This window comes from Dendrobates tinctorius, unplaced genomic scaffold, assembly GCF_039654945.1.
Source record: "Dendrobates tinctorius isolate UK_male_01 unplaced genomic scaffold, ASM3965494v1 ptg000228l, whole genome shotgun sequence".
Lineage (NCBI taxonomy): Eukaryota > Metazoa > Chordata > Amphibia > Anura > Dendrobatidae > Dendrobates > Dendrobates tinctorius.
This window is the reverse complement of record NW_027361895.1, coordinates 1,269,884-1,400,896: the sequence shown is the minus strand read 5'-3', so window position 1 is coordinate 1,400,896 and position 131,013 is coordinate 1,269,884. Positions and strand designations below refer to the sequence as shown.

General features: G+C 45.4%; 1 protein-coding gene across 1 annotated transcript; it reads right to left on the bottom strand.

Annotated features, from left to right (window-relative positions):
- Positions 1 to 36,663: 36,663 nt before the first annotated feature.
- On the bottom strand, positions 36,664 to 94,773 carry LOC141059513 (hepatic lectin-like). The gene is made up of 7 exons (XM_073555681.1): positions 94,744 to 94,773; positions 84,646 to 84,753; positions 83,602 to 83,664; positions 82,985 to 83,032; positions 70,319 to 70,464; positions 54,856 to 54,968; positions 36,664 to 36,964 (listed from the first exon to the last, which is right to left on the bottom strand). Exons 1-7 carry the CDS (start codon positions 94,763 to 94,765, stop codon positions 36,832 to 36,834), a joined length of 633 nt encoding a protein of 210 aa, XP_073411782.1. The 5' UTR covers positions 94,766 to 94,773; the 3' UTR covers positions 36,664 to 36,831.
- Positions 94,774 to 131,013: the final 36,240 nt, after the last annotated feature.

The window sequence follows — 131,013 nt, the reverse complement described above, 5'->3', positions numbered from 1 at the left end:
GCGTCGCCTCTGTGGGGGGATAGGCAGACTGTGGGTTCAGCACAGGTGCCCAGTATAACGGCGGTTGTGGGGAGGGATTTGGGTCCGGCTCCGGGAAGGGTTAACCCCATCGGTACAGTGTGGATCATTATGGGTGGCAGGCACAGCTCGTCTTCCTCTGGATCAGCAGAGGAGCAGAGCACTGAGCAGCCCATTGGGTCCAGGGCGGGGGAGCAGACTCAGGCCATTGCATCACAGGCACATGTTGCAGGGGCCGTTCAGCCATCCTCACCCTCTGCAGAGTTGGTCACACCAAGTACTATGGTGCTTGCTTCTGCCCCATACGTATAGGGGGATTTTGTCCAGAGCCCGGCTCCGGTTACTGCCATAGATGTTGGTAGCAGGGAAGCTTCCATGTCTGCTGCTGTAGATGATTACCACACGAGGGGGAGGTGGGCCAGGTATAGACACCAGAGATCCTCCTCCTCTTCTTCCTATTCTTCATCCCCGCAGTCACATCATCACGGGCACCACGCATTGCAGCGGCGGCATAAGAGATCTAGGCACTCGGCCACAGAGCTTCCTCTCGTGGTCATCACCGTCCCCGGTCCTCTAGACATGGCTCTCCATCTTCGGTGTCAGAGGTGTCCAGCGCATCTGTGAGTCCCGAGCATGCCCATGGTCCTCCACCCGAATGTCGAGAGTCGAGGACTCGATCAAGGACTTCCAGCCTGGTTGCGCTGAGCGCACCTCCCGAGGCTACAAGTCACCGCATCAACATACAGGCGGGTTATCTGGGAGCCGGAGTTCCTCCACCTCTGGGAGTCCCTCCTCCAGCGGTGAATCCAGGTGAGTGTTCCCTGTCGGGTTCTCTAAACGTGGATAGCGCAGCTATGATATCTGTGTTGAGAGCGTTGATGGGGCAATTGCCCCCCACAGCTGGTATGGTAAAGGAGGGTAATAAGGATGATTATCGGGGGTGTACAAGGATACCATGTTTTGTGTGGTCAGTGCGCTAGGGTCGCACATAGATGAAGATACTAAAAAGAAGATTTGGAACAATGATTACATAGATATTTGGTCGTTGATTTCGGTGCATCAGCACACCGTGGACAAGGAAAGGAGGCCTGTTGAGAGGTTTTCGGAGAAAGTGCGCCAGAAGGTGGCAAAAACTATGAATAATTGGTTGCAAGCTTTTGCTGCACTGGGTTGCATTATGGGGCAGAAGCACCCGGGCCGCTGCTCCGAGTTGTTCATCTACCAGGATATGATTTACAACTCATACAAGGCTCATGGGGGTCAGCGTGGTGGAGGTATGATGAGGAATTCAGGAGGCGGTTAGCTCTCCTCCCGGAAATTGGTTGTGGGGTAAAGGCGACCGAGGTTTGGTTGCACCTTATGTTGACACAAAAGCAATACCCCTTTCCATCAGCGGCTGCTGGACAAGGCTCAACAGGTTCCAGTTCAGTGGTCGTGCGGAGACCCCGTACCTGTTGGATGTTCAATGAGGGACACTGTCGGTTTTACGGCCTCTGCAAATTCAGGCATGAGTGTTCGGCATGTGGAGGCTCCCACCCGGTGTCTAGGTGTTCCCGCCCCGTGGGAAAGCTGCCAGCCAAGCAGCAGCAAACTGAGAGGAAGGACACCGGTGAACGTGGTCGCGATGGGACCGTGGTTAGACCGGTATCCTAACAAGGAGGCAGCAGGTCAGCTGCGTTTTGGGTTTTCAGAAGGTTTTTTCATCCCGTTTAAATTGCATAGGTCCCCTGGATTTTCGTCAAATTTGAAATCTGCTCGTGAACATGCGGATGTTCTTCTGGCAAAAGTACAGAAGGAGGTAGCACTTGGTATGATGGCCGGTCCATTTTTATTCCCGCCTTTTCAGGATTTCAGAGTATCACCTATGGGAGTTGTTCCGAAGAAAGACCCGGGTTCCTTTCGCTTGATTCACCATTTATCGCACCCAAAAGGGTTTTCGGTGAATGATGGTATTTCGCCCGATGATGCGTCAGTATCTTACACATCTTTCGACAGGGCTGTGGCTTTGATCAGGAGCGCGGGGGAAGGGGCCTGGTTAGAGAAGTCTGATATTGATTCGGCTTTTCATTTGCTGCCGGTGCATCCGAATTGTTTTCATTTGTTGGGTTGTCAGGTAGACCGGGAGTTTTATTTTGACATGTGTCTCCCCATGGGATGTTCCATTTCTTGCTATTATTTTGAACTTTTTAGTTCCTTTTTGGAGTGGGTGGTGAGATGGGAAGTGGGAAGCAGGTTCGTCACTCACTACCTGAATGATTTCCTTTGTGTTGGCCCAAATAACTCAGATGTATGTACCAGGTTGCTTTCAACGTTCACATCAGTTGCGCAAAAATTTGGTGTGCCTTTGTCACCAGAGAAGACCATTGGTCCGGTTCAAACTTTGTCGTTTCTAGGCATCGAAATTGATACTGTAGCAATGGTGTATCGCTTACCTGGCTAAAAGATTCAAAAATTGGTCTCGTTGATTGAGGGTTTCATGTCAGTTCGGAAGGTTACCCTTTTGCAGATGCAATCATTGTCTGGTTTGTTGGTCTTTGCGAATAGAGTCATGCCGGTAGGTAGGGTGTTCTCATGACGGCTGTCGTTGGCTACGAAAGGCGCGTCCAGCCCACACCACAGGGTGCGGATCACAATGGCCATGAAGGCGGATTTGGAGGTGTGGCTTTCGTTTTTGCAAACATTTAACGGTCACACTTGCTTTATGCTGCCGTGCCGGACGGCACAGGACTTGAATTTGTTTTCGGTAGGGGATGGAGCTGTGGGTTTCGTGATGGGCTTTGGGAATCGACGGTGGCGGGAGAATTGGCCGGAGTTTTGGTTTAAATCGGGTTGGGGTCATAACAGGACCTTATGCAAGATTTTTCCGATTGTCATCTCGATTGAGTTATGGGGTGATTTGCTGCGCAATCAGAAAATTCATTTGCAGACTGTTAATCAGGGTGTGTCTCGCTGTGTCAATCACATGTCGTCCAGGTCTCTGCTGGTGTTGGGCCTTCTGCGTAGACTGGCTTTGCTATGTTTGAAGTTCAACATTTGGCTTCGGGCTGAACTTGTACAAGACCCTGTTAGTTTGGCGTCTAATTTTTCTGATTTGCAGGCTTCCACAGATCCTTGTCCCAATGCCCTTCCGGAGGTTTTCAGCTGCCCGCCGCTTTTGTGGGATGTGGTCGGCAGCAGTTGATGTCTCTTGTCCGTTCCTCTGTGTCCCAGTCGATGTGGCAAGCATATGGTAAGGCATGGACGGAATGGTGCCAGTTGGCGGGTCACAGACCGGTTCAGGTGTGCGAGAATTCGAGATTGCAAGTTACGATTGAGTACTTATGTCAGCAGAATAGTAAGGGTTTATCGGGTACATCAGCACAGCAGCGCTTGTCAGGTGTTGCTTTTCATTTTCAGTTAATAGGATGGACTGATGTCACAAAATTTTTTATTGTTAGGCAGGCTATGAAGGGTTGGAGGAGGGTCCAGCCCAGTGATGAGTGTCGGCGTCCGGTGTCACTAGCTCTCCTTAGTCGACTCATAGCTATTGCAGATACGGTGTGCAGTTCCACGTTTGAAGCAGCTCTTGTGTCCGCTGCTTTTGGGTTAGCTTTTTTGGGGCTCTAAGGGTTGGTGAATTGGTTCCGCGCTCAAATCTCGGTTTGGGGTGTGGTTTGCTGTTTGAGGACGTGGTTTTTCGAAGGGGTCGGTGGGTGTGAGCGTACATAAATCGAAGACTGATCCTTTGGGTCGGGGTTCCTGGGTTTTTCTGCATGCTTCCAAATCCTCGATGTGTCCAGTCGCTTTGCTTACGGCGTATGCGGCTATTAGAAGAGGGGGTACTTTTTTCTTCACGCATGCAGATGCTTTACCTTTAACCAGGTATCAATTTCAGGCTGTGTTTAATAAATGTTTGATGGGGGTAGGAGTTCCAGCCGGTGATTATGGCACTCCTTCATTCCGCATTGGGGCCGCTACGGCGGCGGCTAGGGAGGGTCTTCCTGATGCTGAAGTTCAGAGGATAGGGAGGTGGAGATCAGTGTGTTTTGCTCACTACATTTGTCCAGATTTGTTATATTAATGATTTATTTTCCCACAGATGCCGTTAGACCGACTGTCTGGTTGCTTGGACATTCTTACATTTTTTGGGCTGCATAACAGGCCGAGTGTCGCCCAGGTGGAAGGCACCTTGGATTTCGTGACGTGGCTTTCCTGTGGAGAGGCATTAGGGGCTTGCAATTCCTGCAAGTTTTACCAGAGGTTGTATCGATTGCAAGAGGAGCCCGGGGGGCCGATAATTTTGGTCTTACACGTGGGGAGAAACGATCTGTGCTCGCACAAGGTGGCGGAGCTTTTAACTATGATGCGGGCTGATATGGAACGCTTTCATAGCTTTTTTTCGGAATTGGTGCTAGGTTGGTCTGAGATTGTCCCGAGGGCGGTGTGGCAAGGGGCTAGAGATGGAATGGCCGTCGAACGCACAAGGAGGTCGATTAATGCCCGTATCTCTAAGTTTGTGTGCGAGAGGTTTGGTGTGGTCATTTGAGACAGACAACTGGAGGGGGATAATAGTGCTCTTCTATGGCCTGACGGTGTGCATTTAAATGATATCGGGCTTGATATCTTCTTATCCGGTCTACAGGATGGTGTAGAGCAAGCTTTGCTATTGATGGGTAGGTGTTGTGAGTTCATTTTCCCCTTCATTACTGAGGCCCGAGGAACTCCCTCTTCTGGTAAAGAAAGGTAGTGAGCCTGATTATCAAACACCTGAGGCTGATGATGATGACTGGCTGAGTGGAGTTACTGACTGGATATAAGGCTGCCGACGCCCTTCTGCCCTGCGGGTGATTTCTCTGTGGGATCCTTGGAGACTAGTCTGAATTCCTGCTCCTCTAAAGCTAAGTTTGCTGCCCGGCCTTTTGCATTGGTGCTTTGACTTTGTTTTGCTTTGTTTTTCTGGATTTCTGCCATTCCCTGCTGGGGTGTGCTGAATTCCTTTAGCTCTGTCTTCTGAAAATACCTGAGTGCTGATTTAGTTTTTGAAGCCTAGCTGCTTCAGGGCCTTTTTCATATCAGCTTGTTGGCTTATGTCTTTGATAGGGTTTTGGCAGATTGCAGACAGCAGCCTTCCTGTCCTTTCCTATCTAGCTAGTTTTGGGCCCCGTCTTTGCTCAGTCTATCTTTCTGTCTGTGTTAGTGTTTTCATCTTGCTTCACCGTCATTATATGTTGGGGGCTGCCTATTGCTTTGGGGTCTGCTCTGGGGCAGTTTAGATTTCCCCTTTCTTGCTTTAGGCCTATTTAATTCTCCGGCTGTGATCGAGGGGTCTAGGGCATCGTAGGAACCCCCCACGGCTACTGCTAGTTGTGTTGATAGGTTCAGGGGTCTGCAATCTGATAGTTGCCAACTTCTCTGGTTTTCTGGACTTAGCTTGTATTTCTGCTTTTGCCTCCTACAGTGACTCATTCATAACAGAATCACCCGCCATACCGCAGATCCTAGGGTACTCAATAGCAGGAAAGAATTGTAAAAAAAAAAAAAAGTGTGTATATTTTTTCCTCTATATCTCTGAGGCCATAGGGGGAATTTTTTTTTTTCTCTCAATGGAGATAAAGCAATTGTCTGATCGTGTGGAGCAGCTCGCTGCGGAAGTGCGGGGAATTTCCGCCTACCTTGGTCATTCACATGCTGCTGAACCAAAGATTCCTACACCTGATGTATTTTTTGGGGATCGGTCTAAATTTTTGAATTTCAAAAATAATTGTTAATTATTTCTTGCCTTGAAGCCTAACTCGTCAGGGAGCTGAAGTGTGAGGAATTTCCGCCTATCTGGCTCATTCACACGCTGCTGAACCAAAAATCCCCACTCCTGATGTGTTTTTTGGGGATCGGTCTAAATTTTTGAATTTTAGGAATAATTGTAAATTATTTCTTGCCTTGAAGCCTAACTCATCGGGGAACTCTGCGCAGCAGGTTAAAATTGTCATCTCTTTGCTGCGTGGCGATCCCCAGGATTGGGCGTTTTCTTTGAAACCAGATGATCCTATTCTGACTAATGTGAATGCATTTTTTCAGGCCTTGGGGTTGTTGTATGACGAACCTAATGCCATTGATCAGGCTGAAAAGACCCTGCTGGCATTGAACCAGGGTCGTGATTCTGCAGAATTGTACTGTCAAAAATTCCGAAAGTGGGCAGTGCTTACTACCTGGAATGATAATGCCTTGGCTGCTCTCTTTCGGAAGGGGTTGTCAGAAGCCGTAAAAGATACTATGGTGGGATTTCCTGTTCCCTCTGGTCTTGACGATTCTATGTCATTAGCCATTCAGGTTGATTGGCGTTTGCGCGAACGCAAAGCTGCACGAGAGGTGTTGCCACCTGTTGAACAAATGTCTGAACCTATGCAATGTGATAGAGTTTTTTCCAGAGAGCAGCATCAGGAGTTCAGAAGGCGTAATAAGTTGTGTTTTTTCTGTGGAGATGCCTCGCATATTATTTCTGTCTGTCCTAAACGAGAGAAATGCTTTGCACACACGTTTTCTGTTGGGGGTGTTCAACCTAAGTTTCTTCTGGCTATTACTCTGATCTGCTCCCTGTCCACATTTTCCGCCAAGGCTTTTGTGGATTCGGGAGCAGCTCTAAACCTAATGGACTTGGATTTTGCTAAACGTTGTGGATTTCCGATGACACCTCTGCAGACGCCTATCCCTTTGAGGGGGATTGATGCTACTCCTTTGGCTAAAAATAAACCTCAGTTTTGGACCCAGGTGGTGATGCGGGTCCCCCAGACCATCAAGAAAATTGCAGATTTTTGGTGTTGCATAATCTGCATGATACTATTGTTCTGGGGTTTCACTGGTTACAAATTCATAATCCAGTTTTGGATTGGAAATCTGTGTCTGTGGTGAGTTGGGGTTGTCGGTGTGCCTTTAGTGAGGCTCCGGTGTTTTCCACCTCTCCTCAGTCGCATGATGTTCCTGATTATTTGGCGGACTTTTATGATGTATTTAGTGAGAATGAGTCTGCGTCTCTGCCTCCTCATAGGAGTTATGACTGTGCAATTGAACTGAGCCCGGGGTGTAAATTTCCCAAGGGTCGGCTCTTCAATTTATCTGTACCCGAGCACGAGGCTATGCGATCCTATATTAAGGAGGCGTTGGAGAAGGGTCATATTAGACCATCCTCGTCACCCTTAGGTGCCGGGTTTTTTTTTGTAGCCAAAAAGGATGGATCATTAAGACCTTGTATTGATTATCATGCCCTCAACAAAGTTACTGTTAAATATCAGTATCCGTTACCCCTGATTTCTGATCTATTCTCCAGAGTTAAAGGTGCTTGCTGGTTTACCAAGCTTGACCTCAGGGGGGCGTATAATCTTATTCGCATTAAGCATGGGGATGAATGGAAGACGGCGTTTAATACACCGGAGGGACATTTTGAGTACCTGGTGATGCCTTTTGGGCTCACTAATGCCCCTTCTGTCTTCCAGTGCTTCATGAACGATATTTTCCGAGATTTTGTCGATAAATTTTTGATTATCTATCTGGATGATATTTTGATCTTCTCCAAGGATTGGGATTCTCATATGGAACATATTCGGACTGTGTTCCGGATCTTGAGGGAGAATTCCCTGTATGTCAAAGGATCTAAATGCCTTTTTGGAGTACAGAGTATTTCTTTTTTGGGATTTATTTTGTCCCCGTCAACTATTGAAATGGACCCGGCCAAGGTACAGGCCATTTACGATTGGGTTCAGCCCACTTCTTTGAAGGCCCTCCAGAAATTTTTGGGTTTCGCTAATTTTTATCGGAAATTTATAGCAAAATTTTCTAGTATTGCCAAGCCATTGACTGATTTGACTAAGAAGGGTGCTGATGTGTTAAATTGGTCTCCGGAGGCGGTTTCTTCCTTTCAGGAGCTGAAGCGAAGATTCACCTCCGCCCCGGTTTTGCGGCAACCTGATGTCTCACTTCCATTCCAGGTAGAGGTGGATACTTCTGAGATTGGTGCAGGAGCTGTTTTGTCCCAAAAGGATCCTGTAACATCTAAAATGAATCCCTGTGCTTTCTTTTCCCGAAAGTTCTCTCCATCTGAACGTAACAATGATGTGGGGAATAGGGAACTGTTGGCCATGAAATGGGCATTTGAGGAGTGGAGACATTGGTTGGAGGGAACTAAGCATCAAGTCGTGGTCCTCACTGACCACAAGAATTTGATTTACCTAGAGTCGGCTAAGCGCTTGAACCCTAGACAGGCTAGGTGGGCCTTGTTTTTTACACGTTTTGATTTTGTGGTTTCTTTTCTTCCTGGAACGAAGAATGTCAAGGCAGACGCCCTCTCTAGGAGCTTCTTTGCTGATTCTCCTGTGGTGACCAAGCCTGCTACCATCTTAGGCGAAGGGGTACTTCTTTCTGCCATCTCGCCCGATTTGAGACGTGCTCTGGTAGAGTTCCAGGAGGACAAACCTGAGCGTTGTCCCAGTGGAAAGTTGTATGTTCCTGACCAGTGGAAGAAGAGAGTGATGTCTGAAGTTCATTGCTCTGCTTTGGCTGGTCAGCCAGGTATTTTTGGTACTAGAGATCTGGTGAGTCGGTTTTTTTGGTGGCCCTCCTTGTCTCGTGATGTCAGGAATTTTGTGCAGTCCTGTGGGACGTGCTCCCGGTCTAAATCGTGTTCTCGCTCTAGTGGGTTGTTGATGCCTTTGCCTGTCCCCAAGAGGCCATGGACCCATATTTCAATGGATTTCATCTCTGATATGCCTGTCTCTCAAAGGATGACTGTTATTTGGGTGATTTGTGATAGGTTCTCTAAGATGGTTCATCTTGTACCACTCCCTAAGTTGCCGTCTTCCTCTGAGTTGGTGCCCCTGTTTTTACAACAGGTGGTTCGTTTGCACGGGATTCCTGAGAACATTGTATCTGACAGAGGAGTCCAGTTTGTGTCTAGATTTTGGAGAACTTTCTGTTCCAGGCTGGGAATTCAGTTGTCCTTCTCCTCTGCTTTTCACCCTCAGACCAATTGTCAGACAGAGAGAACAAACCAGACCTTGGAGTCATATTTGAGATGTTTTATTTCTGCTGATCAGGATGATTGGGTTTCATTTTTGCCCTTGGCAGAATTTGCTTTAAATAATAGAGCTAGTTCTGCCACTTTGATGTCACCTTTTTTTGTAACTTTGGGTTTCATCCTCGATTTTCTTCAGGACAGGTGGAGCCCTCTGCCTGCCCAGGTGTTGACACTGTGGTGGAGAGAATGCACCAGATCTGGGACCAAGTGGTGGATAAGTTATCTCTCTCCCAGGAAAAAGCCCAGCGGTTTTCCAACAGACATAGGACCATTGGTCCCCAGTTTAAGGTTGGTGATATGGTGTGGTTATCATCAAAAAATATTGCTATGAAGGTGGCTTCTCCTAAGTTTAAGCCTAGATTTATTGGACCTTACAAGATTGTGGAGATTATTAATCCGGTCTCTTTTCGTTTGGCTCTTCCTGTCACATTTAAAATCCATAATGTGTTCCATAAATCTTTATTGAAGAGGTTTGTTGAACCTGTTGTTCCGGGGGTGGCACCTCCAGACCCTGTATTGGTTGAAGGTAACATGGAATATGAGGTAGAGAAAGTACTGGATTCCTGTCTGGCTAGACGGAGACTCCAGTATTTGGTTAAGTGGAAGGGTTATGGTCAGGAGGATAATTCCTGGGTCTCTGCCTCTGATATTCATGCCAAAAGATTGGTGCGTGCCTTTCATCGGGCTCACCCTGATTGCCCTGGTGGCGTAGTTGAGGGTTCGGTGACCCCTCCTCAAGGGGGAGGTACTGTTGTGAGTTCATTTTCCCCTTCATTACTGAGGCCCGAGGAACTCCCTCTTCTGGTAAAGAAAGGTAGTGAGCCTGATTATCAAACACCTGAGGCTGATGATGATGACTGGCTGAGTGGAGTTACTGACTGGATATAAGGCTGCCGACGCCTTTCTGCCCTGCGGGTGATTTCTCTGTGGGATCCTTGGAGACCAGTCTGAATTTCTGCTCCTCTAAAGCTAAGTTTGGTGCTCGGCCTTTTGCATTGGTGCTTTGACTTTGTTTTGCTTTGTTTTTCTGGATTCCTGCCATTCCCTGCTGTGGTGTGCTGAATTCCTTTAGCTCTGTCTTCTGAAAATACCTGAGTGCTGATTTAGTTTTTGAAGCCTAGCTGCTTCAGGGCCTTTTTCATATCAGCTTGTTGGCTTATGTCTTTGATAGGGTTTTGGCAGATTGCAGACAGCAGCCTTCCTGTCCTTTCCTATCTAGGTATTTTTGGGCCCCGTCTTTGCTCAGTCTATCTTTCTGTCTGTGTTAGTGTTTTCATCTTGCTTCACCGTCATTATATATTGGGGGCTGCCTATTGCTTTGGGGTCTGCTCTGGGGCAGTTTAGATTTCCCCTTTCTTGCTTTAGGCCTATTTAATTCTCCGGCTGTGATCGAGGGGCCTAGGGCATCGTAGGAACCCCCCACGGCTACTGCTAGTTGTGTTGATAGGTTCAGGGGTCTGCAATCTGATAGTTGCCAACTTCTCTGGTTTTCTGGACTTAGCTTGTATTTCTGCTTTTGCCTCCTACGGTGACTCATTCATAACAGGTAGGGGTCAGAGTCCTGTTTGAAAACAGGATCCTCTGTGGCGGTGAAAGAAGGAATGGCACAAAGTTACGGCTTGCTGGCTGACTTGCCTGCAAATACGGAGCAGGGCATATGGCGGCGAGCGCGTTTTAAGAAAAGTTAAGTGCCTCTAAAATGGTTGTTTAAGAAAGCATTCAATAAAGCTGTGACCGACCTTTACCCATCATTTTGGTTTCTGAATCCGATTTGTTATGGTTAGGTGGGGCAGAGGAAATGCACCATGGGGGTTTTTAACCCTGGGTCACCACAGTCTGGTGGGCACTGTACTGAGTAAGGAGAGTGCCACTGACTGTGGTGCCTTTCCTCCCCTCCCATTCCCCTTATGGGTTATGGAGTTTGCCCACCCATGTCTTGGTGGGGCGGGGATTTGAAATTATGGGGCCAATGGGATCAGGAAGGGGTTAGCACAGCCCCTTCCTGTAGGTATAAATCATCAGTTCTGAGGCCGCCCTCCCTCTTTCCTCCGGATATCGTAATCCTGGAAGTGCTTGCCCCACCCTCCCTTTTGTTATGCATGTCTATTAATGTTTATTATGTTCTGTTTATTGTAGTTTTCAAGTCACAGCGGTGAAAGAAGGAATGGCACAAAGTTACGGCTTGCTGGCCGACTTGCCTGCGAATATGGAGCAGGGTATTTGGCGGCGAGCGCGTTTTAAGAAAAGTTAAGTACCTCTAAAATGGTTGTTTAAGAAAGCATTCAATAAAGCTGTGACCGACCTTCACCCATCATTTTGGTTTCTGAGTCTGATTTGTTATGGTTAGGTGGGGCAGAGGAAATGCGCCGTGGGGGGTTTTAACCCTGGGTCACCACAGTCTTGGCATTAGTTGAGGTCTGCAAACACTGAATTTTTTTTGTTATTTTCACCATTTCTCATTTTCTGAAAATAAATACAAAATTTAGTGCTTGAAAATTCGGCGACATGTTGTCAGTAGTTTATAGAATATAAGAGCAATTTACATTTTACTCAAAAATATACCTATAAAGAGAAAAATCAGACAAACTGAAAATTTTGCAGTGATCTCTTAATTTTTGCCAGAGCTGTATATGTGCAGCATGAAGTATGTATAATGTGCAGTATGTGTGTATGTATAGCATGGAATGTGTGTAACATACATTGTGCCTGTAGCATGGAGTTTGTATAACATGTAGTGTCTATGTGTGTGTGTGTTACATGAAGTGTGTGCAAAGTGCATGATGTGAATATAGCATGGAGAGTGAGTAGCATGCATTATGTGTATGTGTAGCATGGAATGTGTGTAACGTGCAGTGTGTGTAGCATGGAGTGTGTTTAACATGCATTGTGTCTGTGTGTATAGCATGCTCGATGTGAATTTTGCATGGAGTGTGTGTAACATGCATTATGTGTAACATGGAGTGTGTAACGTGCAGTATGTGTGTGCAGCATGGAGTGTGTGTAACATGCATTGTGTCTGTGTAGTAGCATGGAGTGTGTGTAACGGTAATGTAGCATGGAATGTGTGTAACATGCATTGTGTGTGTAGCATGGAGTATGTGTAGAATTGAGTGTGTATAACATGCATAGTATATGAGTATGTGTGTAGCATGAAGTGTGTATAACGTGCAGTGTGTGTGTAATATAAATTTTGTGTGTAGAATAGTGATGAGTGAGCACTAAAATCCTCGGGTGCTTAGTATTCAAATCAAGCAGGTCTAGTGTAACTAGTATAATGCAAATCAATGGGAAATTCAAGCATTTTTCCTGAAGACCCTTGGGGTTTGGGGGGGACATGAAAATCAATGAAATGGATGGAAACAACGCTCAAATGGAATGGGGCATGGGGAAGAAGCCAAGACGAAGGAGCAGCGCTCAAACTCACAAAGCCTATGCAGACAATGCAAGAAATGCCAAAAATTTGAAGGAATAAGGACTCTGACACACCATGTATTAAAGGGAATCTGTCACCCTTTTTTCGAATATGAGCTGCCGGCACTGCTATCAGGGGCTTATCTACAGCATTCTGTAATGCTGTAGATAAGCCCCCGATGTACCCTGAAAGATAAGAATCCTGCTCATGTAGGTATTATTCACATGATCAGGTTTAAATACATTAGATAGGACTGCTCCGAGAAGGGTATACCGTGACGTGGTGGAGTGGCTTTGTATACATTTTTTTGCAAAAAAAGTATAAACTAAATACCCTGTTATTGTTATCACCTTTTACTGGCACTTGCTACTTACTGTTACAATTTTTTTGCAACAGAGTATTCATGCACGTTTGTCATACCGTGTGTTTTTTCTGTGTCTCAGTCTTTGGGTGGTGTGAACATTGTCTTACTGACCTGGTCATTTTTGTGCATGTCCCATGTGTTTTTGATTTATTGATTTCTTGCTCATGCAAGCTTTGGGAGATTCCCGCCTCTCTCTTGTGGGACATGCACATAAAGAGCCATTTTGCCCAGCGTGCCCATACCGGGCAACACCTTTCTGAATCCTGCTCATGTAGGTATTATTCACATGATCAGGTTTAAATACATTAGATAGGACTGCTCCGAGAAGGGTATACCGTGACGTGGTGGAGTGGCTTCGTATACATTTTTTGCAAAAAACGTATCAACTAAATACCCTGTTTTTGTTATCATCTTTTACTGGCACTTGCTGCTTACTGTTACATATATTTTTTAACAGAGTATTCATGCACGTTTGTCCTACCGTGTGTTTTTACTGTGTCGAAACCCCCGATATACCCTGAAAGATAAGAAAAAAGAGTTTAAAGAGATTATACTCACCCAGGGGCATTCTGGTTCCAGTTCAGGTCCGGAGGGAGTCGCGGCAGGTCCGGCACCTCTCATCTTGCAGCAATGACGTCCTCTTTATTCCTGCCCGTAGCAGCTCTGGCGGAGGCGCACTGCTCTGCCCTGTTGAGGGCAGAGCAGAATACTGCAGTGCGCAGGTGCCAGACCTCTCCTGGCGCCTGCACACTGCAGGACTCTGCTCTGCCCTCAACAGGGCAGAACAGTGCACCTGCGCAGGAGCCACAACAGAAAGGAAAGAAGAGGACGGCATTGTATGTAGATGGGAGGTGCTGGACCGGACGGCGACACCCAGAATGCTGCAGATAAGCCCCTGATGGTGGTGCCAGCAGCTCATATTCGAAAAAAGGGGTGACAGATTCCCTTTAAACATAAAGGAGGGCTTCATACACATTCTGTTACAATTGTTAGGTAGTGGGACCCTTATACTCATATAGCCTATGCACTAAGTGCAAAGCTGCCAAAAATTAGGAGGGACTGCAATACACACTGGAAGACACTTAGAGGAGGGTCTCAGAAAACATTTTTTTCCATTTTTAAGGAGTGGGACACAAAGACTGGAAAAGACTATGCACTAAGTGAAAGGGCTGAAAAACATTTACATGTGGGGAGCAAACATGTGTATATATATATACAGTGGGGAAAAAAAGTATTTAGTCAGTCAGCAATAGTGCAAGTTCCACCACTTAAAAAGATGAGAGGCGTCTGTAATTTACATCATAGGTAGACCTCAACTATGGGAGACAAACTGAGAAAAAAAATCCAGAAAATCACATTGTCTGTTTTTTTTTTATTTTATTTGCATATTATGGTGGAAAATAAGTATTTGGTCAGAAACAAAATTTCATCTCAATACTTTGTGATATATCCTTTGTTGGCAATGACAGAGGTCAAACGTTTTCTGTAAGTCTTCACAAGGTTGCCACACACTGTTGTTGGTATGTTGGCCCATTCCTCCATGCAGATCTCCTCTAGAGCAGTGATGTTTTTGGCTTTTTGCTTGGCAACACGGACTTTCAACTCCCTCCAAAGGTTTTCTATAGGGTTGAGATCTGGAGACTGGCTAGGCCACTCCAGGACCTTGAAATGCTTCTTACGAAGCCACTCCTTCGTTGCCCTGGCGGTGTGCTTTGGATCATTGTCATGTTGAAAGACCCAGCCACGTTTCATCTTCAATGCCCTTGCTGATGGAAGGAGGTTTGCACTCAAAATCTCACGATACATGGCCCCATTCATTCTTTCATGTACCCGGATCAGTCGTCCTGGCCCCTTTGCAGAGAAACAGCCCCAAAGCATGATGTTTCCACCACCATGCTTTACAGTAGGTATGGTGTTTGATGGATGCAACTCAGTATTCTTTTTCCTCCAAACACGACAAGTTGTGTTTCTACCAAACAGTTCCAGTTTGGTTTCATCAGACCATAGGACATTCTCCCAAAACTCCTCTGGATCATCCAAATGCTCTCTAGCAAACTTCAGACGGGCCCGGACATGTACAGACTTAAGCAGTGGGACACGTCTGGCACTGCAGTATCTGAGTCCATGGTGGCGTAGTGTGTTACTTATGGTAGGCCTTGTTACATTGGTCCCAGCTCTTCACTAGGTCCCCCCGCGTGGTTCTGGGATTTTTGCTCACCGTTCTTGTGATCATTCTGACCCCACGGGGTGGGATTTTGCGTGGAGCACCAGATCGAGGGAGATTATCAGTGGTCTTGTATGTCTTCCATTTTCTAATTATTGCTCCCACAGTTGATTTCTTCACTCCAAGCTGGTTGGCTATTGCAGATTCAGTCTTCCCAGCCTGGTGCAGGGCTACAATTTTGTTTCTGGTGTCCTTTGACAGCTCTTTGGTCTTCACCATAGTGGAGTTTGGAGTCAGACTGTTTGAGGGTGTGCACAGGTGTCTTTTTATACTGATAACAAGTTTAAACAGGTGCCATTACTACAGGTAATGAGTGGAGGAAAGAGGAGACTCTTAAAGAAGAAGTTACAGGTCTGTGCGAGCCAGAAATCTTGATTGCTTGTTTCTGACCAAATACTTATTTTCCACCATAATATGCAAATACAATGAAAAAAAAACAGACAATGTGATTTTCTGGATTTTTTTTTCTCAGTTTGTCTCCCATAGTTGAGGTCTACCTATGATGTAAATTACAGACGCCTCTCATCTTTTTAAGTGGTGGAACTTGCACTATTGCTGACTGACTAAATACTTTTTTTCCCCACTGTATATATATATATATATATATATATGGGTCGCCCTCACACCCAGCGCAGCGGGGTACCTGGTACCGGGCCGGTGTCAGGGGGGGAATGTGTCACAGCAGCAGTGGCCCTGCCCGTGGCCCTGGGCGCCCAATGTCAATGGCGGTGATGTTAATAGTGTAATAGCTTATTTAAACTTGTGGTGTTTGGCAAGTAAGATGTTGAGCCAACGCTGCATGCAGATCCACTGGGAATGATGGTGTGGTGCAGCAAAGATGGTGTAGCTCCCCACAGGTGGAGCTGTAGTCCCAGGGCAGTGTGGGTGCAATGGATGAGGAGAGGCGCAGAATGGTATAGATGCTGGTACCCAGATGTAGCGGTGCTGAAGGTGTTAGCGGCGAATGAATGGAGGACACCAGGGCATGCAGTTTCAAAGCTTTACTCACAGTTCGTGGTACCCACTGGTGCCTGCCTCCGTGCCGTGTCCTCCGGGGTAGAGACTCAATCAACCTCCCGGGCAAGTCAGGGTTCTCCTCTCCAACACTCTATTGCGCCTTTAGTGTGAAGAGCTCCAGTACCGTGGTTACTCTGAAGTTCCTCCTGTTAGATGTTCCTAACAACTCTACTTGTATGACAGACAGCTGTAGCCTCTATCGGGGACTCCCTTCTCAGAAGTCCTGGCTCTCTATCCAGTTGCTGTTGTGTCCCAAGTCTTTGATGGGAGTAGTGCATTTACAGCCAACTACTCCACCGGTGTCTGCTGCAGAACCATAAGTGTCCATACAACCTCGGGGACCGGGCCCCAGCCTTGCGCTGAGAACCTATAGGCAGGGTTCCTCTTCCAACCCACAACTCCTCTCTGTTCTCCTACTCCGTTCCACGCTGATCTATCTCTCTCTTATGGAAGCTTAGGTTGCAGGTCTACGTCTTTCTCCTTCTCTTTTCTTTCCCGTGCCAGCTGGCTCAGATCACTGAGGCAGCTGCAGCACTCTTTCTAAACTGAACTCAAACTGAACTCAAAACTAACTTCAGAACTGAACTCCTCTTTCTCTGGGACTCACCCCCGACTGGCCTCTAATTCTAAACTTTCCCTCTCTTTTATACTAACTCCACCCACCTCCCAGCACATCTCGTGTTACGAAGCAGGGTTCCACAAAGGGTGTTCTGCTACCCCCAGCCTGAAGCTGCTAGGTAGACCTACTGAGCTATCCTGTGTGTGGGATGCAGATGTTGGAGTGTGGAAAGGAGTTCCCAACTTACCACTACACTACACTACACCTTAGGAGAAGGTGCAGTACCTCTGTCAGGGGCGCCACATACCCCCCGTTAAACACAGCACGTCCGCAGGCTGTAAGATAGCAAACCAGACAGCAAAGAAACATACAAAAATTTTATAAGGCATAACAAACTTCTTATACTAATCTTCCTAGTATAGGAGGTACTCATCTTGAACGTTACAAACAATTCTATCTTAAATCCTATCTAATATTTTTAATTCTAAGTGCAATTCTCAATTCAAAGTGCTATTCTCTGTAATACATTTTCTCTCATTTTTCCTTCTCTAGTACACATTTATTTCTCCACTTTCACTGTCTCTTCTAGATGCAAGACGCTGATCGCAAGTACCTGGTCCGTCACCTGTCGACTTTCAATTCTTTATTCACATTACTCATCTCTAGATCAGACATTCCTATTTATTCTATAAAAGCCATTTCGCAGTTACTAATACTCATAAAACACATTATCAAATACTTCACAGTAAAACAATCAACAGCTAGGTGCTGGACACCGCTCCCAGCCGGGATCTCTTGCAGTGTCCTTTGAGGTAGACATCATCTTCGAAAAGTGTCCATGCAAAAACATTATCTTCGCAAAGTGTCTTTTTATGTAAAACCAAGAAAGGTCACCTAAAGAGGTGCAAACTATTTACAATAAAAGTTTTGAATCATACAGCGTTCATGATCTCCTCAGTTGCAAATATAGAAATGCTACCAATCAAAAACAGGTCATCAAAGTGCTACCGGAAAAACATGATAGCAAAACAAGGCACAACTGGTGCAAACAAACCCTCCTGGGTAACGAGATTTGAAAAGTATTTCTTAATTGTTGTCCCCTCCTGGGGTTCTGGAAGATTCAAAGTAGTTGTTGGCAATTCTTAAGTACTACTCTTCCCACGGTGTCAAGCCAGGGATCTTTGGTTTGGGCTGCCGAACTGGAGGTGATGCAAGAGCAGCCTGGTTCTTGGAAGCAGGTACCTGAGCAGTCTGAGTGGCAACGGTGGGTGGAGGGATGCAACAGGTCTCTTTGGCTTGTACCTTTCAATAAACTCCTCCGGAATACGGCGGATATTCAGGGCGTACCACCCCCGGAGTCCCTCATGCTGGGTGAAGGTCACATACTCCCTAGGCTGCAGGTCTCTATCAGGATGCCCCCTCCTCAGATGGGGCTCCACTTCCCACCAGTTAAAGAACAGGTCGCTGATTCTTTTGGGGTCCGCAATAAATCCGAACCCCTTCTCTCAGTTTACATTCAGCACCTGCCCCCATCCAGCTGCATCCCGGGGACCATGATGCCCAGCCCGGGCCCTCTCCTTCTGGGCCAGATCTGGGCCCAGCACAGCCTTCTTTCTCTGCTCTCTCCCGGTATTCCGCTGCCAGCTGTCAAATGGTGTCCCGACATCCTGCCCAACTCTCTTCTTCCCGCTCTTCCCGGGACCTGCTCTCACCCACGGCAGTAGCATCCCAGTCCCAGACCAGATCCAGGACAACCTGGCCAGCTGCTGAAACTGCGGTACACCCCAGGGCCTTCCCAGGTGGAGGAACATCCGTCATACCTGGGGCCTCCTGGCGGTGTGGCCTCTGCTCCGTTGCAGGTGGTGATGGAGCGGATGGTGGCTCCGGATCCACAGGGGTCTCTGCAGGGACCTGCGCAGCTGCATCAGGTCCAGGCGGGAGCTCCGCTTCCACTCCCGGGTCCTCCGGTAACTGCTTCGGGCAGGCGGCACCTAGCCATACAGTCAGGGTATAAGTATAGATCAGCGCTGCCCGGGGACAGTCTGGTGTGGTAGCGGCAGGTACCAATGGAGAGGGTACCGCTGGTGTAGGCCCCGCCGGGGCACGCTGCCATCTCAGCTTCTCTAAGGCATCCTTCCTAAGCTGCAGAGTGGCTGTCAATTCAGCTATTTCAGCTTCTAGTTGCTGGCGGTTCATTCCAGAGTTCAGGTTGGAGCCGTCAGCCATGGCACCAGGGAGATCCATTTCCCCGCGCTCTGCAGGCCTCCTTCCCTCACTTTCCAAAATGGCGTTCTGGCGTTCTTCTTCCTGCCTCAGCCCCTTTCCCACCACTGGCTTCTTCTGCCCCTCCTTCTGGGGGCGGCGCCTTCTTCCAGTGCCTCCATACCAAGCCAGTATATGAACCCCTCAGGGGGTGGGCCATGTCACTGTCACACAGTAATTCAGGCAGGGAAGGCCCAATACTCTTCGTGGTCTTTTCCTAGGACATCCCATCTCTTCACGCCCTTCTTCTTCGTGCCAGCGGCCATTTCTAATGTCCATTTTACAGTCTATTAAATTTGGTCTTCTGCACATTTTCAAGAGCACAAAGTCTCACAAATTGCAGGCGCACAGAACCCGATGGCATCGGGTCTCGTCATCCTGTTCGTAACGCCAAAATTGGGTTGCCCTCACACCCAGGGCAGCGGGGTACCCGGTACCGGGCCGGTGTCAGGGGGGGAATGTGTCACAGCAGCAGTGGCCCGGCCCGTGGCCCTGGGCGCCCAATATCAATGGCGGTGATGTTAATAGTGTAATAGTTTATTTAGATAGTTTGTGATGCCACCTGTGGTGTTTGGCAAGTAAGATGTTGAGCCAACGCTGCATGCAGATCCACTGAGACTGATGGTGTGGTGCAGCAAAGATGGTGTAGCTCCCCACAGGTGGAGCTGTAGTCCCAGGGCAGTGTGGGTGCAATGGATGAGGAGAGGCGCAGAATGGTATAGATGCTGGTACCCAGATGTAGTGGTGCTGAAGATGTTAGCGGCGAATGAATGGAGGACACCAGGGCTTGCAGTTTCAAAGCTTTACTCACAGTTCATGGTACCCACTGGTGTCTACCTCTGTGCCGTGTCCTCCGGGGTAGAGACTCAATCAACCTCCCGGGCAAGTCAGGGTTCTCCTCTCCAACACTCCGCCAACATGTACCTTTCTTGAACGACTCCTCTATTGCCCCTTTAGTGTGAAGAGCTCCAGTACCGTGGTTACTCTGAAGTTCCTCCTGGTAGATGTTCCTTACAACTCTACTTGTATGACAGACAGCTGTAGCCTCTATCGGGGACTCCCTTCTCAGAAGTCCTGGCTCTCTATCCATTTGCTGTTGTGTCCCAAGTCTTTGATGGGAGTAGTGCATTTACAGCCAACTACTCCACCGGTGTCTGCTGCAGAACCATAAGTGTCCATATAACCTCGGGGAGCGGGCCCCGGCCTTGCGCTGAGAACCTATAGGCAGGGGTCCTCTTCCAACCCACAGCTCCTCTCTGTTCTCCTACTCCTTCGTTCCACGCTGTTCCTTCTCTCTCTTATGGAAGCTTAGGTTGCAGGTCTACGTCTTTCTCCTCTTGTCTTTCCCGTGCCAGCTGGCTCAGATCACTGAGGCAGCTGCAACACTCTTTCTAAACTGAACTCAAACTGAACTCAAAACTAACTTCAGAGCTGAACTCCTCTTTCTCTGGGACTCACCCCAGACTGACCTCCAATTCTAAACTTTCCCTCTTTTTTATACTAATTTAACCCACCTCCCAGCACATCTCGTGTTGCGAAGCAGGGTTCCATGAAGGGTGCTCTGCTACCCCCAGCCTGAGGCTGCTAGGTGGACCTACTGAACTATCCTGTGTGTGGGATGCAGATGATGGAGTGCGGAAAGGAGTTCCCAACTTACCTAGGCGGTGGGGCACTACACCTTAGGAGAAGGTGCAGTACCTCTGTGGCGACTGTGCCTCAGGGGCACCACATATATATATACAGTATATATATATAAAAGAATTGGAAAGGTAGGCCTCATACACATCTTGCAAAAATTTTGAAGAAGGGCGTCATACACTATTAGGGTTGGCAGAACGCACCAAATACGAAATAATAATAATAAGGTGCTTTCGCAACTCGGGGTCCACCGTGCAGTGATGGAAAGACTGCAGCTAGCACAATGGTGGAGCATAGCTGCAAGCAAGCACCGTAATCTCACCGAGTTAAACATCCCTCGGTGTGAACAGAATGCTAAGTACCTGACTCTTTTACTCTGTAAGGAGATAGACTGGACCATGGGTACCTGCATGCGAGGTCCAGAATTGAAAGGGCTCCATCCTCTGTTCCCGGGGGAAGCCTGAGAGGGGCGGAGCTTCCCCTGAAGCCTGTGGGAAGCCCTGGGGAGACAGAGATTGATGCTGACAGGAGGGGGCAGAGAGAGCCAGAAAAGGGCACGCAGCAGAGGGATAAAAGGAAAAAGCGTGCGAAGGACTACAGTCTGGTGCCGGTGGGGAACAGAGCAGAGAGCAGCGCGCAGAGCGGTGAGCAGCGTGCTCTTCAGCCCCCACCTGAGAGGACTGACTTGGCGATGGGCTGCATGGAAGGAGCCACCATTGTCTGCAGAGCAGAGTTGTGTCAGCAGAGAGAGTCGTCCAGAACAGAGCCGCGCCAGCAGAGCAGAGCTGTGCCAGCAGAGAGAGCCGTTTCAGCAGAGAGAGCCGTGTCAGCAGAGCAGAGCCATACCAGCAGTGAGAGCCGTATGGAGCAGAGCTGGGTGTCACAGCAGACCAAGAGAGGAGTGCTCCGGCAGGGAGTACAAGCGCCAGGCAGACCAGCATAGCCCGTCGCCAACAGTGGTGACCAGGGAGAGCGGGACGTGCGGGGTGTGTCCAGTGACAGCCAGAGAGTACCAGGTGCCATACACGACCTGACCTGAGTACCGTACACGTGCTGCCTAAGATAAACCACATAGTACTGACACTCGCACCCTGACATGGACACAGAATAGTTGTCCTGACCTTTGTGACTTCACTACATCAGTTAAGACAGTTAAGGAGACAGGTTGGGCTTGTACTGGTCTGTGACCCGTGCCTTTAATAGCCACAGCAGTATATGGACAAGGAGCAGTGGAACATACCGGAGACCGACTACTGTTACCAGGAGACAGGGTATTGTCATTTACCTGACCCCACTAGAGAGGACACCACGCCAGCCGTTGTGGCATAATTGAGTTCACAGCAGGAGCTGCAGTTTAAGGACTGCCTTACATCTATGGTAACGAACTGCTGTCATCTGAACAGTTGTTATATCCTTTGCCTTTACTTTACTTTACCGTTTGTCTCCCCTGACTAACACTTTATCTTCTGACTGTTTAACTATTTACCTCCCTGCTTTGAGTATTCCCCTGTAAATAAACCTGTTAACCCTTGCTCTGCCTGCGTCCCGTCACTATATCCCACGTTCCTGTTTGTTACCTTTACATTTTGGTGTAGTCGACAGGATGCAGTCTAGGGGCACAAAGGTGTCAGACCAAGCAGTTGGGGGTGCTCCAAGGGCCAGTATACCGCTGGGAACAATTTTGAGTAATCTCCCCAAGTTTACAGGGAGAAACATTCTATTATGGAGGTGGACTGAGCGGGTCAGGGGAATGATGAGGATGTATCCCATGGCTCCGGCGTTAGCGTCGGAAGTTACCCTGATGGCTCTAGACAGAGAGGCCAGGGATTCCATTATGATGATACTACTTTCCCAGGATTGAGACACCTTTGACAAAGTACGGAACATATTGGAAGAGATGAAGCAGCTGGGTGAAGCCTAGAGTGTGGCTGAAAAGCAATGGGAAGTGACGCCCACAGGACCCAGCGAGGATGACGAAGGGTCCAGTCTACATGATCTTAATTCATCCGATCTCAGTCCTGACGGGAGTGCACCTGTCAAAGAGAGGGGGTGCTTTGAAGAAGAATTGCCTGTACTTAGTCCACAGACTGAGGAGTCCAAGCAAGAAGTCTCTAAGGTTTCCGAAGAAGACAAGGAAAAGGATGAACCATCTGCTGGTAGCAAAGCTAGGAAAAAAGAAGAAGAAAGGTGTGAAAGTGATTAATGTTGCAGAGAAATTGGATGAGACAGAAGATGTGAGAAAAGTGAGTAGAGTCTCTACCACTTCACTCTAAAGTTGGAGTGACCTCTACAAGACTTACTGAGAGAAGATGGAGCCAGAAAGGCAGGAGGAGTTGCAAAAATTGTGGGCAGCTATAGGCCCTCAGGTGAGCATCCTGGAGTATGATGAATCCTCGCCCATGGAAGGGTGAGATAAAAGAGAGGGAGAGTGTAAGGAGATAGACTGGACCGTGGGTACCTGCATGCTGGATCCGGAACTGAAAGGGCTGCATCCTCTGTTCTCGGGGGGAAGCTTGAGAGGGGCGGACCTTCCCTTGAAGCCAGGGGGAAGCCCTAGGGAGACGGAGCTTCCTGCTGACTAGAGGGGGTGGGGAGAGCCAGAAAAGGGCGCACAGCAGCATGGGGATAACAGGAAACAGCATGCGAAGGACTGCAGTCTGGCGCCCGTGGAGAACAGCGCAGAGAGCAGCGTGCAGAGCGGTGAGCAGCATGCTCTTCATCTCCCACCTGAGAGTACTGACTTGGCGACGGGCTGTAAGGAAGGAGCCCCCTTTGTCTGCAGAGCAGAGTTTTGTCAGCAGAGAGAGTCATCCAGTACAGAGGCGTACCAGCAGAGCAGAGCTGTGCCAGCAGAGTGAGCCATGTCAGCAAAGCAGAGCTGTGCCAGCAGTGAGAGCCATATGGAGCAGAGTCGTTCAGAGCCGTGCACCCAGAGCGGAGCCGAGTCGGGTGTTGCAGCATACCAAGAGAGGAGTGCTTTGGCCCGGGAGTACCAGCGTCAGGCAGACCAGCATCGCCCGTCACCAACAGCGGGGACCAGGGGGAGCAGGACATGCGGGGTGTGTACAGTGGCAGCCAGAGAGTAGCAAGTGCAGTACATGACCTGACCGTGAGTACCGCACACACGCTGCCTAAGAGAGACCACATAGAACTGACACTCGCACCCTGACGTGGACACAGAATAGTTGTCCTGATCTTTGTGACCTCACTACATCAGTTAAGACAGTTAAGGAGCCATGTTGGGCTCGGGATTTGGATGCTTCGCCCCCAGCAGTTCTCCCCCAGGTGCATTTCGTCCCTGCACATTTCATCCCCAGCATTTGGCCCCCAGGATGTTTCGCCCCAGCACATTTCACCCCCACACATATCCCCCCCAGCAGTTCTGCCCCCGGATGTTTCGCCCCCAGCAGTTCGGCCCCGGATGTTTCCCCCCAGCAGTTCGCCACCATCAGTTCGCCCCCAGATGTTTCACCCCAGCAATTCACCCCCAGATGTTTAGCCCCCAGCAGTTCGCCCCCAGATGTTTTGCCCCAGGCAGTTCACCCCCAGCAGTTCGCCCCCGGATGTTTCACCCCCAGTAGTTCGCCCCCGGCAGTTCACCCCCAGCAGTTCGCCCCGGATGTTTCACCCCCAGCAGTTTACCCCTGGATGTTTCGCCCCCGGATGTTTAGCCCCCAGCAGTTCGCCCCTGGATGTTTCGCCCCCGGATGTTTCACCTACAGCATTTTGTTCCTGGATATGTCGCCAATCTGATGTTTTGCCCCTAGCATTTTGACCCCAGATGTTTCACCCTCTACATGGGATCAACATGCAGGGAACAAAACATCTAGGGCTGAACATACCTGGGGGTAAAATATACAGGGCCCTAATTGCTGGGGATTCCTGTGGCTGCCTTTTCAGCAGCTCACCCAATGTCTCTTCTGACTGGCCTTAAAGGAGTATTATCACCCTAGAACACAAAAGAACTGACATACTTACCTGTCACAGCTGCAGCTCCTTGGGTCCCGGAGTGCAGCCTAACGGTTCCCCGTGACGTCTTTTCCTGCTTCCGGCTGTCTTTTCATCTTGCCTGGATCACTGATCCATGAAGCATGAAGAATGCCGTGGCAGTGAGGCCAATTGTCTCCTGGCCACTCACTGACATGACGTCACTCCTGCCCCATTCATCAGTCAATTCAGGGGGCATGATGCCTCTCCTGTCACCAAGACACTGCTGCGCATGCGCAGTGCTGCGATGAGATCAGGAGAAGAGGACGCTGGGAAGAAGGAGAGGACTTGTGGTGGCCTCCTGATCCAGCATGGAGATCGACAGCCCACACAGCCAGGAGATCAGGCAAAGATGAGCAGAAGACCTCTAGGTAAGTACCAGGAGGGTAAGATCTGTAGCATGCTTATCGCAATATGATTGCTGAAAGCATGCTGCCTTATTTTGCTGTTTGGCATGAGAATACCCCTTTAATGCTGGCTATGTATGGAAGCAGGGGGACTGTTGACTGACAACAGGGTTAATCCCACCAACCATCTCTGCAGAACTGAGATATTTGCTTTGCTGAATTAAAGTGGTGGTTAACCAGCTTCTACAGAACCTCTTTATCAGGTCTTCAGAAGGGGGGTTTTGGGATTAGCCCTCACTGAACACTCTGCCAGTACACCAAAGAATGGAGCAGCAGATAAAAGTGGTATTCTCACTTCAGGATCCCTTTTTCTATTGATGCCCATTCCTCAGACTGGGCCAAGAATAGGGTCCAGTTGTATTCTGCATTGAACCAGTTGTTTGTCAGCAGCTTTCAGCACCAACGACAAGGAAAAGTGACTGGAAGCTGCAGCCATAGCTCTCCATGATTTCAGTGAGATCCAGGGAAGATGTGACAGCACCTGGTAAAGAGCTGATTCACCGTGACATGCCTTATACAGGGGCATGCACTGCTCTGTGTGAAGAAATGCATGTTCTGAACTGGACTTGGTTGTGTGCATCCGGTCTTTCAGTAACAAATGGCCCTTTGGGGACACCCCTGCTCTAACACAAGTGACCATCATTTTACTGTCATGTATTAGTGGTGTTAGACTTAATGGTTTCTTTTTGTCATCCACTACATATCATACTGTATCTAGTGATGAGCAAATCCAATCTGGAAAGTACAGGTGCCGTATCGAACATTGCCTGCTCGAGTTCAACCACACCGACCCCAAGCAGGCAATGTTTGGAGTTTGCTCATCAGAAAATAAAAATGACTTCTCTCCCCTTTGCTGAGGTCCCGACCTGTGTGGAGAGTCTTCTTGACCAAGGGAATCCCTAGCTAGGAATCCTGAAAGGGATTCCCTCGGGTACGATAACATATTCACACAATGTGGAAGTGCATGGAAGAGGACTGAAGACGACCCTCCGCGTCTGCCGGTACCTCAGCAAAGGGGTAAGTAGCAATATATATATATTTTCTTTTTACTATCTGGTCAATGATGAGGATGTGGTGGAGAGATCCTCCACTCCTCTGAGTCTCCATACCCATCGAGTTCAATGGAGATGATAGTTTGGGGGTGCTGAACCCAAACCCGGATTTTCTTGTGTGTTTGGAACGTAACTGCCCGAACTGAACTTTGGCAGGTTCACATCTCACTAATCATATTTTGGGTCTAAGATGTATAAATGTGATCAAGTTAGGGTTTTTTTTTAATTCCAAAACTTTTAGTTTTCTAGATAAGTAACTACAAACAGATAGAAAAATATTAACAATTGGTCAAACCAACCAATCTTGCAGAACAATATATTTAAAGCGTAACTCTAAAAAAAATGTTATAGTACCTGTGGCACTGATCTTTTCTAATGGAGACCCCCTTCTAGCAGCTTTAGTTTTCTTTTAAATATAATTTTTTTCTAAATTTTATTTAGTTTTGTGTGAAAAGTCCCATCCAAATTACAGCAGCAGGCTCTATGTGCTGCAGGATTTCAGTGGTTACTAAGGAAGTCGAGCCCAATTGGTAGCAGAAATCGTGGACAGATTCAGGCTTCCTGTGTTACATTCAGGGCTGCTCATTCACAGCCCTCTTGAAAGTTCCCCTTCCCCGTCCCCTCATGTGCTTCATCCTGGACAAAAGGAGGGCTTCCCCCCTGTGTAAAGCCAGTAAAGGATTGAGCACATGGGGGTTTGGGGAGCTTTGCAGGGGGCTGTGAACCAGCAGCCCTGTATACATCATAGGGGGCACGTTGATGCCTCTTTCAGACTTGCTTGTTTTCCTGGCGATTACCGCAGCAGTTTAAAACCATGGCGGCAATCGCCAGGAATATTGAACATGTTTTAAAATGGAAAACCACGTGGCTTTCTGCTGCACAGTTTTCACGCGATTTGAGCCCATTAACTTGCATTGTACAAATCGAGTGCTATCTAGTGGTTTTGCCGGCGATTACTGCCGCAGTTTTAAACTGCTGCAATAATGGCCATCAAAACCGCTAGTCTGAAAGAGGCCTGACAGTTGCACTTCCCATGTAGCCACACCCCCTAGAGTCCATCCACATGTTCTGCTACTAAGGCGAAACGACCTCCTTAGTAGCCAGTTAGCCACTGAAATCCTGCATCACATGGAGCCTGTTGCTGGAACTTGGATGGGACTTTTCACACAGAAGTGAAGTTGCTGGAAGGAGGTCTCCATTGGAAAAGAAGATCAGTGCCACAGGTACTAAAACATAGCAAAACTTGTGTTTTTTGTTTAGAGTTACGCTTTAAGGCCGGTTTCACATTTGCGCTTAGGGCAGCAGCGTCGGCCTGCGCACGGCCGCTAAGCCCCGCCCCCTGCCGCGCCTCCTCCGGGAGCTCCGCCTCTGGGCGCATGACGCTGCATGTGTCATGCGCCCCCTATCTTTATCACTGAGGATGCAGTCCATGCGCAGTATGCGTTTAGCGGCGCCTGCGTCCTTTTGACGGTGCGCTGACCAGCGCCAAGTGCAACCTGTTGCAATTTGGTTGCGCTCAGCGCACCGTCAAAAGGATGCAGGCGCCGCCAAACGCATACTGCACACGGCCTGCATCCTCAGTGATAAAGATAGGGGACGCATGACTCATGCAGTGTCATGTGCCCAGAGGTGGAGCTACCGGAGGAGGCGTGACAGGGGCGGGGCTTAGCGGCTGCCATGCACAGCCCGACGCTGTGGCCGTAAATGCTAATGTGAAACTAGCCTTACTGTGTAAATTAAAACGGTTAAACAAGAAACATAAAGGGTAATGAGAGAGAAGGGTTAGAGAAAAAGAGGAGAGAAAAGAAAAATTGCAGGTGCTAATGTTTGAATTATTTTACAGCTAAATATGTGACCATCAACTAAAATTCAAAGCTGTAGGCGATGCCTCTCAGATAATCTATTAAGCTTTTATTGTTGAAATCCTGCACAATACGTTTAACCTTTACTGAAATTGCAGCGTATTTTTTGTTTCTTGCAGTGGTGGGATTTCCTGCTATTATCTGAATAATTCTTAAACTGTCGAGTTCTTGCTGATGTTTCAGACAGTTAATGAACCGGTATATATTTGGGTAAAGAGTACCACATGTTTCTTGAAAACTACGCTGCCATCCTTCAACATCATTATTTGTTCGCTGTTGATCATTTAATGTTCGTTCATACATATTCCAAAGTTGAACTGGAAACAAAGGTGCCTGACGTCCTCTTGGAATTGTAGTACGTGTGCCTACTGGGGGTGGTCCCTATTGGCTGCGGAACAGACGGGAGACAGATGCAGAAATCCTTTCAATCAGGTCCAAACTTTATTGGGTGTCCTCTTGACATCCACAGCAGACACAACAGCTTCTGCTCCCTGGTCAGGGTACCTGTCACCTTCCTTCTGCTTCCATTCGGCGGAGACCCCTAGGTTCCCTCACTGTGGCTGCCGTTAAGCCCATGGCCACAGTGCTTCCCCCGACTGAGTCTGCCTGCTGTAACACTTACTCTTCAGTGTCCAACCGTCCTTTTCCCCAGACCTCCGTTAATCACTGCGGTCCTGTCCTGCAGCTGTCCTCTCAGGGCCACCCCCCTCTCTGAGTAACCATCTCTTTCTCTTCTGTCTTTCCTGAGCTTCTCCTTCCTCCATCCTCTCCTGAGCTCTTCCTTCTTCTTTCTTCCTTCTGGGTGTCTATCCTGCCCCTGGGCCTCTCCTCCTTATATTTCCTCCTCTCCTCCTTATATTTCCTCTTTCTGGAAATCCCCTTCCCAGACCCGTAACTCCGCCCACCATGACTATGCAGTTTCCCTAGCTTAAGGCTTGCTGTTGAGTCCTTTTCTCACTACTTTATGTCCTCATCTTGTGGTCAAAACCAGGTACTACACCATCTTCCACTAATTCTAGCTGTTGTCCCACACATATACATACAAGTCAGAATAAAGCATTGTATACATCATCTCTTTTACATTTCCATCTTTATCAGACAGGTCCATAGGTCAGTCCACCCCCTACAGAGTCATTCTACCAATATAGGTATCTTCTAAATAGTTGGCAATCGGTATGGCTTCTTGTGGCAAGTCAGGATTTTCCACTAATGCTTCAAATAAAGGCACAACATTCTGTGTTGGTAGAAAGGCAAGGGCAGGTATCATGCATCCAACTAGCAAATTCATGGTCACCTTGATATTGCACCTTGAGTACTTCATTTTGTACTTTACGCCACACCGACTGTGATAGGTGGAAGAAGCAACCATTTTCTCGAGGTTGGGGAATTCACTCTCAAATGCCTAGACTACAGCTAGTTCAAAATCCAACATCAGGTTGTGTGGCTGCAGTCCAGGTTGCATGTTCTTCAGCTCTTGTAGCAATCTCTGGTATGTTGAATGGCTCTTGTCTGTCAGCAAGGCATACACTACAGGAACAACAAGGCCGCTGTGGACTACATGGATTGTGTAAAGTTGCTTGAACAGGGATGTTGTAGTGGAAAACATGCCATCAGCAAACCACTCTTTACTTTGGCCCAGTAGATGGAGATTGTCTCTTGTTCCAAATATCAAGATACGGCTGTTAGGCGTCGGGTTTCTCCCTCTGCACAGGAGGAATCCCGAGCCTTGCCTTCTGTGATCTTCCATTCAGTCCTGGCCACAGAGGAGCCTGCTCAGCAAAGACATCATTCCCAGCACCTTGCTCAAGCTAGTGCTGTCAGGTTGGTTGCTGCTGCCATCCCTGGTTCAGCTATAGCAGCCTGCACTAGCCAGTGGCGAGCAGCTCCTGTGACTTTTTTGCTCCACTGAGCATGTCCGTGGCTCAACCTCCCATTGGAGTTCAGGGGTCACATGCTCAGGTCCCGTGCCGGTTCCGATTGGACCACGGGGAAGGTCCTGGAAGGTCGCCACTATAAAAGACTCACATGGCCGCTCGGCCATGCACTATTATAGACTCATATTGCCAGTGGAATGTGTGATGATGGATGCATGTATCTTGTGAATGAATCCTTATGACTCCCTCCCTTTGGTTGTGCTTGTTATAGGGTTTAGAGATAGAGTCAGCGCAAACAGGTGGCTATGCTCTCGCCACCGTGCTCCGAAGAGTCAGCACACATTAGCGTCCGGTAGTGTCGTCCTATACGTGACACTACCGTACTGCGCCAAGTCATAGTACCCGCCAGTGCAGCGCCGCGCGCAAGTTGTGCGCTGGTTAGCCCAACCCTGGCTGCTTAGTGGTGCATGCCAGAGTGGCGCCTTGCACACCCGGAAGTGTGTCCTGCATGTGAAGACTTCCGGGGCATAGACCGAGCTGGAAAATACCGATGCATGCGCAGTAGCGATTATATGCTTCGCCCACAGTTGGGCAAAGCATACTGTGCAGGCGCCAGAGGCTTTACAATGCGCAAGTGCGGAAACCAATGTTATTTGTGATATTCACAGCTGAAGATTACGTGCAGCAAGCCGAGGAGTGGGGGAGAAGGCAACTAAGCCACGCCCAACGGACTGGACCGTGGCGTTTTGCATGCATCCCCAGCAAGATAAAAAAGGTTTTTATGCCTCAAAGGCACGGGGTTGGGGGAATCAAAAGCCCTAATAGAATCCCTATGGGACGCACAATTGGGTGATATCTTTATAATACTGTCATATGTTAAAGTTTGGGCACCCCTATTAATGTTAACCTTTTTTCTTTATAACAATTTTGGTTTTTGCAACAGCTATTTCAGTTTCATATATCTAATAACTGATAGACTCAGTTATATTTATGGATTCAAATGAGGTTTATTGTACTAACAGAAAATGTGCAATCTGCATTTAAACAAAATTTGACCGGTGCAAAAGTATGGGCACCCTTATCATTTTCTTGATTTGAACACTCCTAACTACTTTTTACTGACTTCCTGAAGCACTAAATTGGTTTTGTAACCTCATTGAGCTTTGAACTTCATAGCCATGTGTATCAAATCAGGAGAAAAGGTATTTAAGGTGGCCACTTGCAAGTAGTTCTCCTATTTGATTCTCCTATGAAGAGTGGCACCATGGGCTCCTCAAAACAACTCTCAAATGATCTGAAAGCAAAGATTATTCAACGTAGCTTTTCAGGGGAAGGATACAAAAAGTTGTCTCAGAGATTTAACCTGTCAGTTTCCACTGTGAGGAACATAGTAAGGAAATGGAAGAGCACAGGTACAGTTCTTGTTAAGCCCAGAAGTGGCAGGCCAAGAAAAATATCAGAAAGGCAGGGAAGAAGAATGGTGAGAACAGTCAAGGACAATCCACAGACCACCTCCAAAGACCTGCAGCATCATCTTGCTGCAGATGGTTTCACTGTGCATCGGTCAACAATACAGCGCACTTTGCACAAGGAGAAGCTGTATGGGAGAGTGATGCGAAAGAAGCCGTTTCTGCAAGCACGCCACAAACAGAGTCGCCTGAGGTATGCAAAAGCACATTTGGACAAGCCAGTTACATTTTGGAAGAAGGTCCTGTGGACTGATGAAACAAAGATTGAGTTGTTTGGTCATACAAAAAGGCGTTATGCATGGAGGCTAAAAAACACAGCATTCCAAGAAAAACACTTGCTACCCACAGTAAAATTTGGTGGAGGTTCCATCATGCTTTGCGGCTGTGTGGCCAATGCCGGCAGCGGGAATCTTGTTAAAGTTGAGGGTCGCATGGATTCAACTCTGTATCAGCAGATTCTTGACAATAAAGCGCAAGAATCAGTGACGACGTTGAAGTTACGCAGGGGATGGATATTTCAGGAAGACAATGATCCAAAACACCGCTCCAAATCTACTCAGGCATTCATGCAGAGGAACAATTCCAATGTTCTGGAATGGCCATCCCAGTCCCCAGACCTGAATATCATTGAACATCTGTGGGATGATTTGAAGCGGGCTGTCCATGCTCGGCGACTATCAAACTTAACTGAACTGGAATTGTTTTATAAACAGGAATGGTCACAAATACCTTCATCCAGGATCCAGGAACTCACTAATAGCTACAGGAAGCGACTAGAGGCTGTTATTTTTGCAAAAGGAGGATCTACAAAATATTAATGTCACTTTTATGTTGAGGTGCCCATACTTTTGCACCGGTCAAATTTTGTTTAAATGCAGATTGCACATTTTCTGTTAGTACAATAAACCTCATTTGAGTCCAGAAATATAACTGAGTCCATCAGTTATTAGATATAAGAAACTGAAATAGCTGTTGCAAAAACCAAAATTTGTGCAATGTATGTAACTGGGGGCGAACTGCTGGGGGCAAACTGCTGGGGGCAAAACTTCCTATAACCATTGGGCTCATACCGGTCTGTGGCCCGTGCCTTTAATAGCTACAGTAGTATATGGACAAGGGGCAGTGGAAGATACCAGAGACTGACCACTGTTACCAGAAGATGGGGTATTGTCATCTACCTGAGCCCTCTAGAGAGGACGCCGCGCCAGCCGTTGTGGCGCAATTGAGTTCACAGCAGGAGCTGCAGTTTAAGGACTGCCTTACATCTATGCTAACAAGCTGCCATCATCTGAACCGTTGTTATATCCTTTGCCTTTAATTTACATTTTGTCTTCCCTGACTAACCCTTTATCTCCCAACTGTGTAACTATTTGCCTCCCTGCGTGGAGTATTCCCCTATAAATAAACCTGTTAACCCTTGCTCTGCCTGCATCCCGTCACTACATCCCGCATTCTTGCTTGTTACCTTTAATACTCCCCAGAGCAGCATACAAGTTAAGCCGTGTTAGACGACACAGGAGCATAGTAGAAATGACACTAGTTGGGGTCCCTACAACTTAACCCCCCCAAGGAAGACAAAGCTGGTGGTTGACCCTGCTCTGACACATGGCGTGCTTTAGCACACATGCCTGAGGAAGCCCAGTGCAGATGCTAAGTTCAAGTGGGAGTTCCCACCCTACACTGCCTGTCTAGACACACACTCGCAGTGCTATTAGCGGCACACGTGCACACAGGGTGGTAAGGTAGCCACCAACGCACCAAACACACAAGATGCTAGTGCACAGGTGTGCGCCATTGAGAGCCTTTTATACCTCTAGCTCAATTCCAGACAGACAGGACCTTGCCTGTGGACCAATCTGTAGCTGCCACCTCACCAGAGCAGCTGACATCCGAGCACCAAAGAGAAGGCGCACATCATGGACATGCTCAGTAGGGTGAAATCTGGACTTAGGTGCTGCACATGTATACCAGTAGTCACCAAAGGCTTAGCTGGAGAGCCTGCAGAAACTACACATGGAGCGTGGGCTTGGCCAAGGCACTGGGTCTGGAGTCTGTGCCAAGCAGTCATCCCAGTGGCTGAGCCTGAATGTGAGACTGCTGGACCAGACAAGGCTTGGGATCTATCCTGTGCAGTAGAAGAATCCTGGCGCCTAACATACACACCATGGAAAAATTAAGAGCTGTAGTCACATGATGACCCTCTACAAATATTGAATGATGACCCTATAAAGATTTTGTGTGAGGACTACCTGATGACCCTGTAAAGATTTTGAGTGAGGGTCACCGGATGACACTAAATTTAAATTGGCTTTATGTTCCACTGCTGTCATCCGATAGGGGTTGAGAAGCATGGGTCAATCCAGGCCTTGTTCATTTTGATAAGATTCAGCCTGTCAACATTTTCTGATGACAGGTGGACATGCACCTACTAGTTATTATGCCCCCAGCGACACTAAATACTCGCTCTGACCAAAAGCTAGCCACCAGGTTACAGCCATTATCAAACACGACCATGCCTGGTTGTAGGTTCAGCAGTGAAAATCACATATCTCTGGTCTGTTATAATTCAACAACTCTACGGCAGTGCGCTGTTTGTCACCTAAAGAAATTAGTTGCAGTACAGCCTGTTGCCGCGTCACCGAGGCAGTGCTTTAATGCTCCCAGCTTGTGACTGATATGGATGACGTTGTCTGAGATGACAATTCAGGGATGGAGGTTGAGGAGGAAGAAGGGCTGTAGGAATTGAGGCAGAAGGTGGGGGAAATCTTGATGGAACTAGGGCCCACAATCCTTGGATGTTGGTAGCAAGTGTGCCATGGCCCTGTCTGTGCAAAAAACTAAACCAAAACCCAAAAATTGAGCCACAGCATATGTTGATATAAGTGTAATGCAAAGGTACGCATTCACACTGCGGACATTTAAAGGGAATCTGTCACCCCTTTTTTGAGATATCACATAATGATATCATTCAATTGTGTGTCACATAAGGATTCTCTTAGTACTTTTGCTTCCCCCTGACCCCGCACCTTTCATGCATAAATACCTTTTTATATCGGTTCAGATGTATGTAAACTGCCGCAGTCCGGTCCGATGGGCGTGGCTTATTCAACTGCTCCCCCTCCCTGTCTTGCTCTACACAAGAAATGCGTAGAGCAAGACAGGGAGGGGGGGAGCAGTTGAATAAGCCCCGCCCAGCGGATCGGACAGCGGCAGTTTACATACATCTGAACCGATATAAAAAAGGTATTTATGCATGAAAGGTGCGGGGTCAGGGGGAAGCAAAAGTACTAAGAGAATCCTTATGTGACACATACACTCACTGGCCACTTTATTAGGTACACCATGCTAGTAAGGGGTTGGACCCCCTTTTGCCTTCAGAACTGCCTCAATTCTTCGTGGCAGAGATTCAACAAGGTGCTGGAAGCATTCCTCAGAGATTTTGGACCATATTGACATGATGGCATCACACAGTTGGCGCAGATTTGTCGGCTGCACATCCCTGATGCGAATCTCCCGTTCCACCACATCCCAAAGATGCTCTATTGGATTGAGATCTGGTGACTGAGGAGGCCATTTGAGTACAGTGAACTCATTGTCATGTTCAAGAAACCAATCTGAGATGATTCGAGCTTTATGACATGGCGCATTATCCTGCTGAAAGTAGCCATCAGATGTTGGGTACATTGTGGTCATAAAGGGATGGACATGGTCAGCAACAATACTCAGGTAGGCTGTGGCGTTGCAACGATGCTCAATTGGTACCAAGGGGCCCAAAGAGTGCCCAGAAAAAATTCCCCACACCATGACACCACCACCACCAGCCTGAACCGTTGATACAAGGCAGGATGGATCCATGCTTTCATGTTGTTTACGCCAAATTCTGACCCTACCATCCGAATGTCGCAGCAGAAATCGAGACTCATCAGACCAGGCAACGTTTTTCCAATCTTGTACTGTCCAATTTCGATGAGCTTGTGCAAATTGTAGCCTCAGTTTCCTGTTCTTAGCTGAGAGGAGTGGTACCCAGTGTGGTCTTCTGCTGCTGTAGCCCATCTGCCTCAAAGTTCGACGCACTGTGCGTTCAGAGATGCTCTTCTGCCTACCTTGGTTGTAACGGGTGGCAATTTGAGTCACTGTTGCCTTTCTATCAGCTCGAACCAGTCTGCCCATTCTCCTCTGACCTCTGGCATCAACAAGGCATTTCCGGCCACAGAACTGCCGCTCACTGGATTTTTTTTCTTTTTCGGACCATTCTCTGTAAACCCTAGAGATGGTTGTGCGTGAAAATCCCAGTAGATCAGCAGTTTCTGAAATACTCAGACCAGCCCTTCTGGCACCAACAATCATGCCACGTTCAAAGGCACTCAAATCACCTTTCTTCCCCATACTGATGCTCGGTTTGAACTGCAGGAGATTGTCTTGACCATGTCTACATGCCTAAATGCACTGAGTTGCCGCCATGTGATTGGCTGATTAGAAATTAAGTCTTAACACACAGTTGGACAGGTGTACCTAATAAAGTGGCCAGTGAGTGTATTTGAATATCATTATATAATATCTCAAAAAAGGGGTGACAGATTCCCTTTAACCAACAGACCCTAAGATATCAACAAAATGAACAAATACCCTGTAGTAGGTAAATAAAGAGCAATGGTACATGTATATAATATTGGATATTTAGTTCACACTGTTTTGATCAGAAAAGTGTTTTTATCTTAGGTTCTGTTTGTTAAATGGCCACAGTGTGAATGCATTGCACACCTATGCATTGCACTTATACCAACATGTGCCTTGACTCAATTTTCTGGTTTTAGTTTACAAAAATGTCAAGGTAGATTCAAAGCATGTTCAGGTGTTGTAAGAAATATCAACACTTCTGTATTGTCTAATCTCTGGCATCTTTACTACTCCTATATGTGAAGTGCATTGAGAACGCAGAACATCGGGCATGAGTCAAATCCATTTACTGTCATCGGTGGTGGCCATGCCCGGTGCCTGGCACACTGATGCAGTGGTGGGCACATGGCTGTGGATGTGCAGAGTGATGCCGGTGTTACTGTTCCCTCATGGCTGGATGATCCATCTATAAGTGCGAGTCCCAGCAGTCAAACCCCACTGATCGATAGATATTTGGCATTTTGTTTCACTGGTCAGCAATAAGTCATTGTTCTCCAGAAATGTCCTCACTAGTTTGTCAATCCACCATCGTCGTGAGACAAGGGCATACATGTGTGTAGTCCTCTATACATTATTAGGGGTTGTCATTGCTACTTTTATTTACGGATAGTAGTCCTCTCTTCTTTGCGTGACCCTTAAACAGCATCACCGGTTATACTTAGATGCCTAGTTTACCCTTGGCCACTAGGGATCTTTATACAGTACATAATTCTTGTCTATAATTAAATCTTATATGAAGATGGACACTCTGGATTAGCTGCGAATATACCGAAGTTATGTAAAGTCAATAAAAAGCAAGGTTTTTGGGTTTTTTTAATGCACAAAACACAGCTGCTCTGTTATCAGTTTTCCTGAACATTGAGTCGTATCGATCCTACAGTAGTTACTTAATGATATTATCATATAACTTCTAGGTTTTAATGAGTGGAGCTGTTTATAATGACTGTCCATGAATACAATGAAAGGTTACGCTTTCTTCTCGCAGATGGAAAATGGAGTGCTATCGTGGCAGTCCCTGTCATTCCATAGCGCGTCCGTCCGAACTTGAGCACAATCTTCCTCACCTCCATAACTATTGGGCTCATTGAGCTCCCAGTTCCTGCAACAGGGAGTAAATAATACGAGACAATGACATAGGAGAAGTTAGTCTTAGTGCAGACTGCATCCAAGCCCTACCTTTGTCAGATTCCCCTGAAGATGCTTTAGTCATGTCTATAGGACTCTATTTGCCTAATGTTGGCCCAAAGAGTGTGGTTTTCCTTTGGCCTTAGTTGAGCTGGCATACACTTGTATATATTTATTTAATATGAATAAGAAGGTGCAAAACAACCCATCAGCATAATCAATGTTGAGAGACAGACTGCAAGTGGCAGTCTACCTTAACAACTCACGCCAACTCCAAACAGATGAGAAATCAGGAGAACAAGGAGTCCACAGTGATAAAAAAAATCATAAATTTTATAATCCCGCTCAATAAGTGCAAAGGAATTTACATATCAGTAAATCCATTTCATATAAAGGAATTTCCATATCAAAAAAATCCATATCATATAAAGTGTCACCTATCAGTAATGAAGCCCTTACTTATACCCTTAATAAAGTGCATAAATGTGCAAACAAATGCAATTAACGCTTGAGAGGAAAAAGGCTTACCGATCAATGAGAAATTAAGAGGGGGAGTCCCACGCCAGATGTCACACAAGCAGCCTTCTCCTTATGGTCGGGACGTCTCTGGAAGCATGTGTTACTTATGTTATATTATATATGCTTTTTTAGCTTGTATTGTTCTTTAATAAAATTTATAATTATTTTTTATCACTGTGGACTCCTTGTTCTCCTGATTTCTCATGAATAAAAAGGTGGTAGTGAATTGTGTAGGTGCTATATGGCGCTTACATATTTACTTCCCAAGGTCCACAAAGATCCAGTGGAACCCCCGGGACGTCCTATTGTCTCTGGCATTGGAGGGCTGTGCGACCCAATTTGTAAATTCATAGAATATTATCTACATCCAATAGTGGAGACCCTGGCCTCCTTTGTCAGAGACACCAGGGACGTCCTGAGGAAGACTGATGGCTTGATTTTGGAGCTGGACGTGTTCCTTGTCACGGCCGATGTAGAATCTCCGTACTGTACACTAGCATCAATCATAGGGATGGCTTAGAGGCGGTACGGTTCTTTTTGGACATGGGTGACCTTGACCTGTCTTTGCTTTCCCTGATCATGGAGCTGCTGGAATTCATTCTGAGACATTTTTTTACTTTTATGGACAAATTTTATTTACAGAAACGAGGCACGGTGATGGGCGCGGCATGTGCACCATCGTACGCCAACCTCTTCCTCGGCTTTTCGGAGAGGGGGTTGTTCGGGGATGGCGCATGTGCCACCTCCCATGCGCTGTGCTGGTATAGGCATATCAATGACATTTTGATGATTTGGCAGGGTCCCGAGCCTGCTCTTCATGGGTTCATCAGTGCACTCAATCAGAATGAGCATAATATTAAACTCACTTATAAGACTTCTATTGAGAATATTGATTTTCTTGATACAAAAATCTCAGTTTCTGGGGACAGCACTGTATTTACTGATGTTTTCTGGAAGGAGACATCGGTGAATGCATTGCTGCATGCCTCGTCCGCACATACACCTTCTACCATATGGGCCATTCCAACTGGCCAGTTTCTGAGAGTGAAACGTGCTGTGAATTCCCTGGCTCAGACTTCTGAGCCGAAGCTCCCCCTGCTCCCTCCGTTGGTTACTGGAGGTAGTGGAGCTGGACAGATTGACAGAGGTCTGCCATCTGGTGATGATGACGACGATTGGAGATCTGGGGATAGTGATTGGAGTATTTAAGACTGCTGACTTCCTGCAGTCCCTGCTGGTGATTGCTTTCCTGTTCATTCAGAGGTCTGATGTCTCCTGCCCTGATCCTGCATTTGTTCAGCTAAGTGGTTCATTTTCTAATCCTTGCATCTGATCTGGTTTTGTCTCTCTCTGCTTGATGTGCGGGTTCAGCTTGCTCCTCTGGGGGCTGTGCTGGACCACCGCCCATATGTTACAGCCTGAGTTAGTTTGTTTGGTCCCCTGTTATACTGGTCTCTTTTGCTTTGCTGCCAGTTCATACCTAAGTGCTGATATAGTGGGGGCGAAGTCGTGTGACTTCAGTGTTTTTTTGTACATCAGACGTGTTGAATTTTTCAGGGTTTTTGCATGATTGCAGACAGTGTCTTTCCTTTCCTATCCTGTCTAGTTAGTCTGGGCCCCATCGTTTGCTCAGTCTATTTTTCTGCCTGCATTTGTGTTTCATCTTGTCTCACCGACAATATATGTTTGAGGGCTATCTATTCCTTTTGGGGACTGCTCCAGGGCAGTTTGGATTTTGCCTTTCTTGCTTTAAGCTTTGCTGGCTCTACGGCTGTGCCGAGGCATCTCGGGCATCGTGGGTACGCTCCACAGCTGTTGCTAGTTGTGTGGATAGGATCAGGGGTCTGCAAGCCGTTTAGTTGCCAACCTCTCTGGTTTTCTGGTGGCTTAGCCTGTTCCTGCTATCCTCCTCGGTGATCCATTCATAACAGAAACGTATTTGCTCTACTGATGGAGTATCTGAGGAGCAGGCCCAGGACCTTTCCCGGCGATTCCACGATCGGGGATACAGCAGGAGACTGGTCCAGGGAGGTTATCTATAGGCCAAGAAGATGCCACGTAATCAACTATTGGGTGTCTCACAAAAATCAATGGGGAAAGATCAACCTATTAGATTCATATTCACTTATAATAACCAGTGGTTACAGATAAGATACATTTTGGCCAAACATTGGCCTGTTTGAGATCAGACCCCACATTGAGGAACATCTTACCTGACCATCCTCTTCTTATGACCAGGAGATCTCAGAATTTGAGGGATCTCTTGGTTAAGAGCCACTATGTGGCCAGCCCTCAGGATCATTTTGGAGCTGGTGTGCAGATATGGGGCTGTTACCCATGCGGTTCATGTATGGCCTGTAGGAATATCAGTCGAACCTCATCTTTTACCACAGTTGGGGGAGGTGGGAGCCATCGGATTACCAGCTACATATCATGTAGCACTTTCTACAGTTAGGCCCATATATGTTTGGACAGAGACAACATTTTTCTAATTTTGGTTCTAGACATTACCACAATGAATTTTAAACAAAACAATTCAGATGCAGTTGAAGTTCAGACTTTCAGCTTTCATTTGAGGGTATCCACATTAAAATTGGATGAAGGGTTTAGGTGTTTCAGCTCCTTAACATGTACCACCCTGTTTTTAAAGGGACCAAAAGTAATTGGACAATTGACTCCAAGGCTATTTCATGGATAGGTGTGGGCAATCCCTTTGTTATGTCATTCTCAATTAAGCAGATAAAAGGCCTGGAGTTGATTTGAGGTGTGGTGCTTGCATTTGGAAGGTTTTGCTGTGAAGGAAACATGCAGTCAACGGAGCTCTCCATGCAGGTGAAACAAGCATCCTTAAGCTGCAAAAACAGAAAAAAAACCCATCCAAGAAATTGCTTCAACATTAGGAGTGGCAAAATCTACAGTTTGGGACATCCTGAGAAAGAAAGAAAGCACTGGTGAACTCATCATTGCAAAAAGACCTGGGCGCCCACGGAAGACAACAGTGGTGGATGATCGCAGAATAATCTCCATGGTAAACCCCTTCACAACAGCCAACCAAGTGACCAACACGCTCCAGGAGGTAGGCGTATCAATATCCAAATCTACCATAAAGAGAAGACTGCATGAAAGTAAATACAGAGGGTTCACTGCACGGTGCAAGCCACTCATAAGCATCAAGAATCAAAAGGCTAGACTGGACTTTGCTAAAAAACATCTAAAAAAGCCAGCACAGTTCTGGAAGAACATTCTTTGGACAGATGAAACCAAGATCAACCTCTACCAGAATAATGGAAAGAGAAAAGTATGGCAAAGGCGTGGTACAGCTCATGATCCAAAGCACACCACATCATCTGTAAAACACGGCGGAGGCAGTGTGATGGCTTGGGCATGCATGGCTGCCAGTGGCACTGGGTCACTAGTGTTTATTGATGATGTGACACAGGACAGAAGCAGCCGAATGAATTCTGAGGTCTTCAGAGCCATACTGTGTGCTCAGATCCAGCCAAATGCAGCCAAACTGATTGGTCGTCGTTTCATGCTACAGATGGACAATGACCCAAAACATAAAGCCAAAGCAACCCAGGAGTTTATTAAAGCAAAGAAGTGGAATATTCATGAATGGACAAGTCAGTCACCTGATCTCAACCCAATTGAGCATGCATTTAACCCCTTAATGTCCAACGACGGACACAGTCCGTCATCAGACATTTCCCCTGCTTTGATGAGGGCTCCGGCGCTGAGCCCGCATCAAAGCCGGGACATGTCAGCTGTTATGAACAGCTGACATGTGCCCGCAATAGGCGCGAGCGGAATCGCCGTCCGCCCGCGCCTATTAACTAGTTAAATGCCGCTGTCAAAGCTGACAGCGTGCATTTAAATAGCATTTCCGGCCGCCGGGCCGGAAATGACGTCACCGCCGACCCCCGTCACGTGATCGGGGGTCGGCGTCATGTTGCCTGGACAACCAGAGGTCTCTATGAGACCTCTATGGTTATTCCAGGCATATGGCTTTCAGCGCCACCCGGTGGTCGGCGCTGAAAGCACAGCAGTAAATCTGCCACATATGGGCGATCTGCTCATCGCCCATATGTAGCAGAGCCGATCAGGTTGCGCAAGCTTCTAGCCTCCTATGGAGGCTATTGAAGCATGCCAAAAGTAAAAAAAAATGTTTAAAAATTAAAAAAACCTAAAAGTTCAAATCACCCCCCTTTCGCCCCAATCAAAATAAAACAGTAAAAAAAAAATCCCACATACACATATTAGGTATTGCCACGTTCAGAATCGCCCAATCTATCAATAAAAAAAAAGCATTAACCCGATCGCTAAACGGCGTAGCGAGAAAAAAATTAAAAACGCCAGAATTACGTTTTTTTGGTCACCAAGACATTGCATTAAAATGCAATAACAGGCGATCAAAAGAACGTATCTGCACAAAAGTGGTATCATTAACCCCTTACCTACAATTGACGTAATATTCCGTCCATGTGACCATGGACCTAATTACCATGGACGGAATATTACGTCATCGCGATCAGCGGCGCCCACGTGGTGAGCGCCGCTGATCGCGGCCGAGTGTCAGCTAATTATCATAGCTGACACCCGGCACAATGTGTCTGGGGCGGTCACGGACTGCCCCCGACACGTTAACCCCTTGCACACCGCGATCAAACACGATCGCGGTGTACCGGGGGTTAAAGGGAAGCATCGGCAGGGAAGTGGCTCCCTCCGTGCTTCCCTGAGCCCCCCACGGCAGCGCAATGTGCAGCGCTGCTGCGGGGGGCTCTTTCCCTACAGGCCCCCGGATCCAAGATGGCGACGGGGGCCTGCAGGGAGCTGACTTCCTCACTGCCTGCAAAGCGCAGGCATGAGGAAGTCTGCAGCAGTGCCTGTGACAGATCGCTGATCTGTCACAGTGATCTGTGATGTGACAGATCAGCGATCTGTCACAGGACAGTGATGTCCCACCTGGGACAAGGTAATAAAGTAAAAAAAAAAAAAAAAAAAAGTGTTAAAAATAATTAAAAAAAATCGCTAAATAAATTAGTAAAAAAAAAAAAAAATATTCCCCAATAAATCCATTTTTTCAAAATAAAAAAAAACAAAAACAATAAAAGTACACATATTTGGTATCGCCGCGTCCGTAATGACCTGCCCTATAAAACTGTCCCATTAGTTAACCCCTTTAGCGAACCCCTTGAAAAATAAAAATAAAAAACGAAGCAAAAAATAATGATTTATTATCATATCACCGAACAAAAAGTGCCAAAACGCGCGATCAAAAAGACACATATAAATATGCATGGTACTGCTGAAAACGTCATCTTGTCCTGCAAAAAACGAGCCACCACACAGCATCATCCGCAAAAAAATATAAAAGTTATAGCTCGCAGAATAAAGCGATACAAAAATAATTATTTTTTATATAAAATTGTTTTCATTGCAAAAAACCGACAAAACATAAAAAAAGACCTAAATGAGGTATCGCTGTAACCGTACTGACCCGAAGAATAAAAACGCGTTATCAATTTTACCGCACGCGGAACGGTGTAAACGCACCCCCCAAAAGAAATTCATGAAACGCTGGTTTTTGTTCATTCTGCGTCCCAAAAATCGGAATAAAAAGCGATCAAAAAATGTCACGTGCCCGAAAATGGTACCAATAAAAACGTCAACTCATCCCGCAAAAAATAAGACCTCACATGACTCGGTGGGTCAAAATACGGAAAAATTATAGCTCACAATATGTGGTGATGCAAAAACTATTTTTACAATAAAAAGCGTCTTTTAGCGTGCGACAGCCGCCAAACATAAAAACCGCCATAAATCATAAATCAAACCCCCCGTTATCACCCCCTTAGTTAGGGAAAAATAATAAAACTAAAAGAAAATGTATTTATTTCCATTTTCCCGCTAGGGTTAGGGTTAGGCTAGGGTTAGGGCTAGGGTTAGGGTTAGGGCTCGGGTTAGGGCTAGGGTTAGGGCTAGGGTTAGGGCTAGGGTTAGGGCTAGGGCTAGGGTTAGGGCTAGGGCTCAGATTAGGGTTAGGGGTGTGTTGAGGTTAGGGTTGGAGTTATAATTGGGGGTTTCCACTGTTTGGGCACATCAGGTGCTCTCCAAAGGCAACATGGCGTCTGATCTCAATTCCAGCCAATTCTGCGTTGAAAAAGTCAAATGGTGCTCCTTCCCTTCCAAGCTCTGCCATGTGCCCAAACAGTGTTTTACCCCCACATGTAGGGTATCAGCCTACTCAGGACAAATTACAAAACAACTTTTGGGGTCCAATTTCTCCTGTTACCCTTAGGAAAATAAAAAATTGGGGGCAAAAATATAATTTTGCGGAAAAAAATGTTTTTTTTATTTTCACGCCCAGGCGTTATAAACTTCTGTGAAGCACTTGGGGGTTCAAAGTGCTCTCCACACATCTAGATAAGCTCCGTGGGGGGTCTAGTTTCCAAAATGGGGTCACTTGTGGGGAGTTTCAATAGTTTAGGTACATCAGGGGCTCTCCAAACGCACATGACACCCGCATACCAATCCATCAAAGTCTGCATTCCAAAACGTCACTACTTCCCTTCCGAGCCCCGACGTGTGCACATACAGTAGTTTTCTCCCACATATGAGGTATCAGCGTACTCAGGACCAATTGGACAACAACTTTTGGGGTCCAATTTCTCCTGTTACCCTTGGGAAAATAAAAAAAATGGGGACTAAAAGATGATGTTTGTTGAAAAAATACGATATTTTTATTTTCACGCCCGGTCGTTATAAACTTCTGTGAAGCACTGGGGGGTTCAAAGTGCTCACCACACATCTAGATAAGTTCATTAGGGGGTCTAGTTTCCGAAATGGGGTCACTTGTGGGGGGTTTCCACTGTTTAGGTACATCAGGGGCTCTCCAAACGCAACATGACACCCGCAGACCATTCCATCAAAGTCTGCATTCCAAAACGTCACTACTTCCCTTCCGAGCCCCGACGTGTGCCCATACAGTAGTTTTCTCCCACATATGAGGTATCAGCGTACTCAGGACAAATTGGACAATAACTTTTGGGTCCAATTTCTCCTGTTACCCTTGGGAAAATAAAAAAATGGGGACTAAAAGTTCATGTTTGTGGAAAAAATACGATTTTTTTTATTTTCACGCCCGGACGTTATAAACTTCAGTGAAGCACTGGGGGGTTCAAAGTGCTCACCACACATCTAGATAAGTTCCTTGGGGGGTCTAGTTTCCAAAATGGTGTCATTTGTGGGGGGTTTCTACTGTTTTGGTACATCAGGGGCTTTCCTAACGCGACATGGTGTCCGATCTCAATTCCAGCCAAAAACGTCAAATGGCGCTGCTTCCCTTCCGAGCTCTGCCATACGCCCAAATAGTGGTTTACACCCACATGTGGGGTATCAGCGTACTCAGGATAAATTGCACAATATCTTTTAGGGTCCTGTTACTTTTGGAAAAATAAGAATTGAGGGTGAAAAGATCATTTTTGTGGAAAAAATATGATTTTTTAATTGTACTGCTGTACGTTATAAACTTCTGTGAAGCCCTTGGGGGTTCAAAGTTCTCACCACACATCTAGATAAGTTCCTTGGGGGGTCTAGATTCCAAAATGGTGTCATTTGTGGGGGGTTTCCACTGTTTTGGTACATCAGGGGTTTTCCAATCGCGACATGGTGTCCGATCTCAATTCTAGCCAAAAACGTCAAATGGCGCTGCTTCCCTTCCGAGCTCTGCTATGCGCCCAAATAGTCATTTACACCCACATATGGGGTATCAGCGTACTCAGGACAAATTGCACAATAACTTTTAGGGTCCTGTTACCCTTGGAAAAATAAAAATTGGGGGTGAAAAGATCATTTTTGTGGAAAAAATATGATTTTTTAATTGTACCGCTGTACGTTATAACCTTCTGTGAAGCCCTTGTGGGTTCAAAGTTCTCACCACATATCTAGATAAGTTCCTTGGGGGGTCTAGTTTCCAAAATGGGGTCACTTGGGGGGGTTTCCACTGTTTAGGTACATATGGGGCTCGCCAAACGTGACATGGCGTCCGATCTGAATTCCAGCCAATTTTGCATTGAAAAAGTCAAACGGCGCTCCTTCCATTCTGAGCTCTGCCATGTGCCGAAACAGTGGTTCCCCCCCACATATCAGGTATCAGCGTACTCAGGACAAATTGCACAATAACTTTTGCAGTCCAATTTCTCCTGTTACCCTTGGTAAAATAAAGAAAATTGAACCTGAAGTATTTTTTTTGTGAAAAAAGTTAAATGTTCATTTTTTTAATATTCAAAAAATTCCTGTGACGCACCTAAAGGGTTAATAAACTTCTTGAATGTGGTTTTTAAGCACCTTAAGGGGTGCAGTTTTTAGAATGGTGTCACTTTTGGGTATTTTCTATCATATAGACCCCTCAAAGTGGCTTCAAATGTGAAGTGGTCCCTAAAAATAAAATCATAGAATCATAGAATCATAGAATCGTAGAGTTGGAAGGGACCTCCTGGGCCATCTGGTCCAACCCCCTGCTCAAAGCAGGATTCGCTAAATCATCCCAGTCAGATGTCTGTCCAGCCTCTGTTTGAAGACTTCCATTGAAGGAGAACTCACCACTTCTCGTGGCAGCCTGTTCCACTCATTGATCACTCTAACTGTCAAAAAGTTTTTTCTAATATCTAATCTGTGTCTCTTCCCATTCAGTTTCATCCCATTGCTTCTAGTCTTTCCTTGTGCAAATGAGAATAAAGTTGATCCTTCTACAATGTGACAGCCCTTTAGATATTTGTAGACAGCTATTAAGTCTCCTCTCAGTCTTCTCTTTTGCAAACTAAACATTCCCAAATCCTGCAACCTTTCCTCATAAGACAGGGTTTGCAGACCGGTCACCATTCTGGTCGCTCTTTTCTGAACTTGCTCCAGTTTGTTGATGTCTTTTTTAAAATGTGGTGCCCAAAACTGGACACAATATTCCAGATGAGGTCTGACCAAAGAGGAGTAGAGGGAAATAATGACTTCACGTGATCTAGACTGTATGCTTCTGTTAATACATCCTAGAATTGCATTTGCCTTTTTTGCTGCTGCATCACACTGTTGACTCATATTCAGTCTGTGATCTATTAGTATACCCAAGTCTTTTTCACATGTGCTGTCACTTAGCCCTATTCCTCCCATTCTATATATGCTTTTTTCATTTTTATTGCCCAGATGTAGTACTTTGCATTTCTCCCTGTTAAAAACCATTCTGTTAGTTGCTGCCCACTTCTCCAGTTTATTTAAATCTTTTTGAATCCTCTCTCTCTCTTCTCTAGTATTAGCTATCCCTCCTAGCTTTGTGTCATCAGCAAATTTAATCAGTTTACCCTCAATTCCTTCATCTAAATCGTTGATAAAGATGTTGAACAATACAGGGCCCAGGACAGAGCCCTGTGGTACCCCACTTGAGACATTCTTCCAACTGGATGTGCAGCCATTTACGACCACTCTTTGGGTCCGATCACTAAGCCAGTTATGAATCCACCTAACAGTTGCCTTGTCCATTCCATACTTAGTCATTTTTTCAATAAGGATTGTATGAGAGACTTTGTCAAATGCTTTGCTGAAGTCAAGATATACTATATCTACAGCATTTCCTTGATCCACCCAATCAGTGATACTGTCATAGAAGGAAATTAAGTTAGTCTGACATGACTTATTAGTTAGAAACCCATGCTGACTCTGTTTAATCACTTCATTCTTATCCAGGTATTGACATACATGTTGTTTAATAATTTGTTCAAAGATCTTTCCTGGTATAGAAGTCAGACTCACCGGCCTATAGTTGCCTGGGTCCACCTTCTTCCCCTTTTTGAAGATAGGAACAACATTTGCTCTTCTCCAGTCTTCTGGCACTTCTCCTGTTCTCCAAGAATTTTCAAAGATTATGGAGAGGGGTTCAAAAATTTCTTCTGCTATCTCCTTCAGTACTCTGGGGTGTAATTCATCTGGACCTGGAGACTTGAATTCATTTAGGTTAGCTAAGTGTTTCCTCACTATCTTTCTGTTTATAGATATCCTGGATTCTTCTATTCCCTTAATAGGACAGTGAATAACAGTTGATGTTGCATTTCCTTTCTGAGAGAAAACAGATGCAAAATAGGAATTTAAAAGTTCAGCCTTCTCAACATCCTGTCTTACCATTTCATCATTTTCATCCTGTAAAAATCCTATAGCATCTTTGACTTTTCTTTTACTTTTGACATATCCCCAAAATCCTTTATTATTGCTTTTGACATCTCTTGCGAGCCTCAGTTCATTTTCAGCTTTAGCTAATCTGATTTGTGCCCTGCAGGTTCTGCAGACAGCATTATATTCTTCTTTAGATATGCCTCCCTCTTTCCATTTTATAAACATTTTTTTCTTCCTTTTTAGCATGTGCTTAAGTTCTGTGTTCATCCATCCTGGTTTCCTTAAATGCTTCCTATTCTTCCCTCTTTTCGGAATTGTTAACAACTGTGCTTTGAGAATTTCATTTTTCAAGATTTCCCATCCTTCCTGGACATTTTTGTCTTTAAGGATATCCAGCCATTGGATCCCTCCAATTCTCTTTCTGAATCCCTTAAAATCTGCCTTTCTGAAATCTAACCTTGACGTCTGAGTCTTCACAGGTCTTCCACCTCTAGTAATCCAAAATTCTAAAATAGCATGGTCACTACCTCCTAGGGTCCCAGCCACTTTTACCTCCTCAACCATTTCCTCCCTGTTTATAAGGATTAGATCCAAGGTAGCAGTTCCCCTTGTTTTCTCCCTTACCTTTTGGAAGATAAAGTTGTCAGCAAGAGAGGATAAGAATTTCCTTGACCTGTTAGTTTTGCCTGAGAGAGATTCCCAACAAATGTCTGGATAGTTGAAATCTCCCATGACAACTATGTCATATTTTTTGGAGAACTTGGCCATCTGATGCATAAAGAGTTCATCTATATATTCGGCTTGCACAGGCGGCCTGTAGTAAATGCCTACAATGGTGTCCTTTCCATTGTTCTGTCCTTGTATTCTTACCCAAACAGTTTCCACAGAACTCCCAGTCTCTGAAGCTTCAATCTCTGTGCAGATATACGCGTTTCGAACATACAATGCGACACCCCCTCCTCGTTTATCAAGTCTGTTTCTTGCAAATAAGTTGTATCCTTCTAGTCTTGTATTCCAATCATGTGTATTGTCCCACCAAGTTTCAGTGATTCCAATTACATCATATTTCTGTTCCTGTGTTAGTAGTTCCAATTCTCCTTGTTTGTTGCCCATGCTTTGTGCATTAGTATAGAAACATTTTAGTTTGTGATTGGTTTCTCTTTCTCCAATATTTTTATTAATTAGATTCTTTCGTCTTTGTTCTTCCTTTCCACTTCTAATAGCAAAGTTCTCAATACCATTTGTCAGGTGTATGGCTTTTTCTGGTCTTTTGCTTCCCTTCCCATGTTGTTCTAGTTTAAAGCTCTCCTTACAAGTGTAGCAAGGCGACTTCCAAATACATGCTTTCCAGTCTTCGTAAGGTGCACCCCATCTCTAGCAAGTAGTCCATCGTATGAGTAGTTCACTCCGTGATCCAGAAATCCAAATCGTTGCTGACGGCACCATCGACGTAGCCAGTTGTTCACCTGCAGAATCTTATTCCACCTCCTTGTTCCATGGCCATCCACTGGGAGGATGGAAGAGAAGACCACCTGCGCTCCCAGTTCTTTCACTTTCTTGCCTAAGTCTTCAAAGTCTCTGCAGATGATTTCCAGGTCGTTTCTTGCGGTGTCATTTGTCCCCACATGTAGTAGCAGGAATGGGTAGTCATCTGTAGGTCTGAAGAGTCCTGATATCCTGTCAGACACATCTTTAATTTTTGCACCTGGAAGACAGCACATTTCTCTTGTAGTTATATCCGGTCTGCAGATAGCGGCCTCTGTTCCTCTCAGCAGGGAATCCCCCATGACCACCACTCTCCGTTTCTTCTTCACAACATTTTTCTTTCTCCATCCAGGAGGACTCTGAGGGCGTACAAGGTTGCTGTTTGTTGGCAAAGTCTTATCCTGATGTATTTCTTCATCGTTTTCCTGCGTGAGAGCCTGGTACTGGTTTCTGAGCAGTATGGGTGCTGACTGCCTCCTGATCCTCCTGCTTCTCTGGGTCACATGTCTCCATTCCTCTGTTTCTTCAGGTGCACTTCGAATTTCTTCTCTTTCTGTAACATGAAGAGATAATTCTGCTCTGTCCAAGAACTCTTCACCTTCCTTAATGATCTTCAACGTAGCTAACCTCTCTTCGAGATTTTGCAACTTTTCCTCCAACAGGGACACAAGCTTGCATTTGTGGCATGTGAAGTTTGGCTTTTCCACTGGTAAATCTGTGAACATGTAGCAAGAAATGCAGCTCACCAAATGGCTCCTGGCCTCTTCCATCTTGAGATTTCTTAAAAAACGATGAAAGATGAGTCAAATATCGGCGCGCGGTTTTTCCGATTTCCTCTTTTCAGCTGCAACCGCCAAAACCCAGTGATCGTTGAGCTCGCGGAGACTCTTCACTTATCCCAGAAGGCACTGGGAATATGCAAATGATCTCCTCAAGACTCTTCCCCTGGTTTTCCGATTTCCTCTTTTCAGCTACAACCGCCAAAACCCAGTGATCGTTGAGCTCGCGGAGACTCTTCACTTATCCCAGAAGGCACTGGGAATATGCAAATGATCTCCTCAAGACTCTTCCCCTGGTTTTCCGATTTCCTCGGAAATGGTGTTGCAAAAATGAGAAATCACTGGTCAATTTTTAACCCTTATAACTTCCTAACAAAAAAAAATTTTGGTTCCAAAATTGTGCTGATGTAAAGTAAACATGTGGGAAATGTTATGTATTAAATTTTTTGTGTGCCGTATGGCTGTGATTTAAGGGCATAAAAATTCAAAGTTGGAAAATTGCAAAATTTTCAAAATTTTCGCCAAATTTCCATTTTTTTCACAAATAAACGCAAGTTATTTGAATGCAATTTTACCACTAACATGAAGTACAATATGTCACGAGAAAACAATGTCAGAATCACCGGGATCCATGAAAGCGTTCCAGAGTTATGACCTCATAAAGGTACAGTGGTCAGAATTGTAAAAATTGTCCCGGTAGTTAACGTGCAAACCACCCTTGGTAGTGAAGGGGTTAAAAACGTCAGTCCGGCACGGAAAAAATAAGCCCTCACCCGACCCCAGATCATGAAGAATGGAGACGCTACGGGTCTCGGAAAATTGCGCAAATTTTTTTTTTTTTTTTTTAAGCAAACTTTGGAATTTTTTTTCACCACTTAGACAAAAGAGGACATAGACATGTTTGGTGTCTATGAACTCATAATGACCTGGAGAATCATAATGGCAGGTGAGATTTAGCATCTAGTGAACCTAACAAAAAAGCCAAGCAAAAAACAAGTGTGGGATTGCACTTTTTTTGCAATTTCACCGCACTTGGAATTTTTTTCCCATTTTCGAGTACACGATATGGTAAAACCAATTATGTCATTTAAAAGTACAACTCGTCCCGCAAAAAATAAGCCCTCACATGGCCATATAAATGGAAAAATAAAAAAGTTATGGCTCTGGAAAGAAGGGGAGGGATAAATGAAAATGCAAAACCAAAAATACCCCTGGTCATTAAGGGGTTAACTTGTTAAAGACTAAACTTCAGACAGAAAGGCCCACAAACAAACAGCAACTGAAAACCACCGCAGTGAAGGCCTGGCAGAGCATCAAAAAGGAGGAAACACAGCGTCTGGTGATGTCCATGAGTTCAAGACTTCAGGCAGTCATTGCCAACAAAGGGTTTTCAACCAAGTGCTAGAAATGAACATTTTATTTACAATTATTTAATCTGTCCAATTACTTTTGGTCCCTTTAAAAGCAGGGTGGCACATGTTAAGGAGCTGAAACTGCTAAACCCTTCATCCAATTTAAATGTGAATACCCTCAAATGAAAGCTGAAAGTCTGAACTTCAACTGCATCTGAATTGTTTTGTTTAAAATTCATTGTGGTAATGTCTGGAACCAAAATTAGAAAAATGTTGTCTCTGTCCAAATATATATGGACCTAACTGTATGTGGTATATTTGGCAACCTGCCCCTGTGGCCTTAGTTACGTAGGTCCGACATCACGAGAATTCCGGATTCATGTCTGAGAGGATATTCGTGATGTCAAGGCGGCCGGGGAGGTTTTGGACACTACCACTCTCAAGACAATCCCCCAGCATTTCAAGTTGCGTCACAAATGTAATATAGCAGGTCTTAGGTTTATAGGGATCAATTGTGTATGCGGTGGTGTCAGGGGTCGTGATCTTAAATGCCCTCTGGCACAGCTGGAGTGCCGCAGGATCCTCGCTCTTGATACCATGGCGCTCAATGGATTAAATGAGAAGTTATCTTTTGCTTGTTTTCTATAATTGGCCCATTATTATCTCATTCCATTGGGTTATGAGAGATACTGTATATGTACCTTTCCTTAGTATCTATCCTCTGTTTTGTGGGTTTTTATGGTGTGCTGCTTTTTAATATGTTCTTTTTAATTTTATCACAGTAATTACTGATTGTTCTTGATGAATTGTTGCTGATTCTGCTGGCTCAGGAGTGGGATTCTCTGTGGTGAATATTCTCTATCAAATATGGACATTAAATTACGAAATGGGAAGAAATTACTGGATTCGAAGAATTGAGAGCTGTCTGCATTAATGATTACTATTTGCTATTATTGCTGTTATTCAACAATCAATATGTGCCGTTGATGCTTAATTTTGTAAGCTCCTTAACTTCACGCACACTATATGTGTTTTCCCTCTTCTTCAATTCCCTCTTCCCTGCCGTGTTCCTTTTTCCCTCTTTTTTACTTGTTTTCCACGTGTCTGTGTGTCCTTTATTACAATATCTTCCCCTTATTGCCTTTCTTTTATCTATGATTACATTCCCGGGTACATATGAGGTTAATAGTTGCCTTTAAGGAAGCATAGGCTCGAGAGTTCTCTCTGCCCATACTTTTGCCCTTATCTTACATGGCTGCCTTGGGGGTGCGCATGCGCTGGCGGTCTTTGCAGCTCACGCCGCTAAAGGCTTCCTGAAAATGGTGCTGCGGGTCACTGACGTCACATGAAATTTTTCCTTGACCCGCACCATCATTGAAAGGCTGAAAGTGATGCGGATCCTGCTCAGTACCCACCCGTGCATGCGCCGCTACCGCGGCTAATCTCACACACCTGAGCACTGCATTATTTAACTTCTGATAGGCATGCCTGTCCATACCGGCCCTTGAAGAAGCCTGACAGCGAAACGTGCATCAGGGCATGCTCCTGGCATTGCACACTCACATATATGGGTAAGCACTAATGGCACTTTCATTCTGCACTCTTCCTGGCACTTTGTGCTGGAGCGATTAACCACTAGGTGTATTTAATTATCCAGCTCCTAGCTTTCACTTTTGCTTGTTCCAGCTTTTGTGGGGGTCACTCCGCTGCACACTCTAACAGTTATCTGCCCATTTGCAATTTGATATGGTGATTTCACCACTACTAGGTACTCTTTGATGGTGGCAGTTATTTGACTGTTGGAGTGGGTAGTATGAGTGATGGCTTCCCCACAATTCATCTACTTAGAGTATTATCTCATTTTTCAGGACTGCATTTTAGGATTAGAATACTCAATATGTGTCTTACTTAAATGTGCACCAGGTGTTTTTTTGCATCCCCTATACACACTCATTTGTGATTACTGTTGTTTGTCTCTTGTTTTTAAATATAATTTTCAATAAACTGATATCTTTTGCATTTATGGTGCAGGTACTTCTTTCTTTGGGCTGAACTTTTGTATTGGTTTGAATATGTAGGGAGTAGCCCTTTCCTTGTTGGAATGTGTTGACTAATCTCACCCATTGTGTCGGCTTAATCAAAAAGGAAACAGTCATAGCCTTAAGGCCTCATTACATTTAGCGATGCACCAGAGATCCTGACCATGATATGACGCGGTCAGGATCGCTGGTGCATCGCTAAATGGTCACTAGTGAGCTTCCACACAGGCAGATCTCACTAGCGATGCAGCAGCGGTTGGCGGTCGATACTTACCTGTCACATGCAGCAGTGATGACTTCTTCTGCCCGCGTCCATGGAGTCGCTCGTCGGCGCCAGCAGGAAGCCAGCGATGAGAAATGGACCTGGCCGATCTCGCGCGATCAGTGATATCCAGTGGGGAGCTGGGTCGGGGGTTAGTGTCACATGTAGCGAGATCGCTACCGATATTGCTGTTGCGTGACAAAATCGGTGAAGCTTTAGCGACATCACTAATGATCTCGCTATATGTGAAGGGGGCTTTATGTTTGGAGTTTTTTCTTCTGCTGCAATCATTCTTCTTGTTAGTGGAGTTTACAGAGATTAACTCCCCATGTATCACTTATCCATATACTGTATCCATTGATAATCTGTCAGGACTTGAACCCAGCAGTCCTTGTGCACCATGCGGTAGCTCTTCCCTCTGAGCTATTCAGCTTGCTAAACCAGACAATAGTACCTGTATTGATCCTGATTGTCTTCACCCTGAGTTCCTGATTGGCTCAACCCTGTGATCTCCTGATTGAACACACTATTTAAAGGGAATCTGTCACCCCATTTTAGCCCTATAAGCTGCAGCCACTGCCATCAGGGGCTTATCTACAACATTCTGTAATGCTGTAGATAAGCCCCCCGATGAAACCTGAAAGATAATAAAAACATGTTAGATTATACTCACCGGGGGGCGGGGGCGGTGGGTGTTGCGGTCCGGTCTGGCGCCTCCCATCTTCGTACGATGATGTCCTCCTCCTTGATTCTCCCTTGGCTCTTGCGCAGGCGTACTTTATCTTCCCTGTTGAGGGCAGAGTAAAGTACTGCAGTGCGCAGGTGCCGGGAAAGGTCAGAGAGGTCCGAACGCCATGGTGAGCATAATCTAACTCTTTTTTCTTATCTTTCAGGTTTCATTGGGGGCTTATCTACAGCATTACAGAATGCTGTAGATAAGCCCCTGATGACTGTGGCCGCAGCTTATAGGCCAAAAATGGGGTGACAGATTCCCTTTAAACATAGTACTGCACTTCCTTCTGTGTGAGATTATTGAGCTCCCAGCCTTTAGTATAGCTTATTTCCACCTGCTCCTTATCCTCAAGATTCTACTGTTGCTCCATGTACCAAACTCTGGCTGTTTCCTGACTACGACACTTGCTTATCCTCCCAACTACACTGCTGCTCCATGTACCGACCTCTGGCTATTCCCTGACGATGCTACCTGCTGGTGCTGCCCCTACTATTCCAACTCAGGTCAGTCCATAACATAATTTGTGGAATACAAAGCTTACTTGTACGATGATTTGTAGTCCGTTCCATCAACCCATATCCAGTTTCCTTCCGCCTCAGTGTCAGTTAGACCAATCCAAAAAGTCATGTCCCTTGTATTTTCACTGATAAATTTCTGTGGTGACAGGAGAGGAAAAAAAAAAATTACCTTTGCTGATAGACTTCCTAGGAGAGACTGAGTTTATTAATAGACCAAAAACAGTTTAGTAAAATCGTTATGGATAATATAGAAAGTTCAGGGATGGTAGAAAGGTCATCATGTAACATGCAAATCTTAGATCCAGCAGTTTTTACATGCTGGTCTTACATTGGATAATGTATTTGTGGTTCCTTTCGTTAGTCTTCCTTCGATTTGTTATGTTATCAGACAAATCTCTATACCATGCTGTGCTTAATGGTTATAAGTAAGAATAATAACACTGCTATTCAGTGGCCCTAAATAACACTGATATAAAGAATTCTAAATGACAGTGCTATCCACTGCTACCACCACTAAAAATAACCAAATACACCAGCATTCCACCAAAACATGCTCAAATATTATGATATGCATCAACGCAACTGTTTGAAGAAACTGCGCCACATAATAAAGATGTAAATGGATCTTTATAATTTAATTGGGTTTTATTATAGTACTGCTTGAGAAAGGAATCACCCAGAAGGAAAAAGGACAGGTCTAACCATCAGATATCCTCCCATATTATTGCCCTATTTAAAATGTCTACTAATCCATCGATAAACAAAATGTGTGTGTGACCAGTGACCTTCTGACAGCAAAACGTAACGGTGACCACTCTCTGCTCATTCTTCTTGACCTATCTGCAGCTTTTGACACTGTTGACCACCATCTCCTACTCTCTAGGCTCCAGTCACTAGGCATTAAGGACATTGCTCTCTCCTGGTTCTCTTCCTATCTCTCTGACCGCTCCTTCAGTGTTTTATTCTCTGGCTCCACGTCATCTCTTCCTCTCGCTGTCGGGGTACCTCAGGGCTCAGTCCTTGGCCCCCCTTCTTTTCTCTCTCTACACGGCCCCAATTGGACAGACCATCAGCAAATTTGGCTTTCAGTACCATCTCTATGCTGATGACACACAACTATACAGTATATGTCTTCCCCTGACCTTACTCCCGCTGTACTACAGAATGCCAGTGACTGTCTGTCCGCAGTCTCCAACATAATGTCCACTCTCTATCTGAAACTCAACCTCTCCAAAACTGAACTTCTTCTGCTCCCACCGTCTACTAACCTCCCTACATCTGACATTTCCCTCTCCGTGGGTGGTACCACAATAACACCCCGGCAGCAGGCGCGCTGTCTGGGTGTTATGTTTGACACCAATCTCTCCTTCACATCCCATATACAATTGGGACGCCCTCACACCCAGGGCTGTGGGGTACTCGGTACCGGGCCCGGTGGATCTCAATGGGAGTTGTCACGGTAGCTGTGACCCGGCCCGTGGCCCTGGGCACAATTGTAAATGTTCAGTGTCAATGAATAAGTCGTGACGCCACCTGTGGTGTTCGGCAATGTAGATGTTAGGCCGACGCTGCAGACAGATCCTCTGGGACAGATGGTGTTATGCAGCAGTGATGGTATAGCCCTCCACAGGCAGGGCTGTTGTAGATATGGTGACACACACTTAGGTGGTGTAGTGTCAGGCGCAGGGGATGTAGCAGTGCCGGGCAGGTTGATGCGGGAATAAGTGGAGGACACCAGGGCATGTAGTTCCAAAGCTTTACTCACAATCTGTTGTACAAACAGGTGCCTGCTTCTGTGCTGTGTCCTCCGGGTCTGGGACTCAGTCAACCCCCAAGCTAGATGGAATACTCCTTTCCAACATTCCGCCAACTTGTGCCTTTCTGAACGTCTCCTCTTATAGCGCCTTTAGATGAAGTACTCCTATTCCTTAGTTACACTGGAGTTCCTCTTGTCTGGTGTTCCTATGAACTCTACTTGTACGGCAGACAGCTGTAGCCTGCTTCGGGGACTCTTTGCTACTAAGTCCCGGCTCACTATCCAGTTGCTGTTGTGCCCCCAAGTCTTGTGTGGGAATATAGTGGTCACTACTTCTATTCCTCCAATGTCTGCTGCAGGACCATTAGTATCCGTACAACCTCGTGACCGGGCCCCAGCCTTGCGCTTAGAACTTCTAGGAAGGGCTCTCTTCTCACCCACGTCCACTGTTCTCTTTTTCTCCTCACGTTCCGTACTAATCCTTTCGTTCTATGAAGAGTCAAGCTTTCAGTCTATGTTGCTCTCTCTCTCCTTCCCGTGCCAGCAGACCCAGATCACTGGTATCTGCTGCAGCACTTCCATCCATCTATCCCTCTCTCTAGGGATCTTCTTCTCTCCAACTCTCTAACCAACTACTGACTAACTTAAACTCTTCCCGCTCCTTGAAATGTAATCTAACTCCACCCATCTCCCAGCATGTTTCATGTTCCAAGCAGGGAGCCACCAATGGGTGCTTTGCTATACTCCAAGCAGGGAGCCGCCGATGGTGCTTTGCTACACTACTTTGTGGTGTGGGGGTGCAGGTGTTGGAGTGTGGTCAGCAGTCTCCACCTTACCAGGATGGTGGGACACCACACCTCAGGAGGAGGTGCAGTACCTCTGTGGCGACTGAGCCTCAGGGGCGCCACACAATCTCTTGCCCGCTCTTGCTGCTTACACCTAAAGAACATCTCTAGAATCCGGCCTTTTCTCACCATGGAAACAACAAAAACCCTTACTGTAGCACTGATCCACTCCCGCCTGGATTACTGCAACGCTCTATTAATTGGCCTCCCTGTCACTCGACTATCCCCTCTCCAGTCCATACTTAATGCAGCAGCCAGGGTCATCTATCTGACTAATCGGTACTCAGACGTGTCCGCTCTTTGCCAGTCCTTACATTGGCTGTCCATTCATTATAGGATCCAATTCAAAGTACTTGTTCTCACCCACAAAGCTCTCCACAGTGAAGCACCCCCCTACATCTCCTCCCTCATTTCTGTCTATCGGCCTAACCGACCGCTGCGTTCTGCAAATGACTTTCGACTAACCTCTACAATAATCCGTACCTCCCACTCCCGACTCCAAGACTCCTCCCGTGCTGCTCCTATCCTCTGGAATGCTCTACCCCAAGAAATTAGGACTATCCACAATTTGCATAGTTTTAGGTGCTCCCTCAAAACACATTTGTTCAGAGTGGCCTATCACGTTCACTAATCAAAGTCATTCTATGTGTAAGTGTGAGTGTGTAGCCCATTCACTATCTCCAGCCATCCCTCAGTCCCTCAAGATGGCCGGACCATCATTGTAAATACACAATTGTAAATACACACCTGTACTCAGTATCTCCCTCACCTCATTGTAGATTGTAAGCTCTCACGAGCAGGGGCGGCTTACTTCGTCTTATTTTGCTTTAATTATTGTATTGTTAACGTTGTTACTTATGACTAGAGTTGAGCGATACCGTCCGATACTTCAAAGTATCGTATCGGATGGTATCGGCCGATCTTTAAAAAAAGTATCGGTATCGCCGATTCCGATACCGGAAGTCCCATTCAAGTCTATGGGACTTCCGGTATCGGAATAAGAAAAACCCTTTCCTGCCCTTGTACAGCCTCTCTGGGGTCTGTACGGGCCTTTCGGGGGGCTGTGCCGGCCTGCCAGGGGGTCTGTGCAGGCTCCGGTGGTCTGTGCCGGCCTGCCGGTGGTCTGTGCAGGCTCCGGGGGGCTGTGCCGGCCTGCCGGGGGGCTGTGCAGGCCTGCCGGGGGGCTGTGCCGGCCTGCCGGGGGGCTGTGCAGGCTCCGGGGGGCTGTGCCGGCCTGCCGGGGGGCTGTGCCGGCCTGCCGGTGGTCTGTGCAGGCTCCGGGGGTCTGTGCAGGCATCGTCCGATGGGACTACAAGTCCCATCGGGCGATGCCTGCTACCATGACAGTGATTGACACATTAGCCAATGATGGGACAGTAGTAGTCCCATCATCCGGCTAATGTGTTAAATGTTAAAAAAAAAAAAAAAAAAAAAAAAAAAAATACTACATACATACTACATGCTACATACATACTACATATATACTACATACATACTACATACATACTACATATATACTACATGCATGCTACATACTACATGCTACATACATACTACATATATACTACATTCATACTACATACTACATATATACTACATACATACTACATACATACTACATGCATACTACATGCATACTACATATATACTACATACATACTACATATATACTACATACATACTACATACATGCTACATACATACTGCATGCTACATACATACTACATACATACTACATGCATGCTACATACATACTACATGCATGCTACATACATACTACATGCATGCTACATACATACCACATACATACTACATGCTACATACATACTACATATATACTACATACATACTACATACATGCTACATACATACTGCATGCTACATACATACTACATACATACTACATGCATGCTACATACATACTACATATATACTACATACATACCACATACATACTACATGCTACATACATACCACATATATACTACATACATACAATACATTCATACAATACATACATAGACATACAGTACATATAACATAGAGTAACATACTTACCAATACTTGTCACATTGTTCCCCGAAGCCATTGTCTATTCCGGGATAAATATTAACATAACAAACCACAAAAATACTCACCCACGATCCGAAGCAGTCCACGAGTGTGTCCCACGACGATCTTGGGTAGAGAACTGCAGCATCAGATGATGCTGCCGTTCTCTACGGGCTGCAGGAATCCAATGACGGAAGGTAGGTATCCTTCCGCACTGTATTCCTCCGCCACTTAAAAAAAAAAAGTCCCTAGTCTCACTTTATGCCATTGCTGTGTGGGAAATTCCCACACAGCAATGGCATAAAGTGAGACTAGGGACTTTTTTTTTTTAAGTGGCGGAGGAATACAGTGCGGAAGGATACCTACCTTCCGTCATTGGATTCCTGCAGCCCGTAGAGAACGGCAGCATCATCTGATGCTGCAGTTCTCTACCCAAGATCGTCGTGGGACACACTCGTGGACTGCTTCGGATCGTGGGTGAGTATTTTTGTGGTTTGTTATGTTAATATTTATCCCGGAATAGACAATGGCTTCGGGGAACAATGTGACAAGTATTGGTAAGTATGTTACTCTATGTTATATGTACTGTATGTCTATGTATGTATTGTATGAATGTATTGTATGTATGTAGTATATATGTGGTATGTATGTAGCATGTAGTATGTATGTGGTATGTATGTAGTATGTATGTAGTATATATGTAGTATGTATGTAGCATGCATGTAGTATGTATGTAGTATGTATGTAGCATGCAGTATGTATGTAGCATGTATGTAGTATGTATGTAGTATATATGTAGTATGTATGTAGCATGTAGTATGTATGTGGTATGTATGTAGCATGCATGTAGTATGTATGTAGCATGCATGTAGTATGTATGTAGTATGTATGTAGTATGTATGTAGCATGCAGTATGTATGTAGCATGTATGTAGTATGTATGTAGTATATATGTAGTATGTATGTAGCATGTAGTATGTATGTAGCATGCATGTAGTATGTATGTAGTATATATGTAGTATGTATGTAGCATGTAGTATGTATGTAGCATGCATGTAGTATGTATGTAGTATTTTTTTTTTTTTTTTTTTTTTAACATTTAACACATTAGCCGGATGATGGGACTACTACTGTCCCATCATTGGCTAATGTGTCAATCACTGTCATGGTAGCAGGCATCGCCCGATGGGACTTGTAGTCCCATCGGACGATGCTTGCACAGACCCCCGGACATCAGCACAGCCCCCCGGCAGGCCGGCACAGCCCCCCGGCAGGCCGGTACAGACCCCCACAGGGTGCACAGACCACCGGCAGGCCGGCACAGCCCCCCGGCAGTCCGGTACAGACCCCGGGCAGTCCACACAGCCCCCCGGCAGGCCGGCACAGCCCCCCGGCAGGCCGGCAGAGACCCCCGGAAGGCCCGAAATGACGGCGCATCATGATGCGCCCACACCGCGCATCATGATGACGTCAGGCCGTCAATCAACTGAACTTCCGATTCCGATGCCGAATTCCGATATTGAAAAAATATCGGAAGTCGGTATCGGAATTCCGATACAGCAAGTATCGGCCGATACCCGATACTTGCGGTATCGGAATGCTCAACACTACTTATGACTTGTGTTTTGAAACTGTTAAACTGTAAAGCGCTGCGGAATATGTTGGCGCTATATAAATAAAGATTATTATTATTGTTTGATCCCATCTTTTATTTGGAAATTACAATAATTGTTTCAGAAGCTCATGGCCCAGTTTAAAAGAGTTTATACAGAAAATAATGAAATTGTATGGGGCTTTCTATATTTATTATGCTTTGCTCATTTAGCGCCATCATATTCTGCAGCACTTTACAGACATAATTAGGCTGGTTTCACATTAGCTTTTTTTTGCGCAGCGCATTGTGCGCGTCCATGCACATGTGTCATGGTCTTGCGTTTGCACGTGTTCGTATGCATTTTCGTGCCAATTCCTTTTTTTTTTCGTCGTGTACGTCTAGGCGCGCAAGACGCAACCTGTAGCATTTTTTAGTCTGCCGAAAGGCGTCAAAAAATGCATGCACACGCTTGCGCACAGAATGCAACAAAATAACGCATTACAGTCTATGGGAACGCAGGCGTGTGCATGGACATGCGATTGTCTGCGTTTTCGGGCACATGCGTTTTTGGTGTAAATATGTGTAGACACTGGTTTTAACCCTTAGAGAACGAATGCGCATAAAAAACTCAAACGCATGATGCGTTTGTATTGCGCACAAAAACGCTAATGTGAAATTAACCTTATCGCTGTCCCTAATGGTCTCACACGCTATATTCTCTTTCAATCTTTGGAGTATGGAAGGAAACAGGAGAAAACCCATGCAAACACAGAGAGAGCATAGAAACTCTTGCAGATGTTGTCATTGGTGGGATTTAAACCCAGGACCCCCACGCTATAAAGCAACCATGCTAACCACTCAGCCAACGTGCTGTCCAAAGGTGATGGCAGTAGTGCACTCTGAAATGGAAATGTTTAGTAGACGGTGAAAACACAAGATGCTCAGGTTTATTAAGATTCAGCCAGAGAAAGGACATGATGTGATGGAGGACAATATGCTTACTTTTCGCATGGTGGGCATAGCCACATGCGGAAAGTAAGCAGAACAATGCATTCCTATGTGTGTGGATTTTCCCGTTATTTTGCACAAAGAATGAACATGCTGCATATTTTTCCGCGATGCAACTCCACCGTGGAAAAATCCGCAGCATAAGCACAGCATGTGCGGAATGCCATAGGAATGCATGGGATGCTTTTTTTGCGTTTTCACAGCAAAATCACGCGCTTAAAATTGCTGGAAAGCGCAAAAAAAGCTACATGTGAACACAGCCTAAGTGATTTTACTAGGGGATAACAAAAGGATTAAGAAAGGGTTGTCTGAGTAGTGGATAACTCCTTTAAAAGAAATATATAGTAATATATAATTTATTGTGAAAATTCTAGAAAAAGCTACTGACCAAAAAAGCAGAAATCACCACAATACTATAAATTTTATTAGGTACACATGAACAACACCATATAAAAACATTTAAAAGTCATACAAAATGACAAATGCAAAAGCACACAGGGGGCTCCTAATAGAGCCAACAAGACACACCCCTTGAGAGCAGAATAAGTGGCTTCACAAATCAAAAATGGAACATTTAAATAATAAACAATAGAATATATCTACACAATCAAATGAGACACTAATGAAAATGAATATGTCAAATAGCTATTAGTAGTTTATATAGCAAAAAACCCCATCTGGGACATATAATACGTTGTCAATTGCCCATAGAGTAAACGGGCCACATTGATCCAAATAGGAAACATACATGTTGGAATTCAAGAGCATTCAAAAAGTAGAAATTGTAAAGCACATTTAAATGAATACATTCGAATGCCCATAGACATCACCAGAGGGTTAATTGAAGTGCTCACAGTGTAAAAGGCAATTGTCAGCGATGCCCATGCAAATGATGCGACCGCTTGCCATCATAAGATAAAGCCACATAAAAGATCCAAGAAGACAATGCAAAGGGTACTGCAGACAGGCTAAGAAATATATGAATTAAATAGAAGCCATGCTAAAAGAAACCTAAAGAGAGGTTAAATAATCTTGAAAGAGTTACAGAGGCTGAATCCTGCCCGCACTGTCCTAGTAAAGTCCGCTTACCTGGGGCTATTTAATTCATATAATCTCCTGGCTGCTTCGGGGGGCCGCGGCGGTGACGTTCACGCCGCGTGGCCTGCCTCTCCTCCCATTCCGCTGTCGTCCGCCGTCAGAGTAGCGGCCTGTTGGGTGGCAGGGCCGGTGACATCATCCCCCAGCGGCACGGGGCATCGGATCTTGCAGGGGGTCACTGCTGCGTAGGCCCCACAGCTGCGCCCAATTTAAACCATTGAATCGTGACTTCCAGCGCTGCTGGCAGGGTGTTAGCGGCCTACAACACTGCGGGCCAGGCGCCGGCTGCACCCATTGGCTGAGTCAGGAGGACAGTTTCAGGCTCCCAGGCATCGTGGTGGGCCATCGACGCCCAATTACTGCAGGATGGGACACCGGCAGGAGCCTTCGGCGGGGTGAGCCAGGCGGCATCATTGTCCGGGGTCCCGCATTCCGGATCCTCTCAGGGGCTCAGGCCTCTCACCCCGGTCCTCCCTGTGGGGAGCTTTGGGGGTCAGCAACGCGCCAGGGAGGCCGTCGTCGGCAGGCGGGAAGTCCACGATGCATCCGGGGATCCAGGCTTTCCGGCTGGAGGGCACACAGCCCCCTCGCAACCTGGTGAGTATGCTTCCGTGTCCACTGTTTGTCACCCACTTTTGTCTTCATCACTCATAGAAGGGGGGCCCTTGGTGGAATCTGGTGGTGTTGGGGGTGGGTCGGAGTTGAGTGGTCTAGCTACGGCTGGGGTGTGAGTGATATGCATACGGATGTGTGTAGTTTGCTGTCATGCTTGGAGCGGGGTTTGTTGTGCCGTCGCCGGTAGCAGCTTGGGTCAGGTCACAGGCCGGGGGGTCATCTGGTCAGATCGGTCTAGAGCCAGGTGCCCGCTCCGGTGATCCAGTGTTGGTGTCGGTGCAAACTGAAAAGGAAAAGGAGTGTCGTGTGCATTTGGATGACCGGGCGCATGGTGAGGTGTATGTATGCTTCGAAGGCTCGTTGGGGGCTCATTTAAAAAAAGAGGTGAAAGAGCGTATTTGGAAGGATGAGTATGTTCAAATATTTTCTTTGCTGCCTCTTGAGAAATTTAACCTAGATAAGAGCAAGAAAGAGGATAGCAAGAAGGAGGAGGAGGAAAAGCACAGGTGGCGTCGGATTCCTCAGACATTTGTGAACTGGCAACAAGCTTTTGCCATTTTGGCAAGCGTTATTGGTGAAAAAGCCCCTGACAATTGCTCCGCGCTTTTTTGTTACCTAGATACCATAGGGGAGGCTTACAGAGTGTATGGGGGTCAGGCGTGGTTGAGGTATGACGAGCAATTCCGGCAGCGGAAGGCCGTGCGTCCGGCTATTCGCTGGGACCAAAAAGATATTGGATTGTGGATGCGGGTGATAGCCCAAAGCAAGTTTGGGAGCTCCTTTCATGGGGGGGCTGGAAGCACCAGCCAGAGTAGCGGCAACTCCAGCGCCACAGGTGGAGGAGGCCAAGGGCAGACAGGAACGCACAAGGTGGGGGTGTGCTGGCAGTTTAATGATGGCCAGTGTAAGTTTGGGATGAATTGTAAATTCAAACACCTCTGCTCCAATTGTAATGGCGCCTCACATGGAGCCTCAAAGTGTTTCAAGAAAGGGAAGCTCAAAACCGTGGGCGGAAATTTGCAAGGGGGAGACTCCAGTGAATCTGGAAAGTATGGTTCCCTATCTAAATAGGTACCCGGATAGGGATAAAGCAGAGTTGCTGTACACAGGTTTTAAGGATGGTTTTCATATTCCTGGTCCCCGTTCGATATTCCGCTAGTTCTCAAGAATTTGTGCTCAGCTTTGGAGCATGCCGCGGTTGTTTCCAAAAAACTTAAAAAAGAAGTTTCGTTGGGCCGCATGGCGGGCCCTTTTGTTTCCCCTCCTTTTCCAGACTTGGTGGTTTCCCCTTTGGGAGTCGTTCCAAAGAAGGAGCCGAATAAGTTTCGGCTTATTCAGCACTTATCCCACCCATGAGGGAGGTCGGTTAATGATGGTATTGATCCGGAGATCTGTTCTGTGGTATACTCTTCGTTTGACGAGGCAGCTTGGTGGCTGCGAAAATGTGGTCGTGGTGCCCTTATGGCAAAAACTGACGTTGAATCCGTTTTTCGGCTGTTACCGCTTCACCCTGATAGTGTGAAACTGCTAGGCTGTTTTTGGGACGGCATGTTTTTTGTGGACAGGTGTTTATCTATGGGATGTTCCTTGTCCTGTGTGTATTTTGAGGCCTTCAGTTCATTTCTCGAGTGGGTTGTGTGCGACGTTTCCGGTTTTGACTCAGTTATTCACTACTTGGATGACTTTTTGTGTGTCGGTCCGGCGGATTCATCGCATTGTTCCAGCATTTTGAGGGCCATCGAGTGGGTGGCCGATCGTTTTGGTGTCCCTTTAGCGTCCGGGAAAACGGAGGGCCTTGCATGTGTTTGCGTTTTTTGGGGATCGTCATCGATACAGTGGAGTGGGAGTTCAGGTTGCCTGAGGACAAACTAGTGGATTTGCGGACTGAAGTGGTCCAAGCGCGCCGTTTGAGGAAAATATCATTGCGGGATCTTCAGTCGCTGTTGGGGAAGCTTAACTTTGCTTGTCGTGTTATGCCAATGGGGCGAGTTTTTTCACGTAGGCTGGCTAGCGCTACTGCGGGGATTCGGACCCCCAATCATTTTGTTAGGTTGTCGGCGGAGCTCAAGGCAAATTTGGCGGTTTGGGAGTCCTTTTTGGAGGAGTACAGCGGTTGCTCTTTGGTAATGGCTGAGGTGATAAGTAACGATGCACTAGAGTTGTTTACGAATGTGACTGGCGGGATCAGTTTTGGTGCCTATTTCAGAGGGCAATGGTGCTCGGCTCAATGGCCTGATGCATGGATTTCGGCTGGTCTGGTGCGCAACATCATGTTGTTGGAGATTTTTCTGATTCTAGTGGCTGTGCATTTGTGGGGGCGGGATTTCAGGAACCGGCGAGTGCGTTTCAATTGCGACAACATGGGCGTCGTGAGCGCGATTAATGGCCTTACCGCATCGTCCCCTCCGGTTGTTCGAGTTTTACAACAATTGGTGCTATTATGTTTGTCTTTAAATGCCCATGTGACTGCAACGCACGTTCCTGGTGTCAAGAACGAGATTGCTGATTCTCTCTCGTTCGCAGTGGGATCGTTTTCGTTCATTGGCTCCAGAAGCAGAGATCGAGGGTTTAGTCTGTCCGGACGAGCTGTGGAAGGTGGCTTACTGGCCGCAGAGTCGCTGATTGAATCTTCTTTGGCCCCAAAAACATGGGAGGCTTACCGGGCAGCGTGGCGGATGTGGGAGGAGGTCCTTACGGCCGGCCAAGCCAGTGGGTCTGGGCTGTATCAGGAGAAAATGTTGTTGTCCTGGTTGGGGCGAGGTGCTACTGAGGGTTGGTCTGTGCAAAAGTTATGCGCTTATTAGCCGATTCGTCTTTTGGTTTTCCTTTGTGCGGGAGCAGGGATTTGACGAACACATTTTTGGTCAAACAGGCGGCAAAGGGTTTCCGCCATTTCAGAGGAGGGGGTGATTTAAGACGGCCAGTATCTTTCAATCTATTAGAGCAATTAGGACGTATTCTGGAGTCGGTTTGTTCATCGCGCTATGAGATTTTGTTGTTTCGCCTGTCTTTCTCATTTGCATTTTTTGGGGCCTTGCGGGTGGGGGAGCTTGTTTCTCCTAATAAAGAGTCGATAGGTGGCCTACTGGCCAAGGATGTTGTATTGACCTCTCGGAGTGTTGAATTCTGGCTGCGACGGTACAAGCCGGACCAGTCCGGGACAGGCCGCCAAGTGGTGCTAGGTGGCATGCCTGGTTCCTCGATGTGCCCCGTTCATTGTTTTTGGAGTTTTTGGGAACTTTGTCCCAGCTTGAGCGGTTCCTTGTTGTGCCACGTCAATGGGGGCAGTTTGTCTCGGTACCAGTTTGGCGCGGTTTTTAAAAAAATCCATTCTGTGTTTGGGGCTAGACGATTCCTGCTTTGCCTCTCATTCATTTAGGATAGGAGCGGCGACCGATGCGGCAGCGGGTGGTCTGGGTCCCTCTTCAATACAGCGCAATGGTAGGTGGAAGTCCAATCGATACCGCAGTTATATTCGGCCTTAGGTTCAGAAAGGGGGTATGGTTTGATTTGACCATGGGATGAGTAGGAGTCAGTGTGGGTTGCTGTTACATTTATGCTGCAAGTATATTTCGATGCTAGCATTGCATTTTTGTTTCAGGTGCTGAGCCGCTGCTGGTCTGGATTTTTGGTCACTCCTTCGTTTATTGGGGAGCGTTGCGAGCCAATGTCAAGAACGTAGGCAGTCAGCTGGGGATTCCCAGGACTGTGGCAGTGGTGCGGTGGCTCGGTTTCAGGGGCCTGGTGTGGCGAAGGGTGTTGTTGGAGATACACGAATGCGCCCCTTTGGACCGTGCACCAGATATTCTCGTTATTCATGCTGGGGGCAATGATCTGGCGGTTCGGCCTTTTCGGGAATTGGTTAAGGATATTAATCAGGATTGTCTGAGGTTGTGGTTGCTATACCGGGGGGTCACTATCGTGTGGTCTGAGATTGTTCCTCGCAGGCGATGGCGGTCTATGAGATCCTTGGCAAAGGTCAATAGGACCAGGATAAAAGTCAACAGTGCGGTGTCTTCTGTTATTGTTAGGAACGGGGGAGTTGCTGTGCGGCATTTTGACTTGGAAAAGGGCAAGGGTTATTTTTGGTTGGCGGACGGTATCCATTTAAATGCAGTTGGTTCTGATATTTGGGCCCTCACCCTTCAGGATGGCATAGAGAGGGCCATAGCATGGCGGTTCGGGGGGGTCTCGGGTCATTGAGGTGTTTAAGGCCCCTTCGTTGTGGCGGTTTTGGAGGAGGGGGGAGTCCTTGATGTCGGTGGAAATTGGTTTTGGAGACTCGGTGTGTAGGGTCTCTTCCGTTAAAACGTATGTTGGTGGTGATCTGGTGAAAGGTGGATGGGGAGTTTTCCGTCAGAAGTGGGCGGATCTCCAAGTAGTTCGTGGACAATATTTCTCGGTGTGCTGGTGCTCCTGAGCCTGTGGGGTAACGGCTGGAAGCAAATTGATGGGGCTTGTTCACAGCATTTTGGGCTACTTCACCAAGATCTTGTGGCTTCAAGGACTCCTCCTTCAGTGTTCAAGTCATTGTACTTATGTTATTTATAATACAGTGTTTATTGTTGCTTGTTGGTTTAATAAAAGGCTGCTGTTGCCATAAAATTCCAAAGATAAAATACTCGTGTCTGTGTTTTAGTTAGCGCTGGTATGGGGGTTTTTTATTGTCACGCGGGGGTAAGAAGGGGAGATTTCAAGATGCTTGGTCTCCCCTGAGGTAAACTACTTGACAATACCAACGTCAAGCTTTTTGGTACTTATGAGCCTTTTAACATGACAAAAGGTCTATTTAGACTTGCTGAATGGCTGAGGTTGTTCGCCTATACAGGAACAAAATGATCACAGAGAAAATTGCTTTGTCCCCATGTAGCATCATGTTCTCAGCAGCATATCCCCTCAGTGATGATCTATTGATAAAAATGATTTTTTCAGAAGGAACCTGAAGACCTACTTCTTCCGACAAGCCTACAACCTGCAGTACCCCTTGTTCCACTATACCACTTCATGACCAGCTCTACCCTCTCCTACTTTATCCCTTGTAGACTGTGAACCCTGGCGGGCAGGGTTCTCTCTTCTCTTGTACCAGTTGGTGACTTGTATTGTTCATGATTATTATACTTGTTTATTATTATGTATACCCTTCCTCATATGTAAAGTGCCATGGAATAAATGGTGCTATAACAATAAATAATTTTTAAGTCTATGTAAATGATTTAATCACTTGCTGATCCAAACACGCCAGCTCATGTACACCGGTCAATACATGTTAAGAGTTTGGTGTTTATTGGCTTGTCTAAAAGGACCTTTAGTACTTTAAATGAAACCAGAGTCTCTACAAGAAGACATCCTTATGCAAAGAGTTGTTTGAGGGATCTAGCTCTTTTGCTGGTCTTCACAAGGTTTAAGGCTGCTTTCACATTGGCGTTTCATGCAGCAGCGTCGGCCTGCGCATGGCTGCCGCTAAGCCCCACCCCCTGCTGCGCCTCCTCCTGTAGCTCCGCCTATGGGCGCATGACGCTGCATGCGACCTGCGTCCCCTATCTTTAGCATTGGGGATGCAGGCCGTGTGCAGATATGCGTTTGCCGGCGCATGCGCCCTTTTGACGGTGTGCCGACCTTCGCCAAACACACCGTGTTTACATTTTAATGTGCTCGGCGCACCGTCAAAAGGGCGCATGCGCAGGTAAACGCATATCTGCGCACGGCCTGCATCCACAATGCTAAAGATAGGGGACACAGGTCGCATGCAACGTCATGCGCCCATAGGCGGAGCAACCGGAGGAGGCGCAGCAGGGGGTGGGGCTTAGCGGCGGCCGTGCGCAGGCTGACGCTGCTGCATGAAATGCCAATATGAAAGCAGCCTAACATTGCCAATTAGCCCTAAGGACAACAGAATGAGGCAGAGAGTAGGAGAGGGTGGTCTACAATATCACTGCAGACAAACCTAAAAGACTTAGTACAAAAAAGATGCTGTTAGATTGAGCGGTAATGGGATCATTTTGCTTCTGTAGAGAGTGTTAAGCAGATTTTAAGCGTTCAATATGTGGGATAGCAGAAACATAGATGATTGGGTGATAGTGGAAAAGTGTTAAATCACCCATACACATTAGACAATATCTAAAGGATCAGCCAACAATCCAATGTGGATAGAGTCACCGAACTACTTGTTGGGAGTGCCGATTGCTTTGTTCTCCAGAAGATGTCTTGCAGTTCTTCATAGAGAACACAAGAGCGCCAGGCATTGATAGCTGCACATGTGTAAGCAAGATGGGGATAGATGGTGGAAAAATGTAGACAACTGGATGTAACTTTCAGCTGCACTTCAGAAACTGCTGGTACTGAGGCACATTCTGATGTCCTCACCTTGGCCACCAGCTGAGCTTGATCGACCTTTGTTCCTGTTCGCAATAATGTAATGACTGGCAGTAATGGAATAACAGAAATGCCCAATCTATGGCACATGTGATCATGCTTTTATAACTAAAGTACTGTTAATCAGATACATATGCAGCATTTCACCTGCTCATTTTCGTTGTTGATCACAGCTAAGTCAGCGCGCATGAGTACGCACATGGATCGGGCTCCGAACCAGTTAGATTGGATGTATGAAAATAAGTAGCATTTGCTGTCAAACAGATCCCAACCAGCATCACAGGTGTTGTTCTCTAAAATAAATTAAGAAAATTTGTTATTGCAAGGGATTGCACAGGATTAGTTTTCCATTCAAAAACAGTTCCACATCTATTAATGGTTTGTGTCGGAACTTACAGCTCAACTGAACTCAAGTGAACAGGGCTGAGCTGCAAACACCAGACACTATAACTGTCCACATTTAAGACAACTTGGCACCATTCCAATATTTTTGGTATTAGATAAGTCATAAAAAACAAGATATATAATTTTTATGCCTTTATAAATTGATGGCTTATCTTTAGGATAGACCATTGATATTAGATTGATGTTGGTCCCACTTTCAGCACCTCTAGCCATCAATTTGGAGGGACCATGATGATGCAGCAAGTGGTGCGACCTTGAATGGAGGGAATGCCAAAAGTCAGTTCCCCAGTGATCTAATTTTGATGGGCTATTTTGAGGATGGTTTTACAATTTTCTACTGCTTCCACCGCCTTATATCTATTTAAATGAACATCCTTACAACCAATTTATATCTTTATACTAGCTGAAGAGCCCAGCGTTGCCTGGGCATAGTAACCAACTGTGGTTAGTTATAAAAAATTATAATGATTATATTGCACATAAAAACATTTCACATCATATATTCAACACTACAGATTTGCAACACAAATTAACTAAACGATTACCCAAGTATTGATAGTATTTTATTTTCAACTCATTCAAGAACCTTTTGATAAACAACATTTTTGGTTTTTCCTTTCGGTGCAAAAATGAACAGATTTTTGACAGTTCCAACTCTTGAACAGACCACGTAAAGTTGACCATGAGAAAACAATGGAGATTGCAAATCAATCCCTACTACTTTCAAGAACTGTCCCTGAGCATTGTTAATGGACATTGCAACTAGCAGTTGAGCTGGAAACTGGAGGCGTTTTAAAATAAAAAAACAAATCAGATAGAATGAGTGGAATTCTTGGAATGAAAATGTCCTCTCCTTTGGCACATCCTGTTTCTGAGCTGTGTATGTAACCCTATCCTGTGTGATAATGTCTGCTGAGCTGTGTACCCAGTCCTCTCCTGTGTGATACTTTCTGCTGAGCTGTGTATCTAATCCTATCGTGTGTTACTGACTGCTCAGCCATGTATCTAATCCTATCCTGTGTGATACCGTCTGCTGAGCCATGTATCTAACACTATCCTGTGTGTTACTGACTGCTGAGCCATGTGTCTAATCCTATCCTGTTACTGCCTGCTGAACCGTGTATCTAATCCTATCCAGTGTGATACTGTCTGCTGACATGGGTGTCTAATCCTATCCTGTGTGATACTGGGCTCCCCCTGCAGTCTGTGTCAGAGGGTGGTCTGTGTTGGCACGGTAATAAATTGTGTCATTTCCAGCTTTACAGAAGGACGATAACACCATAGAAATGATAAGAATAATAGGCAAAATTATTTGGTGAATTGGAATGCGCAAGGTTAAAATTTCGCCTCACAACATAGCCTATGACGTTCTCGGGGTCCAGACATGTGAATGTGCAAAATTTTGTGGCTGTAGCTGCAACGGTGCAGATGCCAATCCCAAACATACACACATACAAACACACACACACATTGAGCTTTACATATTAGATCTCCCCAATAATGAGACAGATGTTTGAAAAATAGCTTTATAAAGGACCTGCACTGCATACAAATCTGTGCCAAGTGGTCCTGTGGGTGTCTTTAGACCATGTTGAGACCACCTTTCTCCCTGCATTCACTGGCACTGTGTCTAGATCGAATAGAAATGTCACCTACATCATTCAGAAGTAAAGGAACGGCCATTGTGAGTGTTGTTACCAAGTGAGGCCCATAGGACAAGTTGGCACAGATGTGAATGCAGAGCGTGATGTTTATAAAACTATTTTTCAAGGTTTGTGTCACGCTGGGTGAGGGAGGAGCAAGGCGCGCATCACATCAACAGGGAGAGGGAGGGGAAGCCCAGACTCTAGGAAAGGAGGGAGTGGAGACCCCCTAGGCATATCTAAAAACACCCTGTCTTCCCTAAACATCCCTAAATAGGTTCCACAACTATCGCTGAGCAGGAACCTAATTTCTGCCTGACCCTAGCTTCAATACAAAAAACTTGTCCCTACCTCCTGAGAACCTGATCAGGAGGGAAATTTTGGGTTCAAGCTGGACCAGCCTACCCGCAAAGTCCTCTACACTAGGAGTTTGCAGCCACTGTCATTTCTCTTGAACCTCATATCAAAGGTCAGTCACTTCCATTGACAACCTCTGCAGCTGCTCTGCCAGCACAGAAACGTGATCCATGAACCCAGAAACAGAAGAAAAAAACACCGAAAAATAACAAGTGTCAGTTTGTTTGTTCTATTCTTTTTTAAAAGTATACAGCTGATGTTATGTCACTCTGGGTGAGGTTGCAGCAAGGTGTACAACAACACAACATTGGGGAAAGGGAGGGGAAGCCCAAACACTAGAAAAGGGGGAAGTGGAGACATATAGGCAGATCTAACAACACCCTGTCTGCCCTAAATGTCCCTAAATAGGTTCCGCAAGTACTATCGCTGAGCAGGAACCTAATCCCTGCCTAACCCTAGTGATAGACCCTGGATAGGGAGGGGATAGGGTGGGCACTAGTCAGCCCCCACTACAACCAAAGACAGAGAGGGTGGACAAACAAGGGGATACACTTAGCTTGAGAAGACCACTGAGATATCACACCAGCAAACCTCCAAGAGTATTCCAAGAAGACACTAGCTGACTGCTAGTACTTCCAACCAGACAGGGAAATTGAGCTAACACCAGCACCATGATGAAAATACGGAAGATATTTATTTAACTTTCAGCAAGAGTGTGTTACTTAGATACAAAAGGTGGAGGTAACTGTTGGGTCCTAGAGGGAGAAGGATATCTCTCCATAACAGAGGTGCAAAAATCAAGAAGGTGCTGTAGAGCTAATTGTAATGACCTTCTACAACCGGATTCAGGATGACTAGGGATGAGCGAGTAGTGAAATACTCGGACTCGCTGTACTCGTTACGAGTAGCTCCTAATGGGTCGCCCTCCCAGGGCTGTGGGGTACTTGGTACCGGGCCGGTGTCAGGGGAATGTGTCACAGCAGTGGTGACCCGGTCCGTGGCCCTGGGCGCCCAAGTAATGGGGGAATGTAGTTAATGGAATGGAATAGTTTGTGACGCCACCTGTGGTGCTCGGCAAGGGAGGTGTTAAGACGACGCTGCATGCAGATCCGCTGGGACTGATGGTAGGGTGCAGCAAGAGTGTAAAAGCTCCCCACAGGTGAAGCTATAGTCCCAGGGCAGTGTAGAGGTGGATGGCATGGTGATGTAGCAGTGCCGTAAGGGTAGGAAGCAGACAAGACACAGCGGGGTGCAATTTCTGTACCTTTACTTGATAACTGCAGTCCAGGGTCCTGATTACAGATGGTAATGGAGCAGGCTAGCCTGGAAGCAACTCAGGGATTCTCTCTCAGCAGACGGACTGTGCAGTCTCCTTTCCTAGCGCTTATTTGAATGAAGTACTCCAAGTACAGAGTTACACTGAAGTTCCTCCTGTCAGATGTTCCCAAGAACCTTACTTGCACGGCAGACAGCCGTAGCCTCTCTCGGGGACTCCTCTCTCTTGAGTCCTGGCTCTCTATCCAAGCTGCTATTGTGCCTCAAGTCTTAGAAGGGAGTAGGGCATTTACAGCCTCCTACTCCTCTGGTATCTGTTGTAGGACCGTTAGTATCCATACAACCGTGGAGACCAGGCTCCAGTTCATGCGCTCACTGTGAGGGAGCTCTCCTTTCCCAGCTCAACCTCCAGCTTCTCTCTCCACGTCTGCACACTTCACCCTCCACAGACTAACTGACTACTCCTTCCTCTTGGCCCTCAGAGAGCACTCCTCCCCTTAATCCCGGTTCAGAGTTCCCCTGCTGGCCTGGAGTGGAACTGTGTTGCATGTATGGATTGACTGCGAGAGAGACCCATCATTGCCTCCAAGCCTGGCATTACCCTCCCCTGGAGGAAGGCAAAGACACTGTGGTGACCATACTCCTGGGGGTGCCACATTCCCCCCTAGTGCAAGTCAGCACTCCTGGGCTGAACAAAAACATGAACATATAAACAGTTAGACAATAACAATTGTACAAGAATTAAAAATGAAAAATGTACAAAAACCAAGTGCTTCAAAAATGGTCCTATGACGATAAGTCCAGCATCAATGTCCATGGTCCATTCGTGGGCAAATGGTTAAATATTTACAAAGAACGTTTTTGACCACACACAAGTCCTGTGGTTCAGTGTCCATAAAGCAAATTCCAAAGGAATCTCTTACAGGTTACCTGTAGGCACAAAACTTGAAAAACAGTTACATATTTACAGGTACAGGTGAACATTACTTTAACTTATTTATATGTGATATCTCAGGGGTGGTATACCTTGTGTAGCGCAGGTAGACCTGCGTAAAATTGGTGTAGTGGGTAATGTACTGGATACACTACTGGGGGTTCTATGTAACACAGGGATACTAGACTGACTGTGAACTCTTAGACTCACCAGTGGCACAACAGGTTCACCACTGGCAGGGCGAGGGTTCTCTGGCTCCACTGCTGGTGTGGCATCTGCTACCCGATTTTCCAGATTCTCTTGAGTCACATCTTCCTGTGCTACCAATTGGGGAAACAGCAACACTGGCACCACTATAGCATCGTTCACCTTAGTCCAATTCGCAGGGAATTCTCCAAGCACTGTGCTGACCTTCTCTTCTTCCACTATGGGTTGGATGTTATCTGGTTCTTCTTTCCTTTCTTTTAACTGGTCAGGGCATAACTTCAAATGATCTCTCGATACCGCTGCTAAGGTCTCTCCTCCATCTTTACTAACAAGGCATACCTTAGTATTATCAAAATTTGAGGGCAGAATGGTATAAGGTTCAGCTTCCCACCGATCATCCAATTTGTGCAATCTTCTCTTTCTTTTCAAGACTTGCTCTCCCGGTGACAAAGGTATGGCAGTTGCATTTTGATTCTAATGCTTCTCCTGCTTTTGTCTTGCCTGAGCCAGACTCCTTTCCACGCATTCTTGAACTCTCCAGTACTGTTGCTGCCTCTCCGTGTCCCAATCAGCATCTGGTGACGCTACTTCTGGTGTCAGGACTCCCATGTCTAAGCTGATAGGCAGCTTACCAGGTCTGACTCTCATTAAATAGGCTGGGGTACAGTTGGTGGAGTTCACTGGGATATGGTTGTAGAGGTCCACCAGATCGGGCAACTTCTCTGGCCACAGATTCCTCTCCTCCAAGGGCAATGTCTTCAGGAGATCCATCACTACCTGGTTCATCTTCTCGCACATGCCATTGGTCTGTGGGTGATACGGCGTTGTCCGGATCTTCTTACAACCATACAGGTTACAGAATTCTTGGAACACTTCTGCCTCGAAAGCTGGACCTTAATCTGTAAGCACTTTCTCTGGGTACCCATGTGGTCTACAGAAGTGCTGCTGGAATGCTCTGGCTGCTGTCCTGGCAGTTTGATCTTTGACAGGCACAACTACCAGGAATCTTGAGTTGTGGTCCACAATGGTAAGAGCATAGATGTAGCCTGACCAGCTTGGAACCAGCTTCACATGGTCCAGGGCTACCAACTCAAGGGGCTGTTTGGTGATGATTGGCTGTAGAGGAGCTCTCTGGCTGTCCCGATCCTTTCTGTGCAGGTTACATTGTCCACACTCCCGGCACCACCTCTCAATGGCTTTCCTCATACCAGCCCAGTAGAACCTCTCTCGGAGAAATACTTCCAACTTCTTCCATCCGAAGTGCCCAGCTCCATTGTGGTATGCTTCCAGGACCATTGATGCCTCTCTCTTTGGAACTATCACCTGCCAAACCAGCTCATGAGTGTGGGCATTGATACTCCTCCGACACAGCTTCCCTTCATAAATGAACAGCCGGCCTCTCTCCTTCCACAATTGCTGAGTTTCTTCAGGAGCATCCGACTCTGGACGTGAGTCAGCTCATGTCAGCAGCTCCTTCACCACGAGGACTGCAGGCTCAGTATCTTGCGTTTCTGCCCAATCATGATGGGCCAATGGGTTCAGGGTGACCTCCTTCAAGCCAGACCGTCTGTTTCTCACTCCTTGAGCACGCTGGGCCGCAAGTGGCTGGTGGAAGGGAGGTAGCTCTATCTCTTCAAGAGCCTCAGGGTCTTCTCCTGCATCTGGTAGGTTAGGCATTCTGGACAGCGCATCAGCATTGGCATTCTTGTGCCCTGCCCGGTACTTGATGGTAAACTCATAGTTCGATAGCCGAGCCATCCATCGCTGTTTCAGTGCACCTAGTTTTGCAGTGTTCAAATGCATCAACAGGTTGTTGTCCGTGAAGATAGTGAACTTGGCAGAGGCTAGGTAATATTTGAACCTTTCAGTGACAGCCCAGACTATGGCAAGGAACTCCAGCTTCAAAGAACTGTAATTATCAGGGTTCCTTTCAGTGGGGCGCAGCTTCCTGCTGGCATAGGAGATCACTCTTTCTTTCCCATTCTGTACCTGCGACAGTACTGCTCCTAGTCCCACATTGCTGGCATCTGTGTGCAGCACAAAGGGTTTGTCATAATCTGGGTAGGCCAGAACTTCGTCTCCTGTGAGAGCCATCTTCAATCTGGTGAAGGACTTTTCCAACTCTTCAGTCCATTCAAAGGTGGAATTTTTCAGTTTGGTCTTCTTGGACTGCCCCACCAGGAGATTTACATAGGGGTGGCTATTTCAGTAAAGCCCTTGATGAAACTTCGGTAGTAGCCTACCAATCCAAGGAATTGGCTTAATTCATGAAGGTTGCTGGGCTTTGGCCTGTCCCGGATGACTGTGACCTTATCAGGATCTGGTGCCACACCTTCTGCACTGACCACATGACTGAGGTACTGCACCTTGGGCTTCAGGAGGTGGCACTTGGAGGGTTTCACCTTCAGGCCAAAATTGGACAAAGCTTCAAACACTTCAGCCAGGTGCTCTAAATAATCTTCATAGGTTTTGGAGAAAACAATGACATCATCCAGGTACAACAGGACCGTCTCAAAGTTCATGGGTCCCAGACAGCACTCCAACAGCCGTTGAAATGTTCCTGGAGCAGTGCAGAGCCCAAATGGCATATAATTGAACTCACAGAGACCCATTGGAGTGATAAATGCTGTTTTCTCCTTGTCTGCCTCTGCCACGGGAACCTGCCAATACCCACTAGTGAGATCTAAGGTGAAAAAGTAATTAGCGGTTTTAAGTGCAGCCAATCATTCCTCAATTCTAAGTAATGGGTAGGCGTCTTTATGTGTAATGCTGTTAATTTTCCTGTAATCAACACACATTCTCACGGTACCATCCTTTTTCTTTACAAACACTATTGGAGCTGCCCAGGGGCTACAACTGTCTCTGATGACCCCTGCCCCCTTCATCTCCCTCAACATACTTTTAGCACACTGGTATTGTGTTGGGGGTATAGGTCTGTACCTCTCCTTTATGGGTGGATGGTCTCCCGTGGGGATATGATGTTGAACCCCTTTTGCCTCCCCAAAATCTAGTGGGTGTTTGCTGAATACCCGCTCATACTCTTGTGTCACTCTGTAAACCCCATTTTTCTGGTATGAAGGTGTAGAGTCAGTTCCCACCTGCAGTTGCTGACACCACTCCTCTGACTGCTTCACAGAGCCATTGTCCTCCACCTGATCGGATGAGACCAAAGGTTCTGCTGCCTGCAAAGAGTTGTTATTAACGGTGAGTAGCTTAGCAACTGTGGCGTACCGAGGTATTGTGGCTTCCTCTTCCCCACAATTCAAAAGACGTACAGGTACTCTCCCTTTTCGTACATCAACCACCCCTCTGGCTGTCAGGACAGTGGGCCTGCTCTCGGCGTATACTGGTTCTACCAACACCTGATAATCTCTCCCTCTAAGACCTATAGCTGCCCGACACCACACCAACATTTCACATCTGGGGGGTATTGTAATGGGAAAAGCATCACTCACGCCAATCTCTCCGCCAGAGAGTTCTACCTGTTGCCTTTGCATCAGGGCTCGGATCTCCTTCTGCAGGACTCGTTGTTCTCCGGAACCAGCAGTCTCAGCCACCTGTTGCAACAAGACAATAACCTCGGACAGACAGTTTTCAATTACATTTGTACCAAGAGTCATCATGGGATTACATTCACGTCGATCAATATCAACAACTATTAGACCTTGAGACTTTAGCTCTACCCGCCCCACTTTAACAGTAATTTCTTTACATCCTATCTGCGGTAAAGAATGAGCATTACTAGCAACTACTGTCAGTTCATCAGTGGGGCCACGGGTAAGTTCTGAATCAGCCCAATACCTCTTGTACAGAATGTACGGCATAGTGGTCACCTGGGAGCCAGTGTCCAGCAAAGCGTTCATGGGGATGCCGTCAATCACCACAGGAAGGATTGGTCTCCCTCCCACATACTTGGCTCTCCAGTTCCTTGGGCCTGGGGATCCTATTCCTGGGGGTTGGCCCTCTGCCCCAGGGGTTGCTCGTTTAAAGGACAATGTCTTGCAAGATGACCGGCCTTGTAGCAGCGACGACATATGGGACGTCCGTCCTGGTCACAGCGATCGTTGTTCTTCCCTCAAAGTGGCAGGGCTCTCCTCCTCCAGAGCCACGGGACATCCTCTGGACTGGAAGCAAGCTGGATCTTTTCCTTGGAGGACACCTGCAGGGACTGCACCGTCTTGGTAAGTGCAGCCATCCCCTTGGTCAACTCCTGGACCTGAAGACGCAGCTCCTCAGTTGAATCTTTATCCAGAGTCTGTGCATCAGCATCCACAGGGATGGAAGGGAAAGATGTTGCTTCCTAGTGGTAGGTGATCGCTGGGCACCTAGGGGGCGCTGGACGGCTGTCAGTAGATTCCTGCAGTACCCGAATAGCCTTGTCCTTAAAATCAGCAAAGTCCAGATCAGGGTTTTGCAGGGTTATAATACGCAACTGTCCTCTGTGGGTACTGGATAGGAGTCCTTCAATGAACTGCTCCTTTAACAGTTTATCTTCCTCCTTTACACTGTCAGGATCAACTTGATTAACTGCTCACAGCGCCTCCTGCAGGTTGAGAGCATAATCCCTGATACTGTCCTGCGCCTTCTGTTTACAGCCAAAGAACCTCATCTTGATTTCAGCTGCAGTGCGGGTGTCAAACGTGCTCCTCAGCTTGGCCAGGATCTTTGCAACAGTCTCTTTATCAGTGTCCTGCCAGGCTTTCACCTCTCTCTGTGCTGCACCCGTTAGCTGTCCAATCAGGATATTCACTTTCTGGCTTTCAGACAGAGGGTATACTTTAAACAAACTGCACAGTCTCTCTTTAAATTTACTCAGGGTATGTGACTCACCCGAGTACTGCGGTAGCCAGGCCGCTCCCGGTATGTAGGGCATAGACAGCGGCATTATGGAGACCGCTGCGGTGGGCGCTCCTCCTGGCGGTGCTGCGGGGTTGACAACGGCGCCTGCCGCTGCATCGCCGTTTGGCGCGGACATCCTCTTCCCCCCCTAGTTAACGTTAGCCAGGGCCGGGGGTTTATGTGAGCTCACAGACAGCCGCTTCACAGGCCCGGCGCTCCGGGCTGTAGGTCTCAGCTCCTCCTTCTCTCATGCGCTGTCCCCTCTTCCCGCACGGCACTTCGCTTCTTCCTGCTCTGCGGCAGGCTCTGCCCACGAAGGCCTGCCTCTTTCTTCCCGCGCACGCCAAGCAGCGCAGTAATGGTGGCTATTGGCGCCAATTATGCACACAGTCTTTTTGCACAAACACAGTCTATGGCACACAGGACCCAGGGGGTACCGGGCTCTGTATTCCTGTTCGTGATGCCAAGTTGGGTCGCCCTCCCAGGGCTGTGGGGTACTCGGTACCGGGCCGGTGTCAAGGGAATATGTCACAGCAGCGGTGACCCGGTCCGTAGCCCTGAGTGCCCAAGTAATGGGGGAATGTAGTTAATGGAATGGAATAGTTTGTGACACCACCTGTGGTGCTTGGCAAAGGGAGGTGTTAAGCCGACGCTGCATGCAGATCCACTGGGACTGATGGTAGGGTGCAGCAAGAGTGTAAAAGCTCCCCACAGGTGAAGCTATAGTCCCAGGGCAGTGTAGAGGTGGATGGCACGGTGATGTAGCAGTGCCGTAAGGGTAGGAAGCAGACAAGACACAGCGGGGTGCAATTTCTGTACCTTTACTTGATAACTGCAGTCCAGGGTCCTGATTACAGATAGTAACGGAGCAGGCTAGCCTGGAAGCAACTCAGGGATTCTCTCTCAGCAGAGGGGCTGTGCAGTCTCCTTCCCTAGCGCTTATTTGAATGAAGTACTCCAAGTACAGAGTTACACTGAAGTTCCTCCTGCCAGATGTTCCCAAGAACCTTATTTGCACGGCAGACAGCTGTAGCCTCTCGGGGACTCCTCTCTCTTGAGTCCTGGCTCTCTATCCAAGTTGCTATTGTGCCTCAAGTCTTAGATGGGAGTAGGGCATTTACAGCCTCCTACTCCTCTGGTATTTGTTGTAGGACCGTTAGTATCTGTACAACCGTGGAGACCAGGCTTCAGTTCTTGCGCTCACTGTGAGGGAGCTCTCCTTTCCCAGCATAACCTCCAGCTTCTCTCTCGACATCTGCACACTTCACCCGCTGCAGACTGACTACTCCTTCCTCTTGGCCCTCAGAGAGCACTCCTCCCCTTAATCCCGGTTCAGAGTTCCCCCTGCTGGCCTGGAGTGGAACTGTGTTGCATGTATGGATTGACTGCGAGAGAGACCCATCATTGCCTCCAAGCCTGGCATTACCCTCCCCTGGAGGAAGGCAAAGCCACTGTGGCGACCATACTCCTGGGGGCGCCACACTAATACTCGGGTACTTGTAACGAGTAGCGAGTCCAATGTAAGTCTATGGGCTGTGTGTGTGTGGGGCTGTGCTGGCCTGTGTGGGACTGTGCTGGGCTGTGCGGGGACAGCGCCGGGTTGTGCAGGGAATGTGCCGGGCTGTGCGGGACTGTGCTGGGCTGTGCTGGGCTGTGCGGGGACTGTGCAGGGACTGTGCGGGGACTGTGCCGGGCTGTGCAGGGACTGTGCCGGGCTGTGCGGGGACTGTGCGGGGACTGTGTCGGGTTGTGCGTGACTGTGCAGGACTGTCCTGGGCTGTGCGGGGACTGTGTCGGGCTGTGCGGGGACTGTGCTGGGCTGTGCCAGACTGTGCCGGGCTGTGAGGGGACTGTGCCAGGCTGTGCGGGACTGTGCTCATCTGTGCGGGGACTGTGCGGGCTGTGCCGAATATTGCAAGGCAAGTAGTGAAATTTACTCTCCAGGATTCGAGTACCGTGAGTACCGCATTACTTGCCGAGTACCGAATCCTAACGAGTATACTCGCTCATCCCTAAGGATGACTGACTGTCACAAATTGACACACCTGTGACAGTTTGATGCACTAGTGTGAGCACATGAAGGTCTTGTAAATATGTTCACTACAATGAAAAACCTGCAGATAGGTTCCTTTTAAAGGAGAGTTACCTGGCCTTTTAAGAAAAATTAAAACAGCAGCAAATGTTATGAAAAAAATATGCTGTTCTCTAATCCCCCTCCAGTTCAGTGCATAGATCTCCAGTTGATCGCCGAGTCTCTGATTACAGGCAGCTGACACCAGACCACTGCAGTCAATCGGTGGCCTCCACAGTCATATGTCCTGTACTAATCAGCAAGTTAAGCAGTTATGCCTGTTGTACGCCATATGCCAGCTGTTTGGGATGAAGAGTTAATTTAAGAGGTGATTATTAGGTCTTTTTTTGTCAATTTTTTTTCACTTTAGGAGGTGTTTTTATGTTTTTTTTTCATAGGTCAAATAACAGCTTATAAAATAAAAACAAAAAAAAACTAATTCAACTTTGTGATAGACATGAATAATGAGCATTTTCGATAGTTGTCAGGACCCTCTTGTTCTAGTGTTATATACAACTCTGCCAAAAATTAAGAGACCACTTTCAACTGTTCAGTTTGTCTGATTTTTCTCTTTATAGGTATATTATTGAGGAAAATATAAATTGTTCTTTTAGTCTACAAACTTCTGACAACATGTCAATAAATATCGTATTTTTTTCTAACAAAGAAAAATGGTCAGAATTAAAAAAAAATCCCATTTCTTTCAGACCTCAAATAATGCAAAGAACACAAGTTCATAATCATTTAGAAACAACAATACTAATGTTTTAACTCAGGAAGAGTTCAGAAATCGATATTTTGTGGAATAACCATGATTTTTAAAAACAGCTTTCATGCGTCTTGGCATGTTTGCCACAAGTCTTTCACACTGCTTCTGGTGCAAAAATGTAAGCAGTTCTTCTTTGTTTGATGGTTTGTGACTATCCATCATCCTCTTGATTACATTCCAGAGGTTTTCAATGGGGTTAAGGTCTGGAGCATGGGCTTCCCATGACAGGGATTTGATGTGGTGGTCTCTTATTTGTTTCTAGAGCTGTATGTGACACTTTGATAATTCTCCCCTCTGTATGGTTCTTTCTTACTTTTTGCCTCGTGCTCTACAGTTTTCAGTTTTTCAACCAACGAATTAACTGCAAAAGATGAAATGAGCATGATCATGTTGTTAAGTGAAAAAATATGTTGAGTCACTTCTTTTACTCATTTTCTGTATGTGTTTTTTCCTTGTGAAGGCAAAAGGGGAATTAATCAATGCATTTGCACCAGTCCTTTAGCATAAAACATTAGCAAATTTTGATGCTCACCATTTTGTCAAAATTCGGCTATTTTTTGCACTTTGAATCGACATTTTCCAGGTGGGTGAAATCTGTGTGCCTTTATCCACTCAAATAAGGTTTAATCCAGATATAAGAATTTAAAAAGTTGAACAAAAAGACATAAACTCCCTCCAGTAGAGGCATGGTATCAAAAGTGGAAAAAAATGATCAAGCAAAGGGCATAAATTTGGCACAATGACAACACAGCCACAAGCAAAATTGCCGTAACAATTCAAGCTAAATGGTTGCTCCCAAAATTTGATGTACAAAAAATTAATAAAAGGATTAGAAAAACAAAAAAAATTGTAAGTATCTGGGCATAAATGATTCAAGAGCTATAAGACAATAACCTAGCACATTACCACAGGAGAACAATGGCATCTTACCAGTGATGTTCACTCTGGCCATGGCGTCCCTTCTGGACAGATCTCTCTGTTCTGCTTTGGAATCTGAGTAATGGAGACTAAATCAATAGAGTATAATGTGACCTTATCGGCTCCTGACAACTGGTGACATTGCTGCTTTTATTTTCTGACCTGTTTACTAAAAGATGTCATCTAATTGGCTACTTATGGTGTGACATTTTTCATAACATTACAAAGTTAGTATGGTTAGAAAAACACACGTGTCCATCAAGTTCTACCAGAGGGAAAGGAGAGGATGTAAAAAGGAAAAATATCTTTCCTGACCTCAAGGGGTGATCACACTTGATCAACATGTTTGGGAACCCATAATATAGCGATGTGAATAAAGTTATTTAAAGGGTTTTTCCAGGACCACTTTATCTTTTCTTTTACGATTGTTAACTACCTGCCTGTTCTACCCAGGGCCGGCACAATGCGGTCATCATTCGCTCCTACCGCCGTTTCCGCTGCTCCATGTCAACAGAGCAGCAATCTCACTTCTGAGCTGCTATGTCAATGAAATGTGACAGCCAACACCATGCTGATTGACAACCGGCTCCCAGTGTTGCCTGTCAATCAGCATGAAATGAGCAGAACAGAAGCTGAAGAGAAGTTGCTGAATCTCAGGTAGGTGCGGTGTGTTAGACCTCTCTGTGCCGGCAGAGATTGATGCAGGGCAGAACAGGCAGGTAGTTAGCAACTAATTCTTAGGCCAATAGTAGAAAAAAATTGCCGGAAACAGTCTTGGATAAAACCTTTAATGGAGAACAGCAAATCTGCTAAAATTTGAATTTGTCAAATTTCCCTGTGCCTCATTGTCTGCTGCTCCACACAGCCACCTCTGTTAGGAATGGGTCACCGAGGAGGAAAAAACAACAGAGTTACATCTCTAATATTACCCAAGTAGAGGGGTCACTGTACAACTAGCATATTCAGGCGTTGGAAAGTGTATAAATAAATACAAAAACATTCATCACAGATAATATATGGCTATGAATGGACAGAATGAACAAAAAAGTGACTAACTTTGATAATGAACAGTTACGAAGAGTGCAATAACCAAGATAAATAAAAGTGCCAGCAGTCCGTATGTGATGATCACCGGTCTTTTCTTAAAGTATGAGCTCATGCTTTCTGTAAAAAGAAAAGTGACAGGACATAAAAAGTGATAGGACATAAAAAGTGACAACACCAGGTGAACTTTGCCAGATACCACCCCAGTATCAGTGCAGTTAAAGCAACAATCACAAAATATCCTGGACATGATTGTGGCATAAATGTGTAGAAGACTAGCCAAGTATATTTACATTACTGATTTTATACAGCCAGGAACAAATTTGTCACACAAGTGTGTGGGACACATGCTGTCTTGTGGCAGGTATCTGCTGTGTTGAATTCTTTTTGGCTATTGTCAAGTGCTGAAGTCAAAACGTAGCTCATTCCAAATGACAGATCTACTGTACATTCCATCAATGAAAGCCCGATCAAGGTCATAGGGAGTGGCAGAGAATTATCTGTTGATTTTGTTGACCCTGAGAAAGCATCTGAGGAAGTGAAACATACAAGTGTTTCTCACAAAATTAGAATATCATCAAAAAGTTAACTTATTTCAGTTCTTCAATACAAAAAGTAAAACTCATGTATTATATAGAGTCATTACACACAGAGTGATCTATTTCAAGTGTTTATTTCTGTTAATGTTGATGATTATGGCTTACAGACAATGAAAACCCAAAAGTCACTATCTCAGTAAATTATAATAATTAATAAAAAACAACTGAAAAAGCTTCCTAAGCCTTTATGAAGGTCCATTAGTCTGTTTCAGTAGACTCTACAATCATGGGGAAGAACGGTGACTTGACAGATGTCCAGAAGGTCGTCATTGACATACTCCACAAGGAGGGTAAGCCACAAAAGGTCATTGCTAAAGAAGCTGGCTGTTCACACAGGACAGGACAGGACGTCCCGCTGTGTGCAATCTAAGTGTCACATGGTTTGTCAGTATATACACTTTACCTGTTCTGACAGGCCACAGAGGCTGCATCACCATTAACAAGAGGCACCACTAACCAAACAACACCATGAAGACCTCCAAACAAGTCAGGGGCAAAGTGGTTGAGTCAGGATTTGGAGAACAGAATGGGGAAGACCCCTGGAAGGAACTCTAACTCCGAGATCGCTGCTTAGAACCATGGTGTCACACTTTTCCTCCACTTTAAGGACTGACACCAAAACATACAAAATAAAAGAGAAATTGGAACATAGCTTACAAGAGAAAAAATGTTAAGAATCATTTTTTTCCAGTATAATGACTTGTATTTAGGGCAAAATTGAAAAAATATTTTAAAAATAATAATTTAAGTAAATCAAAATTCATTTTTTTATTAAAACAATGGAAATTTCTGTGCAATTTATGAAGGAAGCAAGAACTGTCAAAAAATGAAATGGAAGAGGTACTCATTCACACCGTGTATTAGAGATAAAGGAGGTCCTCATACATATTCTGTTCAAATTGTCATGTAGTGGTACTCCTAGACTCATAAAGGCTGTGCACTAAATGCAAAGCCTGCCAAAAACTACAAAGCAGGGTCATCCATACACCCTTGAAGTCACCAATTGGAGTGCCTCATAAAAAAATTAAGAAAGTGCAGTAGTGGCACGTCTACACTCACAAAGGCACTGCACACAGTGCAAAGCCATGAAGAAACTATGAGTATGGTCATCCAGTCATCCATAGACTCTTGAAGGCAACAACTGGCGGGCCGGATTCAAATATTGAAGTTTAAAAACACTTTAGGTGCTGCTGTCATCTAGTGGTGTGGAAAAGTTGGGGCTAATCCAAGCTTTATTCATTTTTTATCATAGTGAGGCTGTCAGCACCTTTTGTTGACAGGCAAAAGCGTCTGTCTGTTTTGACCACCCTTCAGCACTAAAAATCCGCTCAGACAAGACACTAGCGCCAGGTCAGAACAACACCTCTAAGGCATAGAGGGACAGCTCATGCTATGTGTCTAGCTTTGAGACTGAATAGCTGAAGGTCACAGAGGAATTGTTGATTTTGTTGGCCAGATATTGGTTGACCATCTTTAAAAACTTTTCACTCATTGTAAAAAAAATACCCAGTTTTCAGGGCCTGGACGCTGAGGGGGGTCATGAAATTGCCCTAGGCCTTTGACAGTGCCAGCTCCTGTTCCTCCTCCCCAGCCTCCACCTCCTCATTGTTACCCAATCTATGCTGAGCAGATCAGATGAGGTTGGATAGGGCATATTGAATTACAATGACATGGACACGTGAAAGGCCAGTGGCATACATAGAAATTACAAGTCCCCATTGCAAAAGTTCTAATTGGACCCCCTTCCATCTCCCCAAAAAAAGAGATATATACATATGTTTGGCGGTGTCATATCTCCCAACTGTTATAATGGAGAAGGACATGTATTGTGGCATGTACACAGTAATTATGTCCCTATTAAAACCCCTTAGGGTTCTCACAAGTCCTTTTATGGCCATTGTTGGGCATAATGCTCACAAAAATGACCCCACCCACAAATGCACTGAGTATTGTATTTCCACAGTGAATTCCCTAACAGTTTCAGCCCACAAGTACAGTGTGGTGACTCCACAGTGCCTGCAGCAAAGTATGATGTTCCTACAGTGACGATAACACAATATAATACCTCCACAGCATGTTACCCTTAAACTGTAGGATATCTACATAGCACATCTCTCAACACAGTATTATGTCCCCCACCCAGTATGATGTCACCACTCAGTATGATTGTTCCCACAGCCCCCACTCAGTTTCATGGCCCTCATAGCTAGCCCCATACTCTCTGTGAGGGTCCCTGCATAGTATAAGGGTCCCCACAGCTCCCCGACACAGAACAAGGGCCCCTCATGGCCCCAACTAACTAAAGCAACCCCTACAGCCCCCCAAATAGTATGATAGCACCACAGCAACCTGTTCAGTTTGATGGCCCCCACGGCCCGTCAGACAGTATGAATGCCCAACAACCCTTCACACAGTATAATGGTCCCTCACACAGTGAAATTGCCCCCACAGTCCCTCACACAGTATAATGACCACCACAACTCCCCATTCAGTATGATGGTCTCCACAGCCTCTGCACAGAAAGAGTGTCCAAACATAAAGAGGATCCCCACAGCAACATGATCAGCATGGAAGCTTAGACCCCCCCCCCACCCGCTATGACAGTTCCCACAGCCCTCCAATCAGCATGGGAGCCCCCACAGTCACACTCAGTATGATGGCCCCCACAGCTTCTCACACCATAAAATGATCCCCACAACCCCTCACGCAGTATAATAGCCCCCATATAGAATGATGGCCCCACACAATGAAGCGACCCCCACTGAGTATGGGATCCCCCAAAACAACACACTAAGGCTACTTTCACACTTGCGTTTTTTTGCTGCGCGTTTTTTGCGCACAGAAATGCATGAAAAAACGCATCATGCGTTTGTGTGCGGTTTTTTGCGGGTTTTGGTGCATTTTTTTAAAAAAACGCATGCTTTTTTTCGCATACGTGCGCATTACAATGCACACATATGCACACCCATAGACTTTAATGGGTGTTTTGCTGTAAAAAAACACATTGCGTGCGCATACGTTTTTGGGGGGCAAGTCGGACGCACAAAAATTGCAACAGGATGCATTTTGTGTGCCCGAGCACACACTGCAAAAAAACGCATGCGCATACAAACGCGTACGTGCGCATATGTATGCGCACATATGCACACCCATGTTAAAGTATAGGGGAAAAAACGCATTTTTTTTGCGCTAAAAAGCAGCACAAAAAAACGCAAGTGTGAAACCAGCCTTAAGATGATGGCCGGAAGTACAGTTGTGGCCAAAAGTATTGACACCGCTGCAATTCTGTCAGATAATACTCAGTTTCTTCCTGAAAATGATTGCAAACACAAATTCTTTGGTATTATTATCTTCATTTAATTTGTCTTAAATGAAAAAACACAAAAGAGAATGAAGCAAAAAGCAAAACATTGATCATTTCACACAAAACTCCAAAAATGGGCCAGACAAAAGTATTAGCACCCTCAGCCTAAGGCCGGAGTCACACTGGCTGCCGCCGGGACTCAGGAGCGGGGCTTGCGGCCGCATAGCAATACATGGAGCTGCACGCCCCGCTCCTGAGTCCCGGCGGCAGCGCCGTGTATTACCATGCGAAACTCGGCCGTTTAAATCGCCAGTGTGACTCCGGCCTTATACTTGGTTGCACAACCTTTAGCCAAGATAACTGCGACCAACCGCTTCCGGTAACCATCAATGAGTTTCTTACAATGCTCTGCTGGAATTTTAGACCATTCTTCTTTGGCAAACTGCTCCAGGTCCCTGTACAACTGTACCCACTCATTATGATGGCCCACCACAGACCCCTACATAGAAGGAGGACCCTCACAGCACACCACTCAGTATGATTGACCCCGATTTAGCATGGGAGCCCCCACAGTTCCCATCTCAGTTTGGGGACCCTCATAACCCCCATTCATTGTAATTGACCCACCAGCTCCCCACTTACCATTATGGACCACTCAGTATAAGGGTCCACACAGCTCTCCAGTCAATATGATGGCCCCCATAGCCGCTCATTTAGTATGATGCTCCCACAATTACTGACAATTCAGATAACACTACTCATCTCGCCCCATTCCCTCAACACTCTGCTTTAGTCTGTGCACTGTGAATACTGAGGAATTGAACTACAGGCACAATGTAGTGACATAATCGCACCTGCAGTGCACAAAATCTCAAGTTTTTAATACTTTTTAGGGAATCCTTTGGAGACAAAGACAGTTTTGTGATGCTTTCTGTGAGAACTTGTGAAGCTCCTAAAGTGAACCCGCAGGATCACGGCAACAAACCTCCCCCGGGTGAGCTAGCCTAGTGAGGACCGCTCCCTATACAGGGAGCATAAGAGGCAGGCCCAGGGGAGACTATCACCATGACGGCTGGTTCCAAGGGAAGATCAGTAGGAGACACAAGCAGAGGAGACTATGATTCTATGAGACAGAGCGGGATGTTTTGGGGCTGGAAGAAGAGACTGGAGACTGCAGGAAAGGACTTCAGTCAGTACAGAGGGGTAAGCAGAAGCGGACAACACAGAAGGTGAATGGTGATGCAGCTGGAGGCAGGCGAAGGCTGGAGCAGGCGTGCCCTAAAAGAGAACATAAAAGCAGCAAGGTGAAGGTACAGGAGAAAGTAGCACCACAGCGCAACAAAGAACAGGTAGCCAGGAGGCACAGAGATGCAGGGGAGAACAAGGACCTGAATCACAGACACAAATGATAATCAGGCATAGCCTACAGGAAGAGGCTGCCTGATATAGGTGGAGCAGGACTCCCAGGTCAGGGTCCTCCAGGAACATAGAGAACCCGAGATGCATGCGGCCGCAGGCTCAGCAGCACACGCGCACACGATGGGACCCTGGAGCCGGCTGCGAGACTGGAAGCAAGGACACAGGGTGGTACGCACCCACTCTGGAGGCATGCTAGGACGCCGCAGACAGGTAAGTATGACAGGACGCAGGGGGGAGTGGTGTGACGCTTTGCCAGGCCTTTACAGCAGCTGACTTCAGTTGTTGCTTGTTTGTGAGTCTTTCTGCCTTAAATTTTATCTTAAGAATGTGAAATATGTCCACAATGGGGTTGAGATCTGGTGATGACTCGGCCATTGCAGAATATTCAATTTCTTTGCCTTAACTCCTGAGTATGTTTTTGGTTATAATCTATCTGTACCATGAAGTGTTGTCCAATCAACCTTGCTTCATTTAGTTGAATCTGAGCTGAAAGTATAGCCCTGTACACTGCAGAATTCATCTGGCTGCTTTTGTCTTCAGTTACATCATCAATAAGCATTAGCACAGAGTTAAACAGCCCTGGCTCACATCGCAAACTCAACTTCTCCAGCGATGCTCTAGGAGTGCTGAATGCCTATGGCGAAAAACCCGCACACCAGAAGACTTCATCCACTTCAAATTTATGTTAAGAACCTATAACGCTGCCCTTCACCTCGCCAAACAGACCTACTTCACCACCCTGATCTCCTCACTAACCAACAACCCCAAGAAACTTTTTGACACTTTTCACTCCCTCCTCAGGCCAAAAGCACAAGCCCCTATCACAGACATTTGTGCTGATGACCTGGCCTCCCACTTTAAAGAAAAAATAGATAATATCCATCAGTAAATCTGCTCCCAACCACCAAGTGCTGTGACTCCCATCCCTACCTGCATCTCCCCTGGCTCACTTTCCACATTTGATCCCATCACAGAAGAAGAAGTCTCCAGACTCCTCTCTTCTTCTCGTCTGACTACATGCACTACCGACCCCATTCCCTCACATCTCCTCCAGTCTCTTTCTCCAGTCGTCACAACCCACCTAACTACAATCTTTAATCTCTCCCTCTCCTCGGGCATTTTCCCATCCTCCTTCAAACACGCCATCATTACGCCATTACTAAAGAAGCCCGCTCTCGACCCATCCTGCACAAACAACTACAGACCAGTCTCCAATCTCCCCCTCATCTCTAAACTTTTGGAGCACCTAGTTTACTCCCGCCTTACCCCTTACCTCTCCACTCACTCCCTTCTAGACCCTTCACAGTCTGGCTTCCGTGTCCTACATTTGACTGAAACTGCACTCATCAAAGTGACCAATGACCTTCTGACAGCAAAACATAATGGTGACCACTCTCTGCTCATTCTTCTTGACCTATCTGCAGCTTTCGATGCTGTTGACCACCATCTCCTAGTCTCTAGGCTCCAGTCACTACGCATTAAGGACACTGCTCTCTCCTGGTTCTCTTCCTATCTCTCTGATGACAGTGATGAGTGTAGGGAGTCAGAAAGTGTCTGAGGGTTAATGGCTTGTAGATTTCTGACTGTGTGGTAGGTAGGAGTGAGCTGGGGTGGGCGAGGATTTGTGAGCGTGAAGGAGAGAATGTTGTGGTCAGAGAGTGGAAGCGGTGAGTTATTTAGATGGGAGATTGAACAGAGCAGAAGACCAGATCAAGGGTATTACCGTCCTTGTGTGTCTCAAAGGTTGAAAGCTGTGAGAGGTCTAGAGAGGTGGTTAGTGATAGAAGCTGGGATGCAGATGTGGAAGTAGGGCTGTTAATGGGGATGTTGAATTCTCCCAGGATAAGGGTTGGAAGTTCTGAGGACATGAAGTGCGGAAGCCAGGCTGAAAAGTGGTCAAGGAAGTGGGTGGGTGAACCTGGGGGCCGGTATATGACCGCTACTCTGAGGGAGAGGGGATGGAAGAGCCTGATGGTGTGGACCTCAAAAGAAGGGAATAAGAGTGATGGAACTGGGGGGATGACCTGGAAAGTGCATTGTAGGGACAGGAGTATGCCGACTCCACCACCATGTCTGTTTGTGGGTCTCGGGGAGTGAGAGAATTGTAAGCCACCGTAGGAAATGGCAGCAGGAGAGACAGTGTCAGAATCCTGAATCCAGGTTTCAGTGAGGGCCAACAGATTAAGAGAGTTGTTCAGAAAGTAGTTGTGTAGGAAAGGAAGCTTGTTACAAGCAGACCGTGGATTCCAGAGGGCACAATTAAAATATGGAGATGAGGGAGTGCTAGTAATATTAATATTATTATGGTTTCGATATGAGGTAGGGTAGGGGTTGTGGACCAGGTTTGGGGGAGATGTCCCCTGAAATCAGTAGGAGTAGGAAGATAAAGAGCAAATAGTTGTTGGAATTGTGAGAAGTTTTTTCCTGCGATGTGTTTGGGCAACAAGGTGTTCCTTCATCATGGAAAGGACTCTGCGATCACCCACCACTATTGTCTTCTGTGGATATCCAGGTCTTTTTGAGCTCCCAAATTCATCATATGCGCTCTTTTATTTGCAGACTATATCAAACTGTTGATTTGGCCACTCCTAACATTTCTGCCATCTTTCTGATGTATTTCTTTTTTTTTCAGCCTAATGTTGCTCTGTTTCTCTTCCTTTGACCGCATATTGTGGGTTCACATCAAGGGCTTCCAAATACAAATGCCACACCTGGAATCAGATCAAGACCTTTTACCTGCTTAAATGATGATGGATTAATGAGGGAATAGCCCATTCAGCCCAATAAAGAGCTTTTGAGATAATTGACCAATTACTTTTGGTCCCTTTAAACCAATTACTTTTAGTCTCTTTAAACCAGTGCTCCGACTGTAAATATATTAACCCCTGAGATGGATTTATGCCGTGGGACGTGACTGAGCGCCGGACAGGTAATTATAGATTTGTTTTATTATTTTCCCTTTTTTTTTCAGAAGATCAATGGCTTCGCTAAAGGAATTACCAGTCTAAAAAGATTCTAAAAATGTGTGTGTTGTATTATTTCATTAAAATAATTTATTCTTATTGTGTGTGTGCTTATTTAACCCTTTGTTTACTGTAAGATTAGTAATGGATCGGTGTCTTATTGACACCTCTCCATTACTAATCCGGGCTCTTATAATAGAAAGGTGCCATTAACCACTTATTACCCCACTTGCCACTGCTACAGGGCAGTGGGAAGAACCAGGCAAAGCTCTAGATTAGGCACATCTAAGAGATGCGCCTTTTCTGGGCAGCTGGGGGCTGCTGTTTTTAGGCTGGGGGGCTAAGATCAATGGCCAATTACTAGCTTGAGAATATCAGCCCTCAGCTGTCGGCTTTAGTCAGGCTGGTTGTCAAAAATAGGGTGGACCCACGCCATTTTTTAAAATTATTTATTTAAACAATTTTAAAAAAGTGTGGGGACCCCTCTATTCTTCACAACCAACCTGGCTGAAGCTGACAGCTGAGGGTTGCAGCCCCCAGCTGTTAGTTTCGTCTGGTTGGTTGTAAAAAGGAGGGGGAACCCCACGTCAGGTTTTTATTCATTCTGCTCTCCTGCCGGCAGGGCAGGAGAGCAGAATGTCAGCTGCGGACAGCACCAGCCACCGGGAACAGCGCAACCAGCGTGCTCATGCTGTGAACTGGTATGTTAGGTACACAGCGGGTAACTAAGCGACATGCTCGCTTAATTACCCGATATTTACATTGGATACCAGCTCCCAGCGTCACTGATCGTTGGTCTCCCGCTGCCACACGCAGCGATGCGCGCTGGCCAGTGGGAGACCAACGATCAAAAAACGGCCCAGGACATTCCTGCACAATCAGCGATACCCGGGGGGGTCGGTCGCTGATGCCTGTCACACACAGCGATATCGCTGGGGAGATCGTTGTGACGTCACAAAATCAGCGATCTCGCTGTGTGTGATGGGGCCTTTAGGCTGTGTGCACACGATGCAGAATTCCTGCGGATCCGCAGTCTGATTTACAGTAGCATGTAAATCAATGGAAAAAAAAATCGCTGTGCAGACGCTGCGGATTTTTCTGCGCGGTTTTCCTGCGGTACAAAATCCGCAGCATGTCACTTCTTTTGTGCGGTGTTCCACCTCCCCAGTCTCAAAATCCGCAGTGGAAACTGCACAAAAACCGCAAGAAAACCGCATTAAAAATGGAAGAAATCCGCAGGAAAAACGCAGGTTATTTGACCTACGGATTTCTTCAATTCTGCGCAGAAAAATCCGCAGGGCTAAAAAGTCCGTCTGCACTCAGCCTGACTCTAAATAGGGTGTGAATACCCTCAAATTATAGCTGACAGTCTGCACTTTAAGCTCATATTGATTAAATAACTAGATCTTAAATATGTTTTGACAAACAGCTAAAATGCCAAAGCTAGTATCGCTATCCAAATATTGTTGCACCAAACTGTACAAGCGCTCTTTATTTTTTTGTCCTGTAAATGAATTAAGAAAAGACTAAAAAGAATTTAAAAACATCTTCTTAGAAAATATAAAAAAGAACAAAAAATAAATGTTTGAAATATCCCCATTTTCTAAATATAAAAATATAGAAATTTTAAAAAATCCATCAGTTTCACTACATATGAAAAAATTTGAACTATCAACATGTAAAACATATAAAATAATTTAGCCTGTTGGGTAAAAATAATTAGAAACATAAACAGTGTAAAAATAAATGAAGTAAATGTGATTACTCCCTACTCTCTACTTTCTACATGTATATCATGATGAGGGTGAGGAAATAACAGCCATACCCGATCTCAGCGTGTCCATCATCCTCTGACTCCGAGTCATGTATCTTAATAAAATGCTGACTACAGGCATTTACTGCTTTTATACTACAAGGAAATTGAATCAATAGGAAGTGATGAGGTACAAAGAATTTGCTGGAACACAAGAAAATAACCTTTTTTTTTCTTTTCATTGGAAGTCACGTAATTTCATATAACCTGCAAGACTGGCCGATTACTGGCCAACAGTATTTTATCTGGACCTTAGATGAATATCTCAGCGCTGTGCAGTGTGTACTGTCACTATCACATGATTCATCTGAAAGCGTAAGGCCTGTTTCACACTTCCGTTTTTGACCATCAGTCAAAATCCGCCGTTTTTGCAAAAAAAACGGATCCACCATTTTTTTGGGCGGATCCGTTTTTCCCCCATTGATTTGCATTACCGGCAGATCTTGACGGATGGCCATCCGTTGGGTCCGTTTTTTTGCGGATCCGTCAATTTTTTTGCGTCCGCCGAGATGCCTGGACGGACCATGCTACGTTTTGTGTGCTACAGGATCTGCATTTTTATAGTGCGCATGCCCGGAGGAATGAAGTCAGGCAGAAATTTAACCCTGAAATCATTTCTGGCGGACAGAAAAAATTCTCTCCCTCTCTCTCTCTCTCTTCTTCCTGGGCAGCGGTTCCTTTAAAATTTTTCATTCAGCGGATCCGTCAAAAAAAAACGGTCCGGTGGAATCCGTTCACATCAGTTAACAATGGATTTGCTTTCCGCCATTTTGGTGGATTTTAACTGACACAAAAAAACTGATGTGTGAAACAGGCCTTGGGTACCGTTACACATAACGATGTCCCAGCGATCCCACCAGCGATCCCACCAACGATCCGACGTGGATGGGATCGCTGGGACATTGTTAGCTGATCGCTGGTGAGCTGTCTCATAGACAGCCCCTCCAGCGATCAGGACCAGCGAGCACGCTGGTTACCAATGTAACCATCGGGTTTCTAAGGGCCGCGGGGCCCTTAGAAACCCAATGTTTACCCTAGATACCAGCGAGCTCTGCTATCTGCTACTCCGGTCTGTGCACCGCTCTGCCTCCACCTCCCGCCCTGCCTGCAGTGCACGCTGGTATGTAGGGTAAACATCGGGTTTCTAAGGGCCCCGCGGCCCTTAGAAACCCGATGTATACGTTGGTAACCGGCGTGCAGCGTCGCTCATCACTGGCTCCCGCTGCCACACGCAGTGATGCGCGCTGGCCATCAGGAGATCAGTGATGAAAAAACAGGCCAGGACGATCCAGCATGATTAGCGATACCCCGCGGGGGGCCGATCGCTGCTGGATGTCACACACAGCGATCTCGCTGGAGAGATCGCTGATGTGTCACAAAATGGGCCCTTTACTCCCATCTTTATAAGTGGGTTTTCTCCTACAGTGCTTGTAAATACCAGCAATTCTGCTATTTTCTGCTTATTATAATTTTCAGCTTCTTCTTGAGTTTTTTACACTTTTATTTTGTGTAAAGCTTGTTGCCTTAGAAGGGGTGAGCCTAGCCTCTCTGCTGCCTGAGGCGAATAGCAAAATGACGCCCCCCCGCACACACAAAGTAAATTTTTATATCTATATTGTAAAACTGAGTACAATAGTGGACATTTTGATTTAGATAAATAGTAAAAAAAAGGTGTCCAAACACAAGGATGTCAGCGGCATCACACGCACATACAAGAACAACTCAGCAGTATCCAGAACAAGGGTAATTAATGGCAATGGTAGGCCTGGCACAGGGCCAGACTGGGACAAAAATGCAGTCCTGCCACACAAATCCCACCAGCCCACAAACTATAACACTCCTCACCCCGATCAGTGAATTTTTGCTTTACTTTGTCATCCCCTCATCACTCTCTTGGTTATTTGAAGAGCTACATGTGAATGGCACCACAGTGCGCATGATTGACCACAGCTCCATTTACTTGGTGCTCTTCAAAGCTATGTTTCCCAAGATCATTGGGGTCCCAGCGGTCAGATCCACAACAAACAGAAAGTCATCCCCTATCCCCACACAATGCTCCATACAGTATTATGGTCCCCATATAATGCTCTATACTGTATATTGGGCCCCATATATTACTTCATACAGCATAATGGACCCCATGTCATTCTTCTCCCCAAACCCCGCTGCTCTGGTCTCCTCAGTGTATTCTGATCCTCTGCACTGCTTGGCACAGGGACATCATTACCTTTATGTATATAATTGTCCACTTGGACTGATAGTAATAGTGATTTGTTTGTACCCTGTTATCTGGGGCTGGCCCACTTTATGGGGGTACGCAGGGCATATGATTATACACCAGTAAAAAGTATGAAAGGCTCAATGTGACCAGTGACACCTAGTTTCCTACCCCTCTTATTCTACCAGTACTGTGGGCACACTGACTAGTACTGAGGAAAAGAAAGAAAGAAAGAACAGAGAGAGAAAAGAAAACAGAGAGCGAAAGAAAGAAAGAAAGAAGAGTGAGAGAGAAAGAAAGTGGGGAAAGAAACAAAGAACAGAGAGAGAAAGAAAGAAGAAAGAAAGAAGAGAAAGAGAGAAAGAAAGAAAGAGGGGAAATAAAGAAAGAACAGAGAGAGAGAAAGAAAGGGGACAAAAAAAGGAACAGCGAGAGAGAAAAAAGAAAGAGGGGAAAGAAAGAACAGAGAGGGAGGGAGAGAGAAAGAGGGGAAAGATAAAGAAAAAGAAAGAGGGGAAAGAAAGAACAGAGAGAGAAAGAAAGAAAGAAAGAAAGAAAGAAAGAAAGACGAAGGGGAAAGAAAGTAACAACAGAGAGAAAGAAACAAAGGGGAAAGAAAGAAAGAAAGAACAGATAGAGAGAGAAAGAGGGGGCAGATAAAAAGAACAGAGAGAGACAGAAAAAAAAGAAAGAGGGGAAAGAAAGAACAGACAGGGAGAGAGAAAGAAAGAGGGGGAAGAAAGAACAGAGAGAGAAAGAAAGAGAGGAAAGAAAGAACAGAGAGAAAGAAAGAGAAATAAAGAAAGAACACAGAGAGAGAGAGAAAGAACAGAGAGAGAGAGAGAAAGAACAAAGAGAGAGAGAAAGAAAAAAAGAAAGATTAGAGAAAGAAAGAACAGAGAGAGAAAGAAAGAAAGATTCTATAAAGATACTATAGCAGCCCAGCTCCCATTGTAGTGCGTACCTGAGCCTCCCAATGCAGGACATATCATGATCCACTCACATGGCCAGCATCCCTGAGTCCAAGGCAATCCCACTGTCCATGCTGTCCGAGGACACGATGATGGATCTCAAGCATTCCCTGAAGTGCCTCCATGGTTCCGTCACAATCTCCTCCCGAAATTCCCTCATTTCCAGTCAGCTTCTAGCATGTCACTTCCAGTGGAACGTCATGTGCGAATTTTAAAGTGCTCCTCGGGGTTCTGCCATGTACCCCTGTGTCCGTGGGAAAAGTAAGCTCCCGGCCGGGGCAGACTCTCTCTCAAAATCAGTACTGTTCCGCTGGGAGGTAAGGATGCTCCCCACCATACACCTTGTACATGTATGGCTCCGCACACCTCATACACACATGGTTCCGCTTTTTACGCCTCTCACACACGGCTCCACTCAGTACACACGGCTCCACCTAAACCTCGTACACATGCGGCTCTGCTCTGTACACCTTTTACACACGTGGCCACGCTCTGTACACCTTGTACACACATTGCTCCATGCCTTAAACCTTGTACACATGCGGCATTGCTCCATACACTTCGTACACACGTGGTTCCACTCCATACACATGTGGCTCCACTCCGTACACACATTGCTCTGCTTCGCTCCATACACACGGCTCTGCTCCACACACACACGGCTCAGCTCCGTACACTTTGTACACACAGGGCTCCATTTAATATGCCCCATACACACACAGCTCCACTACATACAACCCTTACACACGCGGCTCCACTCTGTACACCCCGTACACGCGCGGCTCCACTCTGTACACCTCGCACACACACGGCTCCACTCAGAACACACATGGCTCCACTCCGTAAACCTCGTACACATGCGGCTCTGCTCTGTACACCTTTTACACACGGCTCCACTCCGTAAACCTTGTACACATGCAGCTTTGCTCCATACACCTCGCACACACATGGCTCCACTCCATACACACACGGCTCCACTCCGTACACCCCATACACACGCTGCTCTGCTCCGTACAGATGCGGCTCCACTCAGTGCACACATGGCTCCACTCCTTACACCTCGCACACTGTTAAATATTAATAATTCGTTAAATATTTCTTATTACACCCAGTTCTGTAGATTGCTTTAGCTTACACGACATAGGCTATTTTTAAGCTTGGCTCATGGTAGAAAGACAGCTCCATATATGTAGAGACCACGTGCTTTAGGAGACGTATATAATTCATGGCTAACTGTAGAGGTCGCTCTTCTTCCCTCACCATCATGAGAGACAGACATGAAGATGTCTTCTGTGCTGGGCCATGACATGACATAACAGCTGGTATGTTACTTTAGTACGAAGAAGCCTAAGAGAGACAGACACCATTTGCTATTCAGGATCTCGGGGAGAAGAAGAATACATGCTGCTTTGCTATGAACAATGGACAATCTCTCTTTCACTTATTTTTATTCACCTGTTTTTCTGTAATAACCTTTCTTTGATGGAAGAATCCAAATAAACCACTATATTTTTATCTGGTAACTAGTCCTAAGTATTTTACATTGGAGAGCCAGCCAGATCTGACTTTTTGTGTTTTTTTGTGGATTTCCCTCCACTTGCCCACAAGGGGGATTGGACTTTGCTAACGTCAAATCATATGTGCAAGTTATCGGGAATTCCACTATTCACAAGAATCAGACGGAACCTAGACGTGAGGACTAAGAAGTACCAGATAGATTGAGAAGTACTACAAGTGCCAAAAGTACCAGACGTAAGCCAGACGTGTGAAGACAACAGGAACCCAGCGTTGTCCATCAAAGGAACAAGCTGAGACATTTCAAGGTAAGATAAAATGGATGTCATTAATTGTCTTGCTAAGCAGAGTAAATTGAAATTTAAGTCTGTAGACAATTCTAATTCAGAAGTTTTATGGCTAAGTTTATATGCCGAGTGTGAACTCGAGAATCAGAGGTTAGATTCTAAGTTTTTCAATAGAGAAAGAGAGAGATTAAAAAATATTCTACAGATGGTAGATATATTTCATAGATCTGTGTCAGAGAAATCCAAAAATGATTGTTGTGATGTTCTCGAGATTGACTGTAATCAAGTGTCTGTAGCGGCCATTGAAGGTGACCTTGCAGACGTGGAACAAGATGGAGAAGTAGGAGGAGACTTCAGAACTGACGTAGAGGACGTACAAGGGAAAGACGTACCACTAAAAATAGACGACTCACAGGCCCAAACCCGAAGGAAAGTAAGAAAAACTCTGCTTAGGATATGCGAAATAATACCCGTATATGACAACAAAATGCATGTTTGTAGAAACTCTGAGGTTTTTGAAAGTTGTGTTGACAAATTTGATTTATCTAACGAGGAGAGGAATCAGTTGTTCAAAATGTGGATCCCTGTAACCTTTTCCAGGAGGTTATCTTTAAAGTTATCTGGTGAAACACATGAGAATTTAACTGATGAGGACAGATTAAAAATTCTCATTTTTTGTTCATCAAATGAAAATCATCCAGATATTGATATTCTTCAAAAATTAAGGATTGGTCGGAAGGAATGTATTTTTACGTTCATGTCCATATATGAACGTTTGTATAGAATGCTGAGTGAGAATGTCAAAACACCGTCCCTCATAAGGAGTTTTGTAAGCAAATTTTGGTTTTTAAATCCTGCATCTCGTGTTATTGCGTCACAAAAAGATTCTTTGTTTGAATGTGCACAATCCCTTGATTTTGCCAGAAAACACGAGAATCGTGAAAGGAAAGTAAATTGTGCTAATTTTGTGAAGACAGTCAGAGTAAAATCTTATCAGAAGCCTGCATTAGCAAAACCTTCTAAAATGAGTTTTCCTCAAAATCAACAAATATATGAAGAACAAAGGAAATCACATGTTTGTTACAAGCCCTATGGAATGATGCAAAAGATCACCGAAAAGACACAAATTGAGTTAAGAAAAATGATGAGTTCTGATCTTCTTCCTGTAACAAAGATGGCCGAATTTGACAGACAGAAACAGGTGGTGAGTGACATCATGGCCTGTAAACTGAATACTCTGCTCCAAGAATCTATCAGCTTTAAAATGGCAAGAACCTTTCAGGATATTTTTTGCAGAGAAATAAGTATGGGTGTAGGAATTGGCTAGGAAAAAAGTAATATATATTGTGTAACAGTGTTATACAATTAGTGAGTTATATGTAATTATTTTATAGAGTATAATCCTGTAGTTTTATAGTTTGTGGATATATACATATTCATACAGTATATGCAGAGTGTTTGTAGAAGTAGAAATAGTAGAACTGTATTTTTTAATGAAAATTAAAATCTACATCAGTAATAATATTTAGAATTATGAATATGATATTAACCTTATTTTTTTATGCTTCCTTAGAATTTTCATTTCAAAGCAGGACTTAATCGGGAAAAATTCTCTTACAAGGATTTATGTCTTTATTTACACAGGAAGTTGCAATAATTGCATGATATATATATCTAACCCTTAAAAGGAAATAACTAATTGCATTTTTTAATGTGTTCTGTGTGTGTGCTTTCCTGCATGGCTTGAATGACAACCTCAACAGGTGAAAATTTCAACTTTGTTCTAATAATACCAGTATACTATGTCCCTGTTCTTAGGAAAAGAATTTTTAAGGGGGTCTCAACTTTTGCAAACCAATGGAATTTTTTTCTAGGCCTAAATGTCAAGTATAGCTATACATATACATATATTTATGTCATGTGGGGAATATTCAAAGAAATATTAAGGCTAAATTTAAATAGTTTACAATGCATTGATAATTAGGATAATTTGGGTTAAAATACGTGTATTCATCACACCTTCGTATGTGAGGTATTTGGTTTAAACTTAATATGTGTCACAGTCTTAGTGACAGTGACTGAGTGTATGAGCAGCTGCTGAGCGAGTAATGTGATACGTTTGTGAGGCCTCAGGATCCTGAATGCATGAGAGAAAGAAAAAAAAAAACCCCAAAAGCTTTTATCTTTAGGAGAAATATGCAGATCAGTTAAATTATTAGAATATTAAGATACATAATGAAATATTATCTATACAACATATATTTCTATAGTAATTATTATTTCTTGATTTAGTTAATAGTGGATAAGTGCAATCGCACATCAAAATGGTTTATGCAAATTAATTTTTCCAAAGGATAATTTTATGATATTCAAATTAATTTTGATGGTTACACATCTTCAGACAAATAATGGTATAAGCAAGTATAAATTCACATAATTTATACATTAATTATTTTTAATTTTGGTTTTGATAAATGAATTATTTCATAGAACAATATTTTTTGGTATTAAGGGGGAAAATATGTTTTTGATCCTGACTACATCATCACATTTGATTAATACCCTCTTCTTCACACATTTTAATAGGAAAAAATATTAATAAGGTACAATGGTATAAGTATTGGGTATAATAACAAGTATTATAAAGAGTCATTTCTTTACACTAAGAGGAATTACATGCAAAGTTGCATAATTTGAATATTTTGGTAACACAAGTTTATGACAATTATGAAATAATCCAGATCATGGAAATATTAAGGGTATATGTTACTGAAGACATAACTACTCTGCATCAACATAAAGGTCTTATTCTTATTCTTATTTTTATTCTTATTTTTCATTATTTTTAATTCTTTCACCAATATTTAGTAAAGTAATATCTACTGAGAATATTGCTTCATTAAATATAGCAATTATATGGTTCTATTACTAAGGAAATGTTTCACTTCTGAGTTATATGCAACAATTCTTTTATTCATTCATTCGCTCACTCATATATTCTTATTTTGGTTCATGGCTATACATTCCTACATATTATTAGTATAATAAATATATTCCTTATTAATAAAGATGAAAACACTGGTTACATAAAACACAGTGACACCTATGGGTTGAAAAAGGTAATTACACCTATGACATAAAAATGTTCTATCACATGAAAAAAATATGGATAATAATGTATTATCACTTATTATTGGTTTATTATTTCAAATATTGAAATCCATATATGGTACAAATTCTGATAATAATTATACGGATATTACTGATTGCTATGGTACGCTGTGATATTATAGGATAGGAAAATTACCAGATTTGGTATAGACTAGGGAATGAAGACTTCAAGCAAGATACTGAAATTACGTTAATAAAGACTTTTCATTAGTGTTGAGCATTCCGATACCGCAAGTATCGGGTATCGGCCGATACTTGCTGTATCGGAATTCCGATACCGACTTCCGATATTTTTTCAATATCGGAATTCGGCATCGGAATCGGAAGTTCAGTTGATTGACGGCCTGACGTCATCATGATGCGCGGTGTGTGCGCATCATGATGCGCCGTCATTTCGGGCCTTCCGGGGGTCTCTGCCGGCCTGCCGGGGGGCTGTGCCGGCCTGCCGGGGGGCTGTGTGGACTGCCCGGGGTCTCTGCCGGCCTGCCGGGGGGCTGTGCCGGCCTGCCGGGGGGCTGTGCACCCTGTGGGGGTCTGTACCGGCCTGCCGGGGGGCTGTGCCGGCCTGCCGGGGGGCTGTGCTGATGTCCGGGGGTCTGTGCAAGCATCGTCCGATGGGACTACAAGTCCCATCGGGCGATGCCTGCTACCATGACAGTGATTGACACATTAGCCAATGATGGGACAGTAGTAGTCCCATCATCCGGCTAATGTGTTAAATGTTAAAAAAAAAAAAAAAAAAAAAAAATACTACATACATACTACATGCTACATACATACTACATATATACTACATACATACTACATACATACTACATACATACTACATGCATGCTACATACATACTACATATATACTACATACATACTACATACATACTGCATGCTACATACATACTACATACATACTACATACATACTACATGCATGCTACATATATACTACATGCTACATACATACCACATACATACTACATGCATGCTACATATATACTACATGCATGCTACATACATACTACATATATACTACATGCATGCTACATACATACTACATGCTACATGCATGCTACATACATACTACATACATGCTACATATATACTACATACATACTACATATATACTACATACATGCTACATATATACTACATACATACTACATATATACTACATACATGCTACATACATACTACATGCATGCTACATATATACTACATGCTACATACATACCACATACATACTACATACATGCTACATATATACTACATGCATGCTACATACATACTACATATATACTACATGCATGCTACATACATACTACATGCTACATGCATGCTACATACATACTACATGCTACATACATACCACATATATACTACATACATACAATACATTCATACAATACATACATAGACATACAGTACATATAACATAGAGTAACATACTTACCAATACTTGTCACATTGTTCCCCGAAGCCATTGTCTTTCCGGAATAAATATTAACATAACAAACCACAAAAATACTCACCCACGATCCGAAGCAGTCCACGAGTGTGTCCCACGACGATCTTGGGTAGAGAACTGCAGCATCAGATGATGCTGCCGTTCTCTACGGGCTGCAGGAATCCAATGACGGAAGGTAGGTATCCTTCCGCACTGTATTCCTCCGCCACTTAAAAAAAAAAAAGTCCCTAGTCTCACTTTATGCCATTGCTGTGTGGGAAATTCCCACACAGCAATGGCATAAAGTGAGACTAGGGACTTTTTTTTTTTTTAAGTGGCGGAGGAATACAGTGCGGAAGGATACCTACCTTCCGTCATTGGATTCCTGCAGCCCGTAGAGAACGGCAGCATCAGCTGATGCTGCAGTTCTCTACCCAAGATCGTCGTGGGACACACTCGTGGACTGCTTCGGATCGTGGGTGAGTATTTTTGTGGTTTGTTATGTTAATATTTATTCCGTAGACGACAATGGCTTCGGGGAACAATGTGACAAGTATTGGTAAGTATGTTACTCTATGTTATATGTACTGTATGTCTATGTATGTATTGTATGAATGTATTGTATGTATGTAGTATATATGTGGTATGTATGTAGCATGTAGTATGTATGTAGCATGCATGTAGCATGTAGTATGTATGTAGCATGCATGTAGCATGTATGTAGCATGCATGTAGTATATATGTAGTATGTATGTAGCATGCATGTAGTATATATGTAGCATGCATGTAGTATGTATGTGGTATGTATGTAGTATATATGTAGTATGTATGTAGTATATATGTAGCATGTATGTAGTATGTATGTAGCATGCATGTAGCATGTAGTATGTATGTAGCATGCATGTAGTATATATGTAGTATGTATGTAGCATGCATGTAGTATATATGTAGTATGTATGTAGTATATATGTAGCATGTATGTAGTATATATGTAGCATGCATGTAGCATGTAGTATGTATGTAGCATGCATGTAGTATATATGTAGTATGTATGTAGCATGCATGTAGTATATATGTAGCATGCATGTAGTATATATGTAGTATGTATGTAGTATATATGTAGCATGTATGTAGTATGTATGTAGCATGCATGTAGCATGTAGTATGTATGTAGCATGCATGTAGTATATATGTAGTATGTATGTAGCATGCATGTAGTATATATGTAGCATGCATGTAGTATATATGTAGTATGTATGTAGTATATATGTAGCATGTATGTAGTATATATGTAGCATGCATGTAGCATGTAGTATGTATGTAGCATGCATGTAGTATATATGTAGTATGTATGTAGCATGCATGTAGTATATATGTAGCATGCATGTAGTATATATGTAGTATGTATGTAGTATATATGTAGCATGTATGTAGTATGTATGTAGCATGCATGTAGCATGTAGTATGTATGTAGCATGCATGTAGTATATATGTAGTATGTATGTAGCATGCATGTAGTATATATGTAGTATGTATCATGTAGTATGTATGTAGCATGCATGTAGTATATATGTAGCATGCATGTAGTATATATGTAGTATGTATGTTGCATGTAGTATGAATGTAGCATGTATGTAGTATGTAGTATGAATGTAGCATGTAATTTTTTTTTTTTTTTTTTTTTTTACATTTAACACATTAGCCGGATGATGGGACTACTACTGTCCCATCATTGGCTAATGTGTCAATCACTGTCATGGTAGCAGGCATCGCCAGATGGGACTTGTAGTCCCATCGGACGATGCCTGCACAGACCCCCGGAGCCTGCACAGACCACCGGCAGGCCGGCACAGCCCCCCGGCAGGCCGGCACAGCCCCCCGGCAGGCCGGCACAGCCCCCCGGAGCCTGCACAGACCACCGGCAGGCCGGCACAGACCACCGGAGCCTGCACAGACCCCCTGGCAGGCCGGCACAGCCCCCCGGCAGGCCGGCACAGCCCCCCGGCAGGCCGGCACAGCCCCCCGGAGCCTGCACAGACCACCGGCAGGCCGACACAGACCACCGGAGCCTGCACAGACCCCCTGGCAGGCCGGCACAGCCCCCCGAAAGGCCCGTACAGACCCCAGAGAGGCTGTACAAGGGCAGGAAAGGGTTTTTCTTATTCCGATACCGGAAGTCCCATAGACTTGAATGGGACTTCCGGTATCGGAATCGGCGATACCGATACTTTTTTTAAAGATCGGCCGATACCATCCGATACGATACTTTGAAGTATCGGATGGTATCGCTCAACTCTACTTTTCATATTAAAATTGATTCTTATCAGTTGCAAGAAGAAGAATGCCGCGATCCAGAAGTTCCAGAAGGTAACAAAGCTATGACTTCTGAGAAATGAACTGTGATAATTACAAGTGCAGTATCCACCACTGACAGTCACAAGTGCAGTATCCACCACTGACAGTCACGATTAAAGTGTCTAACCTGACAACCAGAGGACGATGATCCTATGATGCTGAGATGAACTGTGTTATCACGTACTTATCAAGTTCCAGAGGTTTTCAATCACCTGAAAAGCTTCAATGAAATCTGGTGAACAATGAAGGTAATTAACCCTGACATATGTCCTGTGCATTAGGACAAGGACTGGTTATGGTGCTATGTTTAGCAAGGAAGAGTCATTTTAACCCTTGCTTTGCTGACCAAAGACGTCACACCTGTTCAAAGACCAGTGCCGATGGAGGATTCCAGAATATCCAAGGCGAGCCAATGTAAGCCCAGGTTTTTAAAGGTGACACTGCACAGATATTAAAGCTGCATAGACTTTGTTTTCGTATTAACATTTGAATTTATGGACTTTGATTTGATACATAACACGATTTCTACAACATCTATATGCTAGAGAAAAACTGTGTTTTTAAAAGAACCAAGAAGAAGACAGAAGACATCAAAATGAAGACCAGATGACATCAGATGATGATGACTGGACCTGAGATGCTTCAATTTAGATTTAGGGAAGTATAATTCTACATATTTTATATGAATATTGTTCACGGCTTATCATAACATGAATTCACATCAATTATGTCATTGAGTACTTATAACGGTAATCTGATGTTATTGATATTAAATTATTTTGTCAAAGAAGAAGAAAAGAAGAAAAAGATCTTGTTATATTTGAGGGTTCCAATTAATGTCTGTCTCCCTCAAAAGGGGGAATTGTTAAATATTAATAATTCGTTAAATATTTCTTATTACACCCAGTTCTGTAGATTGCTTTAGCTTACACGACATAGGCTATTATTAAGCTTGGCTCATGGTAGAAAGACAGCTCCATATATGTAGAGACCACGTGCTTTAGGAGACGTATATAATTCATGGCTAACTGTAGAGGTCGCTCTTCTTCCCTCACCATCATGAGAGACAGACACGAAGATGTCTTCTGTGCTGGGCCATGACATGACATAACAGCTGGTATGTTACTTTAGTACGAAGAAGCCTAAGAGAGACAGACGCCATTTGCTATTCAGGATCTCGGGGAGAAGAAGAATACATGCTGCTTTGCTATGAACAATGGACAATCTCTCTTTCACTTATTTTTATTCACCTGTTTTTCTGTAATAACCTTTCTTTGATGGAAGAATCCAAATAAACCACTATATTTTTATCTGGTAACTAGTCCTGAGTATTTTACAGGATAAGCATTATTTTACACACACACGCGGCTCCGCTCCATACACACACGGCTCCACTCCATACACATGCGACTCCGCTCCATACACACGCGGCTCGGTTTTGTACGCCCCATACACACAGTTCCACTCCGTACAACCCGTACACGCGTGGCTCTGCTCTGTACACCCCGTTCACACGTGGCTCCACTCCTTACACCTCGCCCACACGCGGCTCCGCTCCATACACATGCGACTCGGCTCCATACACACGCGGCTCGGTTTTGTACACCCCATACACACACAGTTCCACTCCGTACAACCCGTACACGCGCGGCTCCTCTCCGTACACCTCGCACATGCATGGCTCCACTCCATACACCTCGCACACACATGCCTCCACTCCGTACACCTCACACACACTTGGCTCTGCTCCGTACTCCTCGCACACACACGGCTCCGCTCCGTACACTTCGCACACACATGGCTCTGCTACATCCACCCTGTAAACCCCTCCTGACCCCACACAGAAACTTGCCTCATTCAGCACGATGACAAACCAGTACAGCAGTCTTGCTAGAGATGATGCATACACTGAGGCCCCTGATCATGTGACCTCGACTCCTCCCCTCCTGTGACCTCATCACAGGTCCTTAGCCGGGAATAGAACGTAGCGGCAGAGGAGAGCAGGGACGGAGATGATTGATAGACCAAGGGCTGATGCGCACAGGACCTGTGATGAGGTCACAGGAGGGGAGGAGTCAGGGGTCACATGACTGGGGGCCCTGACTCCTTCCCTCCTGTGATTTCATCACTTACAAGCTTTTGCACCCTACCAGCAACACCAAAGTGCAGGCTAAATTGTAGGTGCTGCTGGTAGCATAGCGCATAATGCTGCCCCCTGCTGCCTGCCGCTTGAGCAGCTCACTCAAATGGCCTCATTATAGGTGCGGCCCTGCACCTTAGAGACATTTAACATGGAGTGTGTAGGTAAGACACAATGATTGTGTGTGAACCATGGAGTGAGTATGTGTAACATCTAATATGTAAGTTGTGTAATGTAGCATGCAGTGTGTGGGATTGTTTGTGTAATCAACAGCGTACGTAGCATTCAATGTGTGTGTAACATACAATTTGTGTATGTGTATTGTGTGAGTCTGTCTTGCAGTCTAGCATGCAATGTGTGTAAGGCTATGTGCACACGGTGCGGATCCTCCCACGGATTTTGCTAAATCCGCAGGTCAAATGACCTGCATTTTTCCTACGGAATTAGTGCATTTTTTGTGCGGTTTTACTGCCGTTTTTGTGCGGTTTTCCACTGCGATTTTCCACCTGCTGATTTGTAGAATGGAGCAGGTGGAAAACCGCAGCAAAACCACACAAAATAAGTGACATACTGCTTTTTTTTATTCCGCACGAAATCTGCGCGGAAAAATCCGCAGCGTGTGCACAGCGTTTTTTTTTTTTGCATAGGCTATAATGGTACGGTACATCACCTGCAGTTCTGCTGCGGATCCGCAGGGCCTAATCCGCTGCGGATCCGCAGCAGAATCCGCACTGTGTGCACCTAGCCTTACAGTGTATGTAACATGCAGTATGTGTGTAGCATAGAGTTTGTATATGACTCGTAGTGTGTGTAACGTTCAGCCTATTTGTAACATATATAATCAAATAAATAAGGCAGCACTCTGTAGCGCCATTGTCAGGGATTTTCTATGTTCCAATTAGAAATCGTCCAGACCTGAATAAGTAAGATGCTTCTTTATTGGACATGCCGGCATGGAGAGAGAATGACGGCCACACCAGGTGTGGGCCGTCCTCTGTCTAACTCAATACATATTCTTAAGAGCTTAAATAGCAAAGCCGAAAGGGTGTTGTAACTAGTGTTGAGCATTCCGATACCGCAAGTATCGGGTATCGGCCGATACTTGCTGTATCGGAATTCCGATACCGACTTCCGATATTTTTTCAATATCGGAATTCGGCATCGGAATCGGAATTCAAAGTTGATTGACAGACTGACGTCATCATGATGCGCGGTGTGTGCGCATCATGATGCGCCGTCATTTCGGGCCTTCCGGGGGTCTCTGCCGGCCTGCCGGGGGGCTGTGCCGGCCTGCCGGGGGGCTGTGTGGACTGCCCGGGGTCTGTACCGGCCTGCCGGGGGGCTGTGCCGGCCTGCCGGTGGTCTGTGCACCCTGTGGGGGTCTGTACCGGCCTGCCGGGGGGCTGTGCCGGCCTGCCGGTGGTCTGTGCACCCTGTGGGGGTCTGTACCGGCCTACCGGGGGGCTGTGCCGGCCTGCCGGGGGGCTGTGCTGATGTCCGGGGGTCTGTGCAAGCATCGTCCGATGGGACTACAAGTCCCATCGGGCGATGCCTGCTACCATGACAGTGATTGACACATTAGCCAATGATGGGACAGTAGTAGTCCCATCATCCGGCTAATGTGTTAAATGTTAAAAAAAAAATACTACATACATACTACATGCATGCTACATACATACTACATACTACATACATACTACATATATACTACATACATACTACATGCTACATACATACTACATGCATGCTACATACATACTACATACATACTACATACATACTACATGCATGCTACATACATACATGCTACATACATACTACATGCATGCTACATACATACTACATGCTACATACATACTACATATATACCACATACATACTACATATATACTACATACATACTACATATATACTACATACATACTACATACATGCTACATACATGCTACATACATACTACATACATGCTACATACATGCTACATACATGCTACATACATGCTACATGCATGCTACATACATACCACATACATACTACATACATACTACATACATACTACATGCTACATACATACCACATACATACTACATACATGCTACATACTACATACATACTACATGCATGCTACATACATACTACATGCATGCTACATACATACTACATGCCACATACATACCACATACATACTACATACATACTACATACATACTACATGCTACATACATACTACATATATACTACATGCATGCTACATACATACTACATGCTACATACATACCACATACATACTACATACATGCTACATATATACTACATGCATGCTACATACATACTACATGCTACATACATACCACATACATACTACATACATGCTACATACATACTACATACATACTACATGCTACATACATACCACATATATACTACATACATACTACATACAATACATTCATACAATACATACATAGACATACAGTACATATAACATAGAGTAACATACTTACCAATACTTGTCACATTGTTCCCCGAAGCCATTGTCGTCTACGGAATAAATATTAACATAACAAACCACAAAAATACTCACCCACGATCCGAAGCAGTCCACGAGTGTGTCCCACGACGATCTTGGGTAGAGAACTGCAGCATCAGATGATGCTGCCGTTCTCTACTGGCTGCAGGAATCCAATGACGGAAGGTAGGTATCCTTCCGCACTGTATTCCTCCGCCACTTAAAAAAAAAAAAGTCCCTAGTCTCACTTTATGCCATTGCTGCGTGGGAAATTCCCACACAGCAATGGCATAAAGTGAGACTAGGGACTTTTTTTTTTTTTAAGTGGCGGAGGAATACAGTGCGGAAGGATACCTACCTTCCGTCATTGGATTCCTGCAGCCAGTAGAGAACGGCAGCAACAGCTGATGCTGCAGTTCTCTACCCAAGATCGTCGTGGGACACACTCGTGGACTGCTTCGGATCGTGGGTGAGTATTTTTGTGGTTTGTTATGTTAATATTTATTCCGGAAAAGACAATGGCTTCGCGGAACAATGTGACAAGTATTGGTAAGTATGTTACTCTATGTTATATGTACTGTATGTCTATGTATGTATTGTATGAATGTATTGTATGTATGTAGTATATATGTGGTATGTATGTAGCATGTAGTATGTATGTAGTATGTATGTAGCATGCATGTAGCATGCAGTATGTATGTAGCATGCATGTAGTATATATGTAGTATGTATGTGGTATGTATGTAGCATGTAGTATGTATGTAGCATGCATGTAGTATGTATGTAGCATGCATGTAGTATATATGTAGTATGTATGTAGCATGTAGTATGTAGCATGCATGTAGTATATATGTAGTATGTATGTAGCATGTAGTATGTATGTAGCATGCATGTAGTATATATGTAGTATGTATGTAGCATGTAGTATGTATGTAGCATGTATGTAGCATGCATGTAGTATGTATGTAGTATGTATGTAGCATGTAGTATGTATGTAGCATGCATGTAGTATGTATGTAGCATGCATGTAGTATGTATGTAGCATGCATGTAGTATGTATATGGTATGTATGTAGCATGTAGTATGTATGTAGCATGCATGTAGTATATATGTGGTATGTATGTAGCATGCATGTAGCATGTATGTAGTATGTATGTAGTATATATGTAGTATGTATGTAGCATGTAGTATGTATGTAGCATGCATGTAGTATATATGTAGTATGTATGTAGCATGTAGTATGTATGTAGCATGCATGTAGTATATATGTAGTATGTAGCATGTAGTATGTATGTAGCATGCATGTAGTATATATGTAGTATGTAGCATGTAGTATGTATGTAGCATGCATGTAGTATATATGTGTTATGTATGTAGCATGTAGCATGCATGTAGTATGTATGTAGTATATATGTGGTATGTATGTAGCATGCAGTATGTATGTAGCATGCATGTAGTATATATGTAGTATGTATGTTGCATGTAGTATTTATGTAGTATGAATGTAGCATGTATGTAGTATGTAGTATGAATGTAGCATGTATGTAGTATGCATGTTGTATGTATGTAGCATGTAATTTTTTTTTTTTTTTTTTTACATTTAACACATTAGCCGGATGATGGGACTACTACTGTCCCATCATTGGCTAATGTGTCAATCACTGTCATGGTAGCAGGCATCGCCCGATGGGACTTGTAGTCCCATCGGACGATGCCTGCACAGACCACCGGCAGGCCGGCACAGCCCCCCGGCAGGCCGGCACAGCCCCCCGGAGCCTGCACAGCCCCCCGGCAGGCCGGCACAGCCCCCCGGAGCCTGCACAGACCACCGGCAGGCCGGCACAGCCCCCCGGCAGGCCGGCACAGCCCCCCGGCAGGCCGGCACAGACCACCGGAGCCTGCACAGACCCCCTGGCAGGCCGGCACAGCCCCCCGAAAGGCCCGTACAGACCCCAGAGAGGCTGTACAAGGGCAGGAAAGGGTTTTTCTTATTCCGATACCGGAAGTCCCATAGACTTGAATGGGACTTCCGGTATCGGAATCGGCGATACCGATACTTTTTTTAAAGATCGGCCGATACCATCCGATACGATACTTTGAAGTATCGGACGGTATCGCTCAACTCTAGTTGTAACATATTGCGTTTGCAGAAATAGCACATACAATTTGCTTAGCTGTTGCTATCCTTATCTACGTTACCAGAGAAGTAAAGGTATGACTTTTATTTTTGTACGTTAGATAAGGTTTGCAACCTAAGCATTACACTCATGTATTACATCAGCAGAAAAGAGTTTCAGTCTAAGCATAATAATGGCAATCATACGTACAATCATGTACGGTATATACTAAATATATATATACTCACACCCATACACATATGTATATAGATATATATACATATGCACATAAAAGAACTTTATTACAATTATTATAACATTCCCTCATCTTGTAATAAAATCATCTATCTGTACACATTGGGGACAGATTTCTTTTTGTCAGATTTCACTGAAGATCTTCATATAATCTAGAGGGAGATTAATATGTTCAGTATATTTATCAGTAAGTCCCACAATTCCCATTCTTCTGTTGGATTCCAAGGCCTCCATTCCTTGATACATAGTTTTTGTTATGGCAGAGTCAATCAGTCTTTGAACAAGTCCTCTAATGCATAGAATAGCACAGCATCCACAAGCAATCAGCACTCCAGCCACGATGGTAAGAGATGTCAACGCAGAAATGAATAATCCGGACCATTTCCCAAACCATCCTTCAGTACAGGAATATGTCATCATATCCAGAGTTCTCTGCTAATTCATTAGACAGGGCAGTCAGTCCATCAAGAGCTTTGGAGATACTCCCATCAGGATCTGTATTAGGGATAAAGGGTGCAACAAAATCCTCCAAACATTTTATATACACCTCCCTTTTCTGCTAAGAACTTGTCTAATGCCATCCTAGTCTGCCAAGCCATGAGAGGAGATGGTCCTAATTACTCAGCTATCCCTTTAACTGCATCTCGGGTATAATTAACAAATCTCTGCTTTTTATAGTATAAGTAATTTATCCAATCTACATTCATTTTTATAATCACCCACCAAATTATGGATTCCCACCCGGCTGCTACCTGGATCCTAGCCTTGTACTCGTTGGTCACTCCCCTGGGAACTCCAATGTCATCTATGTAGATACTAGAATGGAAGGATCCTTGCGGAGTTTCACGCTTCTATCTCTTCCCACTACGTACCTTTGGCCATATCCCTGTTGACCACAGGTGGAACGGCATGATTGGCTGGACCACCGCACAATCCCCTCGGGAACCATGTGGTAGTCTGGCTCTTATGCTTTTATCAACGCATAACCACCATATATCTGCTCTCAGGGTAGTGTGGTCTGACCATAAGGCTAAGTACTTGGCCCTGTGGGAGACAATGATCCATTCTCTACAAGAGTCACCTTGGAGCTCTCCGAAGTCATGCCCATGCCCTGGAAGACTAAAACAAGTATAGTGACCAGGATTAGCAATCACCTGTGGTGGGATATCCGGTTTCTCTAGTGGAGGATATAAAAATGATAACATTTTACATTTTCCTTCCCTTTCTGAGCAGACATAAGTTTTACTGTATAACTTAATTTTTTAAGCTTTTTGCAATGTATTTAAGCCATTCTAACCTTTCTTTCTCCTCACAGCCTCTCTCTAGAGCTAGTTTATCTTCATAAGTTAGGTTAGACAATCTAACTATGAACCCTATAGACTCTAATAGGGTTTTTTCTTACATACCTTCCTTGGGTCTATGTATGGTATTATTCTGAACTTCTATGTAGAAATGTCCTGTTGGGTCTGCTCCTGATATATCAGCTCCTATAACCTTTGATCCCTCATCTTAGGGTTTTTTAAAAGTTCTCAGTGGCTGATTACAATTATTTTTATTTGTGTAAGGGGATCTCCTCTTTCCTAATGGAGAATCAGGCTTTAAATCTATGTAGCCATAAGGCTTATACCTATAGTCTCGGGCTACAATTGCCCATGCTGCTTTACTCCAGTCACACACATCCATCCCCTCTGCTATTAGAGCTCATAACACAAACATACTTATCAGACTCGGCTAGTTTCACAGCTTGTTCCCTAGCTCTGCATCATTTATACAACAGACAGAAATCCACTAACATGGCGGCCTCCTGCCCGATTTCAAAAGTAGGATTTAAAGTCCTAAATCTGAAACCATTCTACCACCCTGGACTTTCCTCTCCTGCTGGGTCTATTACTCTCCAATCTCCCATCACTATGGTCATGAAGAATATACATGTAACTAACCCTGATATACACATCCTAGATCTGACCGTCTTGTCCAGGTAGGGGGATGAATGGGAGACTTCACCAGTTTGAGACAAGATTTCCCTTGTGGAAAACCACACTTTGTAGCTGGACTTTGACAAGCAAGTCAGATCCTACTCTGTCCCTACCTGTCTGACAAGTTTACAGTGTGAGAGATGGATCCAGGAATCTTGACCGCAGTAGGAGAAGTCCACAGGACTTGGTAAGGACCTGCCCACTTAGGATGGTGCTGGTGTCTCTCCTTTATCACCTTCACAAGGACCCAGTCTGCAGGTTTCACGATCTCAGGTTTTGTTAGTGGGTTTCCTGGAACAAAACTACGAGTAGAAACTTCTTTGTGAGTTAATATCTTAGCCATATATTCTGCTAATGTACAATCAACTTCCTCATCTATCCTTCTAAAGGATTTTAGCTGAGGTAACAAAAGAGGTCTCCCATATATTACTTCAAAGGGTGTTAACCCTACAGATGTCGGTGTGACATGCATGTTTAATACAACCAATAGGAGACAGTACAACCAATTTTTCCTGTTTCCTGCATGGTCTTTGTCAACCTATTTTTCAAGATCCCACTGTGTCTCTCAATCAGTCCGGCGGACTGAGGATGACAGGCACAGTGGTTTCCCAACTCAATTGACAATGTTTTAGGTAATAATAACATTACTTAGTTTACTGTATATTTTCTGGAACCCCAAATCTGGGTATGACTTCCTTTAGAAGGGTCTTCGGTACCATTAATGCATCAGAGTGCACAGCTTCAATCCACCTGCTGAAAGCATCTATAATAACAAGGCCGGACTTTTTCCCTCACACTTGTTCAATAAAATCCATACAAATGTGTTGGAATAAGTATTCAGGGTGAGGACATTGTCCTCTCTCTGGTCTCAGATTCCCTTAGGAATTATTTTTTACAAGTAATGCAGATTAAACAAAAATTTTTAATAGTAAAGCCATACATCATAGCTACGTAAGATATGATCTCTACTATCCCTCCTGTTGAGACATAGCTTATGCCATGGCTCAATACTGTGACATATCTTAGGAGGTTAATGGGCAGTTTATACATATAGGTCATCTTTAAAGATAACCCCTTTTGTTACCAATTTTTTTTTCTTTTAAATGCCAATAGCATGTCACCCACATATAAGAGTATCTGGCTACCTTCTGGTGACTCACATTGAGCTAGGTTAGCCGATTTTACCTGGAAATCAATAGTAGGTGATTCACAGTACCCCTGAGGTTTTCTGGTGAATGTATACCTGCTCCCCTTATATGTGAATACAAACCAAACCTGGCTATCTGGATGTACCAGGATGCTGAAGAAGACATTACTGATATCACTGTAAAGACCTTATATTCCAGCCTCCAGTCATTCAGCAGAGTATGGGGGTCTGGCACTGTGGGGGCTCTTGTTATCACCGCCTTGTTTACAGATGGGGCGCCCTCCCTACTGGAAACAAGGCTGCGTTACAAGGTGAGCTGGACAAGGTATAATCACCCTTATTATCAATCCCACATCTGCAGGTCATGAGGACCACAAAGATTCTGGGTATGTGGTCAATTCTTCCTCTAATTCTAGGAAAGGATCAGCATTTCTCACTCGTTTCCCTGCCTCGCTGCAGGTGGACACTGGGTTTAGAAATGGTGTTCCACTTTAGTACTTGTGAATATGCCTGCAGTCTGGCATTGCAAAATGAGCCATCACCCAAATCCTCCCATTGTTACTTTCCTTACACTCCAACAAAATCACCAAGGAATTTCCATGATCTACCTTTACATCTGGAGAGGGAAACATGTGGCACAGAACCTCTGAAAAGCAAAAAACAACAATTTAATTTGTTCTGACAGTTTACAACTGACGGCACAGTTCCCTTTATAATTCCAGTATATGGTGTGCAAAGAACAATCTAGGGCATGGAAATTCTCATATTTTATATCAGGACCCCTGAAATACCTGTAGCCCATGGTGCAGTGTAGTCCTTCAGGTGTGTGATCATCTACATTTGTATACCTTTATCTATTGCTTCCTTGATGACGGACTCAGTAACTGAGGATGGTCCTGCAGTTATTAGATCTAGACTGTAATAATATCTAGATTCTCCATAACCCTGGAGCACCATTGTCTCAGCCATGGATTTCACCTATAGTCCGGCAGCAGTAGGAATTATTCCCAGGCTCAGGGCTTGCATCATATCCCTCCCACACAGCTGATAATATAATTTGTGTAATTGCACTCTTACCTGTGCCGAGGGCCCGGTGTCTCCACAGGCATAGACAATGGTTCTCTGTGTCTTACCACTTGCTCCTTTTACCATTATGCAGGCAGCAGACAGTCCAATAGTCGGTATCTCTTCTGGATGGACTAAGGTTCTAGTGGCTCCTGAATCAACAAGAAAAGTGACCTCATGGCTTCCCACAAGGAGAGTTACTTCTGGAAATACAGTGTTTTATAAATGTATTTCTACTTTAGCCAAATTAAATATTTCCTCTCATTACACCTTTCTTGTACCAAATTTTCACATTTTATGAAACTAAGTTTATCATAAAATACAACCCATCTGTCAAAAGACACATTCAGGGTCTCTTAGTGGCCCCTTCTTATCTCAAAACCAAACCACATTCCAGAACACATCTCATGCTCACAGCTTATCTCCCCACCTCAGGACTGTTTGCTCTGGGTGGTGCCTACTCCTTGTTTGTCAAGACTAAAAAGACAATGTCAGGGATATACAATTTTTACTATTTGTTATAATATGTAAGAGTTAGGCCTATAAGTTACCAATAAGGACACATTGCACATCTGATCTGAAGACTGTTATCTCTGGATACCTGATGAGACAGGACCATATCCGGTCTCATTCCAGGGATACCTTCTTGGTACAATCTCAATAGCTTTCCAGCCATCAGATGAAATGGTCAATAACACTCCTGCCTTACAATGAGGACAAGACCTATATATCTGCGGGCCTACGTCTTGTAAGGATGTTACGTAAAATTCTTATACACAAGAAAAAGACAAACAACAAAATAAGGACCATACACAATATGAACCCTGGAGCACAATAGATTTCTACATACTTATAAGAAGTTTGACAAATATCAGTAAAATTCATAAGTCAACAAGAAGATAAAAAACCAATAGCAACAATTCAATTACTGCTACTAATATCCAGGATCTAAATAATCCTTACTGATTACACTATGTCCTAGATATTTACCAGCTTGTATCTCTATATCTTGCCACCTCCGTCCAATGAAGGCCTGTAAGGACGAGTGTGACAACACAGTGTAACAAACATGAAAGTCCCCAAGGGCTATGGTCACTGATATGACAGATACATATACTCACAAGGACTTCTGACAAAGTACAACAGCTTCCACAGTTAGGGACTGGACATACACAAGTACACAGAGACATAAGACAAGAGATTAGTAAAGTTCCCTCGTACTCCTTTTCCTGAAGTGCTGAGATAAAGTCCAATGACACCGCCTCTTTATATCCAGAGACGTTCCCGTTCTTAATATCAGGTATTCAGAGCACCACAGGCGCAGACTCTCCTCAGTGATCATTATAAGATCTTAATCTGACTTTGTGTCCACTTTTTAGACGAGGAGGGTTCAGTCACTGTGTGTTATTAAAAGAAAAACATCTAACAAAACAACATAGAATATTCTCTATGGGGATCAGGTGACGTGTACCTAGGTGATTCATACCACTGTAATAACCTATGATTTGTCTCCAGTCCACAGATGACTGTTAACCACGCCTACTAGACTCCCTCATTTACATTCACTCAAGATAACATTCAAGGAGTCTCATGTGTAACATAAAACATATATTTATGGCGTTTTAGTTCTATGTAATTTTAAAAGACAGACAAAACAGCACACTTAACAGAAAACAACATTCAACAAAGTACAGAAGACAAAAACAGAATATCGGCAAAAATTCATCTTATACTGGGTTCTATTTTAGGTTAATCCAGCGGATTCCTTAATCCGACGAGAATCTCCCTCGATTCTCCCATCTAGATGAATTTAACGTGCACACGGAGTTTTTTATTCCACAGTAGCCTTTTCACACTGGCTTTGTACCCATTCAAAAATAAAAATAAAATAAATAAAGATTATTGTTATTCAGATGAATATCTTAAAAGAACAAACAAACCCCAAATCTATGGAGCTTCGCAACTTACAGGAGTTCTTATAACTCCAATTGCATGTAAACTACCAACTTACAGGAGCCAATCACAAACTCCAATTGGAAAGGTCTACCATCACAGTCCCCATTCAATTTCTAGAATAACAGTCATAAAATAAAATTAAATTAAAAATTAAAAAACAAAGATTATTATTATTCTACGGAATATCTTACAAGAACAAACAAACCCCATACACTATGGAGCTTAGCAACTTACAGGAGTTCTTATAACTCCAATTACATGTAAACTTCCAACTTTACAGGAGCCTCTCACAAATACCAATTGGAAAAGTCTACAATCACAGTTCCCATTCAATTCCAAGAATAACATTCATACTGGATTAACAAGGTTACCGAATATAATGAAAATTATTAAATGTTCTTACCTGTATTCAGATACAGACGATTCCCAGAGATCCTTAAACTATACGAAATCCGTCACTTTCCCTCAGACCGGGATAACTGGTAATGCCCCTGTTGACGCCTAATGTCAAGGTGGAGGACTTACTTAAGGAGTCCCAGACTCCCCCGTGCACGGTTTACAGTACTCACCGGTGAGGGAAAGGTGTTGGATTCCCGGCCAACGCACCAAAATGTCAGGGATTTTCTATGTTCCAATTAGAAATCGTCCAGACCTGAATAAGTAAGATGCTTCTTTATTGGACATGCCGGCATGGAGAGAGAATGACGGCCACACCAGGTGTGGGCCGTCCTCTGTCTAACTCAATACATATTCTTAAGAGTTTAAATAGCAAAGCTGAAAGGGTGTTGTAATATATTGCGTTTACAGAAATGGCACATACAATTTGCTTAGCTGTTGCTATCCTTATCTACGTTACCAGAGAAGTAAAGGTATGACTTTTATTTTTGTACGTTAGATAAGGTTTGCAACCTAAGCATTACACCCATGTATTACATCAGCAGAAAAGAGTTTCAGTCTAAGCATAATAATGGCAATCATACGTACAATCATGTACGGTATATACTGTATATATATACTCACACACATACACATATGTATATAGATATATATACATATGCACATAAAAGAACTTTATTACAATTATTATAACAGCCATAGCTTGCAAACATGAAATATAATCTGTTTGGATGTGACGGTCAGTTTTTTTAAATCTGTATTCATTGGCCTTCTAACTGAGCACTCCACCTTTTAGCCTCAGGCGTTTTTAATCACAACAGGACCCTACCACTCCACAAAGATATAGATTTCAGTCCAAGAGAGGATTCACAGGTTCCCATACACATGAAGACTTTAGTCTAAGAGAGTCTTGGCAGTGTTAGGTCCTGGAAAATCAGAATCGCCTTCACGTGGCTTCCAAGTACACATGAATTGGCCAATTTCTGCGCTAAGCATTCTCAATTTTTCATATTTCAAATGCAGTTATGCAGTTCAACTTTCATATTTTGTGTTTGCAAGCTATGGCGCTACAGAGAGCTGCCTTATTTATTTTATTATTTATGAGTTGGTGACTCTACATAGGCACCTGTTCACACCTAGTCTGTTTGGATGTGCTGGTCAGTTTCTTGAAATCCCATCCACTATGCTGTAACATCTGGACGCTGCAGGTTGGGCATTGCAGATGTTCGCAGCATCAAACCCGCAGCATTTACTGACCGTGGGAACATACTTCCAATATACACTCATTGGCCACTTTATTAGGTACACCTGTCCAACTGTGTGTTAAGACTTAATTTCTAATCAGCCAATCACATGGCGGCAACTCAGTGCATTTAGGCATGTAGACATGGTCAAGACAATCTCCTGCAGTTCAAACCGAGCATCAGTATGGGGAAGAAAGGTGATTTGAGTGCCTTTGAACGTGGCATGATTGTTGGTGCCAGAAGGGCTGGTCTGAGAATTTCAGAAACTGCTGATCTACTGGGATTTTCACGCACAACCATCTCTAGGGTTTACAGAGAATGGTCCGAAAAAGAAAAAAAATCCAGTGAGCGGCAGTTCTGTGGCCGGAAATGCCTTGTTGAGGTCAGAGGTCAGAGGAGAATGGGCATACTGGTTCGAGCTGATAGAAAGGCAACAGTGACTCAAATTGCCACCCGTTACAACCAAGGTAGGCAGAAGAGCATCTCTGAACGCACAGTGCGTCGAACTTTGAGGCAGATGGGCTACAGCAGCAGAAGACCACACTGGGTACCACTCCTCTCAGCTAAGAACAGGAAACTGAGGCTAAAATTTGCACAAGCTCATCGAAATTGGACAGTAGAAGATTGGAAAAACGTTGCCTGGTCTGATGAGTCTCGATTTCTGCTGCGACATTCGGATGGTAGGGTCAGAATTTGGCGTAAACAACATGAAAGCATGGATCCATCCTGCCTTGTATCAACGGTTCAGGCTGGTGGTGGTGGTGTCATGGTGTGGGGAATTTTTTCTGGGCACTCTTTGGGCCCCTTGGTACCAATTGAGCATCGTTGCAACGCCACAGCCTACCTGAGTATTGTTGCTGACCATGTCCATCCCTTTATGACCACAATGTACCCAACATCTGATGGCTACTTTCAGCAGGATAATGCGCCATGTCATAAAGCTCGAATCATCTCAGATTGGTTTCTTGAACATGACAATGAGTTTACTGTACTCAAATGGCCTCCTCAGTCACCAGATCTCAATCCAATAGAGCATCTTTGGGATGTGGTGGAACGGGAGATTCGCATCAGGGATGTGCAGCCGACAAATCTGCGCCAACTGTGTGATGCCATCATGTCAATATGGTCCAAAATCTCTGAGGAATGCTTCCAGCACCTTGTTGAATCTCTGCCATGAAGAATTGAGGCAGTTCTGAAGGCAAAAGGGGGTCCAACCCCTTACTAGCATGGTGTACCTAATAAAGTGGCCAGTGAGTGTAGCTGCAGACAGGAAATCACTTTTTTTTTCCTTCCCAGAAGCCAACATTCAATTAGCTTTATAACAAGTGACAAAAAAATGCATGCAATGAAAAAATGCATCAAAAACGCAGGTGACCTGCCAGTGACCTCAGACGTAGATTTGGTGCAGATTTCACCTGCGTCAAATCCTGAGCAAATACTGAGCCGTTCCTGATCTTGTGCACATACCATAACATTTATAGTGTTCATGTGTGTGTGTGTAGCATGCATTGTGTGCATATCTCTGTGTATAGCATGGAGTGTGTGTAACCTGTATTGTGTCTGTATTTGTGTTTAGAATTGGGTGCATGTAACATGCAGTGTGTGTGTGTGTGTGTGTGTGTGTGTGTGTAACATAGAGTGGGTAACATGCATTGTCTGTGAGTGTAGCATGGAGTGTGTATAACATTCATTTTGTGTATGAGTGGTTGTGTAGCATGAAGTGTCTGCATCGTGCAATATGTGTGTGTATTGCATGTATTATGTGCAAATATGTGTTTGTAAATTGGAGTTTGTATAACATGCAGTGTGTTCTAAATTTTTTTCTGTTTAGCATAGAGTACAGTAGATTGCGAAAGTATTCACCCCCTTGGCATTTTTCATGTTTTGCTACCTCACAACCTTGAATTACACTTATTTTTTAAGGCTTTGCATTGGTTCATGTAAAGAACATGCCTACAACTGTGAACGTTTGGTTTTCTTTTTATTGTGAAGCAAACAACAAATAGGACAAAATAACTGTAAACATCAGCGTGCATAACTATTCACCCCCCTAAAGTCAGTACTTTGTGGAGCCTCTTTTTGATCGTGAGAATGAAGTACATGATCTTGGTGGCTCTTTCACATGGGCACTGCAGCCTCTACCGCCACAAGATGTGCAGGAAACTAAAGCCCAGCTGCTTTCAGGGGAATTGCTGGTGGGGGAGGTAGCAGAAATGGAGATCAGTTTCACATTAGTGTTGCCAAACTGAACCCTTAAAACAAGCGACACATCCCTGATTAAAGACCCCTAAATAGGGCCATGAATAGGGATGAGCTTATCAGGCACATTTCGAATTAATGTTCATGCAGATTTTCCTGGATTCGCAGAGAAGTTATTTAATGTCTCTTGCTATGTTCTGTGGTCTATCCCAGGGCCACACCTATAATGAGGCGACTTGCACCAGCTGCTCAAGCGGCAGGCAGCAGGGGGCGGCATTATGCGCTCCTCTACGCGCAGCACCTACAATTTAGCCTCTGCACGCTGATGCTGCGGTCGTGCAAGAGACTGTAATTGATGCGGTCACAGGAGGGAAGGTGTCAGGACCCCCTGATCATGTGACCAATGACTCCTCCCCTCCTGTGACCTCATCACAGGTCCTGTGCGCATCATTCCTTTATGCAGGACTGCTGTCTGTCATCATTAGTGAGCTACTTGTGTGCGCGACACATGTGAGCTGTGTGTGTGTGAGATACGTGTGAGCTGTGTGTGTGTGAGATACGTGTGAGCTGTGAGTGTGTGCGATATGTGTGAGCGGTGTGTGTGATACGTGTGAGCGGTGTGTGTGATACGTGTGAGCTGTGTGTGTGTGTGCGATATGTGTGAGTGGTGTGTGTGATGCGTGGGAGCTGTGTGTGTGTGTGCGATACGTGTGAGCTGTGTGTGTGTGCGATACGTGTGAGCGGTGTGTGATATGCGTGAGCTGTGTGTGTGTGTGATACATGTGGGCTGTGTGTGTGATACGTGTGAGCTGTGTGTGATATGTATGAGCTGTGTGTGTGATACGTGTGAGCTGTGTGTGATACGTGTGAGCTGTGTGTGTGATACGTGTGAGCTGTGTGTGATACGTGTGAGCTGGGTGAGTGATACGTGTGAGCTGTGTGTGATACGTGTGAGCTGTGTGTGATACGTGTGAGCTGGGTGTGTGATACATGTGGGCTGTGTGTGTGATACGTGTGAGCTGTGTGTGTGATACGTGTGAGCTGTGTGTGATACGTGTGAGCTGTGTGTGTGATACGTGTGAGCTGTGTGTGTGCGGTACGTGTGAGCTGTGTGTGTTTGTGCGATACGTGTGAGCTGTGTGTATTTGTGCGATATGTGTGAGCTGTGTGTGTGCGATACATGTGAGCTGTGTGTGTGATACGTGTGAGCGGTGTGTGCGATACGTGTGAGCGGTGCGTGCGATATGTGTGAGCGGTGCGTGCGATACGTGTGAGCTGTGTGTGTGATACGTGTGAGCTGTGTGTGATACGTGTGAGCTGTGTGTGATGTGTGTGAGCGGTGTGTGTGATACGTGTGAGCTGTGTGTGTGTGATACGTGTGAGCTGTGTGTGATGTGTGTGAGCTGGGTGTGTGTGTGATGTGTGTGAGCGGTGTGTGTGATACGTGTGAGCTGTGTGTGTGTGTGATGTGTGTGAGCGGTGTGTGTGATACGTGTGAGCTGTGTGTGATGTGTGTGAGCAGTGTGTGATACGTGTGAGCTGTGTGTGTGATACGTGTGAGCGGTGTGTGCGATATGTGTGAGCGGTGTGTGCGATATGTGTGAGCGGTGTGTGCGATACGTGTGAGCGGTGTGTGCGATACGTGTGAGCTGTGTGTGATGTGTGTGAGCGGTGTGTGATACGTGTGAGCTGTGTGTGATACGTGTGAGCTGTGTGTGATGTGTGTGAGCTGGGTGTGTGTGTGATGTGTGTGAGCGGTGTGTGTGATACGTGTGAGCTGTGTGTGTGATGTGTGTGAGCGGTGTGTGTGATACGTGTGAGCTGTGTGTGATGTGTGAGCGGTGTGTGATACGTGTGAGCTGTGTGTGTGATACGTGTGAGCTGGGTGTGTGATACGTGTGAGCTGGGTGCGTGATACGTGTGAGCTGGGTATGTGATACGTGTGAGCTGTGTGTGTGTGCGATACGTGTGAGGTGTGAGCTGTGTGTGTGATTCGTGTGAGCTGTGTGTGATACGTGTGAGCTGTGTGTGATACGTGTGAGCTGTGTGTGTGATGCGTGTGAGCTGTGTGTGTGGGATACGTGTGAGCTGTGTGTGTTTGTGCGATATGTGTGAGCTGTGTGTGTGCGATACGTGTGAGCTGTGTGTGTGATATGTGTGAGCTGTGTGTGATACGTGTGAGCGGTGTGTGTGATATGCATGAGCTGTGTGTGTGTGTGTGTGTAATACGTGTGAGCGGTGTGTGTGATATGTGTGAGCTGTGTGTGTGTGCGATACGTGTGATTCGTGTGAGCTGTGTGTGATACGTGTGAGCTGTTTGTGTGTGATACATGTGAGCTGTGTGTGTGTGTGATACGTGTGAGCTCTGTGTGTGTGCGATACGCGTGAGCTGTGTGTGTGCGATACGTGTGAGCTGTGTGTGCGATATGTGTGAGCTGTGTGTGTGCGATACGTGTGAGCTGTGTATGTGATACGTGTGAGCGATGTGTGTGATATGCGTGAGCTGTGTGTGTGTGCGATACGTGTGAGCGGTGTGTGTGATATGCGTGAGCTGTGTGTGTGATACATGTGAGCTGTGTGTGATACGTGTGAGCTGTGTGTGTGTGCGATATGTGTGAGCTGTGTGTGTGATACGTGTGAGCGATGTGTGTGATATGCGTGAGCTGTGTGTGTGTGCGATATGTGTGAGCGGTGTGTGATATCCGTGAGCTGTGTGTGTGTGATATGTGTGAGCTGTGTGTGTGATACGTGTGAGCGATGTGTGTGATATGCCTGAGCTTTGTGTGTGTGTGTGTGTGTGCGATACGTGTGAGCGGTGTGTGTGATATCCGTGAGCTGTGTGTGTGTGTGATACGTGTGAGCTGTGTGTGTGTGTGATACGTGTGAGCTGTGTGTGTGATACGTGTGAGCTGTGTGTGTGATACGTGTGAGCTGGGTGCGTGATACGTGTGAGCTGGGTGCGTGATACGTGTGAGCTGGGTGTGTGATACGTGTGAGCTGGGTGTGTGAGCTGTGTGTGATACGTGTAAGCTGGGTGTGTGATACGTGTGAGCTGGGTATGTGATACGTGTGAGCTGTGTGTGTGTGCGATACGTGTGAGGTGTGAGCTGTGTGTGATACGTGTGAGCTGTGTGTGTGATACGTGTGAGGTGTGTGTGTGCGATACGTGTGAGCTGTGTGTGTGCGATACGTGTGAGCTGTGTGTGCGATACGTGTGAGCTATGTGTGTGTGCGATATGTGTGAGCTGTGTGTGTGATACATGTGAGCGGTGTGTGTGATATGCGTGAGGTGTGTGTGTGTGCGATACGTGTGAGTGGTGTGTGTGATATGCGTGAGCTGTGTATGTGATACGTGTGAGCTGTGTGTATGTGATATGTGTGAGCTGTGTGTGTGATACGTGTGAGCTGTGTGTGTGATACGTGTGAGCTGTGTGTGTGTGATACGTGTGAGCTGGGTGTGTGATACGTGTGAGCTGTGTGTGATACGTGTAAGCTGGGTATGTGATACGTGTGAGCTGTGTGTGATACGTGTGAGCTGTGTGTGTGTGTGATATGTGTGAGCTGTGTGTGTGATACGTGTGAGCTGTGTGTGATACGTGTGAGCTGTGTGTGTGATACGTGTGACCTGTGTGTGTGATACGTTTGAGCTGTGTGTGTGTGATATGTGTGACCTGTGTGTGTGATAAGTGTGAGCGGTGTGTGTGATACGTGTGAGCTGTGATACGTGTGAGCTGTGTGTGTGATACGTGTGAGCTGTGTGTGTGTGATACGTGTGAGCTGTGTGTGTGTGATACATGTGAGCTGTGTGTGTGATACGTGTGAGCTGTGTGTGTGTGATACGTGTGAGCTGTGTGTGTGTGATACGTGTGAGATGGGCGTGTGATACTTGTGAGCTGTGATACGTGTGAGCTGGGTGTGTGATACGTGTGAGCTGTGTGTGATACGTGTGAGCTGTGTGTATGTGATACGTGTAAGCTGTGTGTGATATGTGTGAGCTCTGTGTGTGAGATATGTGTGAGCGGTGTGTGCGATATGTGTGAGTGGTGTGTGCGATATGTGTGAGCGGTGTGTGCGATACGTGTGAGCTGTGTGTGTGCGATACGTGTGAGGTGTGTGTGTGATACATGTGAGCTGTGTGTATGTGATACGTGTGAGCTGTGTGCGATACGTGTGAGCTGTGTGTGTGATACGTGTGAGCGGTGTGTGCGATATGTGTGAGCGGTGTGTGCGATATGTGTGAGCGGTGTGTGCAATACGTGTGAGCTGTGTGTGTGATACGTGTGAGCTGTGTGTGATGTGTGTGAGCGGTGTGTGTGATACGTGGGAGCTGTGTGTGTGATACGTGTGAGCTGTGTGTGATGTGTGTGAGCTGGGTGTGTGTGTGATGTGTGTGAGCGGTGTGTGTGATACGTGTGAGCTGTGTGTGTGTGTGATGTGTGTGAGCGGTGTGTGTGATACGTGTGAGCTGTGTGTGATGTGTGTGAGCGGTGTGTGATACGTGTGAGCTGCGTGTGTGTGATATGTGTGAGCTGTGTGTGTGATACGTGTGAGCTGTGTGTGATACGTGTGAGCTGTGTGTTTGTGATACGTGTGAGCTGGGTGTGTGATACGTGTGAGCTGTGTGTGATACGTGTAAGCTGTGTATGTGATACGTGTGAGCTATGTGTGATACGTGTGAGCTGTGTGTGTGTGATATGTGTGAGCTGTGTGTGTGATACGTGTGAGCTGTGTGTGATACGTGTGAGCTGTGTGTGTGATACGTGTGACCTGTGTGTGTGATACGTTTGAGCTGTGTGTGTGATATGTGTGACCTGTGTGTGTGATACGTGTGAGCGGTGTGTGTGATTCGTGTGAGCTGTGATACGTGTGAGCTGTGTGTGTGATACGTGTGAGCTGTGTGTGTGTGATACGTGTGAGCTGTGTGTGTGTGATACATGTGAGCTGTGTGTGTGTGATACATGTGAGCTGTGTGTGTGTGATACGTGTGAGCTGTGTGTGTGATACGTGTGAGCTGTGTGTGATACGTGTGAGATGGGCGTGTGATACGTGTGAGCTGTGTGTGTGTGATACGTGTGAGCTGTGTGTGTGTGATACGTGTGAGCTGTGTGTGTGTGATACATGTGAGCTGTGTGTGATACGTGTGAGCTGTGTGTGTGTGATACATGTGAGCTGTGTGTGTGATACGTGTGAGATGTGTGTGTGTGATACGTGTGAGATGGGCGTGTGATACTTGTGAGCTGTGATACGTGTGAGCTGGGTGTGTGATACGTGTGAGCTGTGTGTGATACGTGTGAGCTGTGTGTATGTGATACGTGTGAGCTGTGTGTGATATGTGTGAGCTGTGTGTGCGATATGTGTGAGCGGTGTGTGCGATATGTGTGAGCGGTGTGTGCGATACGTGTGAGCTGTGTGTGTGCGATACGTGTGAGGTGTGTGTGTGTGATACGTGTGAGCTGTGTGTATGTGATACGTGTGAGCTGTGTGCGATACGTGTGAGCTGTGTGTGTGATACGTGTGAGCGGTGTGTGCGATATGTGTGAGCGGTGTGTGCGATATGTGTGAGCGGTGTGTGCGATACGTGTGAGCTGTGTGTGATACGTGTGAGCTGTGTGTGTGATACGTGTGTGATGTGTGTGAGCGGTGTGTGATACGTGTGAGCTGTGTGTTTGTGTGATGTGTGTGAGCGGTGTGTGTGATACGTGTGAGCTGTGTGATACGTGTGAGCTGTGTGTGTGTGATACGTGTGAGCTGTGTGTGTGATACGTGTGAGCTGTGTGTGTGTGATACGTGTGAGCTGTGTGTGTGTGATGTGTGTGAGCTGTGTGTGTGATACGTGTGAGCTGTGTGTGTGTGTGTGTGATACGTGTGAGCTGTGTGTGTGTGTGATACGTGTGAGCTGTGTGTGTGATACGTGTGAGCTGTGTGTGTGTGATATGTGTGAGCTGTGTGTGTGATACGTGTGAGCTGTGTGTGTGATACGTGTGAGCTGTGTGTGTGTGATGTGTGTGAGCTGTGTGTGTGATACGTGTGAGCTGTGTGTGTGATACGTGTGAGCTGTGTGTGTGTGTGATACGTGTGAGCGGTGTGTGTGTGATACGTGTGAGCTGTGTGTGTGATACGTGTGAGCTGTGTGTGTGTGATGTGTGTGAGCTGTGTGTGTGATACGTGTGAGCTGTGTGTGATACGTGTGAGCTGTGTGTGTGTGTGATACGTGTGAGCGGTGTGTGTGTGATACGTGTGAGCTGTGTGTGTGTGATACTTGTGAGCTGTGTGTGTGATACGTGTGAGCTGTGTGTGTGTGTGATGTGTGTGAGCTGTGTGTGTGATACGTGTGAGCTGTGTGTGTGATACGTGTGAGCTGTGTGTGTGTGATACGTGTGAGCGGTGTGTGTGTGATACGTGTGAGCTGTGTGTGTGATACGTGTGAGCTGTGTGTGTGTGATACGTGTGAGCGGTGTGTGTGTGATACGTGTGAGCGGTGTGTGTGATGTGTGTGAGCTGTGTGTGTGATGTGTGTGAGCTGTGTGTGTGATACGTGTGAGCGGTGTGTGTGATACGTGTGAGCGGTGTGTGCGATACGTGTGAGCTGTGTGTGTGATACGTGTGAGCTCCTTAAAGAGAGTGATGAGGGGACGACAAAGTATAGCAAAAATTCACTGATCGGGGTGAGGATTGTTATAGTTTGTGGGCTGGTGGGATTTTGTGGCAGGGCTGCTTTTTTGTCCCAGTCTGGCCATGTGCCAGGCCTACCATTGTCATTAGTGACCCTTGTTCTGGATACTTCTGTGTTGTTCTTCTATGTGCGTGTGATGTCGCTGACATCCTTGTGTTTGGACACCTTTTTTTTTCTATTCATCTAAATCAAAATGTCCACTACTGTACTCAGTTTTACATGATAGATATGAGAATTTACTTTGTGTGTGTGGGGGGCGTCTCTCAGGCAGCAGAGAGGCTAGGTTCACCCCTGGTCTATCCTAAACTCATAGCATAATAAATGTAAGATGTTAGAAAAAAATCCTTACACTCGCCTCACCACTCAGCTATCCGGCCCAAGAAATCAAATGGAGAGCTGTGGATGCCGTAAGGTAAGATCCGGTACTCCCTCTACCATTCCAGCCGTCACAGATCACTGTCATGGCCGATGGATTGGAGAAAAGAAAGTGGTGCAAAAATTGGAAGTGCGGCAAGCAATCAGATTCCAGATCTCAGGGTGTATTTAGACTGGATGAACCCTGACGTCGAATCAAAGATACAAAGAAACTGATCGATGGTCAATTTAATAGATTGTTAGACAGTCATACTGACCTGATCGTTCTGTGGAC

Coding starts and splice junctions, on each gene's coding strand:
- LOC141059513 (XM_073555681.1), bottom strand. CDS start 94,765: ATGATGGACACGCTGAGATCGG. Junction 83,665..84,645: donor CGTAACTGTTCATTATCAAA/GTTAGTCACTTT, acceptor TCCATTACTCAG/ATTCCAAAGCAGAACAGAGA. Junction 36,965..54,855: donor GACTACAAATCATCGTACAA/GTAAGCTTTGTA, acceptor TCCCTGTTGCAG/GAACTGGGAGCTCAATGAGC.